The 144,179-nt window shown below is 40.6% G+C and overlaps 1 protein-coding gene and 1 pseudogene across 5 annotated transcripts; one reads left to right on the forward strand and one right to left on the reverse strand.

Moving 5' to 3' along the window:
• Positions 1 to 9,859: 9,859 nt before the first annotated feature.
• CYRIA (CYFIP related Rac1 interactor A) lies at positions 9,860 to 80,588 on the reverse strand. Of its 5 annotated transcripts, none has more exons than XM_050950908.1 (12): positions 39,563 to 39,582; positions 38,886 to 38,965; positions 25,796 to 25,917; positions 24,638 to 24,743; positions 23,550 to 23,686; positions 23,389 to 23,466; positions 22,971 to 23,087; positions 22,805 to 22,884; positions 19,177 to 19,303; positions 13,282 to 13,352; positions 12,410 to 12,520; positions 9,860 to 10,667 (listed from the first exon to the last, which is right to left on the reverse strand). In XM_050950908.1, exons 2-11 carry the CDS (start codon positions 38,953 to 38,955, stop codon positions 12,457 to 12,459), a joined length of 972 nt encoding a protein of 323 aa, XP_050806865.1. In that variant the 5' UTR covers positions 38,956 to 38,965; positions 39,563 to 39,582; the 3' UTR covers positions 9,860 to 10,667; positions 12,410 to 12,456. The 5 variants fall into 5 exon arrangements, with proteins under 5 accessions (XP_050806865.1, XP_050806866.1, XP_050806870.1 ...); XM_050950909.1 differs by lacking the exons at positions 9,860 to 10,667; positions 39,563 to 39,582 and adding exons at positions 62,690 to 62,840; positions 80,506 to 80,588 and having other exon boundaries at positions 11,291 to 12,520; XM_050950913.1 differs by lacking the exons at positions 9,860 to 10,667; positions 38,886 to 38,965; positions 39,563 to 39,582 and adding exons at positions 62,690 to 62,840; positions 80,506 to 80,588 and having other exon boundaries at positions 11,291 to 12,520; positions 25,753 to 25,917.
• A 9,063-nt stretch (positions 80,589 to 89,651) lies between these two features.
• LOC127049697 (beta/gamma crystallin domain-containing protein 1-like) lies at positions 89,652 to 91,404 on the forward strand (annotated as a pseudogene).
• The last annotated feature ends 52,775 nt before the right edge of the window (positions 91,405 to 144,179 follow it).

Consider the following 144,179-nt stretch of genomic DNA (forward strand, 5'->3'; position numbering starts at 1 on the left):
CTGGGATTTTTTTTTTCCCAACCTTCATCTGATCTGAAGCATCAGATATTGGCCACAGCTGAAATCAGGCCACAGGAAGAGATGAACCAATGCTCCAAGGAGGTACAAAGAACCCTCTCTCCCAGATGGTTAGCAGATGCTCCCATGCTTAGGCTCACACTGATTACCTACTATGGTATCAGGAAAGAATTTTCACCCAGGTCAGATTGGCAGAAACCTTGCAATTTTTTAGCCTTCCTCTGCAGCATAGAGCACTGATAATCTGCAAGGGTTATCTGATGTAAAAGTAGAATGAATTATATTGTGAAAATAGAAAGAATTAAAAAAATGCTGTCTGTACCTTTAAGAAAAACTGTTGGAATGCTGCAATCCAGGTGTCAGAAATACAGACATTCACATAGAACAATTGCACCATTTAAGGGCAATTGGTGAAGTATTAGCCTCAGATCCATAAAGAGTTAGTAAGGAAGTAGGATATGCATGCTGTGCCCCAGGTGAATTTTACAGTTTTGCTTTCTTTGTTCCTTTGTCTGATTCCCGCTCTTTTATCTGTATAAATAAGACTGTTTTGGCCTTGCATGGCCGCTCACATATTCTGAATGTTATTGGCAAAGCGCTGTGCTAATAAAACAGAGTGGTCTGACAAATTGTGAGTCCTGATTCTAACTTTGACAATTTGGAGGTTCCACCGAGATGGCAAACGTCTTCACTGGGGCTGTGTGATTCCTGACTGTTTTTGTGGGATGACCGTGGCAGCCGGCACCTGGGCATTTGGCCCAAGCGGTCCCCCACTAGAGCGGAAAGGCGCACAGCCACAGTGAGGTCTACGCCATCGAACCTGTTGGTTCCCACTCTGTTCTGGTAGGGATCCCGGGATCTGACATCAGGAATCTGGTCAGGTAATTATTTCTGTGTTTTGTCCGGACTGAGGACTGTCCTGTCTCTGTGTCTATCTGTCCTCTTGTGGAGTGTTTGAGTCTGGGTGCCGTCTCTGTCTGGGGATCGGCCGACCAAGGGGTTCCTGTCCCCGCGGTCTGAGTGAGTGAAATCTGCACAATTGCAGCCGCACCACACCTTGGGTAAAACCCTTAGTGTGAAAGCAAGGGCAATTGAGGCAGTAGCCTGTGGGCTCCTTTTATGTGTTGCAGCAGGCATCGCTCTGACGAACCTGAATTTCCTTCTTGTGTAATTGGTGTGTGAAAGTCCTCCTGTACTGGTAACCAGACGTCTAAGTCGGGACAGTTCCCTAAATGAACGCCGGCTCATTTTATGTATTTAGGATGGGTCCAGACTCCTGTAAAAAGGGTCAAGACTCCTGTAAATTTCTGGGAAAATGGTCTAGGCTAACTCAGGGGGATCCCAAAACTCAGTGGCCACTGTTAAAATCTTGGAACAAAGACTGAGTGGACGTCTTAAAGGACAAACTCGGCCAACCTAAAACTAAATTGGCTAAAGGAGAGGTTAATTGTTTCATGCAGTGGTGGAAAGAGGCAAATCATAGGTGGACAAAATCAAAACAGGCCTCTCTCACTTATTCAAATAATAAGTTAAAAGCTTTATTAAAAGCCTCCTCTCCCACCACTAGACCGAGCGCTCCCCTTTACCCCGTTCTCCAAACCCCGGATCGATCCAAACCCCTTCATACTCCCATCTCATTGTAAAAAGGACAAAAAGTCCCTTGTTCTGTTCCTCTTTGTTGTCTGCCTCAGAAACTGATTCTTTATAGTGTCCCACTACCAATTCAGCAAGACTCGGGGCGGGGGGAGCTCCTCAACTAGCCCCCACCCTTCCTGGTCCCTTTCCTTGAACATTTCTTTCAAAATTGTGAAATGACCACAATATCATTCACAAACGGTTCATTGAAAAAAAGCAGGATCGGGCCCAGACAAGCAGGCAAGCAACAAAAAAGAAACAGGTTGAAAGCCCTAAGGAAATAGTGTCAGAAGTAAAAAAAAGTAGTAAGTGCAGGCATGAACCCCTGGAACAATACTTAAAAGGGTGAAATCTAAGGTAATAAAGGTGTCATTTTGGAACATAAACAAGTGATTTAAAAAAAGAGAGTAAAAAGTTAACTATAGAGGCTGGAGAGAATTAAGCAGTTAAACTTTGTGAAAAATGTTAAAAAGGACCATGTTAAAGAGAGAGAATTCTTGGTTTCTTTGCAGACATTCTGAAGGGAAAATGGGCCCTTTTCCAGAAGAGTGCCTGTAAATAATCCTTATATATATACAGCTATGCAAAAACAAAGCAGTGTAAAAAAAAATGTTAAGAAAAAGAAAATGTGTATGTATCTATTTGTCTGTGTATGTAAAGTTCTAAAAATCTAAACCAACACATCTGGTTTGTAAAACTACTGTTTTGTAGGTGTAAAATAAATTGATTTTGTTTTTGTTTTTAATGCCACTAAAAATTCATTTGACTCTTTGATTCAAAGTTGCAAAACTGACAGACCTTTTTGCAAGACACAGGTAATTAGTGTTGTTTGGCTTTGGGATTTAGCATTTAACCCTTAAGGGGTAACTTAATTCTTTACAAAAATTAAAATGTTTTTAAATAAAGACCAAGTCATGGCTGCAATAGGGCAGTCAGAATCACGAGAATAGGTAGAGATTCTGGAGTCTTTTTGTTTGTTTGGTTTGTTTTTTTTGTAACAATAGCAGATAAGAGCTGTAATGACAGAATAAGAAGTTAACAGTGACCCTCTGAAGCAACAGCAGAGGTGAGGTGCACAAAACAAAAAGAAGCAATGTTAAAAACACTGAGCCTTAAAATGACTATGTGTAATCAGACTGTCACTTTAATAAAAGTACATAAAAACTCTGTAAAAACAAAACAAAGTTATACCTTATGTAAAAATTAATATGGCTAATGTTTTTGAAAAGTTATAGTATAGAAAGAATGTGCATTTTCCGTAGGACATGTGCAGCGTATATTGTAAAAAGGGATGTAAAAAAAAATGCAAATGAAACATGCTGCTGAATTAAAATCCTATTAGGGCTCCAAAAAGAGCCGCAATAGGCTGTTTTCTTTTTCAGATCCCTGTGTGTTAAAACAGAGTCTCTGAGCTCTGCTGATGGCTTTGAATCCAAAAGCCTAGCCTGTGTTGATGCAAATTACCTAACTGATAAAAAAAGGTGAAAACTGCCAGCACAAATGAAGCTGCAAATAAAGAACATACCTGGTCAGCAAACAAACTGCCTACATAAAAGGCATGGTATAACAAGATACCTTTAATTAATTTGATGCTAATGTTACTGTTAATATTAAACATTAAAATAACTTTAATGTTAGTGAGTACCCCTGTAACAACTTGTAGTGTGTATGATTTTTGAAAAAATCCTTTAAAGTAATATGGTAATGATGCTTCTCAGCTATTTTCTGTGAATAAACTTAAAGCTTAACACAGCAGGGAAAACATTACAAACTTGGTCTGCTATATAAGAGGCAAAACTTGAGGTACACCACCTCATGAATTTAATAACTAAACAGTGAAATAATTTTTGCATAACCCTTAAAATGTAAAAGCCATTAAAACCTGGCCTGCCTTAAAAAAAAAAAACAAAAAAAAAAAAAAACAAAAAAAAAAAAACCACAGGAAAATATGGGGGTAATTCCTCTGTTTTGCCTGCAGTCAGAAAGGGTATTTGTAAAAGAATGAAATCTTTAAGCAATAATCAATGCCACCCCAAAAGGGGTAGAAAACTGTTCTTTTTGTCTTTCAGATAATCCAAAGTATTGTATAATGGACTATGTGTATGTGTTAATTCTTGGGAAAAAAGTGTTTAAAAAGTGCTAGCAACCCACCAGAAGACAAATGTAAATGTAATGTAAGTACTGTGTTTACCAATAATCACATTTACTATTTGCCACAACAACAACAACAAAAAAGTCTCCGCTTACTGTAAGCACTGATTTAGCTGAGTTCTCTATCAACCTTGGCATTAAATGGCAAACAGTTACCAATCATCTGTTAAAAGGTAAAAAGGTAACATGGCTCCTAAAAAAAAAAAATAATAAAAACAAAAATGTGAAAAACTGAACTGTTCATATTATACACGCAAATGGGGACATGTTAAAAATTGCCACTGCATAAAAGCATAACAGCTTACCATTGGTATAACATTTTCTGGATGGTCTCCCACAACTACTGGCATACTAATATTACTACCCTAATTGTTTTTGGTTTTACATTGTATGTGTTTAATTAAAATGTTTAAAATGTGCTGGTGGATAAAACAAATGTATGTAAAGCTAAAGCCACAGGCCCAAATCACCTCCCAGTATTTTCTATTACGTGGACTAAATAAAAAGTAACACTGGCGATTAATAATCTTAATGTCAAAAGGGGGATATGTAGGAGCAGGATTTTATAATATCCCATAAGAATTAAAGTATAATTTGATTTCATCCTGCTAGTCACTATTTTTAAATAGCAGAAAAAAATGACCCCCTGGGACTATAGGATTCTGTTTTCCCATATGCATTACAAATTGGGCCCTCTCTAACTCTTTGTTTTAAGATTTAGGTAGTAAGAGACAGGATTCTCTATTGTGTCTGTGTTAAGTAAATTAGAAAAACATTGAAGGCCTGGGTCTCAATGTAAATTGTCTTAGTTATCAATTGTAAAACTTAGCAAGGCTTAATTTGCAATGCTTTTTTTGTTCTATATAAAATACTACTGTTTGTATTCTCAAATCTATTTGTGTGAATAAGGAATGTATGCATCAGGAAAAGATAAGGTGTGAAGGCCATTGTTACAGCCAGAGTCAAGGGACGGCTGTTAAACTGCCTGGCATCTCAGAGTGGATACATGCTTCGCAGTGTAAGAATGCACAGACCCCAGTGAACCAATCACCACCTCAGGACCACGCAGAGTCAATTTTTTTGACTCCAGAAGAAGACGTAGAGGAACAGCCTGCAATACCTTACAATCTACGCTCTCGTAAGGGTTGCCAGAAGCAGATGACTACATAAAGCAAGGCCCAAGAAGAAGCAGTAGTAAGCCAAGCGCCTGCTGCCTGGTGGACATAAAACTGTGAGTGCAGTTCCCTCAGTTGAGGTTGTCAGAACCAGAAGGGCCTTGCCTCCAACATGCAGCTCTGGTAGCGCCTGTTCCTCGGCTGCTGGTATCTTAAGGTCTGGGGTGCACACAATGACAATTCTTTTATCCAGCAGCAAGTGTGAATAGCTCAGATCCTTATTATTTCTAAATGCTGGGTCTGCAGCCACATCCCAGCCCACTCTCAAACTGGTGTTCCTGTCCTGGCTATCCCACTCAATTCCCCAGACCTCACTGGAGGACCTTGTCTGTTTAACACAATATGGAACAGTAATGACACCTGGGAAGAGGCTATTGGCAGTTCCTTTACCCCACTTGGGGGAGCAATACACCAGGCAAAAAGGCTCCTAAGTAGTTAAATAATGGCAAATAAAACCAGAGAAAGTTTAAGAGCCCTGGCCAAGGAAACAGGCGATCGGACAGGTGGCCCTCCAGAACCGTCAGGCATTGGACATAGTGCTCACGGCCAAAGAAGGGACCTGTGCTCTCACTAAAAAACAATGTTGTATGTTTATACAATACCAATAAGGTAATAAATCGCTACAGCCACTTAAAACAAATCGCATATCTTCCTCATGAAGAGCTGAGTTCTTTATGGAAGTGGCTAAGTAACCTGTTCAATTTCTCTGGCATAGGAAACTGGTTGTTTCAGGGAGCCCTAACTATCCTGTTTAAAATCTTAGTGATTTTTGTATGCTTTCAGTTAATCTGTTGTATCCAGAATTGTGTCACCCAGATGGCTGCCCCAAAACAGAGTGCTAATATGATGATTTTGAATATCACTGATGAACAAAAAGATAAGAAACGGTTAATTTGTGGAACCCAGTAATTGTTGGTCATGGCGTGCGCTTGACCAAAAGGAGGGATTGTAAAAGTAGAATGAATTATATTGTGAAAATAGAAAGAATTAAAAAAATGCTGTCTGTACCTTTAAGAAAAACTGTTGGAATGCTGCAATCCAGGTGTCAGAAATACAGACATTCACATAGAACAATTGCACCATTTAAGGGCAATTGGTAAAGTATTAGCCTCAGATCCATAAAGAGTTAGTAAAAAAGTAGGATATGCATGCTGTGCCCCAGGTGAATTTTACAGTTTTGCTTTCTTTGTTCCTTTGTCTAATTCCCGCTCTTTTATCTGTATAAATAAGACTGTTTTGGCCTTGCATGGCTGCTCACATATTCTGAATGTTATTGGCAAAGCGCTGTGCTAATAAAACAGAGTGGTCTGACAAATTGTGAGTCCTGATTCTAACTTTGACACTGAGCATGTCATCTAATCAATTCCCTGCTGTCATAGGGGCCTCAAGCATTGGTTGATCCATAATATTTCCTGGTACACAACTGACTCTGGCACACAACTGTTTAGTTTCCTGAACACTGAAATGTGATCTCTTTGGAAAGATTCAGCAGCAAGTTGTCTTTTAATCTCATTTATTTAAGTGGGGCAGAAACTGGGTGAGTGGACTACCCCTGTTTGTCAGTGGCAAGGCTGGGAAGAGAGCCCAGGAATCCTGATTTTGAGACTCACTGCACCTGAGAGTTGGAGCATTATCTACATGAGAAGAATGCCTGGAATCAACAGGAGGGGAGGCGGGGAGAGAGAGAGAGAGAGAGAGAAGTCCCAGCACGGCTGCCTATTGGATCAGGCCCACAGAAAACAGCTGAGGAGGAATGCAGGATACCTCTTTTTAGGTTAGCGGTTAGAACACTAGCCCATGATATGAGAGACCAAGGGACAAATTCAGAGCTGGGATATGAATCCAGGTCTCTCAGCTGAGTGCTTTAACTACTGCATTGTAGGATATTCTGGGATGGGTCTCTCCTGTGAAGCTGTTCTACTTTGTATGAAATACTTAAATAGTCATTGTGTGAGAGAAAAAGTGGAATAATGACTATAGCCCAGTGGTTACGAGCACTCACTTGGAAGATAGAGGTTCAGTTCCTGCTCTAATTAATATGTAAGTACTTGCACTTGTTCTATTATAAATGGTGGTGTGACACATGATTAGAAAGGGTTAAGCATCCTGCAGGATGAATGACTCAAATTCAGCCCTTAGACATATGTGGAGATAATGTTTTTGTTTTTGTGTATTTACATATACACCTCTACCTTGATAACACCACCTGATATCACACTAATTTGGATATAACACGGTAAAGCAGCGCTCTGAGGGGGGTGGGGCTGTGCACTCCAGCTGATCAAAGCAAGTTCGATATAACGCGGTTTCACCTATAATGCAGTAAGATTTTTTTGCTCCCGAGGAAAGCGTTATATCGAGGTAGAGGTGTATAGGTAGTGGTCAACAGTGTAATCAACAGTCCCTGTCTATGCTGTATTCTGTTAATTCAGAGATCAAAAGAACATCTTAACATTTAAATGAACTGTAAACATAGGATATCGCTGTATTCATTTCTCTTTGAAATGTATAGCAAATAATCTGTGAATGGTGGGAAAACAGGCAATTGCCTTATGTTAATCTATGCAAATAATTACCAGGTGATCCTTAGGAAGTAAACCTACTTCAATGTCTCTCTGGCTGCCTATTGTTTATCCAGGACTGTAAGGTCAAGTGGATGCTAGAACATTGTATAAAAGACACTTGGGGTCCTGATCCTGTCATCTCAGATCTGCTTAAGTTTCATCAGGGGAAGTTTGAGTTGCAAAATTGAGATCTCATTTAATCTGGAACACCCTGAATAGGATATTGGATTATAATCTATGGACTAAATTCTAAAATAACTCTTTGCAACTACAAAGCTCACGACCTCTGCTATGAATCTGAAACTCAACTGAACTCACATCTGTATGTATATTGATCTTTTAATCATACACTCTTTTCTTTTCTAATAAATTTTAGTTTGGTTAAAAAGCATTGCCTGCAAGCATGTATTTGGGTAAGATCTGGAATAGTCATTAACCTGGGAGGTAATGTGTCCCATCTTATGGGATTGGTAGAACCTTTTTGTATGATGAATAAGATTTTCATTAATTCTCATCATATCTGACTTGGGTAAGCAGGTGGAGGCCTGAAGCTGGGTCGCTTTAAGGGAACTGCGCTGTTGACTCCTGAGTAACCAGTGAGGTATAACAGAAACTGTTTTGTGCTGGCTTGGTAAATCTCAATATTGGAATAGCCACCAGCTTTGGCGATTGCCTGCCCCATTCTTCGCAATTCAGCCTAACTGAGTGACTTCAGCTGACTCCCCTGGGATTCCGGTCACAGGTGGACTTTAACATCCAGGTGTGTCTATGGACACACCATTGTCCTGCAGGCATACTTCCAAAACCACCTCAGATTTAAGATGCCCAGCTGCAAACAAAGTCAGTGGGAGTTGAGTCTCCAACTCACTGAAGTTCCTTTGAAAATGCCACCCCAAATCTTTTAAATATATCTTGGTCAATTTAATTGGCATATACAATATGTGGTTTTGAAAAAAAAAAAGTTTGAATAGTTTCATTTTGCCTTTCCAGCCTCTTTGTTCCAAGGACAGTAGTTTTAGGGCAAAAGGAGAGATGGAGATGGGAAAATGGACATATTACTGCTTCTATCATGCATTTTCCTCCTCAGAAGAAATTAGCAACCCACATAGATTCAACATGCAGCCTGAATGCAGTACACCCTGCCATAGGCAGTGGCAGAAAGTTATAGCCACATGTGTACATTGCCTAGCACAATGGACTTTGACTCTACTTTTGGGCACCATATTAAAAATGATGATTCAATTAAACATTTGAATTTTCTCCAAGAATGGCAAGCTATTTAAGACTCTGCATTGCCTCAGAACTTATGGTAGCCAGTTTTTATTTTGTTATAATATAGGATGATGTAGTAGTAATCAAATGTCAAGCAGTTTAAAAAATTAAAAATGTAAAGTAAAAGTTGGAGGCTTTTTCTTGTATAAAGCCCACCACACAGAAAGGTATATTATACTCTCCTGAGGCAATTCTGTGCCAAAAAGTTAAAAATTCTGTGCTAAAAAATTAAAAATTCTGCAGATTTTATTTGTCAGAACAACATTATATAATCATGGCAATTATTTTGGTAATTTATTTTGAAATAAATATCAGCAACTATGTTCAACAATACAGACAAAAGAATTCCCCAAGGAGTAGAGAGTTAAGGAAACCCCTATGACAACTCAATTCCTGTTTCTCTACCCTCTTCCCCCCAGAGCGCCAGACATTCACAGCCATTCTTAACAGAGGCCAGCTGCAGGACCTCCCCCAACCCAGACTCCTGGAACCATTGCCCCCAAAGCTCAGCTGTGCCTCAACCCTCACCCACCTAGACACTCGCATGCAACTCCTACCCCCCCAGAGCCCAGTGATCCACAGGGAGAAACATCCCGATGCTGGGTCCTGGGCTGGAATGGAGTTTCCTGCATGCCACCTCTTTCCTTCAAGGCATGCTGGGAACTGTAGCTACCAGGAATCCTACAGCTCCCTTCTCCTCTCCACAGCAGCATCTTCTATTTGTGAGCTGGGCTCTGCTGGGTCTAGTGCTCCTTAGTGGTCGCTGGGGGGAGAAGGAAATTCTGAGCATAATATTAATTTCTGTGCTAATTCTACTTTCCGCAATGGCGCAGAATTTCCCCAAGAGTAATTATATAGGATACATTCAACCAGCAGAGCTGTTCAAGTGTCTAAGAACTGTAGTATCTGTAATATTACTGGTATAAAAAAGTATAACATTTAAAAATTGGGTATATTTGGGGATATTGTATGGAACTTTCAAATGTCAATCCATACCCTCCTTTCTTATTACCCGCTGTATAAATACAGACAATCCAAATGGTATGAATGTACCAAACTTTTTATTATTTCAAACAAACTTCTGTACAAAATAGCCCCGTCACACCAGGCAAAGAAATGCACTGACATTTGCAAACAGCACATGACAACTTTAAGAATGCTTTCAGGTTTACATTTTTCTTCATTACACAGTTCTCCTCTTTTGGCAAGTATTAACTTTAGCAAATAAAGAATCTATCAGATCCACTACGAATCTGCAGTCCATTTAACTGACAATGGGGAAAGTACTTTTTTTACATTTGGTAAATATCCCTATATTAAACTGTTTCTAATGACATCTGGGTACTCAGCAGCAGCTGTATAGCAGAGTCAGAAGCATTATTACCTGTATTATATTAGCTTCTAGAGGCCCCAATCAGAATTAAGGCCTCAAAGTAATAAGTGCTGTGTAAATATACAACAGAAGGCAATCCTTACCCTGAAGAGCTTACAGACTAAATATTGCCTAGGAACTGACATTGATAAGTAGCTTTGTAGGAGTGCAGTACAGTTTCTAGTGTGCAGTATTATACCACCAAAATATCAAAGGGCCACATAATCTGAAGTACATTCATGAAAACTCCAGTGACTGCACACAAATTCCAATACGCATACAGATACATAAATCAGAGTTTATGCATATGCCTTAGAGTTTACATGCAAACGTGTAAGCCAAACATGCAAAATTAATGCAGGTTTTTGAAAATGTGATCCTCTCTGCTAGAAAATTCACAGCTGCTGAAGGTCACTCAGACACTCAAAAGAGCACTTTGCTGGTTTTGGCAAAAGATCTCTATTCCGTTGACTGGAGAAACTAAGAATAAATGCAACTCAGTGAGGAACACAACTTCTTGAAAGCTTAAGTCACATTTGAAAACAACGGTTAAGTAAGCAACTGAAACTTCTCAGTTTTCAGATGGTATTGGCTGATAAAAAGTACTATACAAGGAGTTTGATTTTAAGGGAGTTTACAAATAGCCCAACTCCAAAACACAGTCAAACCCTCTTTATATCACTCCTGCTCTAACGAGGCCAGGTATACTAGAAACTTACACTAGAAGTTACACTAGAAACTTTTGTGGGTATAATAATGTCAGGTAGGAGTGAGAGAGTCTTTACAATATTTTTATATCACCAGAAAGCTCTAGTAGACAGTTATACCAGCAAAAAGGCTTTTTGCCCATTTAAGGTATGTCTACACTACCATAAGAGACCTGCGACTGGCCCATGTGGTGGGGACTGGGGCTATAAAATTGCAGTGTAGACATTCAGGCTTGGATTAGAACCAGTAGCATAGCTAGAGGGGGATGTCAATTTCCTGGCACCTTCATACTCACCCGGGGGAGCAATAACAACAAACAACAACAACAAAGGCACCACTCACTGTGACGTTTTTATTTTACTCACTCCGGGTCTTCGACGGCGGGACCTTCACTCGCTTCACTGAAAGACCTGCCGCCGAAATGCCACCAAAGACCCTCAGAGCAAGTGAAAGGCCCGCCGAAGACGACCCGGAGCGCCGCTGGGTGAGAAAAAATGCTGCAGCGGGTGACGCTTTTTTTTTTTTTTTTTTAAATCGCTCCCCGTTCCCTCCACCTGGCTACGCCACTGATTAGAACTCAGAGTCTGGGACCCTGCAACAGGGAAGGGTCCTGGGCTCCAGCCCAAGACCCAACATCTATACTGCTGTTTTATAGTCTGCAGCCCATGCCCTTTGAGACGGTGTCAGCTGACCTGGGCCAGCTGCAGGTGTTTTATTTCAGTGTAGACAGACCCTTAGATTTCATTTGGGGAATTGGCATAAGCTTTCTAATGTACACAAGGCTTTAGTACTTCCTCATTATTCTCCAAGCTTCAGGCATTAGGCCTAAGAGTATTTTTCTTATTCAGTAATACAAGCTTGTCTGAATCTGAGGATAGTCTTGAACTGCATTTTATAAGTAAATACATTAAACCCGAAACAGGATATCAATTTCTCAACTGTGGAACGGCAAGGGTTACAGAATAAACCGAAGAGACACAATGTCTTCTTTGGCAACAGAATTTGTTGGCTGTTTTCAGCCAAGCAAGAATGCGCAGTAGGTGGCCACTTTTCCTTCTGCCTAATACAAAACATGTTGTGTCTCATGCAATGGTGCTGAACATTCAAATGACCTTCAGTCCATAAAAAGACTTTGGAGAACTTTATGTAAAACTAAATTTCCAACAGCACAATAAACAAAGAAATGAGACAATTTCACTTTTAATTTTAATTCACATTCAATTTCTCCTGCAAGATTTCACCCCTAGGGTTTAGTCTATTTGACTTCCATTTTGTCCTTACTACTGCTTACTTCTGTGAAAGAGGCAGCTTTTTTGGATTAAACAAACACAGACAACAACAGACTGTTATAGATGTAGTTGAAGTATAATGTAAAAAGATAAGGCCGACATGTAAATGGAGATTGTGCTATATAAAGTCAGTCATGTTATGACTAAAGACTCATAAATTTCAATGATGTGAAGAACATACACACAAGTATTAACACCAATCTGTATTAAATTATGTAAACATACACATCTTCTGTGATCAATACATATAGCTCCACTTGTCTCAGAAGGGACTACTGAAGCATCGCTCGAATGTGCTTGGAAGTAGATTCATCATTCAGGTGTTTTGTAGTGAACCTAGGAATTATAAATACAAAGTGAAAGTGTAATACACAAATAATGAACATGAATTAGGACATCATCAAAGCTTTGTTATCTGTTCTGCAAATTAATATGAAGTTTTACTAAATGTAGTAGGTTTACATATATTAAACATGGTTTCCTCACTTTCCCTACAGAAAACAAAGCTACAGCTGGGAACGTAACTATAAAATGGAAGATGTAATTGTATGGTTTGATATTAACACTTTCACAGAAGACAGTCAATGATTCCATTACCATTCATTCATTTCATCCCCATTACAAATCTCAAAACAATCTCATTAATTTTGTTAAGAAATAATCAAAATATATTCAGCTCTTTTGGAATCTTCGTTTAGTACACGTGTGCCAAAGGCAGCATGTGAGCTGATTTTCAGTGGCACTCACACTGCCTGGGTCCTGCCCGTGATCCGGGGCGGGGGGGGGCTCTGCATTTTAATTTAATTTTAAATGAAGCTTCTTAAACATTTTAAAAACCTTGTTTACTTTACATACAACAATAGTTTAGTTATATATTACAAAAACTTATAGAAAGAGACCTTCTAAAAACGTTAAAATGTATTACTGGCACATGAAACCTTAAATTAGAGTGAATAAATGAAGACTTGGCACACCACTTCTGAAAGGTTGCCGACCCCTGGTTTAGTACATCTACTTACCTTAGATATATGCATGCCTCCCTGCCCCCTTACCATATGGCCTGAGCACCTCACACTATACTCTACTTCCATACATACCTGAGAGCATTCAGAAGGACTTCCACAGTATCAGGAGGCTGCTCCTTTAAAACTTTTATGTACCCCTTCATCTAGAAACAGAAGCATATGACTATTGAACAATACAGAATTTGCAGTATATGAAAAAACAGATAAAAGCCTAACCAATACAGGTCAGCTTTATTTCCAAATATGTCTCATACAGCCAGTGAGCACAAGCAGTAAAATGTCAAATTAAAAAATGTCATATTAAAAAACGTGCAAGGGTGATGGACCCCCCAGTTCTGGCTCCAGCCCAAGCCAGAATGTCTACACAGCAATTTTTAGCCCTACAACCCATACCAAAGAAGAAGAGCAGCTCTGTGTGGCTCAAAAGCTAGTCTCTCTCTCTCCAATGGACATTGGTTGGTCCAATAAAATGTATTACCGCACCCACCATGTTTCTCTAATATCCTGGGACCGACAACTACAACTAAACTGAATAGCACATTATGGAGATGAGTCTATTTCTCAAAATCTAATTGGGAAAGGGGTTTTTTGGGGGTGAGGGGAAGGGGAAAAGGAAAAGAAACGAGACTACAGTTTAATGGTTTGGGCACTGGCTGGAATGTGGGAAACCCAGGTTAAATTCCTGCCCCACCTGATTCCGAACAGAATTTTTCATCCCAGGTCACTTCAAAATCAGGCAGAGCAGGGACTTGAATCTGGGTCTCCCAAATCCCCAGCCACTATCCTAACCACCAGCGATGGCCATACAAAACCCCGTACCTTTTTCCCTGACAATTTTGGTTTTTGCAAAAGCATGAAAAATGTATTGTTTTTGTTCCAAAGCAGAATGAAAACAAATTTCAAAACCTCAAAATCTGTTGGGAAACAGAACTGTCATCCTCAGGACAGCTCTACTGCCAAGTCCCATTGCAGAGTTTTAACCACAAGTCAGTCTTTCCTCTCAATTTGAGATAACAATGTGTGTCTAAATCTGTAGGTGGATAAATGGAAGTTCAGTTAAGCACTTCCCAGACTCTTTTAACTAGCGCCAAGTCTATGGATTAGCTGCACAAGATGATCTGGAAAATGTCTGTTCTAAGCCTTTACTCACTGAGTAATCAAATGGACATTAGCTAATTGCTCATTCTCCCTGTATGGAAAATCCAGTTGAGCTCTCAGCAATCCATGGATAGATGAGGGCAGCCTAAAGCAGAAGCTATGCCCAAAATAGTCACCATGTTACTCGGCAGGAAAGTGGCTTTTCTCCAAAAACAGAGACAATCAGAACCTAGGAGACTCAGAAGGTAAGAAAGCGTTCATTTGCTACACTGTCTGTAGGGTGCGCCAAAACTTTTTCCAAGAGATTGCTGGCTTGGAAGGGAGAATTGCCTTCTGCAGAAACATTTGAACAGACCCATCTGAAATACTGAAAGTATTCATACTAGGACATGCACTTTACTCTTGAAATTAAGATTTAGGTCCCCTTTGCACACACTAAAATCTGACTTGAGTATCTCCTGCCTGCCAATTTCTTTTTACTTTGTATCTAGCTACCTACACAGTTATAAACTTGGATTACAATACATAGTAAAATGCCAGACAAATGATCCCCATTCATTTGATAACAGCATTGTGAAACAATCATCATATATATTAGGAAAGCTATCATATACAACTGGGCTTTTGGCAACATTTCAAGTCTTATTTCTGTGGCAGCATGGTCCATTAGGTAAGACACTGGAACCAGGAAACATGGTCCCACTTCTACCACTGACCTTGGGAAAGTCAATTTGCCTATATGTGCCTCTATTTCCACACTGTAATATGGAGTCAGTGAAAGTCTTTGTAACGTGCTTTGAGATCTACAGATGAAACTATTATGAAAGCTAATATTACTATAAAAACAGATTGATCATTTTCAAAAAAAATTGTGCATTTTTCATATGTGGGAGGGAAAGCTGTTAGGTGAAAAAAAGACAGTTACCTTTTCCATAACTGGTGTTCTTCGAGATATGTTGCTCCTGTCTATTCCACAATAGATGTGCGTGCTCGCCACATGCACCGGTGTTGGAAGTTTTTCCCTATAGCAGTACCTGTAGGGGAGTGCCCCAGTGACCCCTTGAGTGGCGCCTCCATTGTGTGGTATAAAGGGCGCTGCGCTCTCAGCCCACACTCAGTTCCTTTTGCCAGACAACTCTGACAGAGGGGAAGGGGGGTGGGATGTGGAATAGACATGAGCAACACATCTCGAAGAACACCAGTTACGGAAAACGTAAGTGTCTTTTCTTCTTGAAGTGATTGCTCATATGTATTCCACAATAGGTAATTCCAAGCTATATCTGTTGGAGGTGGGAAGGAGTTCACAAACTCTCGGGGTGGAGAACGGCCCTGCTGAACCCGGCTTCCTTCCTGGTCTGAGAACAAGTGTATAATGTGAGGTGAACGTGTGAACTGAAGACCATGTGACAGCCCTATAAATGTCCTGAATGGGGACATGGGCCAAAAAGGCAGCTGATGAGGCCTGCGCCCTAGTCAAGTGCGCCTTCACAATTGGTGGTGGAGGAATTCCCACCAGATCATAACAGGAATAGATGCAAAAGGTGATCCAGTTGGAGAGCTGCTGAGTGGAGATCAGCTGATCTTTCACGCGCTCAGCCGAGGCAATGAACAGTTGCGAGGACTTTCTGAACATCTTAGTCCACTCTAGGTAAAAAGCCAGAGCCCGTCTCACATTCAACATGTGAAGGTGGCGCTCCTCACTGGAAGCATGGGGCTTGGAGCAGAGGACTCACAGAAAAGTGTCCTGACCCATGTGATAGGCAGAGACCACCTTCAGGAGGAAAGAAGGGTGTGGGCAGAGCTGGACCTTATCTTTAGGAAACACTGTGTATGGAAGCTTGGAGGTCAGGGCCCTGAGTTCCGAGACCCGCCTAGCCAACGTGATCACAACCAGGAAGGCCACTTTCTACGAGAGGTGTGACCAGGAGCACGTGGCTAGTGGCTCAAACGAGGGCCCCATGAGGTGGGTCAACACCAGGTTTAGGTCCCACTGCGGGCCTGGAGGCCTAACATATGGGAAGAGATGATCCAACCCCTTAAAGAATAGGCCAGCCATAGTATGGGAGAAAGATGGAAGGTCGATATGGCACCCAGGTGCACCTTGATTGACGAGGGCGCCAGGCCCTGGTCTCTAAGGTGAAGGAGGTAGTCCAGAATAAACTGGATTGGGGCGGCCACTGGAGAAACGCCCCGCTCGTCCACCCATACGGAAAACCGAGACCACTTTGCTAGGCAGGATCGGCGCGGGCCGCCTGCTTTCAAGGAACCCCTTCTGAACACGTCCTTTCCTCCTTTCCTAACCATCAAGCAGCCAAGCTGTGAGGTGGAGTGCCGCTAGGTTGGGGTGGAGGAGGTGGCCCTGGTCCTGGGAGAGCAGGTCCGGGCGGGATGGCAACGGCCACGGGGTGTGGTGGGAGGGGGCGACCTCCAGGCCTGTGAGGGTCCCGTACCCATGCTGCCTGGGCCACGTTGGGGCAATCAGAAGGACCTTGTCCTTGTTCATCTTTATCTTTTCCAGAACCTTGCCAATCAGTGGGAATGCGGGAAAGGCATAGAGAAACTGGCTTGACCAGGACAGGAGAAAGGCATTGGAGATAGTGCCTCGTCCCAGCCCTCCCCAAAGCAGAATGGGGGACAGTGACGGCACTGAGGAGTTGCGAACAGGTCCACCTGGGGAGTTCCTCACACTTGGAAAAAAAATAAGTCTGTGCACCACCTCTGGGTGGAGAGACCATTTGTGGTGAGAGGAGAAGTCCCTGTTCAAGTGAGTCGCCCACACGTTCCGCATGACCGGCAGATCGAAGGCCTGTAGGCAGATGTCGTGGGCTATACAAAAAAGTATCACAGCCTGAAGGCTTCACGGCAGAAGATTGGGCCCCGCCTTGCCTGTTGATGTAGAACATTGAGGCTGTGTTGTCCGTGAGGACCCTGACCACCCGGCCCTCCTGGTGCGAGTGGAAGGCCATGCATGCCAGCCGTACTGCCCTGAGCTCCTTGATGTTTATGTGGAAGGTCAGATCCTGGGCCAACCACAGACCTTGGGTTTGAATGTTCCCCACATCGGCCCCCCAGTCCAGGTCCGATGTGTCTGACGCCAGTTCCAGCAACAGGGACCTGCCCCTGAACCAGACCCATTGGAGCATATTTCTCAGGAAGGACCACCACTGTAGGGAGGTGATCACTGGCTTGGGCACTGTGAGGACTTCGTCCATCCTGCCTCTGGCCTGGGAGAACTCCAAGGCCAACCAGAGCTGGAGAGGCCTCATCCTGAGTCTGGTGTGACGGACCACATATGTGCACGCCAACATGTGACCCAAGAGCTGGAGGCACACTCTGGCTGTTGTCACCGGAAACTTTGTGACCGTGTCAATGAGCCCCTTCAGGGTCTCAAACCTGTCCGGTGGGAGGGAGGCTCTGACCAACGAGGTGTCCAGGACCACCCCGATAAACATTATGCGTTGTACTAGGACTAATGTGGACTTGGTGTTGTTCACCAATAAGCCCAAAGTGGTGCACATGGACAGAAGAAGCACCACGTGATCCTGCATCTGCGATCATGAGCTGCCCTTGACCAACTAGTCATCCAGATAAGGGAAGATCTGGACCCCTTGGTGCCTGAGGTAGGCCACCACAACCAATATACATTTTGTGAATACCCTGGAGGCAGCGAACAGGCCAAAGGGGAGGACCGTAAATTAGTAGTGTTCCCGCCCCATCATGAAATGGAGGAAGCACCTGTGCCCCTTGAACATATGAATGTGGAAGTACACGTCCTGCAGATCGAGGGTGGCGAACCAGTCGCCGGGATCCAGGGAGGGGATGATGGAGACTAGGGAGACCATGCAGAACTTGAGCTTCACCACGTACTAGGTTCAGGCCTCGCACATCCAAGATGGGCCTGCGCCCCCCTTTGGCTTTTGGGATAAGGAAATAGTGGGAGTAGTACTCCTTGCCTTTGAACTGCCCCAGTACTGCTTCCCAGGAGCCACCCCACCTCCTGTTCGAGCAGAGCCTCATGCGAGGGTTCCCCCAGGAGGGACGGGGGAAAGGGGTGGTTGGAGGGTAAACAGCGTAAACAGTCCGCATGCTCTGCTCTGCTCAGCTAAGCTAACTACAGGTACCACTATGGGTACCATACACTGAACGAACAAGCAGTTTTGGGGACGAGCGCCTCTTATACTGCGCCATGGAAGCGCCACTCCAGGGGTCACCAGGGTGCTTCCCTGGGGGTTCTGCTAGGGGAAAAAACTTCCAGCATTGGTGCATGTGGCGAGCACACACACCTATTGTGGAATATACATGAGCAATCACTCGAAGAACTTTTTCTCTTTTGTCACTTGCAGTTTAGTTTTGAAGGTTAGCTGTTTAACTGATTGTAGACTTAAGTTTGTCAAAAGCACCTTGGATATAGAGGTAGGTACTTTTTCCTGTATGTATGTAAAACATTAAAGGTTGATTTCAATTCATGACTATGTTCACCAAAACTTCAACTAAAATCTCTCAGTCAGCATTAAACAGACAAAACTTTAGGCTTAGTTTGGGTGTCAGCCAAAATAGTAACCACACACAATAGCTAGCTATTTAGATTAGAAAAACTTCCAAAAAAAGAGAGAATTTTAGAACCGACAAATTACAAGGCTAGTTTATCCCAAAATGTCAACACTGCAATTTTACTGTAATAGAACAGCTAGTAAAGGAACAGAACTGGCTTCATACAAGACAAATGAGCAAGAGTGTCTGATACAAGATTCAACAACAACAGAAAATGATTTATATAAAAGCCTAAACTTCTATGGAAGAAATCTATAGACAAATATTTTGCAAATGTAGAGAGCATTAACAAAATTCTTTGTTGTAAATTATGCTTACATCAATCTTTGATGTCTTAGAAAAAGCTCCCACAGGATGAACGTGATCATAGAGAATAATAACGCCCACCATTACTCTCATGCAGAACATAAGAGTCTTTTCACTGGTGAACCGACTTCTGTATTCTCTGGAAAATAAAAAAAATAATTCTTGACTGATTCTGCATAGCACACTTTTATTCTTTCATGTGTTTCACATGAGGACTTTATTCTCAAACTAGAGTATTAGTGCATGGCAATCCCAAATCTGATATAATAGCATTAAAAGTGTAAATCAATAAGCTTTTAAGGAAACCAAAACCAGTAATGATCCTTGAATCAATCAACTTGGCAGTTTAGAGAGAGAGAGAGAGAAAAGTCAGAAAACAACTGATGGTACAGTAAAATTGTCCACTACCTCTTCAAAGATCATATTAATCGCCTCTATGAAACCATGAATTTTAGACATTTACTGGAGGTCTCCACAGATATGGAAGGTTTTAAAAAGGTAGATAATGCTCATTATTCACTATTAGAACGCCAAAACAATAGGAACTCAAAGTAAAGCTACTTCTGTTTTTTAAATATGAGTAGTGAACAAATAACATTCCTATCAAGATTTTATTTGCTTTTTAAATGGTAGCCTCAGTATGTGGATTGCCAAGTTAAACAGTCACAACAGTTACTCCTTGAAATTATCATCAGGGAGGTGAAAAATGAATTGAGCAGAAAAGAGGCCTGAGACTAGTCTGTGTTGTATTTCTCAACTACCTTCCCACATCAGAGGTTCAAATTATCTCCTTTATTGTTTTAATTGATGACTTTTCTGCTGATTTCTTAAATGAAAGTCAGCAATAGGAGAATGGTGAACCTTGTTAATTTCCAAAACCTAGAAGCTGTACTTTACATTTCCTTTACTTTGAATTCCTGAACTATTTTCTCTTGTTTAAATAATGTAGTAACAATAATAGCATATAATCAGAAACAGGCTATGGGCACTTATATCTGGACATGTCCGATAACTATTCAGCTGTCTCCTTTATGATTTAAAAAAGCAATGTAAAATTATGCTTTTAAAAAAGTTTAGGTGGTATTTTCAAAAGCAATCAGCATTTGCCTAACTCTGCTTCATATAAGTTTTGCCACTGACTTCACTGGAAGCAGACAGGAGAAAGCTGTGCAATTCTGAAATTGTCTCATTCCTTATTTTATTATCTTCAAAAAAAGTTATACTAGGATGGTAATACAGTCTCTTGCAAACAATAACTGTAGCCAGTCTCGGGATAGGCATATTATCAGTGAAAACATATGCTCCTGACCCTGAGTGGCCAACACACACAAAGCACACACCCCTTTAAGCTTATCAACTGGAATTCCATTACACCTATTAGTCACTCTATCTGAATGACTTTAATTCCTTAAAATTTTCCTTAATTACGCAACCTTTCTGTAAAGCGCATGGGCCTAAATTTTGAAAAGTGACTGATTAAAGGTGTCAAGATGGGTATGAAAAATCTGATGCACTCAAAGAAGCGGACACCTAACACTTATGTAAATCAGCTTCCTCTCAGATGTCAAGATGAGCAACCAAAAATTTAATCACCCAAAATAAGTCATTTTTCATTGCTCTCTTCTGAATGAGGAAGTTTAACTGTAATTCCTAGAGCATCTTTTCTAGAAAAAAATGTCCAATCTTGGTTTAAAAATTGTCAGTGATGGAGAATCCACCACAACCCTTGGTAATAACCCTTAGCTAAGATTAAGGGTCACTAAGATATGAAATATGGAGCAGAGGGAGGATGAATTAAAAAAGGTCACCAGATTTTTTTTCACTATCAGTAAGAATAAAATATTGTATCTTACATTTTATCTTATTTAAGGCTTTGTTAATTCAATTCCTAGGATGATGATAATTTTTAGTATGTCATAGCTCCTGGAATGTTAAGGTAAATGAGAGTTCACTGGAGATGTACTACTATTACCTTCTTTGACCTTCAATATCTCCTCCCCTCCTCCCACCATCTGTCTAGAAGCATCATGTCAGGACATTTTAGAACTGGTAGATAAACTGCAGCAGAAGCCAAACAGTACGTAAAATTAAGGGATTCCTTTCATAATTTTACAAAATAACTACAACTAGACTACAATTTAAAAAAGCCAAAAAACAAACAGTGGCTTCCTCATTACACAATCTTTAGCTTATTTTACATTAATAAATCCGTTTGACCCAGTAAAATTACGTAATAGTCCCTTTCTAAAGGAGTAAGGACATTTGAGTTAAAGGAAAAAACAATATAGTCTACGTTCCTTTTGTCATTTTAGTATACTCTCCCTCTGTTCTTGTCAGCCGAGTGCAGAAACTGTGCAGAGGATTCTCAGCTCGGATAACAACTCCCTATATGGTTTTAGGCATTTTCTTTTGCAGCCACACTTTCCCAATGTGAAATTATTAATCTAGGAGTTCACAGCTGTACTATGAGGATTGAATTAATGTTTGCAGAACATTGGACACATGTACTCCTTGCTAACGTACAATGGAGTCCTGTTCTTGGGAAGAAATCAGTTATTCTGTTACTTACATCCCCCTCTTCTACAACGGGGGCACTGATAGTATTTGATGTTTATATTGTGGTAATGCCTAAAGGACCAAACCCATCGTACTAGGAAGTGTACAAGCATATAATGAGAAGATGGTCTCTACCTCCAAGAGAGTTTCCCTCATCTGAACAGGAAATGAATACAAACAAATTAGGAAGGGAGCACAGAGTAACAAATGACTATGATCAACTTGGTAAGCCATGGTCATAACACAGCAGTTTTTGCAGGCATCAAAGCACAGGAGAATTCTGACTTTTTTTTTTGTTGCAGTTCTATCTATCTGTTTAGATAAACTTTACATAAAACCTGTTGCAGTGAAGGTAGATTTGGCCAAACATCACAACTGAGTGAAAACCCTCTCCGTTGGCTGATTTACAGCCAAATAAAGATTAAATTTAAACAAGTTCTCTGATCGATATATACTTCCCCAGAACCTACAGTATTTTCAGAAACAAACCAAAAAACCCCCACCCCTAAATACCACCCAAAAAGCCTATCTTTGTTCTCACAAGTTTGTCTATAAAAATGGTATAGCTCAGATTGAAGTATCTGGTTTTGTGATATCAACTACAAGAAGATTACCCCACATACAATTGTTTGGGGATCTTCTAAGAAATTAGACCCCCAATCCAGCAAAGCACAGAGTATGTGCATAACTTTATATGCAAGTAGTCCCACTGAAGTGTACGTAGCAATTCTAACACTCTTCTGAATCAGAGCCTTATACTGTGAACCTCCCTGGGCAAAACTGTTAATTTACTAATGAAAAATATTCACACTAGTCAAGATAGGAGGCATGACTTCTTATGTTAGTTCTTTGCCTACTCACAAGTCTAGTATGTATGCCTTAAATTAACATATCTAAGATTTTTATAGAGCAACTACCAGGCTGGTTGCTCTATAAAAATCTATGATAATAGAAAGATATTTTAATTTAAAGGCATACATACTAGACTTTAGTTTGCAAAAACTGCTCACATGCTAGATGGCTATTTAAACAGACCAAAAAAAAAAAAAAAAAAAAAAAAAGATTGAACTGAGAAATAACTTACGGTGTTTCCAACATGACTTTACATACACTGGCCATAGTACTTAAACAGTCTGTTGTATTCTCAATCGGTAGGGTTTTGTTCTAGAAAAGTTAAACACAACCATGATCATTAAAACAACTTGTACAACTAAATATTAAGATTCTTTGCACTATTTTCTATCACTTACTTCTGATACAAAGTGTGTTGTGGCATTGCTGAGTGTTTTCAGCATTGGTGTGGCTTCTGCATAAAATAGAGACATTCTGTTGGCCATTTCATTATTTACTTCATTCTCAATGTCTATCTGATGAAAATATGAAGAAAAAGTAGTTAATAAATGACACTCCTTTCAAAATGTTACCAGCAGGGAGAAACAGATCAACTGCATACTCACATGCTGGTGAGCCATTATTTACATGAGTAGTCCCATTGCAGTCAATGATACAACTTGTCTGATTAACTGCTCACCAATGTAAGGAATTGACAATATGGTCTTTAACGTAGACAGCTTGTAAACCAATTCAAAAAACATTACCACCAGGGGTGGGAACGCACAGCCTTAAACTCCAGAGAGGAATCAAAATGTCCAAGTTCCATTTACTTACATGTAAATTGTTTATTCTGTTGCGATTTATTGTCCGTCTGTAGTAACTGAAGTCATTTTGAATGGCTGGATTTCTCATCTTAATGGATAAAAAGAATCAGCATTCAACACACTTCAAAATGCAAGGAAATGTTTCAGTGTATATTTAAAAATATTTCTAACCTTAAGCTCATCAAAGCGGAGAGTAAAATGTAAGATTTCTGCAAACTCCTTGGCTAGAGCCTGTTCTCGTTCCAGGTGCTGAGTTGGAGTATAGGGCGGACAAGTCAATGATTCCAATAAGCTCTGTAGTGCTTTCTCTGAGGAAGATAAAAATCACACAAAATATTGTGTACTAAGTCATGGCTTCTGCATTTTTGACACAATGTCAATTTGTATCTTGATGCTTTATGCCATATGTATAGCTATTTTTGTAACAAACTTGACTTCTAAATAAGAATTTGCCAAGAAGAGAGAGGCCCTCTGTAACTTGAGGAGCCTTAAAGACATAATTAGTAATTGTCCATAGGATTCTAAAAATGAGGGATGGGGGGGGGTGTCAAAAAACAAAAACAAAAAAACCTGGCGCCTCACTCTCTGCCATCACTCCCAGACCTTCCACATCCCTAATTCTTTAGCAGTCCTTCCCATACACAAATGCTAAAGAAAGATCTATTGCATCCAGTCCCTCAGACTCTTCATCCACTTTACTTCCCCTAATGGTCACCCTGCTCCACTTCATATTGAAGATGTTTCTGGGACCTCTGCCAAAAAGAATCCACCCTTCGTCACCAATGCCACTGTGATCCAACATGAGGATTATAAATGCAGAGTGAGGGACCTGGCAATACATGATGCAGGGATAATCTCCTACAAAGGCTTTGTGAGGGGAAAGTTCAGCCAGGTGGACCTGAAGGTTGTCTATACTTGTTCCCCATTCCACTCAGGAGCCCTAACCCAGACCGTCTTTCCCAGCTGCTTCTAGATGCTCTCCCTCAGTTTAGGAAATTGACCAGTACTGATAGTGAAAACCTATTCAAGGGCTGGCCAGAACCCTTTTAATAAATTTCCAAAATTACATCAGGTAAAATTTATGTTCAGATCTGTGCAAATAGAACCTACAGGCTTCCCAGAAGAGAGAAATCTAGGCACTGTAGTCAAATTAATAGTACAATGTTTTACTGTGCAACTCTAAGCTTTCAGAAGAAGAGAAGCTTTGCATATCTGTATATGAAAAAAAAAATTGGTTAAAACAAATACGAGGCACTCACCTAGTCTGAGTGAAAACTCATAAAACTGCTTCAGCCTCAGAACCAGAGGACAAACTGAATTCCAAGCTTTTTCTTGAAGCTGGATATCATTTGGGTTTTGTATTGCCTACAATGATAATATTACTGTAAATACATGACACTGGAGTAAAGAACTAGGCTTTTGTGGATGTATAGATATAGGAAGATTGCCAGTATAGTAGTTTTAAAAATATTTCTTGAAAAAATCTAGAACAATTGTAAGAAAAAAGCGCCAAAAATAAAAGGTCAAGGACTTTTTAAAAAAAACAGCAAAACAAAAATATTGAGGCATCTGTTCAGCTGTGATAGAAACAATATCATTTAATGCAGCCCCTGGGAACTATTTTAAAACTATTCATTCAAAGTGCAGCACCCACATACAGGAGCATGCTTCAGAATCATATTTTAGGTCAAAGTATCCATAGCAGAAACATTAATGAAGGCCATTTGCACTACATTCACACTGAAAAGGGTTTATAGGGTCAAAGCCTGGTCCCTTCACAGTGAATGGGAGTTCCGTCACTACTGTAGTAGTAGGTTTCAGCTGTTAAGTAACCAATTGCTCTTACTAATGATAACCATGAAGATCTTGTATCAGAGAGACCAAGACACCTATCTTGGCAAATGCCCTAGGTTAAGTGAGAGCTAAAGCAGACAGATACAATTCTGAATGCTAGCAGATAATTGTAGCAATTCAGAAGCCTTCCCTTAGACAATCACATGTAGAATTGTAATCACAGTGTATTTTTATGGTGTTATGTGACAGTCTTACATAGAACAAACTATTTTGCATTTTTCCTACGTTGACAGTGCCTTAATGATATTGAAATATTTTTCTAAATATGGATGTTGATTTTATTCCCCATAAAGGTACATAAAATGTGTTTTCCGAGAACCGAAGTACAGTATTCAATTGTATTAATATTAAGATGTTTAAATGAAACATCGCTAACAGTACTGTACCTATCATTAAAAGAGTGAATGTAATTTTAAATATCTACTGTATTTTATAAGTACAGTTTTACTGAGTACTTTTAATACAAGTTTTTGTGAACTGTCTGGCATGCAAAGTAGAAATAAATATTGCAGGCTATTACTTGATGTTTCTTCAAGAGAAATGTCATTGCTATATTATCATACATCTCTTATTTCTTGTCCAGCTCCTTTGTAAGCTTGAAGGTCTGCAAGCAAGTTTTCAGAATCCTGTAAAACTGCATTGATCTGATTCCATACCTCCCTTTCTCCATCTGTAGGCTGTGCATCTAAGAAATATAAAAAGTGAAAACACAATGTCACATTACAAATGAAATATGAATGTCAACATAATTCAGCTCCATTTATGGAGTTAACTCCAATTGGATCAGTCATAATTGATTCTGATTTTATTCTGGTACGACTCCACTAACTTCAAAGAAATTATTCCTTTATATCAAAGAAAGAAAGATCAGAATCAGGCTCTGATCCAAAGCTGATTCAAGTCAATTCCCATTGATTTTGGTGGGCTTTAGATCAGAACTAGTGTCTTTGTTCAACTCTCCCCCTACTTCTCAAGTCAGTACAATCAAATGTTCAAAATATTTAGAGAGACAAGGTGGGTGAGGTAATCTCTCTTATTGGACCAACTTCTGTTGGAGAGAGAGACAAGCTTTCAAGATTACACCTTAACAACAGCTCTTCATGTGTAAGCTCGAAAACTTGTCTCTCATCAACAGAAGCTGGTCCATTAAGTGATATACCTTATCCAACTTGTCTCTCCACCATACTAAGACTGACATAGCTACAACAATATTGCACAGAAAAAAGTTAGAGGTATTTTTCAGAAGTAAATAAATTAGAAACTAGGACAACCTAACTGTGCTTAACTGAAAGTTTCTTTTCTTTGAGTAATAAAGTCCACAAATCCATTACAATGGCTAGTTCAGCCTCCTTGCAGCTTGAGGGTAAAACGAGATCTGTCTGTTCCAGGCAATAGGAGATAGCCTCATCCATGAAATTCCCTTTAGTTAGGACAACCGTGACAGCTCAAATAATTCAATTCTACTTTCCTAACTTAGTATAAGACTTTAATTAAAACTGCATTAAATCAATGTTCAGTTATAAACTTTTGAAAGAAACATATTTTGTTCAAAGCTACAAGCATTTCAGTTATGAACAACCTCCATTCCCAAGGTGTTCGCAACTCTGAGGTTCTACTGTAAAAGTCTGAACACAGCCAAGAGAGCCAACAAGCACCCATGCTACATACAACTGCCATCAGTGACACATCACCATCACTTGAAACACCTGCATCTGAAGTCTGGTTGCTTATATGCTCACTGGTTATCACTGAAAATTCCCTGCATCTCTCTTGGAGGAAATAAAATACACAGGGAAGTGAGACTTCACCAGTTTCAAGTGATGCTTGCCTAATATGAATTGCCAGCACTACCAACTGGTAAATTCTGTATCAAAGCCTCAGAAGTGGCTGGCTTTGCCTTTTACAACCTCCACCAGCAAACTGTCATGGGGAACGTGGAAAACATAACTGGTGTAACCCCTTGAGAGAAAATACTTCGTTAGCCCCATTAGAGAGATAGAGAGGGAGCTGCAAGGATGTTGCTATTCAACCACCTAGTCATGAACAAGACAGTGGTAATCATTTACCCTATCTGTAAAAGCAGCCTCTTTGAGGTACTCCTCAAAATGCCTGCCATGGGGTCCTAATGGTCTCTGAAGCAGAAGGGACAATCCAGACCATTTTCCTACTAAGAGTGGAGTCAGATATTCCTGGGAAGAAATCTGTGTCTCCTCCTCCTTCACAGAGGGGAAAGAAACCCAACTTGCCCTCAGTTTCCTCAGGGTCTAACATCCCTGATTCAAATGATCTGTTTCAGACCATGCAGTTGCTGGAAATGTAGCAACTGCCATCAACATTAGCTATGCAAAAGCCACTGTCAGGTAGTGGCTTGCTTATCCATCAAATATACAAAGGATTGTCTCTGTGGTGAAGCTGGTGCAATTACTTGGGATATCACTAAAATTACAGGACATGAGGACGATATAAAGCCAATCAATATATCCCGCTGTCCCTAAGAATTTGTGATGCGGACCAAAGGCACTGAAGTTAATGAGGCTAGGGTAAAGTGAGGTCTTGGGTGGCCTCTTCAGGGAGTTGAAAATGAAGCCAGATGGAAGTTAAAATGTCTCCTCTTAAAGTAGGCCAATCTTGGCATGTCACTAAATGAGGCATCATATCTGCCAAAAGCATCACACCTGTCTGGCTTTGACTGGCCCGAACATTAAGGGAGGATGATGCCTTGAAGACATTGCTTTGAGTCTATCTTGTCAGCGCTGCCCGTTACTGCATACTCTAATACATGGCTCATCACTCAGCACTCATAACACAGAGAACAGTATAGAAAGAAAGATATTGTATGTATGCTGTAGTCATGTCTTAAAAGTTTTAACGTCACAGCAACATTGATTCTCCACCCTCATTTATCAAAAGCAATTAGACAAAAGGTATTTTATGAGCTTGAATACCCCTCTCCCCCAGCATTACTTGTTACAGCAAATACTATACTTAAGAGGACTCCAAACACCATTAAATGCAATGAATTTTTTTTTCCAAAAAATTTTAGGTAGAGATGCTAATCTCTCCATGCTTAAGATTTAAACCAATTTTCCTTATGAACTAGATTTTGAGTTTCCAACCTTCTAAATTAGTCAAAATGAAACCAAGCCACCTGAAATTTCATGAGTGTGATCATGTGCAAGGACAATTTTTTTTGGATGTTTTCAGTAAAGGCATTTCATGGATGTGTTTACAAAAAAGTAAGAGGCAGTGGTTTCACTCTTTCTGGCTCCAACTCCAAATGCAGCTTTCGCTTCTAAACTTGCTGGTCTTGGCAAAGACCAATGCACCTTTGGTGAGGATTTATTTTATTTTTTTGGAAGGGTGAAGAAACACTTAAGGGAGAAATTATAGCTACTTTAACATACATAAAGTGCTTTTAAGGAACTTGCATGCCTGTTTTTTCAGATTCTAGGAAGTTCACAACACCTGCATGCCAACTTCTTGAACTTAAAATAGCCCTGGTACTTCCATTGAGCAGAAGTACCCAATAGACCATTATGGGAGTGTCAACCTCATAACCCACATTACTTCCTGGATGTACTGCACTTGCAAAGCAACAGAACCTGGGATTCATGGGAGAACTGCATTCCTCAGTGTGAAGCTGCAAAAGCTGATGCGTAGGCAAAGGGCCTGGTCAAACCTGTTCATCATCCACATGCTCTCAGGCCTTCAGTGTGCAGATCTGAGGGGAATAGGAGGAGCATAAGTTCTAAGAACTCAGACAGTTGGAACATGACGTAATATAGATATCTACTACTTCTTCCAATGGTCGATGCCTCTATTCACGTATTAACAGGAAACTTGATTCTCCATCCAGAAGTTGCAAATGCTTTGAGCAATGGAGCTGACAATATCTGATTTCACAGTTAAGCTGCTAGCCAGTCTGAAGAGGGGATTGTTGGAAGCTTTATGACTATTTCTGCAAATTGTAGTTAGCTGACAGTCTATCTGAGACCCAATAACTTTTCTAATTGAACTGAATTGAAGCTCCACTGTTTTCTTGCTCTGAAATCACTGGGATATGAATAAAAAGTGTCTTGGATAACATTTTCAGACTCTATAGTGTCTCAAATTAGGCACAAACTCCCATTTAGGCAGCTAGTCAGCCAACTTGATTTTCAAAAATGCTAAACACCCACAACTATAACTGGCCTGGAAGGAAAAAAATAGGCTGATTACTTAGTTGCCTAAATACAGATGTAAGACAATCGAGTTTGAAAGCGTTGGACTTAGGTTTAGCATCTCTTGGGAATAAAATGCTTATTTGTACTAACAGCCCCAAATTCTCTGGTCTGTCATTCCAAAGTTCATCATAATTTTTGAAAGACACCTGAACAAAAACAAATATTGGCCAATAGTTCAAAAATGGAAGGTCAAGTTCTGTAGGGCACTATTTAACTTACATTCAGCTCCAAGTGGTTTGGAAGTGCCCCTGCTTTTAGAAAGGGGAAGGTATTTTGGGGGGGGGGGGTGAGGGTGGAGGAAGAGAAGAGAAGAGAAGTAGTACATGGAAGAGAAAAACTGCTCAAGAAAAAAAAAAAACAAGTTATTTTGGAAGGCTGCTATAAAACAGAACTCCTTCAAAAGTTCAAAAAGGACTGTTTTTGTTGCTTTAAGAAAATGCCAAAGTACTCCCAGCAAGATATTTTTTTTCTGCTTTCTTTGTACCCCTGAAGAAGGGCCTTCATAGGCAGCAATAAACTGTGGCAGTAAATCCTTTATGAGAAAGAGAAAATTTAGAGCCTGCTGAGAATAGCCTCAGGTACTCAAGATTCAGTCTACTAGCCATTAAATTAAACATGGTCAGACCCAAACAGTACAATGCCCCTTGAATTAACAAAATGCACATCATGGAATTCACCATAAGTACTAATGAAAGTTTTCATTAGTTGTGATACTTAAGAGTCACATGACCAATTGGGAGTTAAGATTCTGTCTCTGTATCCTTTACTCTATTAACGCAAAATTTGATGGGGGTAAGGGGAAGAAGTATAGGAGGTGTCTAATCAATCCAACTCCAGATCGGTTTGAATGAAAATGCCCGTATCACCAATGCCTCAGAAGAATGCTCATTTGTTTTATTGTTGGAAGTAAAGAAAGGTTATACAGGTAGTCTTATCAAAGTGATCACATTTATCTGGTCTGCATCCTACTCTTACAGAAGGGCTTTTGAAATTACTTCTTTCTTCCCCCTCTGCAGCAGCTAAGATTGCTCCCTGAAGTGGGATATCATTTGCTGGAAAGACTGTCTTGAGCACTGCTATTTGGTTTCAAGTCTGGAGTGAAAGAAGATGATGGAAGTTACTGACTCTACTCAGCTGTTATATTGAGATAAGTGCTGTGATTAACAGCTTTAATTTTTGCCTGTCTAGTGTTTTTTTGTTTGTTTTAATTTGTCTAGGTTCTTATGGCACTGATCACCACAGTACCTGCCCAACTCAGGAAAACTACTCCTGTGTACGCAGAACTCCCTTTTCTTGCAAGACAATATTACAGAAAAGTATAATGGCAATTTTAAATTTTATCTCCTTAGCTCTTACTTCCATCTCCAGCTCAGAAGTATACTTTGTCAAGATAATCCAGGAAAACACCAGAAGAAAAGCTACACTGGTAATAGCTGGTTACATGAAAAAAATTATTAGAGAAGCAAAGGATTTTTCTGTACCCGAAATCCCTAAGCACCACAGATGAAATGTAAGAAAATGGAGCTAGTCAACATTTTTGAAATGGATGAAATTTCAAAATTTGGATAAAGAAAAAGTTGAGAGGATTTTCATCCTTCTCACCTATTTTTCAGCCAACAGTAGAGCTAATCAAAATTTCACAAATTTTGAATTAAAAAGTGTGTGTCTGTGAATTTTCACACAAATATTCAAAGTATTTGAAACACTAAGGACAAAAAGATGAAAAGAACATGGTGGTGATAGATGTTTGAGACAAAAGTGAGAGCCTTCAGCTGATGAAAAGAGAGAGCAGTTGGAAGTAGACTAGAGTCTTATGTATTGTTAATTGAAAATTAAATAGTAGGATTTTTCAAATCCTAAAGTGAAGAGGATGTCCTGCTATTAATCTGTATCAAATTATAGAATTACTGGTCAACCCAGTAATAACAGCTATGGAGAATCAGCATTTAATAAACATGTAACATGCTACTTTGCTGGCAGCTCATCCCTACAGCCAGCTACCTCAACCTATGGCCAGTTCACATGAAGAGTGGAGAGTAAAGAACCATGCTGATCTTTGGCTTCTCTTCCCACTCAGATCCCTGTCTCCTCACCACTTGTGACCAATATTTGCACATGTAACCTTTGTTTAGAAGTGGAGAGGGTGGGGCAATCGTGTGGGTCATAGTTATATTTACTTTTAAAAAGATTAGTTTGCCAAAGAAATCATTAGGGATTGCAATCCAGTGAGACATTTTGTATCCATTGCAGGAAGTGATATGTCATCTCACATATCCATCCACTCTTCAGCTGACATATCCCAAGGGCTAGTGAAGAATTGCAAGATATATATTTCTGAGTTAATGCAGAGATTACATTTTGAAATTTCAGCATGTAGTTATGAAGAAAAAGTGTACAGTGTCCTGCTAAGTCACAAAATGCAGTAAACAGAATTTGCTGTCCCCATACACTATTTTTTAAAAAAAGTAACATTCTCCAGAGTGCTTTCCCAAATCAGAGTGCTGTATATTTGTCTGCACATTAACTTCACACCCAAGGAAGCTACTGAACAGAAGTTATTTCTCCATTATTCAAGGGTTGAAATAACATTTTTTGCCTCAGTTGGACTACATTTTGATCATTCTAAGGAAAACAGAACCCGAAGAAGGAATGCACTGAGCTAAAGCCCTGCCCCTTTTAACCAGAAGCATCACTTTGTAGAGATCTAGCTGCCCTGACACACAGGTGATGTGTGCCTGGAATAAACCCCTTTAAATACATACATGCAGATTATCCTTCCTCTAAATTTATCCAAGATTCATCAATGATTCTGGTAAGAATATAAAATGTTTAAGAAAGCTGATAGCTAATTTGACCTATTTTACACATTGTATTTGATACTAAATGAACTGAGATAATACTGACTTGATGTCGTAAGTGTTTTGCTGAACAAGAAAGGAATCTTTGTAGCCCTGAGAAAATTAACATAAGTAACCAACTTGTCCTTATTTACCTAGATATATGTGCATATTTTCTGAAACCTATGTGTACTTTTGGTGTCAACAAAAATCTTAACCCAACAGAGTTGATGTGCATTTGAACATTAACATAACAGCTTAAAAGTAATAAAGGAAATAATCAGTTAAGCAAATAGTCACATCTAACCATCCTTAATTCCCAGGTCTTACTACACACGCAATTCATTGCACAACAAACTCCACAGCTATACAACAAACTCTTTCAATTATAATAGCCACGCATAATGCACACATCCCATGATTTGAGAGCACTCATACAAAACATGAGCTCTGACCTGGATGAGATTAAGATATTGTTAGTAGAAATACCTGTGACAACAACATGTTACATCCATAAAGTATGCCTGCACTGAGGCACTGGCATATCAAGAGCTCTCCACGTGCTGCTTTCTAGACACTCTACGGAGCCCTTCATTCACTGATGCCTCAGCACAAGAGAATCTCTTGCCTCCATACATCACCCTCTTCCCTGTCCACATGCTTCGCTGCTCACCTACATCCTTACACAGTTTCACTCACCCATCTGTCCTCAGCCCATGTCTTGATTCACCCTCACCCCTGGACTTCAGCCCATTTTCTAATCGCATAATTGGGAGTGGCTGTGTGTTTAGTACAAGATCATGGTGGTCTTCACCCATACAACTAATGCCTCCCCACCTTTGCAGGGTGCAGCTAACATGCTCAGGTTTGTCACACTGGGAATCCACTTCAGCAAGCCACAGGAAGTCCAACAGAGGGAAGAGCATCCTCAGGAGCTGAACTATTAAGCTCTGCTCTTCAGGTGCATTAATTTGCAAGTCTCCCTCTCAACCTGATCTTTTACATCATCCAACAGTGAGCAGAGAGGGAAGACATTCTTACAAAAACAGTGTTCACTGCAGGTCACCACCTAAACTCTGAGACAATTTTTTTCTTGGGATCCACTTGTAGTTTGCCAGAGAGGGGCTACAGTCTTTTGGAACCAAGCAGATGTGTCACGTGCAGACATCCACTGGTGGAACCAATGACATCTGCCAGGGGCCTGGAATGAGTTGGCCAGGGAGCTAGAGAAAGGTTAAGGTAGTGGTTGGCTTGAGTCTGTTTACAGGCAGGATTACTCAGCCATGCCAAAAGATCGCACATCATCTTAAAGCAGAGATAGCGGACTAATTAAGCAGCACAGCTGGGGAGCAGCCCTATCAAGTAATACTACATACATGCCATTTTACTTTAATCATTCCACAGCTCAGTCTACAGCCGCATGATCAGGCTAGGGAATTCTGAGGAGTGGAGATAGGAAGCAGGGAGACAGGCCAAGCAGCTGGGCTAAGAAGATAATGTCTGAAAACAGAAGTAATCCTACAGTGGGATAGTTCCACCTGCTTCTTTTGGTGGAAATAAAGGTTATGATGATGAATAACTTTCTTTAACTTGTTTGTATTTTAAATTGTAGTGGTGGCCTGTGCCTAAGAAAAGGCTGGTGTAGAACGTATGTGAACTCTGCAGTTTGTACTGACTGTGATTGTGTAGCTACAGCTAACAAGAAATATCAGATGTATTTAGGGCTAAAATTTCATAGATGGCTGATTTTTTTTTTAAAATAAAGATCTCTAGAGAAGTTGGCAAGTATTTTATCCAGAAAATATTCCATAAGATGTAACACTATTGTTCAGGGGAGAAGTAAATTTTGAGACTGAATTCAATCATTACTATATAAAACACAAATTTAGTCCTGCTTTAAGTGAAAAGCTCAATGCTACCTGAAAGATGGACTCCTCCATAATATTTGAGAGCATTAATATATGAAGGTTCCAAATATATTAGAGACTGCCATTTGCACTCCATTATAGAATGTATGGAGTAGGATTTGGCTTTTAGCATGAATGTATCTTACCAATTTGAAAGTATCCTGATTTCTCATACATTTCTTGTACCCTTGTCTACATTACCCTCAGCCTCCTTTTCTTGGCAAGATAATTGAGACAGTGGTAACACCCAAGCTCTATTAGTATCTATTCTCTGCCAGCATCCCTGAAGTCATCATAATCAGCTGTCAGATATCAGATATGGCATCAAAATAGTTCTGCTAGTACTCATTGTTTACCCAAACCCACTGAGAAGTTTGGGGGGCAGGGGAAGGTCATATGGTAATAGTACTTCAATTTTTTGAAGACTTTGGTACTGCTTTTCACATTGTACTGATGATATGTATACAAAATCTTGCAGAAGCAAATGGGACAACATGCTACTGGTTTCATTCATTCCTATCAAAGAGGGCCCAGGGGATCATGATTGGCCTTTACTCCCGGTCACCAATGCACTAGCATAAGGAGTACTGCAAGGCTCAATATGCACTCAATTTCTCCAACCTCTGTTATGCAGATATTGAAGAGAAAAGAACACCAGAACCTCTGATGCTGGTGACACTCAGCTGTCTATTTCCTCTCTGAGGAGGCAGGCCCTGACATCACCTACCAGTCCCAGTGCCTAGAAAGATCAGGACATGGATGAAGAGCAACTGGCTCAAGCCAGGTAAGAAATAATGTCAGGAAGGGATAAATGCATTGAGGAATCTGCCTATATTATCAATTATTGAAGGTCATCAAACCATAGACTATCAAGACAATACAAAGCCTTGGAGTCAGGGAAAACACTGTCATGCTAGAAATTCCAATCTGGGGACAATACAATCACAAAATAAAATAACTTTACCAAAGGCAGCTGTCCCAAACAAAGCTAATATTGACTAAGAGTGCAGTAAATCAGACATGTCATTACAGTATACTAACTAGACTTCTCTGGACTTAGATGATTACCTAAGCTTGAGGAACACAGAGCTGGTTTGGGTTTATGATTTCAGTTGATATATTTAGAGTAACATTAGAGTAACAAAGATCTAATGTTTATTAGCCCTTCTCTACTGGTTCTCTTCATAATCTCTAAAGCAGTAGAACATGGTCAGATTCATTAAAAAGTCTCAGCACTTTTAAAGATACATACCAGATATGTAGGACAGCACTCGAGGTGCAAATTGTTTTTATTGTTTAATTGCTATATAACAATCTCACTTTAAGAACTATAAATCTAAAACCAAGAACATACTCTGTATGCATTCCCTATCTCCAAACCATTTGGACACATCGCTTGGCTATTGTGCACCTGTGATAAACAAGAAGGTCTGTGACACAAAGCCTGTGTGTGTCACACAATCGAGTGTGGAGAGTTCTGAGAGACAGTCCTAAAATAAACATGTCAACTTCATAAGAAGCTGAAAGATCATTGAACTCAACTGTTTTCAAATGTAAAAATATATTGTTGAAGAATAGCTATAATATATATTATATCCTAATAAAATGTAAAGATACAATTGAAAAGTTGTCCCTATATAAATAATGAGGAGTGATTGGGGCACAGAAGCTATAAAAGGTGCATGTGTTTTAGTTTGATAGTTCTATTTTTTCCTGTTTCGGCAAATTAGTTCTTTGAGTGAAAATTATCTTATTATTGAAACACAGTGAAGACAGTTTTAATCATGTAAGGGACCACCAACAATTGGTTGCAGAACAGAGGTGGTCTTTTAACTAACATGGAACAGAACTATGCTCAATATAGCCCCAGTCCTCCACCACTTATGCATATGTTTACCACTATGTGAGTAGTCCCATAGAACTGACTGGATTACTCAGACTTAAATATGAGCAAAGTGCTTGCAGGATCAGGGCATAAATTTGGGAATTCCTTAGGGTGGTCTCTAAAGTGAGGAGGTTCCCATTAAGGAGAGTATCTTGTTTCACTGTATATCAAAATAAACTGGCCACCTCCCAAGTCCAGAAGTATGGTGGATGAGTTCCCAGTAACTGTACAGTATGCCTAGCCCTCTCAAAGAAAATTCAATATGCAAAAAAAGTAAGTTGGGAGAGGGTATTGATAGTGTGTATTTTAGAAAAGCCTTCTCAAGTGTCAGCTTTGATGGCATTTTAATTGACTTAAACCTAAAACTAGAAACTTTAAGTATACAAGTTAGAAAACAAGTCCAGCAAGAATCCAAGTACATTCTTATGCAAGCACATTAGTTTAAGAGCCTCTTTTTTATGCTGTAATGGAGTAAATGTAAAGTTCATTCAAGCATGCAGCTAAGGGAATCTTCTGGTGTATTTATTTTATAGGTTTTAGACTTGGCTCAATTCAATCATGTAGTACCTTTAAAAGTAATAAAATCACAACATTTTTAACCTTTCACTCAGCAGTATCAACTAATTTAAATTTGTAGGCACTTCTGTTCCTCCACAGTTGGGAGTGCCAGACAAGTGTATGCATGTGCCTATAATAATCACTTGTCACTGTCCTTGGGGAGTGGGTGTTCTCTGCATTACCCCACTCCATTTCTTGTTGGCAACATACTTCAGGAAAATCCAGTTCCAGAGCCAAGATTTTAAAAATAGATATTTCTTCCTTCAAGGCCTCCTACAGCCAGACCACCTGTCTCCTGCCAAGTCTGCAGTTCTGGCAGAAGTACCTTTTTTTCAATCCATGATATGATGGTACTGATTAAACAGTGCATCCCCAAGGCAGCAAGAGGCCTTTGTAAAAGCACAGAGGCAGGTGTAGAGCTCAATTAGAATACTCTAAAGTTTGACAGACCAGATTACAATGTTTGGGACAAAGGTTTGACACCCCAGTTTTACAATAAAACACATTCATATTATATGGACAAAAGAGAAGGATGCAAGGCTTGCAATCTCAAAGTTTTACTTGTACTATTTATTGGAACTAAACAGATTAAACTCTACAAGTGGTATCAGCATGATTCTTCATAACCTAGTAAATTAAGATCTGTGAAGGGAAATTGTTATATAGCTACATAACACTATTTCCAAGCTGTAGCCTTAATTCAGGAAAGCATGCGCCAGTGGTTTCTTGAACAGGCATTGCTTTAAGAACATGCTGACCTGAGTGTGTAAATAATGCCATTGTTTTTCTGTTAAGAATTAAAAATAATGACTAGATTTTTTTTTAAAAGTGGATCCAATCTTTTAAAAATATGACTTTAGAAAACAGTTGGGTATCAAATTCTTCAAGTAAAATATTTTAAGACAAGTATAAATTTGGACTCAGACTGAAATTCTCCTTGTCATTCTTCCAAAAGAATTTGGCAGAGGTCTGTAATTAATTATTTCTGCCAGAACCATTGTTTAATAAAGGTATTTAAATACTCTAAGAAAAAAAGCCATGTCAACATGCATTGGTATCATTTAAAAAGGCATTTCATGTAAGTAGCAGAATTGAGATTCAATCTATTTTTAAAAATTTGATGGCCAGTTTTCAAGAGAACATCTAGAATACATGCAGAACTAAACAGTAAAAAATGAATTATCTTGCATCAAGGTACAGATGTGGTTAGAAAATTAGCATGCAACACATTACATTTTGTAAGCTGACAAACATGTGACAAAGATATGCAATAAAGCATATATACAGACCACATTTTCGTAAGTTTCAAAAATTGCCCAGTTTATTCAGTATTGAACATGCAAAGAAAAGTGCCATTTGAACAATTTATGTTGTAGTTATTGATATATTTGGTATTTATTTAAAAAAACCCTTTTATATGATGAAGTGACAAAATAAAATGTTGTTTATCTAAAAAAAAGATTCTTAAAAAAGTTTAAGGCAATCAAGGCCTTTCATCAAAAACATTAGTATTTGTGTGTCTATTTTCAGGATTGATACTATGTGTATTGAAACCAAGTCAAGACGAGACTTTACTCTTACATTTATCCTCTTTGTCCAACAAGATTTTAGCAATTTTACAGTAAAATGTTTTACAAATATTTATCAGAATTCAATATTTATAGAATCATAGAAGATTAGAGCTGGAAGGGACCTCAGAAGGTCATCTAGTCCAACCCCCTGCTCAAAGCAGGACCAATCCCCAGACAGATTTTTACCCCAGTTCCCTAAATGGGCCCCCTCAAGGATTGAACTCACAACTGTGGGTTTAGCAGGCCAATGCTCAAATCACTGAGCTATCCCTCCCCCCTATTAAACAGAAGCATATCTCAATTTGTTTACAAATCTTTTAAAATATTGTATGATGCATAAATCCATACAGTATTAGGAAAAAAATTATTAGGAATAAAGGCGGCAGGCCAGGCAAAAAGTTTTGCTCACTTTCGAAGTCAAGGAAAAAATTTGCCCCCGATCAAGTTCTGTGCAAGTGAGTACTTTTCAAAAGCTTTCACATTTGGTTACCTAAAAAACAGAAAAGAAAGGGAACAGGCATCCTGAGTGAATGAATCATCTTGGAGATATTGATTTGGATATTCTGATTCTGCTGGAAACTTGCCACTATATTTGATCATTAAAAAGTTCTCTTAACCAGCTTTTAAGTCATGAAAAAAGATTCTCATTGTCTTGTAATTTTTTGAACTTACTTTCAAAATCCAGGAAAAAATGTGGATAGTTTTCAATTTCCCTGGTAAGGACCTTAAGAAGATTACCCATCCCAGCAAACCTAGTGAATGCAACAAAATCATAAAATAATTATACTGTATATGCAAAATTAGAATGTTAAAACTAAGGGCTTGACACAGTCTGCAACATCTATTAAATTTCATGGTAAGTTCTGGACCTTACAGAAAATGTTTATTATTAATTGTGTGGTATTTATTTACATACCAATGCAGAGAGAGTGAGGCCTTGTCTATACTTGGAAATACCTCTGATGGAGAAACAGACGGTCAGCAGTCAGGGTAGATGCATTTGTACTGACCCTTAAATGTAGGCGAAGATATGTCGGAATTACTTCACTATGCAAAACTTACAAACCCTGAATGGTTGTGAATCCTCCCAATGCTGAATCAGGAATATTCCAAAGAAAAACAAGGTCTCAGTCCTGGATTTATATTTAAAAATAGAAACCCAAGTAGTTATTTATTAAAAAACAAAACAAAAAAAACACCACCATCCATTAATCTAAGGAACAGAATCAAAAAAAGTTACTGTTCTCTGCGTTTCTAAAGTTAACAAGATTTAAACAACATTATCATCATAAGCACTACAGCTCTACCTCGATAAAACACTGTCCTCGGGAGCCAAAAAAAAATCTTACCATGTTATATCGAACTTGCTTTGATCCACCGGAGTGCACAGCCTTGCCTCCCTGGAGCACTGCTTTACCGTGTTATATCAGAATTCGTGTTATATCGGGTCACTTTATATCAGAGTAGAGGTGTACTACAAAAACTGTTGAACTTTCCCCTTCATTGTAGTACAATTATTAAAAACTTAAACGTCAGATACTTGTTAGTGATTTAAGAAACACCCAGGCCCCATCTTAATGGAAAAACCTCACTGTCAGAGAAAAAAAATTCAGAAATTCCTGAAAAAGTGGAGTGTCTCATTGACAGACATGAAGGAGGACCTCTGTACGGCCTTGTCTTTGTTGGAAAGTTTTACCAGTTATACCAGTATAATTTTTCTACATGGAGACTCTTATTCTGGCCGAGTATAAAAATACTTTTTTCAGGTTAGCTTAACCCCACTTCCCAAGAGACGGAGAGACAAGCTAAACAGAAAAAGGCACACTTATAATAGGAGAGTGAGAAAGCATTAAACTAAGTTACATTGAAAAACCTCTTTCAGAAGTACTATATTATAAGATAAATGAGGCACTACATTAATGACAATTTAAGCATGGTAAATATGTTTGTCAAACCCTATCATCCATAGATCTTTGGACTGGCACCTGATAGTTATCTATTTTTTAGTTTAATCTCTCTCTCCCCCTCCTCCTCTCTTCATTTAAATGAGTATTAGACCACACACGAAACTCTGACTTATTAAGCACACATACAGTGTTAATATATGCAATTTGAGGAGTGAGGTTTTGTCCAATGGTCCTATAAACCTTGTGAATGAAAGGTGACACGGCACCTGCCTGTTACGCATTTAAAAGATGTGTTTCCATGACAAGAAAGAACAGGAATAGCCTTGTAGTGGAATGTTTCTATGATTTTAAAGCAGCCCTGTTTATTTCATAAAGTGTTATAAGTGAAATTAACAGTCAATGATATATGATCTCACTTCATCTAGGAAGCCATATTAGGCTTTAAATGGTTGTACATTTTTCATGGAATTCAACTATCCAGAAGTTTCCTTTCCAGAACACCTCTAATGAGCAGACTGTCAAGCCCTTTACAATTAGCAACATTTTGCATTCAAAATATTAAAACGTGAACATCAGTTCTTTCAGAAAGTTATACCAGCTCATATGCAGAAACAAAGATTACTATTTTTTTTTAAACTTTCAAAGCGAGGTCTGTATTATAACTACTGAGTTTAACTTTCCAATTAGGTTACAGAAGTGAACAAAATGCAAATAGAACCAAAATTAGTTTATACAGTACTAAATCACGTATTTCTTCAGTAATTTAACATTTTATCCCAACAACAGTAATACGTTGCTACCGGCATCATGCAGAACAAACAATATGCAGATCTCAGTTTCCTTTTCATAATTGTGGAACAAACAAAGCACTGACTGTTATTGAACCTCTGCTTTAAGAACACAGTTAACATGACCCAGTTAGTCCCACTTTGGATTCCTCACTTCCAACTCATTTTAAATTGTGTCTTACCTCACTGTTCAGACAGCATCTGATAAAGCAATTTCTTCTAGTTCCAAAGTCAGCACTACATCCAAAGACTGGCTTGGTCGACAGCATGCTAGAAACAGCAAGAAAGCAGTCCCCTTTGCCAAAAAACAAACATGCTAGACTGAGACTAAAATTTTTATTTCTGACCCTAGGTATTTTATGAATACACTGTAGTGCAGCACTCCAGGGCTAAGGAAAAAATCTAAGTACATTTCCTGGACTTCAGGTATATGTAACTTAACTTCCATTTTAATTTATTTTCTTCCCTCATTTGGAATAGTCATGTAATTAAATTATTTTCACATCAAGTTTCATTTGTTCTCCGTCATAAACAAGGATCATTTAACAAATAGTGATTTCATAGTGATCATTGCTGATCGTCATGCTGCCACTTCTGATGTTCTAGAAGTTGATACTTCAACATCCTCTACTACTGGTGTCTAAAGCTACATTAAAAAAAAAAACCCATGAAAACTTCTGTATCAAAAAGATTTGGTCAAGCTGATTACTAAATGTTGCTCCTTGTTTTGTAGTACTAAAATCAAAAGGACAATAAAAACAAAAAAGATATGGGGTTGAAACAAAATCTTGTCTCAAGTTACTGAACTTTCAGGCTAGAATACAATGTTCAACATCCTCTTAAGGGTTTCTGTTCATAGATTAAATGCAAAATCCAACTTCAAGTATTTAAAAAAATATTAAACATCTTAATTTCCCAGTCTTCACACTGGGCCCATTCTTTCCTCCTACATAGCTCTCCACTTCTTCCATTATGAGAACAGTAAACTAAACGGAGTTAGTAGATTTGCTTGGCAGCAGTCTTTAGACACAGACAAATACTTCATGTGCATACACGACACAGTAGCTCAACATCAATGGAAACTTTTAAAGAACTAAATGCCACCCACAATCAATCATTCTCACAAGTTCTCACGAAAAGCAAAAGATTAAAAACAAATTGGGAGTCTCTATATACAAGGTTAGTTTGGAGTTACGAGAAACCAAACACGCTTTAGGATAATATTGAAAAAGTGAGATTACCTTATCTTTGAACACTAATAATTCCCCAAAACTCTATATAAGATTTGCTTTAGATATGGCAGGAAAGAAACCTGTATGTTGATCTAAGATCAGATACATGAAATTTCAGGCAGACTGGTTTAATTCTGGAGATGCTGGGAGAGACCTCTAACATAAAGTCACCTTCAATCCTCTAGAGAAACTAGCATCTGTCCATTTATCCATCCTGGTATCCCAACCTAAAACATAAATATAGCTCCTCCTAATTAGAAAGCCCATAAATCTCAGGAATAAGAAACATTGTGTATCTGTTGGAAACACTCGCTAAGCCAGTCCAGCCAATAAGTTATTGAAATTCCATTTGGATTTTAGGCACAGTCTTCTCTAGCATATGTGCAGTGTGCCTCACATGGCATGTGACCAGGCAAACTGAGAGACTATCACACCAGAAGGGATGAAATCACACTAGGGCAGGAGAAGGCAAAACTACAGCCCAGGGGCCACGTCCAACCCTTAATATATTTTAATCTGGCCATCGAGCTCCCGCTGGGTAGCAGGGTCCGGGACTTGCCCTGCTCTGCACATGCCAAGGCGCTGAATAGCTCCCAGAAGCAGTGGCATGTTCCAACTCCGGCTCCTACACATAGGGGCAGCCAGGGAGCTCTGCATGCTGCCTCTGCCCCAAGTGCAGCCCCCACAGCTCCCATTGGTTGGGAACTGAGGCCAATGGGAGCTGTGGGGGAGGCGCCTGCAGATGGGGCAGCACGGAGAGCCACCTGGCTGTGCCTCCACATGAGCCGGAGTGGGGACATGCTGCTGCTTCCAGGAGCTGCTTGAGGTAATTGCTGCCAGAAGCCTGTGCCCCTGACCAGCCCCCCCGTGCCCCAACCCTGATCCCCCTCCCACCCTCCAAACCCCTCAGTCCCAGCCCAGAGCACTTTCCTGCACCCCCACCCCAGAGCCCACACCCCCAACTGGAGCCCTCACCCCCCCCGACCCCAACCCCCAATTTTCTGAGCATTCATGGCCTGCCATACAATTTCCATACCCAGATGTGGCCCTCAGGCCACAATGTTTGCCCACCCCTAGGGACAGCTAACTATAAGCAAGGTTCTACCTGTTTTCAGAGATATGAATAGAAAGGTTTTGAACAAGGAGGTAGGGGAGAAGAGTGTTTCAGAAAAGAAAAAAAATGCAGGATTCCCCCCACCTTGAACACCCGCTCCTCCTCAGGGTGCCAGCCTTCAGTTTTTGACTCAATGTCACTCAAATATTTATGTGCATATAATATTTGACTACAGTATGGGAAAAATGCCTGTAACTCTCTGAGCTACGTTAAACTACAATTTTCAACATTGTTTCCACCAGTCGAAACATTCTAATACTGTATAGGAAAGGCCTATACAGGATCCTTACGGCAGGGGGTGGGGTGGAGGGGTAGACCAAACTATGACTACATGAGCGTAGCTAGCATAGGTCAACAGCAGAGTTAACAGTTAATAAATGCAACATATTAATCTCATATTTCACAATTGTTCTAGCTCAAACCTCAAACAAATACATTTGTTTGGAGAGCTGACTGCTCTACCATATTTCAGGGTATAAAATGTAGTATTTCTACAAAATAACTTCCATCAGAGAATCTCAAATGCAGTATTTTAAGCTTTATCGTGAAGGAAGATGTAGAAGTGCAAACCAGTTTGCTTGTGAACTTTAACCTGATAAAGAATCTTTTGTGGTAATGGTGAACTCTACAAATTAGCAGCTAACTATTTCAGCTCAGGGGGTATGAATATAATTTGTCTCCTCAATCACACAGAGTGGATACTCAAGTGAAAAGCTGATCGACTAGCAAACCATGTATAATCATTAGTTTAGTTTTAGAAAAGCACAATGTTCTGTTTCACTAACCTGGAAAGTATTTGCTCTCTAGTACTGTGGACTCAGTTTAAAAGGTGAGCTTCAGCTCAAGATACACACGATTAAAATGTGTAGACTGTAATACTCCTAAATGGGGTGCCAAATTCTGTTTAGTGTCCAAACCACTCAAAATTGTAGAAATAGCTTACCTTTCAGTAGTATGTTTTAAATCAATGAAGTGCTGACATCAGAATCTCAGCTATATATTTATGCTTTCTTCTGCTCTCCAAACAGTTCAAATTTAGTTATGAATTTACATAAGCATAAGAAAAACATCTTTTCTATTTAAATTTACATAAATTTTCAAGACAGTTAGCATCAAATCCCAATTTATTCCTCAGGTGCTCTCAATTTGAAGCTCTAGACAAAAAGCCAAACCAAAATAAAACAAAACAACAAAACCAGACAGGTCATAATGAATGAAAAGCAGTGAGAGTTGAGGATGTTATGTTACTATATACACTTATAAATGGGCATCTAAGATCAGACTTGAAGAAGATCTCTGTGTAGCTTGAAAGCTTGTCTCTTTCATGAACAGAAGTTGATCCAATAAAAGATATTACCTCACTCATCTTGACTCTCTACATTCATTGAAATCAATGAGGGGAAAGACACATACTGCCTCAGGCTTTGCATGCATGGGGGAAAACTGACCAGAATAGCTAAATTATATAGGAATAGTTACTTCTAAATTATACAGGAATAGTTAAATCTCTGCAGGACTGGAGGACTTAGTGAGAGCGTCCAGTCTTCAGAATTTGCTCTCAAATATATGTCTGCCTTTAGGGCATGATGTAAAATTTACATTGTTTTCATTGTTTTAAAATAAAATTGTTTTTTAATTTTATAACTTAATATATCAGTAGCAAAATATACCAATGTGCTTCAAGTAATAATGAAGGGAAAAAGTGATCACTACATCACCCCCCCATAAAAATTAGGTAATGTGATCTGTACAGAGTAGGCCACAAGATGGAGAGTAAGACATACATCATTGATAAAAAGCAAGTTGCAAACAATCCCCAGTATAAGAGTAACAGTTCAAAGAGGAGAGAATTGCCATAATACAGAGCTAGACAGATCATGCTCCAAGTCTGGAATCCACACACAGACTGTCGGCACACAATTAGGAAAGAGAACTATAGGAAGCATTCTACAGATCTGATGGGATTAACATATCACTGCTTAACAAATGGCCCACTATGATAAATAATTCCCCTGATTCCATCACACCGGAGAGCTGGCCAGCATTGTCAGAGCCTGCAACCCCAATGACAGAAATACATACTCCAAAGATACCTCACCAAAATCATGAAATAAAAAGGGATGACCTCAGATTATACCACCTTAATTTCTCTGAACTGGAAGCCTTTTATCTAGCAATTACAACCTCAAAAATGTTTTTTGTTCCACATCCAACCCCCTCCACGTATGTTTTATCTTGAGTTCCTACATACTTTGTCCTGAGCTATGGAGGCTGCAGTTTCCCAGAGGGAGCTATCTTGACAGCATGGAGATGAGGTTGTGTCATATCTTGATCTTGATCCACTATGGATTTGCAGGTCAAGATCAGGACTTTACACAGTTAACAGAAGTGGAATGGAAGCCAGTGGAGGGACTGGAGCACCAGACTAATATGCTTGTGGCTGAGATGGTAGAATGGGACACATTTTGCACAGGTTCTTGATTGCTTCCACAATCAGCTTTGTGTACAGTGTATCCAGTTTCAATCTGATGGATATACAGATCAAGTTCCTAGATGCTCATCCTAGAGAAGAGGTAAAGTTTGCAAGCAGGCAGGAAGTGAAAGAGGTTCTTTCCCCTAATCCCATCATTAATGTTATTTGATCACCCAAACTAAGAGAAAAGCAAAGTTGAATGTCAAGGCTTTGGCTTGCTTTGAGGATTGTGGCAGATGCCTTTGACAGAAAAAGGAATACAATGTTTTGCCTAATTCAAAGTCCCCCCACTTCTAATCAGGGATGGTGTCCCTAGTCTCTGTTTACCAGAAGCTGGGAATGGGCAACAGGGGATGGATCACTTAAGGATTACCAGTTCTGTTCATTCCCTCTAAAGCACCTGGCATTGGCCACTGTCGGAAGACAGGATACTGGGCTAGATGGACCCAGTAGGGCCGTTCTTATGTAACCACATTGCGTAGACCTGGGTCAAGTTTGAGTCAGCTGTTCTTCAGCCAGAGAGAAGTCTTAAAGAAGATATCACAGGATGTTCCTCCACTTAACCCACAACAAGATCACAGTGAAAGAGGAGAGAAGCCAACACAAATACCTCCCAGAAATTTGCAAGTTTAACTGTCTGAAGTGATTTATTTGGAAAATATCCTATAGAACATGAACAGGTTGAAAAGGAAAGCATCACTGCTGATCAGATACTGAGTACAAATGCAGAAGAAAATTAGGAACAGAAGGACTTGCACAGTACTTTAATAATGAAGCTGCTCCTTTTTGTCCATCACTGTTTGTCTCCTTTTTTATTCAAGCTCTTGATGGTGCTTTGTGGAGTATACTGAACTGTACTCAGAGCAAATTCAATACAAATGCTTTAAAAACAAGATGAACCTTTTCATACCCTAGTTCTACAGAAATGAATAAATATTTTATCACCATTGTTGTGTGTGTGTCAAAATATCAAATCTAATATCAAACCTGCCATATCAGTCCTGAGGTAATTGGTGATGTGCACTTCAAATGTCAGCAACAAGCAGTTAATGCTTGTATTATCCCCAGTCTGAACATGTATATTATTTTATTTTTCTATTTATAGCACTTATGAATAAGGTAAACTACGGAGCACAAATCTGAACTAATCCTTACAAGTGTTCCACTGTGACAAATCTTATCTTGCTTATAATGCTAAGCAAGCAATTTATTTGGAGAAGAAATTCTGTGACATCACCAAAATTCTGAAATAGTGGTTATTGACACTGTATGCAGTAATATTGCGAGACATCGTGATTAAGGATGAAATATTAAGTCTTTATAAAAAGACTATAGATTGTTCGTTTAAGTATTTTAGTATGCATGGGGGTGACTATATTTGATAGTTCTGTTACACAAAGTAACAAATGGACATTGACTTCTGTGTAATATTACCCTTGCATTTTGTTCACTGGAAGTGTGAATGGAATATGAATTATTCTACAACACTGCAAATAGGTTAGTAGGGTACTTAAATCATACATATTTTGACTACTACTATTAAGATTCTAATTCACCTAACAGTTTAAAATTAGTTAGTTTAAGATTTGGTACCATTTCTGAGTGACAGCAGAAGAGAGACAAGAGAGACAGAACATACATTCCTATTATTTATTATGTACATTACAATAATGCAAGGAAGCCACAAAAGTGATTGGGGCTCCATTGTGCTGTACCAACAAAGTAAAAAGGACAGACCTACTCTGAAGAGTTTACAGCCTAATTTAAATCAAGTATAACTAGCACTAAGGAGGACTGGGAAGGGTGGGGGAAAGAGATGAAGGAAGCAGCAATAAGAAATGCATTATATGCATTAGGCTAGCTAGATTTTTAAAAAAATAAGATATGAACAACAAATATATGGAGCCTAGGTTGATGGCTGGCATTCACACTATTGATTGACAATTTATAAAAGAGGGCATGACAGTTTTGTTTTACCTTCTGCTTTTTACTTGAGAAAAATCAGAAACAGCATTCTACAGTTTTACAGGACAAGAGCAGTAATCCTTCAGCTCGACTCTGCACTGATTAGACCTCAACTGGAGGCCAGTTCTGGGCACCACATTTTAGGGAAGATGTGGACAAATTGGAGAAAGTCCAGAGAAAAGCAACAAAAATGATTAATGGTCTAGAAAACATGACCTATGAGGGACGACTGAAAAAACTGGGTTTGCTTAGTCTGGAGAAGAGACAACATGGTAACAGTTTTCAAGTAAATAAAAGGTTGTTACAAGTAGGAGAGAGAAAAAATTGTTCTCCTTAACCTCTGGGGATAGAACAAGAAGCAAATGAGTTTAAATTGCAGCAAGGGCGGTTTAGGTTGGACATTAGGAAAAAACTTCCTGTCAGGGTGGTTAAGCACCGGAATAAATTGCTTAGGGAGGTTGTGGAATATCCATCATTGGAGATTTTAAAGAACAGTTTACACAGACATCTGTCAGGGATGGAGTCCTGCCATGAGTGCAAGGAACTGGACTAGATGACCTCTCGAGGTGCCTTCCAATCCTATGTTCTACGAATACCTACTGGATGTCTCAAAAGGAGCATATTGTTAACTATCACACTTTAATCTAGGGACCAACATATTGAATCTTTAGGACTTCCTTCCTCCAAAATGTTAGCCAGGCATTCAAGTTAAACAGGTGTTAAGAACAGCCCCCTCTGTCCTACCTACAAGATATAAAGTTTTAGCCAGTTTAACTCTTCCCCACCACTTACCCTCAATTGTTCAAAATTAATTTTCTTGATGCTTTTGCTGTTACTTTAGTAACTCTCCGGCTTCTCCACTGGACGCTCAGGTTTTGTCTAATATCAGCCTAAGCGGACTTCCCCATGTATACACTTTGGGTTTGGCTACACTCAAAACTCCAAAGCGCTGCTGCGGAAGCGCTCCTGCGGCAGCACTTTGAAGTACGAGTGTGGTCGCGGTGCCAGTGCTGCAAGAGAGCTCTCCCAGCGCTGCAGGTACTCCACCTCCTCATGGGGATTAGCTTGCAGCGCTGGGGCATGTTTACACTGGCGCTTTGCAGCGCTGTAACTTGCTGCACTCAGGGGTGTGTTTTTTTCACACCCCTGAGCGAGAAAGTTGCAGCACTGTAAAGCGCCAGTGTAGCCAAGGCCTTTGAAGACAAGAGAAGTCAAAGAACAAAAACCACACTCCAGGTCATTTTCTCCTCCTCCTCCATCACCTTTTGCGAATTGCCACATTAGCTTCCTTAAAGGGTAAAATAAAAAAACAACTGCTATAATAGCAGAAATCCTAGAAACTCCTAGATAGGAAAAACAAGATATCAATCTTCTTTAACCAAGTAGAATGCAAAATATCAGCTTCCCAGGATAGCTTCCTCACCCCCAGCATGAGCTGTTACAGTCTCTAACTACCAATCTTTGATTTTCCAAAGTCATAATAAAAGAAAATCTGCAATGTGGAGAAGGCAGCTAAACAAGCCCACAGATGGTCTGGAAATAAAAAAATCCAGCAACTGATCAAACACAAAGCACCTTGTCACAGCACACAATGAGAATTAGCAATTCAAAGTTAAATTTGTTAAAATGGTAAAGGAAATTCTGTCAACATATTTTAAATTAACTGTGGCAAATTACTATCAGACACTACTGTTAATTTAGCTATGAAAAGTGCACAGTAATTTTTTATTAAGACAATAAAATTATTACACAGTAGAACTTATGTTCAAGTTCAGCTTTGTTATACACCACTATTTTAGATCAATTCACTACTATTAACTCAAATTTGCATAGTAACTAATCATATAAACCCATTTATGATTCTCAGTTTACTCCCTTCATATTACAAGATGCCCATGACCAGAAAACTCCATTATACAAAGAAAATAGAGTATTGTTCAGTGATGTGAGAAAAGTTAAACACATGCACAAAAGTGGACATTGTGCAGTTATTTTGACAACCCTGCAATGCTACTCAGTGGATTTCCTGTGAAGGAGACATTTAAAACTCACAGACCAGTCTATAGACATTTGCTCATTCAATATGGCTTCATGTGAAAAAGGGATAAACCAAGCTCCGGAGTACGACATTTGTTAATTAAATAGTGCCCTCTGCTGCTTGCAAAGGCAACTAACAGGGAAGAGACATATTTCAAGTATTTTTTATCCTAAAAATTCCATACTATTAAAGTATTGCCACTGTCAAACAGGAACGACATTCAAAAAGGCTTGAAGATGAAAACTCACACTCTTCAGAGACTAAAAATTATATGGAGTTATATATTTTTTGCCTAAGTAACTTCCACAGCAATCTTGATCAGTTGGGGGGAGGGGAGAAAATCTTTAATCAATAACTCATCCTGGGTTTTGAAAATCAAATTAAATTATTTCCTGTTGATGCATCAAAAATTCTGCAGTTGAAACCCATGGCCTGTTCCAAAGCCCTCTAATGCAATTAGGGGAAAAAAAAAAAAAAAAAAAAAAAAAAAAACCAGCCAGGCTCATGCGAAGTAGTGGAAATGTATTTAGGGAAAAGTGGTCCAGATAACACTACCAGCACACATGAATGTATTCAACACAGCTGAGAAAAGGAGAGTAACTTCCCCTTATTATTTTCCGCCCCCACGCCCCCACTAGGAAGCATTTTTTTTCCCACAGTATAAGAGATATGTTCCATTGAGACCACCCAAACTTCTGTTTGTTTTTTTAAATATTAGTTTACAATTTTTTTAAAGTGGGTGCCTAAAGCTAGGCAATGGGAGTTTTTGGGTGCTCAGCACTAGAAAAAGATCAAGCCACTTATTTCAGCACCTAAAAAAGGATTTCTGAGTCTAATCACGCATCCAGATTTCTTTTTTTAAAGACTTTAGCTTTAAAATTCAGAAGCCATGCTCTAATAGCACAAGTCATATCAGCGTGTGTATCAATAGGATGCACTTCGAGTGGCTTTGATGCACGAGGCCAAAAGCTTCTCCTTCATCCCAAAGCATCTCTGCAGACAAGGGGAGCTGTACAGAGTCACTATTCATTCCTGTTCTGGCTTGTTTCTCCAATAAGTCCACCCTGGTTGTGTTCCTGTGTACAATGTCCCTCCATCACACCAGTTGCATTTGCACTATTTTCTTTAGCGTCCTATCATGCTTGTCTTCTCCTCACCATCTTAGCGTCCTATCATGCTTGTCTTCTCCTCATCATCCTAAAAACTTTTTGATTGTTGCCAATGCAATATCCTGATTTCACATCCTACTCTCCTAACAATTTATCTTAAATCATTCCATTTTATACCAGCCATCTTTCAAAATAATCTCAACTTTACTACTTCTAGATTTATGATGTCTGTTTCATTTAAAGCAGCTGCTTCTAAACTATAGCATAATACTGTTAGCAACCAAAATGAATGTCTATAGCAGCCACTCTTTTGTCAATGTCTATGCAGCACTTGTAGCTGTGGCCCATCTCCTTATAACCTTTATGGAGCCATTGACACTAACCAAGCTTTCTAGGTACGTAAGATTTTACTTGTTTATGACTTCACCGTTTCTGCATTTCAACACTGTCTACTGCCCCTTTTCCAAGATGCAACCACTTAAATCTTCCTGGCATTTACTGTAAGTACAAATCAAGTACATATATTTTCCAGAGTAGTGAAAAGTATCATTAATTCAAACAAGCATGCCTACCAGCTGTACAATGCATAAACTAAAGAGCTCAACTCAAGTTTAGAGTTGTCACACCCTCCAGCTCCTCTAACATTTTTCCATTTTCATCCAGTTTAAAAACCACAATGAAAAACAATGATGATTCCCTGCCCCAATGTCTTACACTGAAATTTGATTTGAACCAGTTGCTTCATTTTCCACCAATTCTTGTAACACTGAAGGAGTCTTCATATACAGCTTTTTAAACTACAATTATCTTATCTGGAATGCTATATGATTTTGCTACTTTCGATAATGCTTCCCTCCAAACTGAATCAAATGCCTTCATAAAGTAGATGAGAACAACGAACAGCCTTAAGTCCCTTCTCTCTCCTCCAGTAACTGTCAGAGCATAAACATCTGATCCATATGGCCTGGTCTAAAGCCACACTGCTCCTCAAAAACTGGCCTTAATCTATTAATAATTAACTATCATCATGATTTTTGACACATCCAAAATCTTGTACCATAGCTTGCTCAGATACACTGGTACAGTTGGGCAGTGGAAAGTACTAGGGAACACACTTCTGGAAGCGATCATTGCTGCACTGAAGTGATCTAATAGGGCATCTGCATTTTAACACACAATTCTGTGTTTAGAAAAAAAATTAGACTCCTCTCTAGATTTTTTAACAAACTAAAGGAGGATTCCATTAGAATTTAAAAGAACTATTTCCATTCCCATCCTGCACTTTTAAAATTTTACTTTTTGCCAAACCTCTTCTCCGCTCATACCATCTTCTCCTTTTACCAGAATGCTGGACCTGTGTAACATCATTTGAAAAAGTGCCACTTTTAGCATATTCTATCTAGAAGTAAAAGAAAAATGACAGTATAAAGAGCAATATTTAATTCTTCATAAAAAGCTGTAGTGATAGCAGTTATCCACTAAGTGGCATTATTTACTCAACTATAGCAATACAGCAAAACAAAATCATCTGAACACAGTGCATATATTTACCTAAAAATGAATAGACTGAAAAATTGTATTCTGGATAATCAATTTCATTTATAAAATGTCAAAGATTTAAGCATTATTCCAATTTAATGAACAGGTTTCAAGCTTATTAGGAACTTGGCACTACCAGGTTATTCATTCAGTCAACACAATTGTAAATACATAAAAGAAGTGTCCAGTCACAAAGCAATCATGAGAAAGATGCAAAACAGAAATGTCACATCACATTGTAATTTGGGAATCTGTCTGTAGGATTTACAAATTATAAGCTATATATCTGAGGCTGCAAACTTAATTTTAATGTGCAGCTTTTCACATTCTCTACTGCCTGTTTGCCTCCACAGTGGACTGAAGCTCCAATACACAGAGATTCAGGGTTGACCAATAGAGGGTAGTTGACTAAGTACCTAATTTCTGGAAATCTATTCACTCTAGATAGACTGATTCCTGCTCAGAAGGACAAGCATAGCCAGGAAGACGTCATCTTGGTAACAAAGTCATGTGACAGTGTGTGTCATGTGGGAAAGTTGGTCAAGGATGTCAGCTGAATCAGGGAGGGAGAGGGGGGAAAAGGTTTAAAAAAAAAAAAAAAAGGAGCAGAAACTGGTTTGCACAGGGGCCTTTTTTCTCCAGTCCACAATGGAAAAGCAATCCAGCAAATGGCCGCCATGAACCAAGGCATCTGTAAGTGCTGAAAACTCACAGCTCTAGCTAATTCAAGTTGTGGGTGCTCAACACTTCTAAAAATCATGCCAGCTATTTAGATGCCTAATTTTAGGCAATATTTGAAGATTTTGGCCCTAGTTTCCAGAAGTTATTATACTACGCATAGAGTAAAGTATTTTCAGCTTGACTAAGATGCACTCACTGTTTACAGGCAAAGAGCTAGTTCATTAGAATTAGCGTAGCTTCTGAATGGGCCTGATTTGCCTCATGTAGTCATTTATACCTGCAAAATAGTAGTGTCTCAAGTAGGTATGAAACACTACTATTTGGTTTTGGTGGCACTTTATGTCCACTTTGCACAACTATAAATGACTACACTAGGCACAAACAGAAGGCAGTAGAGAATTTGCATCAGTACGTACAAGAGCACAGGGCAGTTTTGGATCTGACTTGTGGACTAGATAATGACTTCTTCATTTAGGCCCCAATTTTGCAAATACATAAGCATGTGCATAGCTGCATGTGCATAGCTAAATGTGCATGCTTAAACACTTGAAAGAGTGAGGCCATTCTGTTTGTAAAAATGGATTGTTCCTGATTTGTGTAGGCACAGCAGTGTTCACGCCCGGCCAACAGCCTATTTTACACATCCACCTACCACAAACATTTAGTGCACGAGTGAACCTATAACCAAATTCTTCACATCAATTAATTCAAGAGCTGTTTAAAAATTGTTGCTTTGCTCCAGTTGGAAAGTATTTGAGGAAGTCGTCAGCAAGTTTTGTTAATGGAGATAGACACCATACAAAAGGCGTGTGTTAAAAATAAATTGAGTGCTTAAAAAAAATTCACACTGTGCTTACTCCCTACAGCCTCTCAGTTTGCTTCTGGTGATAGTTCAAAGCCCTGGTCTTACGGCAAGAAAAGTCAATGGAACTTGTGCCACTACATCATGAAGGTACCTTTGAAAACCCTACCCATAATATTTTAGGTCATCAATGGGCTGGGCACAAGCTGCATCGGAGAACACTTCTCCATTCACGCCCACTGAGACAACTCCAGTCTTGAGAGTGTAGCCAGGATGATACTCTCAAAGGACTCAAAGGTATTCTCCAATCTGGGCATTTGACTGTGGAACAACCTAGCACAGAAGATAAAATTGAGCATAAAAGTCTAAGCCTCCCCATTTTCAAAAAAAAAAATATACCTTTTTGCAAAATCCTTCCTGCAAGTAACACATGACAAAGAATAATAATTACATTATTCTCCTTAAGACTCACTTATGTCACAATGTTGATAGAACAATCGACAATAACTAGACAGCAGGTGTGATCAGAAAACTGCTTATTTACTATGTATTTGTATTGAAATAGCACCCAAGAGTTCGAGTCATGTACCAGAGACTAACGTGCTAGGCACTGTACAGACAGAACAATAAAAATAGTCCCTGCCCCAGAAATCTTACAATGTAATGATCACACTAATTTTGATCTCGCTATTGTAAACAGTGCACAAGGTATCTAAATATTTTTTGTCCAATATTTTAACTGTAAGCTCTTTGAAAAAGGGACTAGTTTTTCACTTTATCTGGGCTCAGTGTCTAGCAGAATGAGGCTCCCATCCATGTATAAGAAGGTTTTGAATGAGCTCTCCCCTGACATCTAGTGCTGAGGTGGGGAGGGGGAAAGACTAGACTGTGGGCTAGACTATGTATACATGAACACACCTGCTCTGCCTAGGCATCCAGCAGACAGAGCTGTGTTGCCCAAGTGATCAATATTGCCTGGCATTGAGTTACAAATCTCTTTACTACTGAACACAGAGATAATGAAGTGCTGTTACTCTTATTGTATGAGTAAAGGGCAGTAGGACTGTACTTAGCCTGTCCTGATTAAGGGGGTCATCCTCAAATGAACTTGTGAAGCAGAGGTCATATGCCAGATCCCAGTGGAGGGGAGCGAGGGTAGAGACGGGTGTTTCTGTGTGGTGGTATGGACTCTGCTTAATAGCTGTAGGCAACATTTGACCTGCTCCTCTTCACTGTTTAAAGACAGCTGATTAGACTCAGTTGAGTCTTTAAGTGATCAATAGAGCTGAAATCACTGATAATCAGGTCCAAGGGCTAAGACTTTGACCTGCTGTGGAACAGCATTTCTGTGGAAGAGACTGCATAGCCTGCACTAGCAGTGAGGTTCCCTCACTTGCTGCTGAAATCACTGAGAGCTGGGTGACACCTCAAGAGACTGACTGGCATAGGTTGCAGTAGAGAGGCAGATGGCAGGAGGAAGCGATGGTGTAACTTCATAGGTGGTAGAGCAGATGGTAAGGAGGAGCAAACGCTGGCACAACAAATGACTGCAGTGGAGCGAATGATGGTGTGGAGGCAGCAAGCAGTGACACAGAGTGAATGACAGCAACTGTAAGCCAGTTACAACAGCAGCAGCAGCAACAGCAACATCCCTTCCCAGGGTGGGAGATAAACTCATGCGAGCACAAACTGAAACGGGTCTTTGCTGACCAAGGACAGGAGCTATGAGTAGGATGTGGCATGTTAAAGGAACATTTGTTTGTCAGACTTTCACATTGCAAAATGAGAAAATGAGGCAAAGGATGCTGCCCAATGTACTCTGGGGTGGGTGTTTTGCTCATGGTCAGATGTGTTCAAATCATGGCTGTGGCATTTTCCCAAATTAATGCTGGGTTCCTTTCTCTTTCTTTATTAAAAGTTCTGTGCTATACAGACTCTGTGCTTGCGATTGGGGAAACATTACCTCTTAGAGGCGCCCAAGGGTGATGTTTAGTTTTCCCAGATTACTGGATGGGGGCTTGAGCCGGTTCTGTGCTGTATTGTTAAGTGGGACATATTGAACCTGCTTGTTGCTCCACCTGGAAGAAGGGTTATACAAGATTGGGGCCTCTAGGTGCTATGACAATACAAATATTAAATACAACAGCATCAACAAAATCCACAGTAAGCAAGAACTGGCACAAGTGGAGGAAGATTTTGAAAAGATTGCTGAATCCTATATGACCATTTCTATACCAATCTTGTTTCTGTGCATGATAACAGAAACAACACAAATGCTTATGATAGATAAAACAAGAGTGCCCAAGTAAGCATGTGCAGTAGAATCATTTTGTCATTGAATCTGAATACCTAGATTGCTCTACAAGATGTTTCTGGGTTTATTTCGTAACCAACCTTTTTTAAAAAAAAAGAAAAATAGTTATAAGCAGTTACATATTTTGGTCCTTCCACTTGAAAAGGATGAATGAAAGCTTGGGGTCTATTTCAACCATTGGTCAAGAGCCATTCATGCATTATGAATGTGCCTAACACCATAATATTTGTGTGTAACGAGTGCCACAGTTCACTGGTTAACATATTGATCTCCACAGGGCTGGCCTTACCATGAGGTGAACTGAGGTGGCCGCTTCAGGTGCCATACTGTGGCGGGGGGGCGGAGGGGGGACACATGCCACTAGAACCCAGAGTGTAGAAAACTGTGTCTGCTTCTGCTGTTGCTGCATATGTATTCCCTCTGCTCTAGATGCAGAGAGATAGAGTGTTGTGCTGGAGGAAGGAGGGCACAAGAGACATAACAGGCAGGCAGGAGAAAAGGTGAGAGGGAATAACAGAAAGCAGCAGGAGCTGCTGGGGGAGAGGGGGGGGGAGCCTCTTATGTACCTCTCTAGCACCCCCAGGAGCCTGGATTGATTAACACCAGCTTCGCAGGGAGCTTCCTGTTTCCTGCTGCTTCCTGAACCCACTTGAGGAGAACAGGCAGTCAACTGAAGTAGCAGGAGCCAGTTAGGCCCTTAAGATGGGGATATCTTCCCTTGCACAGGCCTTGCTACCAGCCTGCTTATTTGTTCCCTTCAACTGAGTGTTGAGAGCCACTATAGCTGGCATAGAACAGCAGTCATGCGTGAAAGAAGAAAATGCCCCTCTGGGGCAGAATTCAGAAGAAAGCAAGCAAGCAAAGGAAGTTTTTCTATCTAAGCAGAAAGGAGCTCTCCTGAGATACATAAAACACAAATGTTCATGGTGATCCTTCCAGCCCCAGTGAAGATGTGAGTGGTGAAGAGATGCCTGATCTTCCAGTTAGTCAGAGTGCAGGTGACCTGGCAGCTACTGCAGCATCCATATCTCTATCTCAAAAGGGATGTAACCATGCACAGAAGAAAAGTGTAGATCTGAGAAGAGTGTGGTGGAGGCACAAGAAACAGCTGCTGCCAAGTCTAGATGATCTAGGACTGCGGACCCAGTTGAGCAGTGGCCTGAGGAACTTCCTTGTACTGAATGGACCTCAGCAAGTGAAAAACGTTATGTTCCCCAAAGACTATGAAAATAGGAGTTTCATCCAACATATTACTGGCATGAAATCCCCAATGGTGACAAAGTGGAGAGGCCATGGCTTATGTACTCAAAAACCCAGAATACTGCATACTGTTTTTGTTGCAAACTCTTCCAATCTAATGTTCCAGCCACATTGGGTTCTATGGGAACAAAGGACTGGAAAAATGTGGCTAAAAATCTGGCATGCCATGAGAAGGCAGCAAATCACTAGAGAGCATTCCATAGGTGGAAAGTGCTTGAGATGAGACTAAGGTTAAACGCCACCATAGTTGATCAGCATCAAGAGAAGATTGCATCAGAGTCTCTTTACTGGCAAAATGTTCTGAAAAGTCTCATTGCTACTGTGAGAATGCTTGCTACCCAAAACCTAGCACTGAGTGGCACTTCAGATCAGCTGTATGTGCCAAACAATGGAAACTTCCTTATAACTGTGGAGCTGATGGCTGAGTTTGATGCTGTACTCCAGGAGCCTCTAAGAAGAGTCACTACCCAAGAAATGTACACACACCACTACCTTGGAAAAACAATTCCAAATGAAATCATACAGTTACTGGCAACAAAAGTCAAACAGAAGATTGTGGCAGATCTGAAGTCAGCAAGATATTACTCTGTTATTCTGGACTGCACACCATACGAAATAAATGACTTTAATTTAATTTTTGTAACAACAACAGAACCTAGTGAAAATGTCCCAGCAATGGTGACTGTCAGAGAGCATTTTCTAGAGTTTATTGACATTGATGATACTACAGGAGCTGGTATGACAAATGTGCTTCTTAAAAAGCTGGAAGACACAGGAATTGCAATAGCTGACGTGGGAGGTCAGGACTACGATAATGGTGCCAACATGAGAGGAAAGAACAGATGAGTGCAGACATGGATCGAGAGTTAAATCCTTGAGCTTTTTTTGTCCCATATAGTTCTCGTTCATTGAGCTTGGTGGTCAGTGACGCAGCATCAGCTTCTAATGACGCTGCTGAATTTTTAAAATGTAATTCAAAGCATCTATGTATTTTTCTCTGCATCAACTCATCGATGGAGAATTTTGAAGCAACATCTGGGAACATCCTCTCTGACACTGAAACCACTGAGGGCCACATGATAGGACAGTCGAATGGAGGCAATAAAGCCTATCAAACACCAAATTGGGAAGATAGATGATGCTATAGTTGCCATTATGGAGGATAATGCTATGACAGGAACTGTTCATGGGAGAACAGTGGCAGAGGGAAATGGAATTACCAGAAACATACATAACTTCTAATTTCTGTGTGCCTTAGTGTTGTGGTATGACATACTGTTTGAAATAAATGTTATAAGCAAGCAACTCCAAGGTGTTGATCTTGATATATCTGGAGCAATGGAATAACTGAACAAAAGTCATACCTAAAGTCTTACCGGTCAGATGAGGGATTTCAAAATGTTCTGAAAAGTACACAGAAGTTGGCAGAGGAACTTCACATTGAAGCTATTTTCCCACCCATTCAAGAATACAAGAGTCACCGAAGAAGATGACATTTTGATTACGAGGCACGGGATAATCCCGTAAGAGACCCCAAACAACAATTCAAAGTTGAATTCTTTAACCAGGCGTTAGATTGTGCAATACAATCAGTTGAAGAACATTTCATGCAGCTCAAGGAACATAGCAGTATATTTGGGATGTTGTATGATATTCCAAAACTCCACACTATACCTGAAGAAGACCTACACCAGCAATGCAGGGCATCAGAGACAGCGTTGACACATGATGACATGCGTGATATTGACGTGAGTGATTTAGGTGATGAACTGAAAGCTCTTTCAAGATACATTTCAGCAGGATCAACTCCAAAGGCTATTCTGGAATATATGTGCACAATAAGATGACCACCCTCTTTCCAAATGCTTTTGTTGCTCTGTGCATACTTCTAACACTTCCTGTAACAGTTGCTGCATTCTCCACTGGCTTCTCCAAGCTGAAGTTAATAAAAACACATCTACACTTCAGCCTCTCCTGTGTCATTGTGGTTGGCCTTTTAGCCATCTCAGAACAGCATGAGCTGGCTCAGACTGTGGACCTTCAAGAAGCAGTTCAAATCTTTGCAACCAAGAAGGCATGGCAAGCACCACTTTGATTATTCAAACAGATAAAAATGCCAGTGTTTACTATGCAGACAAGAAAAGTTATACTTGCCATTCAGGCATTTGAAAGTTTAAGTGTTACTTAAAATTTTTGAACAAGGCATTTTAAGTTGTTAGCTCTCCTTTATTGGTGTAGGTAGCAGAGCAGTACCATGAGAGGAGTAGAACAGGAAGGCAGCAAAATTGAGGCCTTTCAAAGTTTTGGGCCAAGCGAGGGGACATGCGGGTGTCATTTGAGCTCCCCGCCTCAGGTGCCAAAATATTGTGGGCCAGCCCTTGATCTCCACATTATGAACTCATATTAAATCTTGCTAAAATACTGTCCAGGCTAGTCTTTTCCCCCCCGAGATACTGTTGTAATATTTGGATAACATGCTGAAGCTGGCTATCAGAAGGTTTGGATGGCTCAGATGGAAAAAAAAATGAGTTCAACGTTCTCTCAAATAAGTATTAAAAGGTAAGATTTACAGCTGGTTGAAACTTTCAAACGGAAGACTTCATTAAGAAAAATTGCAAAAAAACTATGTCAAAGTGTCGTCAGTTCCACACAGTGTTTGGTAACAATAGTTCTGGAAGTTTTCATTTGCCAATTTAAAAAAAAAAAAAAAAAAAAAGGGAGGGAAAAAATAGGTTCTTTTCAAACTCTGCCAAGTAAAAATAGCCTTTTAAATTACTTTTTGCAATTTTTTTTTCCATTTTTCAAATAGCTCTGCTGGAACCCACTTTTGGTAGCAAATTAAGTTTAATTCTCCTCTTTTCACTGATGACAAATGTCTCCAAAGTTTCATGAGCACAGCTCTGAGTAAGAAACGTACCCAGCATTTTAAGGATAATCATCAATACCCCACCCTGACATTTTGATTCAATTTTCAGTAACTGTTGTGACTAAGATAGACAAGTGTTGCCAAAGTCATTATTTTGACACAATCTTTTGCTGGAATAAGCTATGAAAGTTTAGCTAAACAATCAGCAACTCATTTAGAGCTTAAAACAAGTTCCTGCAAATGTAGATAACATATACACAAACTTATGTGTCATCTGGTAATAAGCTACTGAATGTTAGATATATAATGTATTGGAAACAAAAGAACAAATAATCAGGGCTTGCAGAATTTTCACACCACCAGTATTTCATGCAAAAAAAATAGTTGTACCACAAGAGCCTTTATAAGCCACAACCCTGACACTTAACAGAATAAAGATAGTAGTGTTTTGTATTTGATTGTAATGCTGTTTAACTTCTTATTTAATAAACTTTAAAAAACCTGTCATTAACTATATCTTATGCTTTTGTTATTCCTTCCTACCTTTACTTCACTTTTTATTATGGATCAGACTCTCTTCTGTGATAGGTCCTCTTCTCTTTTGTTCTTCTCTCACCCACCTATATCCTTTCCTCTTTCAAACAGTACTTTCACCTTTGTCCTCTTCCTTCTCCCCCTTGCCTCACTTCCCCCTCCACCCCCACACATTAACCCCTCTACACCAATCAGCCATTCATTCATTGGCTCACTCAACTTCCTCTCCCCTGTTCAGTGAAGAGCAATGGCTTTTGGCTGTGGGACCCCTCAGCTCCTCCCTGTGAAAGTGGCAGCAGCACATGGGCTGCACTGCTGCCCAGCCCCCATTCCCTCTCAAAGAAGCACGAGCCCTAGAATTTAATTGAGAGCAATATCCTTTCTATACTTGTATGTCTTTTTACACTTAAAAAAAATCCTGTAGAAATTTGTCAGTAATAATTTTCTGTTAAATCCTATAGGATTCTTTCACAAGAGACCCCCGTAATGCAGACCGAGAAAGAAAAATACGTGAGACCCAAACGCAAAGGATCTATGTTGATTACTAACTGCACTTCAGTGTGTGTTTATTTATGGACTTGATGGCATAATTTTACATGGTAGAGAAGAATACTTCCCTCTACAGCTGGACTTACTGAGTGAAATTCTATTGCCTATGTTATAAAGAAGGTCAGACTATAATCATTTTAGTCCCTTCTGGCCTTAAAGTAAATCCATAAATCTGCTAGTGGTTCTATTCTGTTCCTTTTACATCATCACATCTATAATATTAGTATGGAGTTCCCTGGGTTTATCGGAGTGTGGCTGAACCAAATCTGTTTTGTTCGCATCCCCAATGACACAGACTTCTGATGTGATGAACTGATTTCTTTCTGCTCATAACTCTGATTTTTCTTTGATGTTTCTTTTGGGGGTCACTTGCTCATAGCATACCATGCTGGATAATGCACAACAGCTGTCCTGTTGCCAGAGTAGGGAAAAGCTATCCTAAAGACTCATTTCCACATATCTGAGGGCTCTTTTTCTTTCTGCTAGGAACCACGAACCCAAACTGACTTCCTCTAATGAGCCTTGTCCCACAAACACACACACTATGGAAACAAAACAAAATTGTCCCTCCCGTAAGGATTTGACAAGGGACAGTCCGTTTCAAAACACCAACATCTGCCAAAAGTTTTCAAACAAGCTAAGAAGAAGAGCTGGTGAACAGCAGCTTGTCTGAGTCAGAGCTGATGAGAACAATTCTGTGGCATGCTGCCCTAGAGATCCCAAACATTTTTTAATCAAGAACTTGTCCATCGTTAACAGTGCTAAAAGGAACATTATATTTTCCTCTTCAATTTCTGTTCCCCTCAGGAGGTGGACAGCAGTAGCCAAAGAGCAAGGCTTTCCCCCACAGAGAAGTGTGATGGGAGACGTAATTGTCAAGGACAGAGTACCATTGTGTATGTAAGGTCTTTCAGACCAGGCTCCCTTCTAATTCATGATGTCTCAAAAGTCTTTTCTTGGAGGGAGACCAAGAGATCATCTATAAGGCAATTTAGTGCATCTCAAGCTGGGGTGTAAATGTACAGTGCTCTAGCCTGCCGGGCATTAAAAGTTCCATAGTACACTTTGATGGCCAGCTGTTTCAAAGTTGTTCCACGCAGAGTTGCTGCTGCTGTCTCTCTCACGGGAACACTGTACCAATCATTTCAGCAGTGCAGGCACCCCTAATAAAGCCAAGCATATTTAACAAAAATACACACTCTACAAGTCTACAATATGCTACATTTCAGAATATGAATTTACTTTCATTTAAACACTGCAAAGGGGAAGGCATATAAAAATCACACACACTTGACAATCTCTTACCTAGCAAGGTAGTAGTTCCAGTTCAGGTTCTACAATCTAGAATGATGGAGTTAGAAACTCAGCATCCGTCTGTCACATAACACACTCAGGATCACACCCGGAATCACTACGCTTTTCCTTTCCTTCAACTTTGCAGATGACGCTTCCCTAGCTTAAAAAGAAAATAAATTGGGTTATATCAAAGAAAGCCCATACTCATTTTTTAAAAAGTGAAATTTGGAACATTGTTAAAAGAGACTTAGAAAAACAATTTTAAAGGTGTGGCAGAGCTGAATTTTTAAAATATTTAATTTGAATTTTTATTCAGGCAAACATTCAATTATTGTTGAACTGCCTCAACAAATTATTTGCGATTAAGTTGATGAATTGCTGCCAAGATTGGTGCAAGTTGTTTTCACACAACTGAGGCATGTGCATTATGTTAAGAATTCAACTAAATTATGAGAATGCGTGAGACCCATGCCTTGTAAAATTTAGCTGCTTGTCATAATACCTATATTCATTTAAAACAAAATATTTACATAAACTGGAACTGCTTTTGCCAAAATCCTTTGCATACTGGAAGATTTGAGATCGGGCTCTCATACTTTCAAAAGATTACCAAAGTTTTAAAAATCAAATGTAAATATTAGGGAAAAAACAAAGTAACTAAACACAAGGGTTATTTCTAGTGTAACAATATCTTTTTTTATGGCTAAAAATCCACTGTTCATTCCATAGTCAAACTCAAGAACAGCTGCACAGTTATGATTCCTGATGTCAGATTTGTGTCCATTTATTCTTTTGCGTAGAGACTGTCCAGTTTGTGTCTGGACACAAATCTGACATCAGGAATCATAACATTCAAAAATCAGTGGGAGAACACTTCAACCTCTCTAACCACTCAGTGACAGACTTGAAGGTGGCAATTTTGCAACAAAAAAAAAAAAACACACTCCAAAGAGAAACTGCTGAACTTGAATTAATATGCAAATTAGATGCAATTAACTTAGGTTTAAACAGACTGGGAATGGTTGGGTCAATACACTAATTTAATCTATTTCCCTATGTTAAGTTCTCCTCACACATTCTATGGGTCATCTCAATTATCACTTCAAAAGGTTTTTTTTCCTCCTGCTGATGATAGCTCATCTCAATTGATTGGACTCTTCCAGTTGGTATGCATACTTCCACATTTTCATGCTCTCTGTAAGAAGATATTTATACAATCGGTGTGTTCCATTCTATGCATCCGAAGAAGTGAGCTGTAGCCCATGAAAGCTTATGCTGAAATAAATTTGTTAGTCTCTAAGGTGCCACAAGTACTCCTGTTCTTTTTGCGGATACAAACTAACATGGCTGCTACTCTGAAACTTGTAAGTGAGGACTGGCCTGTCTCCCAAGATCTCTAAGAGTGAAGGACTGTCCTTCAGGACAGGTTGTAGATCCCTGATGATGCGCTGGATGCTAGTGGCGTTCTGTTACTTTCTTTGTTGGGCCTGTCCTGTAGTAGGTGACTTCTGGGTATTCTTCTGGCTCTGACAATCTGTTTCTTCACTTCAGCAGGTGGGCATTGTACTTTAAGAATGCTTGATAGAGATCTTGTAGGTTTTTGTCTCTGTCTGAGGGAATGGAGCAAATGCGGTTGAATCTTAGAGCTTGGCTGTAGACAATGGATCATGTGATGTGGTCTGGATGAAAGCTGGAGGCATGTATGTAAGTACAGCGGTCAGTAGGTTTCCAGTATAGGGTGGTGGTGTATGTGACCATTGCTTAATAGCAGTGTAGTGTCCAGGAAGTGGACCTGTTGTGTGGACTGGTACAGGCTGAGGTTGATGGTAGGATGGAAATTGTTGATGTCATGGTGGAATTCCTCAAGGGCTTCTTTTCCATGGGTCCAGATGATGAAGATGTCATCAGTGTAGCACGAGTAGGGGCATTAGGGGATGAGAGCTGAGGAAGCACTGTTCTAAGTCAGCCATAAAAATGTTGACATACTGTGAGGCCATGCGGGTACCCACAGCAGTGCTGCTGACTTGAAGGTATACATTGTCCCCAAATGGGAAACAGAATACCTGTGAGAGAAGGGCATCATCCGATTTACATGGATGGCCTTGGCTGTCATTCAGGATGCAGTTTGTAGTGACTACCTCTTGACCGCTGAGGTTGCAAATGGTGTGAAATGTTGGCTTCAAGTGAAATTTGACATCATCCGCCACTTGGTTATAATATGCCTCACAATTGCGGAGTGTCAGGGTGTTCAATTTTCACTTCAGCTGATTGTGAGCATGCTTATCACCATGCTGGTGGGCTGAGGCCTTCAATTTAAATTATCTGGAAGGCCTTGTCTGATAGCCATGGTCGTTGCGCTGGATGCCTATAGCCAATCACCTGAAAAGTCTAAAGATAAACCGGTCATAGGTTACCCCACTGCATCAATGGAAAGTCTGTGTATCACAAATCTCCTGAAAAGTGATACTTCTCATAATACCCTTGAGTGAGGGCTGCTGCAATTCCATTTCTGGAGACATTGCTTTTCAGAAGCAACAATTCTGAAAACTAACCAGGGACACAGCAGACAGAATCTTTGAGTTTCCAGGTATACCACAGAGGTACTCAGCAGCTCCTTTTTACATTTAGTTAAAAATGTGATTAGAGGTTTCCTATATTTTGTTAGATGACAAATGTTAAAGGTCCTGATCCTCAGCTAGTATATATCAATCCACATATTGCAGCAATCAAAGGCAACAGTCTCTTTACACTTTTGGTACTGTGGGGAATAAATAGAATTTTAAGTGAATCTTCTATCTAGAAGCCTGAAAATTCTCAATCTCTGCTTAATAATAAATAAAAATAACTAGTGTGCCCATCTCTACTGTATCTGAGCATCTGACTCCTTATTCTAATCACCCTGGATTGTTTCCAATACCAGAAGAGACTCTGGGCCAAATTGTCAGTTGCTGTAAATTGGCATAGGTCCACTAGCTTCAATGAAGGTATGCCAATATAGAGCAGCTGACAGTACAGCCTTCCATTGCCACTCATTAAGTTGGCTGATTGTTACGTGGGGATCTGGAGAGGACACTTAATCTCTTTGAGAAGCTAATGAGAATGTAAAATAAAAATCACCAATTTTTTGGAGGCTGTATGCTTGCTACTGTTTATGAATAATTGGGGGGGAGGGGATGACATCTCATGTTTTCACTTGTTTCCAAAGCAGATTAGCAGATGTAGACTATAGTAGTTACTTCAGACCAGATAATCCCCTTTGTTTGTTAACACCAATTTTTTAAAGAACTTTTTAATCCTAAAGAAAAGGCACCAAGCTCTAAACTTTTAAGATTTTAATTTCATAGCTAAAACAATAGTTTCCCCTCGATTCTGATTAAAAGAAACAAAGCAATGGCTCTTTAATTGCCAGTGGTGAGATTTTCCAGTGGTTTACATAAATAGCTACACAAGGTACAAAGTGGGTATGAAATACTGCCCAGTTCAGTCACACTCAGACTAAATAAGTGGCTCTTTAATGCATCTCGTGCAGCTATTTGCAGCACATGATATTAAAACACCATGTGATTTAATTAACAACCAATCAGGATGCTTTTATTATGTTATTAACCAATTGTAGGTGATAAAATAATACTTGGTCACTTATTTTGCTGAGAGAATTTTTATATATTATACACATACACACTAAACATTTCCCCATCATATTGTTTAAACATGAATATATACTAAAGTAAATGAAACAAAGAATTCACACTACTGTGGCTCTTTTGGGTAATGCTGATCATTAATTTGGCTCCTGAACCACTGAGGTCTGAGTATCATTGGCATACTCAAAAAAAAAAATAAAAACAAAAAAGCTGTAACCCACTTTGCTAAAGTGTAAGTGATTACACAGGGTTGCAAGGCAGTAAAGAATCTGGTCCCCAATATGCAATACATGTGTCATTTTTTTGACATTATACAAATGTTCACATAATGGAATGATTTTCTACAGCTGCCAATCTACAATCACAGCTTTTCGCTACATATTTTAAAATTTCAGATTTCAGCTTAAAGTAGCCAAAACAACAATGCTATTGACAAAACTGCATCATACTCTGTAAAATCCAACTGATTCTTAAGTGATTGGATGTGTAGATAGTCACTGACACAGGATGGAAGAATGCGCTGGAAAGCTGTTTCTCTCAGCCCCAGGAGAAATGTTTCTGCAAGGTTTAGAAATGGCTTGGTCAAAGAGGTAATACAGTATTTACTTTCCACCCTCTTTACACCCAGCCCCCTCCCCCCCTCCATCAGAATCCTCTCTTTAATTCAAAATTGTTCAACCAAAAAAAAAAATCATCAGAACAAAATATATTTCAATTCTGCAGATCTTCATTGAAGGTGTAACTATCAAGTATTCCCAGGAAGAATTAAATCTATTCTTCACCAGTAATATGGTCTCTCTTTTAAAAAACTGTTATGAACTGAGATGCACAAAACTGAGGGGGGAGGGAGGAGACCAAAAAAAAGATCTGAGTGACTTTAGACATTTTTACATGAAATAGAATATAGCAAACAATGTAACAGAATAAGCTTCCTAAAGCAATTTTTAAAACATGCATTTTTTGCCTTGAGATTCTCTTCAGTGAAAGTCATATGGTAGCGTTTTTCTCCTTTTATGGGCAAAAGAATAGAAGGAAGTCAGCACCACTACAAGAACTGCTCCCTTCAGCACCAGCATATGAATTAGGATGTTGTGAGCTGTTCTACTACTTACTATCCCTATCTCAGTGAAAAAAAAGCACGTACACTGAAAGCACAAATATAGAACATGAAATCAATCAATATTTTTTCTAATACATACGTAGTTACTTGTCACAAACTATTTCATGATTTCCTGGCTACACTTTAAAGACTATATTAAGAACTAAAAGATGCAGCACAGGTAAGCAAATACAAATTAAATACATAACATTGCCTTCTTGTATTAACGCCATATCAGTAGTATATGAATTTATCTTTTGGAATCAGATACACTGACTCAGAACTGTAAGTAAAATGCAAAACTGCGTAATACAGTATTTACTATTCTACGTTCTTATGTGTTCTATAACATTTTGGTGTTTGCCTCCACATCCTTTTGTAGAACAAATGCAGCTCAACAAAACAGGACCATAAAAAAAAGAGACTAATGTAATTTACAAAACTTTGGCCTTCCAGAAGACATTGTCAACCTTTTAAGGCTCCAAACTGTAGAAAGGTAAATGCCATTCCACATGCCTTCAATGAGTTTTGTTGTTCTGCATTATTAACAAGACAAACTTCAGTTTGGGGCCTCATTAACTCAGACAACAATTAGGAAGCTTGGCCCAACTCATATGATGATGCTCCTGACATGCACACATTTGCCTAACTACAGCTGCTTATACAGATTACTTATAGGTCCAACTTAGTCACCAGCCCCATAGGATGTGGGCTGCAGACTCAGATCCAAAAAGCCACTTGTTGTTACTCAGCTATTTGCACTTAATATTGTAACCAACCTGTCCCTGCTTTCTTGGACACTGATGCAGCAAACAAAGTTAACCAAGTGTAAGTGTTTTCAGGATCATAGGCCAAGTCTTAAAGTTAAGAACATGTGTAAGCATTTGAAATAGCGACCCTTAGTCCTTAAAACTAACTGAAAGAGATGCAAAAACTTTTAACAAGAGACACTGTCAGGTCAAATAGGATTCAAAATGTAGGGTTGGTGACCAGTTTTAAATAATAATATTAAAAAAGAAAAAATAAAACCACCATCACACAAAAAAAAAAAAACCTTGGTTTTTTTTGCAAGCCTATCACTGCTAGTACATGACAACCTGAAAGTGAAATGTTAGAAACTTACTAGTCAAATTTTTATAGCCATAGGATCTGCTCTTTGCATTTAGCAGCATAAATAGTGAAAAATGTTTTTAATTTTGTTTTAATAATCAAATACTATTTCAAACATAAGCAAGGAATATACTTCTTAAATGTGATTTTTAACCTGACAGTAACCATTTATAAATAAAACAGATCAGACAGAATGTAACTGTGTTCACAAAACTATTAACATTTACTACAATTGTGGTTACTCAGACTGCAAGGACTTAGCAGCCCAGCGTTCTTCAGTAGCAGAACAGAAGGGGATTTTTTTTTTTTTTGGTAGATTTACTTTTAGTTCAGTAAAAGACAGTCAGACAATGTGCAACTATCTATGACAGAATGAACAAATAGTCAAATCCCAACCATGCTTGTCAAAATGTAACTAACTAGTTTTACACCAATTATATTAATAGATAAGCAACTAGCCACACACTTAAAACCTTTATGATCTGTCCATAAAACCTATACAATTACAAGGGAAACATTCAAACCATGAGCCTCTCTACTCGTAAAAAAATTAATCAGTTAATCAAACAATATAGCCCAAACTCACTTCAAGATCTGAAATCAATCAACATAAATGATTAAAAGCACACAGAATTTTTTTTTTTAAAAAAAAAAGATAATATTTGATGCAAAAACAAAGAAAAACTATAAAGAACCTCAGGACATACACCATATAGACGCTAATTTGTTCAATACTGATAACATTAACAGGGGTTCTCAAATGTTCCCAGCATGGACTACCTTTGAGACAGTCTCATGGATCCCATTTTCCAGCATCCCAGTCCTAATCTCATTTGTAATCACTAACTGTCCTTGTAGTAATTACAATTGTTTATATGGAAATGTAACATTAGGAAAGTATTTAGATATTGTTTACTGTGTTTGTTATATTTGCTATTTTGTCCTTCTATTGCAGGGAAGTCATGCTTCCCCCCTTGCTACCTGCAACTATTTCTTTAATAACTCATTGATTCTTTCCCCACTCCCTTGAAATTCTGGCCTGTCACATCGAGACCTATGTGCAGGAAGAAGGGGACTACCATAAGAGAGCTATGTAGTGGCAGAGGTTGCTCTTGTCTCGCTGACAGCTCCCGAGACAATTGGCAGCTCCATTCTCACTGGTAGATGACAGTTCCTGTCTCCGAGGCCTTGTCTACACTATAGAATTTCATACCCACTATCTAGCACCGATACAGTTGCATTAGTGATGGCAGCAATGCCAGCACTAGAGTAGATAGGGTCTGACATTTTCATTACCATATTGTGAAACCCTACTCTGAGACAGTGCTGAAAATGCCTAAGCATGGTCTATGCTAGAGCTTACATCACTGATATTAAAGATGTAATGTAGATGAATATAGAACAGCTCCCATTTCTTCTTCTATGCAGGAGCCGCTTCTACTGGAGGCAATTATGGTGGCTCTGCCTTGTTGGTGCTTCTACAGATGTCCAAGTCCTTCAGATCTGAAAACAAGGCGCAAGCAGCATAGAACCTCCTCTATGGAAACCACCAGCAGGCTATACCACAGTTTGAGAACTGCAGAACAACAAAATTACATAATCATGCGCTAACAGAAGAAAACAGATTATACTAAGGGAGGGTATTATCAGGCTGAAGCAGCATTAGACACTAATAGTTTCTAGAAATAAGGACAACTCAGAAGAGAAAGAATCCTAGCAATTTCAACGTCCAGATCCAATCTAGAAACAAGCCATTTAAACAAATAATACTATGAGAAAATCCTTCCTCCCTGTTTGAGTTACTGATAACTCAAAAGAAAATGATCTTGAATGCTTATGAATCAATGTTTTAACAGATAAAGTACAAGATACAGTAGTCATTAGTGTCTGCTACAGACCACCAAATCACAACAGGGAAAAGGATAACTGCCTCCTTATGCATCTATCCATAAGGCATAGGAGAAAAGGTATGTGATCATGGGGGGCTTTGATTTAAAATGATATATGTTGGAGGTCTCATGCTGCCAGTACTAAAATTTCTTTGGAATTTCTAAACATTACAGATTACAATTTCCCAACTACAAAATTATATGGTCAACATGGGAAAAAAGAATTATTAGTGCAGAACTTGTCCTAACAAGGAGCTGATCACAGAACTAAAAATTAATGTTAGTTTAAGTACAAGTGATCATGACTTGGTCATACTTATAACGTGCAAGCAGAATGAGTCTGACCCAGTAATATATATATATTTTTTGCCTTAACAGGGCCAATTTCACAAAGCTGAAAACAATCATAAGCCAATTAGCTAGAAGGAAGAACTGACTCAGAAAAATGTGAATGATAATCGGGAATCATTTAAGAACACCTTACCAGATTCCCAAAAAGCCACAATCCAACAATTAAGGAAGACTGTGCTGGTTTAAAAAAAAAAAAAACCACACACTAAAACACACACAATCTGGCTTAGAGGGGAAGTGAAGACATCTACAAAAAAATTAAAAATATATAACAAATGAAAGAAAGGTAAAGCTCATTGTAAGGAACATAAACCAGAAGAAAGAAATTATAGTTAAGTGATTAGAGAAGCCAAGGGACACAAGAAGAAACCTATGGCCAGCAAAGTTAAGGACAATAAGGAGGATTTTTAAAAATATATTAGGAACAAGAGAAACCTAACAATAATATGGGTCCATAACACTACACTATTAATAATACTGCAAAAAAGGCAGAAGTGCTCAATAAATATTTCTGTTATGTATTTGAAGGAAAAGATGATGTACTTTCATCATGAAATAAAAATACTCTCCATCCTACCGGTACTTCTGGAGAATATTAAACAAAAGCTATAAAGACAGACGTTTTTAAAATCAGCAAGTCCAGAAAACTTGCATCCAAGAATTTTAAGAGAGCTAGCTGAGGAAGTCATTGAAAATCACCATTAATCTTCCAATCAGACTTGGAGCACTGGGGAAGTCCCAGAAGACTGGAAGAAAGCTAATATTGTGTCAATCTTTATAAAGGGTAAATGGGATGACCTCGGTAATTATAGGCCCGTGAGCCTGACATCAATCCCAGCAAGATAATAGAACTCAATTAATAAGAATTTAAGGAGAGCAGTGGAATTAATGTAAATCATCATGAATTTATGGAAAAATAGATCTTGTCAAACTAACTTGATAATTTTTTGATGAGATTATAAATTTGGTTGATAAAGGTAAGTGTGCTGACATAATATACTCAAACTTATGTAAGGTATTTGACTTGGTACTGCACCGTATTTTGATTTAAAAACCAGAATGATATATAATTAACATAGCACATGTTAAATGGATTAAAAACTGCATAACTGATAGGTCTCAAGAAGTAATTCTAAACAGGAAATCATCACTGAGTGGGTGTGTTTTCAGTGGCATCCCACAGAGGTCAGTTTTTGGCCCTACAATATTTAAGATTTTATTTTACCTGGAAGAAAAAAAAAACAAAAACAAAACAAAAACAATCATCACTGATCAAGTTTGAAGATGACACAAATGTTGGAGTGGTAAATAATGAGGAGGACAGGTCACTGATTCAGAGTGATATAGATCGCTTAGTAAACGGGGCACAAGCAAACAATAAGCATTTTAAATACAACTAAATGTAAGTGTATGCATATAGGATCAAAGAATGTAGGCCATATTTACAGAATAAGGGAATCTATCCTGGGAAGTAGTGACTCTGAGAAAGATTCAGGGGTCATGACGGATAATATGCTGAACATGAGCTCTCAATATGATGCTGTAGCCAAAAGAACTAACGTCATCCTAGGAAGCAGGGGAATCTGGAGTAGGAGCACAAAGGTTACATTACCTCTGTGGGCACTAGTACAACCACAGATGGAATACTGTGTCCAGTTCTCATGCCCACAATTCAAGAAGGATGTTGATGAATTGGAGAGGGTTCAGAGACGAGCTATGAGAATGATTAAAGGATTAAAAACTCTGCCTTATAGTGATTGAGCTCCTTGAGCCTATCTAGTTAGCTTAACAAAGAGAAGGACAGCAGGTAACTTGATGCAGACTATAATTATCTACATGAGGAATAAATATATAATAATAGGCTCTTCAGCCTAGCAGAGAAAGATATAATACAATCCAATGGCTGGTAGTTGCAAGCTATAGAAATTCAGACTGGAAATAAGATGTAAGTTTAACAGTGAGGATAATTAATCACTGGAACAAAATTACCTAGGTTCATGTTTAATTCTCCATCACAGTCAATTTTTCAATCAAGATTGGATGTTTTTCTAACCTATATGTTCTATGAATTATTTGAGAAATGATCTGTGGCCTAGGTTATATAGAAGGTCAAATTAGATCATCATAATGGTCTCTTCTGGCCTTGGAGCCTATGAAACCTGTCCTCAGACATTTCTATTGCAATCTATTAATTCAAATAAAATCCACAGAAAATTAGATCCAACAAGTATCAAATAATATATCAAAGGAGAAATTCAAACTTCTAGGTGTACACAGTAATAAGACTTATAGGAGCTGTTTCAACATAGTTCTGGAGTCCATTTACCAGAGACAGGATCATATGGGCTAACCACCATGCTAGGACTGCTTCAGCCCTCAAAAAACAGATTCTTCTGTATTAGAAGGAACATCAGTAAGATATTCCAGTTACTTGATCATCATCAAAAGACTAGCCAATATCATCAGACTACCCAAAACCAATGTTCCCCATCTTTGCACTACAAAATGGTAATCAACATATTAAAAAAAAAAGAAATTAGGACGTGCATTTGAAGCTTCTCTTTCCCCCCAAAAAAAACTTTGATTCAATCTATACAGAGTTGTTGTAGCTGTGTTGGTCCAAGGATATCAGAGATACAAGGTGGGTGAGGTAATATATTTTATTGGACCAGTGCCAGTTGGTGAGAGAGAGAAGCTTTTGAGTTTACACAGAGCTCTTCTTCAATGTGACATTCTGGATGGAACTCTGGGTTTCTGCAAAATGGAAATGATGGTGGATTAATTAGCATATGTACCAATCCATTCTCTGTGAAACAAAAAAAATAGTAGATGGCATCTGTTTTAACATGAAGTGACAAGATAGCAGAAAGGACCATGGCATCAATCCAGACATGTTCAACCTACACATCAATGATCAAATTACACTGCTCAAACTGTGCTCTTACCCAGAGCTCTTACTAAAAAACTTCAAGAAAAAAAAAAAGTAGTCAGTTGGTATACAAATGATCTTGTCATAGCCCTCGTCCAGACTAACCCGCGGCATCGGCGGGTTAAAATCGATTGCTCGGGGATCGATATATCGCGTCTAGTCTGGACGCGGTGTATCGATCCCCGAGCGCGCTTACATCGCTTCCGGAACTCCATCAACCCGAACGGAGTTCCGGAATCGACACGGAGAGCCGCGGACATCGATGCCGCGCCATCCAGACTGGTGAGTACCTCGATTTTAGAAATTCGACTTCAGCTACGTTATTCACGTAGCTGAAGTTGCGTATCTAAAATCGATTTTAATTCCTAGTCTGGACGTGGCCATAATCTCGTCAAGCCTTGCCTTAGACTTACTGAAGCACAAGGTAATCTAGAGAGAGGAAAAAAAAGCCATGTTTTCCACGAAAAACTCCAACTAAAAAAGATCCTTCAAATCATGCATTACTCATAAACCTGCTTCAGAATGAAAGCATCAAGGAACTACATATACCATGGACTTTCTACTTCCTAAAACGCCAGTGTATGCCTACAGTCCCCCTGTAAGAACACTGAAACACCACAACAGGATAATGGATACTCCTGGGGAAATTTTGCGTCACTGCGCATTTGCAGAATTCATGTGTCCAGCAGAATTTTTATTTTTCCTGCAGAAAATACATTCTGCCCAAAACGTGCTGCAGTTCCTTTCCACATTTTGCCCACCAGAAGTTGCTGTGGCATCGGAACAGCCAGCAACATGAACCCAGCCAGCTGTTCTGGTACCACAGTGGGCCTCTAGTTGACAAACGGAAGAACGGCAATATAGAATGTATTTTCTGTGGGGGAAAAAAAACTTCTGTGCATGCACAGTGGCACAGAATTCTCCCAAAAATAGAAGTTCATCACAGCACCCTCCCCACGGAGCCACATTAGGCCAGACAGAGTGGGGTACACAAGGCTGCTAGGGGAGGTCACAGACTGGGGTTCAGAATGGCTAGTGAGGGGACACATTGGGGTGTGGGCTCAGGAACCTTTGGAGTGACAGCATTGAGCCAGGGGCTGAGTGGGAGTGCAAGGTCACATGGGGAGGGAAGTTGCAGGGACACATGGTAAAAGGAAAGGAGTTTACAGAGACCCATGATGATGTGGGGAAGAGGCTTGGGATTAGCTAGGGTCTGCATGAGGGAGGCTTCCCAACTCCCTCACAATCCCACCTCTCCCTCCCCCCAAAAAACTTGTTCCATACTTCTCCCACCCACACCCAACAACCCTCCAAGTTCACTCCAGGCTCCTTCCCTCTCTCTCAGCTCCTCTATTACCCCTGACTCCCCAAGCCTTTGCACTGCTTCTGACAGGTGAAGGAAATACAGTCATGTATTGTAATTTAAAATAATTACTCAGAGTTCCGTATTAATGTGCCTAGTAAGGAATCTATTTCTCAAAAAAAATTACCAGAATCTTTTTATTTGGTCTGTATTGCTACAGACATACTTACTGAGAGATATTTTGCAATAAATTACCAAAAAAGTGTTATTTTGACAAATAAAATATGCAGAATTTTAAAATATAGTGCGCAGAATTTTAATTTGACGCAGAATTCCCCCTAGGAGTAAATGGAGTAGGAAGGTTTATGAATGCAAAATCTAAGGCCCAATTGTGACTCGTTAATTGACAAGTCACCACAGAGCACTAGAGAACTAAACCCAGGAATCCGATAAACACACTCCACAACCTATACAATCATTCTCATACCAAATCAGTATTGTCCTCCAGATCAAAGTAGGAATACATTTACAAACTGGGCCAATATTTATTGCCAGAACAAACAGGATTGCCAATAGACCATTCTACCCAGAACTACTATACTAGCAGAACTGTATCTTAGAAGAGTTGTTCTCTAACTTTTTCCACCCCCCCCCCCGCAGACCACTTAAAAATTGCTGAGGGTCTCAGCAGATGACTTAATGATCTTTCCAAATGTTGTTTGTACCATTAGTTAACTATTGTAAAGCGCTTTGTATAAATGCTCTATTAAAAAAGCTCTTAAAAAACAAACTGGTTTTGGTCTACAAATAAAAACGTACAATTCATATTTTAATATCAGTATTCTTACCTTTCTAATGCGATGGATGTGCCCTCTCTCCCCCACCGAGGCAGCCCCCTCAAGCTGGGCCTGGGAAGGAAGGGGTCTCTCCCTCTCCCGCCCCAGCCGTGGCAGCCTCCAAGCTGGGGCTGGAAAGGAGGGGGTCTCTCACCACCACAGCAGCCACAGAACTGAGGCTGGGAAAAAGGGCCGTCTGTCCCCCAGCAGCTGCAGCCCTGGAGCTGGGGAAAGTCACCTTTTTCTCTCATCGCCACAGCTCTGCGCATCCCAAATTCCCCTCACGCCCTCGACTCATCCCATCCCACTACCTTCTCCCACCTATCCCTTATTCCCCTCAAGGCCACACCTCACCTTACATGTGAATCTTCTCCCGTGTCCAGGCCCCTAATTAGCAAAGCCACACTTGCACAGCTCCACTAATTAGGTGGGTGGCTCTTCACTCTCATGTGTGGGCTGCCTGAATGGAGCTCACAGACCACAATTTGAGAAGTTCTGCCACAGAAAATTGCGCACACACACAAAACGGAATCTCTCAAACATCTAGGGCTCAATCCTGCAAAGATTTATTGTGCGCTTCACTTCAAGCACAGTGACTATTCCTTTTGACTAAGTACTCCAATTCTGAAAGCTGATTTGCATGGAGATTCAAACCACAATTTGCGGACTTCAATAACTCAGACATAGGTTAGGGGTTTGTTATATAAGTGGATGGCTGAGATTGTGTGGCCTGCATTGTGCAGGAGGTCACAGTAGATGATCATAATGGTCCCTTCTGATCTCAAAGTCTATGAGACACACACCACTATAAACTAGAAGAGAGAACAGTGAAATCCCAGAGAAGTGACTAATCATAACTCAGGGGCTAAATTAGATAATCATACCCCAGCAGTTTCTAAAGTGCTTTACTGATTTGTATATTATTAAAGTAGTTTGTGAAATAAAACTGATTATTAGTACGCAGGGCCAGCTCTAGCCATTTCGCCGCCCCAACCACAGCGGCATGCCGCGGGGGGGAGGTGCTCTGCCGCTTGCCGGTCCCGCGGCTCCAGTGGACCTCCCGCAGGCGTCCCTGCGGGGGGTCCGCGGTCCCGTGGCTCCGGTGGACCTCCCGCAGGCATGGCTGCGGGAGGTCCACCGGAGCCGTCTGCCGCCCTCCTGGCAACCAGCAGAGCACCCCCTGCGGCATGCCGCCCCAAGCACGCGCTTGGCCCGCTGGGGCCTGGAGCCGGCCCTGTTCATCTGAATCTCACTGGAATTGACTGATATTTATTTAAGATAAAATAAAAATTATCCCAGTTTTGGCCATTTCTAGAACTCAAAATTAACAAAAACTTTACAAACATTTAAAAATATTTGAATGGAGAACGAATGCCCCCATAATCATGATCAGATATGGCCCCAAAAACACTGTCCTATGTCAATAAATCATTTGTATTGTGGTACCATCAAAAAAAAACTCCAGTTAGGATTAGGCACTGTACAAACATATAGAAAAATAAAAGCATGCTCTCCATTTCAGTGAAAATGGAGGACACTCAGTGGCTCGCAGTATTATGTACTACACCCTTTGTTATGGAAACTATTATCTATCATAGTCTGAATTTTAAAACTATAAATAAAAACCCAATAGCCTACACCATATGTATAATTTCAGAGAAATTTCATTTTACCCCATTTTTCCTTGAGCTTTTGGGCTAGTTCAGTATAGAATATTTTAACTCACTCATTTCAAATTATTTTCTCTATTCACCATATCTAGGAACAATGTAGTAAAACTGAATGAGATGCATGAAATGTACTACTAGTAGAGTGTTAATAATGAGCCAAAAAAATGAAACGCAGTGTAGTCAGTAGAACTCCATACATGGATAGCACTAGCAGGTTCTGCCCCCTGCTCCCCCAAATCCCCATATATTTACTACATATGTTTTATTGTCCACTTGGGACATAAAAGTTAAGGGTTAACAATAGCATAATCAATTTATTTTCAGAATTTTAATAGCAAATCATCAGAATTACAGCTAAATAATTATTAAGTTGTGAAAAGTGAAAGTGTTGTGATTTTGAATATTATTACAAGAATTAGCAAATGAATGATCAAACTTTATGTATGCAGCAGAAAGGGAGTTTCTGAATGTAGTCGTTAAAATGGTTTTAAATAAGGCTACTGGCATTTTGCATCATGCCCAACAAAAACAAATTACATTAAACATTATTATTACAGGATATTCAGATATGCATATAAATGTGACTGATAGGGAGAGGACTAACCAGTTTGAGGTTATTTGTACATCAGCAAAAAAGGACTTCTATTTTAAGGTGGAAATTTTCATTCTAGTCTAAATGATTAGCACTGTGTAGCTCAGATACTTTGGAGATGTGTTTTTAAACACTAATTTTAAATAACATGTTTTTTTGGCCTGAGAAAAGCAGAGCATATAAAGCAGTGTTATGAAGATATTCTAAACCTCAGCACACTGACAATAAAGAATCTCCCCAGCACTATGACAATTACAGCTACTCTGATGACCATTAGAGTGTCAATGTTTGCCAATGGTTACTATGCAATTGTATCCAACATAACTACAGTTTCCCCCGTGTTATCTTTATTTTTTCTTTTGACTAACAAGTACTGACTTTTTAATGTTGTCTAACATATGGAATTTTTTTTTAAATTGAGGGTGGAAGGAAATAGGAATTCAAGAGTCACTACATAAAGGATATAAGAGGGTAGCATAAAAAGGAAATTAAAAAGGGAGTGCACTAAAATATGAAGTACTCGGAACACAAAGGAATTAATAAGCAATCCTGAAACTCTAAGACATAGTTAGCTGCATTTAGGTACAATCTTATAAACCAGATGTGCTGCAGTAGTTAGGCAAAAATGTAACGTTTGGAAGAATTTTAGCCTTAACTGTTAGTTTCCACTTTTGTGGGTTTAAGACAAGCTCTTAATGTTACTCTCATGTAATCTGTAATTTTCTTTTATGTCCACGAACAAATTACAGTATAGCCTTGGGAGGGTTAAGAAATTTCTGATCTTTATAGGGCTTCACAGTTTTATTTATTTAAACTAAATATATGGGCAGTTAGGAAAGAAACTTTGTATTCACACAGAAATCATGTCTAAGAGAAAAACGACAAAATTGCTGGTGTACAAATATTCTCTACACTTTACTAAAAAGGAAAATTTAATAACATCACATCTTACAAAACAGGCAAGGAATTAGCTTTATTTTTCTCCACCTGGCATGAGATTTCTCTGTTTTTTTGTAGACAAGTGCTGGGTACTCAAAAGGCAATCTTATGTCACAAATGCATTTCATTTCTCCAAGTAGGAGCTCAAAGTGAAAATGAGGTTTAGATTTATTATACATTTCTAACTAAGCAGATGCAGAGATGCCGGGAGAAGGGAAGGGAAAAATCAAAATTTAAAAAAAAAAAAAAGAGAGAAAGAAAGAGACAGCAGAACATGAAAGTTAAAAAGGGAGAAAAGTGAACATCTTTCTAGCGCTTTATGGAACATATGATGTCAGCACATAAAACAGGAATGCTGAGAGATTAGCATACTGAAAGCCAGATCAATAAAATAAAAGGAAGACTGCCTTGAAGCTAAATTTAAAAGATGAGTAAAATCAAGTGTGGTATCAGTTCAATGTCAGAGACATCACAATACAGAAAGGGGTTTAGGGATTCAACCAGGAGGGTGAAGTCAATGTTACAGAAGTCTTTTCCACTCATCCTCATAACAGAGGTAGTTTTTGGTTTAGTTTATGTTACTTTGAAAGAGGTTTAAGCTAAAAAAGAAAACCAACCTAATACCAGAATAGGAATGTCCTCACAGGAATTATACAGATATAACTATACCAGTATAACAGGTAAAACTTTTCTGCGTTGGTGAGGCCTGAGCAGTCTCACTGATTCACAGGGGGTCAAGAAAGTAAATGTTGTTTTTAAAAGAAAAGAAGGCAAATGAGTCTCAGGTTGGTATTGCCTCACTGTATTTATAGGCAAATGGTCAGTTCAAAGCCTAAAACACATTTTGCAGCGTGCTGGATGCACAAAACTATAATAAAGGGGGGAAAATTACATAACCATCGAGCCCAGTGGACATGAAGGACCCTCTCCTTCAACCACCTAAATACGTGTGCATTATTCCCCCACACCCTACTTCTGTTTGCCTCATCCACCTGCTAGGGTTTGAAATAAACGTGTCAGCTCTTTGAGGACATGACTGCCCACCTATTTGCTGAAGTGTCTGTGCGGTGCCAGCCCCTCACTGGGGGGCCGCAGGTGCTCCAGGAGAGCAGACCAGGCCCTGCGGCCCCCGGGGACGGGGAGCAGACTGGGCCCTCCGCCCCACCTTGAATAACGGGGAAGGGACACGAGTTAGCCCCACATTCCCCACCCAAACCCAGGGAAGCGGCGGGGGGAGCAGCAGCCCCGTACGCTGGTTGCCACCCGCCTTCACAGCAAATGAGGTGGGGGGAAGCCCGGAGCCAGCAGGACCCCCCGCGGGGAAGGTTGGACTCCGAGGCGGGGCAGCTCGCAGGGAAGAGCGCGGCCGCGCCCACATGCCCCAGCGCCCACTCGCACGGTCTCCCGGGGCAACGCAAGCGGCGACGCGGGCCCAACGCCACCGCCACCCGCTCACTCCTTACCTGAGCCGCTGTGCTCCGCCGGCAACAGCCACCCGCACCAACACCGCCTGCCCGCGCGACAGCAGCCCAGTGCCCGCCCAGCCAAGGGGGCGCGGCGCACAGTGCTCCACCCCCTCCGCCTGGTGACCTATCACAGCCGCCTAGCCCGCTGTGGGCGGGCACTTCGCCCCCAGGCCCGCGTCCTCTCCCTGACAGACAGGGCAGCGGATTGCCACCTTCCCCCTCACCGAGCTAACGGGCACACCCCGGGCATTGGGAGCAACCAAACCCAGTGTAAGGGGGGGGAGAATAGGCCCTGGGACCTTCCCCAAAGCCAGGGTAAGGGGGCTGAACAAGCTCTGGGACCCCCCCCCCCAACTGCAGTGTAAGGGGGGAAACTGGCACTGGGACTCGCCAATCCCAATGTAAAGTGGGAAAACAGGCACTGGGACCCCTCACCCCCAGTGTAAGTGGAGGCGTAAACCACGCACTGACCCAGCCTTCTCAGTCAGCATTTCCTCAGCTTTTCCAGTAGGGTGACCAGACAGCAAGTGTGAAAAATAAGGATGGGGGTGATGGGGGGTAATAGGAGCCTGTATAAGAAAAAGACTCTAGCATTGGGACATCTGGTCACCCTATTTTCCAGCATCATGGCAGGTACCATTTCATTGCATAGCTTATTAGCTCTCATCTCTACCCAGTATCCGCAAAGCATTCCCATTTTGGTAGCACGAAGCAGTTGTTCTCTTCTCTGCCTCATTGGCCATCATTCTGACCCTTACGTCATGGCTGACCTAATGGTGTTTTTTCAGTTTTCTTTGCATATTCTTGTCACAGAGAATTCCCATCACCTCCCTCTATTTGCATCAACTGCTCTTCCTGTGACTTCTAACATCCGAAATCAGATTGCCATCCTGGCTCAAGACTGAACCAAGATGTTTAAATTGTTGCACAGACTTTACAAACAGTCGAGTTGTATTCTAACCTGATAAAATCTGTAGTGAAGACAATACCTATGACTGGAACTGGAGTAGTTCTAATGGATAAGAGAAGTCAAGATTTGAGATGCCTATTTTGGGGCTGTGTATGATGCTGGGAAGGTCAGAGCTGCTGCTAAATTGATTCTCTATCCCAGCATTTCTCAAATGGGGGGTCCTAGCCACAAAGCAGGGAGACTGACAGCTGCCAACAGCAGCAGTGCAGAAGTAAAGGTAGCAATAGCATATCAAGCCACCCAAACTTTTGCGCTGTTGCTGGCAGTGGCTCTGCCTTCAGAGCTGGGTGTTCCATAACAACAAGGCTGTTGTGATTGTGTCACTTCCCTAAGCAACATCCTTGTTGTCATGGAATGTGACCCTTTTGTAGCATATTTTGAATGAATTCTCCCCTGACAGCTAGCTGGGTGGGGGAGAGACTTCAGGAGTAGGCTGTATTTACATAAACACCCTACTCTGCTTAGATAACCATCAGATAGAGCAGTGTTGTTCAAAGTAATCAGCTTTGGCTGGTTTGGGGTTACAAATCACTTGCAGGGGTAGTGAAATGCTGTTATCAAGGGGAACAGAACTGTGCGTAACCTGTCCCAAATGAGGGGGTCACCCTCAGCTGAAAGAACCTTGTTAAGTCAGGCGCTCGAATGCCAGAGCTCTATGAAAGTAAGAGGGGTGGGGACAAGTGTCCTAGCTAGGAAATGTGGACATTCTCTAAGGGTCCCCAGCCTGGTTTAATCTATTCCTTCCTGCTGTTCAAAGATAGAGCTAAATAGGCTTTAGGAGGAGCCTTTTTATAAAGTGCTCAAATGACAGGTGAAATTGCTTCTGATATGGCAGTGTTTCTACCTAGCCTGCAAAGAGCTGAAAATCACTAAGGCCTTGTCTATGCTTGGGGGTGGGTAGGAATGATCTAAGATATGCATCTTCAGCTATGAGAATAGTGTAGCTGAAGTCAACATATCTTAGATCAACTTAGAATCACTTCCCATCCTTGTGGCACAAGATCGACAGCTGCCACTCCCCCATCGACTTTGCTTCTGCCTCTTGCTGAGCTGGAGTTCAATGGGAGAGGGATCAGGGATCGATTTATCGTGTCTACACCACACATGATAAATCGATCCCCGTTAGATCGATCGCTATCCATCAATCCAGTGGGTAGTGTAGATATACTCTAAGAGACTGACCTGCAGAGGTCACAGCAGAGAAGCAGGTGGCAGTGGCAGCAGAAGGTGACTGACAGTGGGCTGGCGAGGCAGCCAGGCAGCGAGCCAGAGCAGGCGCTCAGATGGCAGAGCGAGCAATATGTCCTCTTCCTTGGGTGAGAGCTGAACTGACACACATATGCACCTCTGAACCCCGAGGCCCCTCATTGACCAAGGAAACAGACAGGCACAGAAAAGGACCTTTTGGCTGTAGAATTCAAGATGATAGGAAGGCTCTGAGATGGAAGGCACTGCCCCACACAGTCTGGGTTGGTTGGTGTCCTGGTCACAGTTTTATGATTATGAATCCTACTTGTGGCATTTTCCCTCATTAATGTTGGGTGACTTCTCTTCTTTTATTTAAAGTTTCTTTTCTGCACTCAGACTCAGTGCTTGCAAGTGGGGAAATACTGCCTCTCAGAGGCACCCAGGGTAGGTGTGTAGTTTTCCCAGGTTACTAGATGGAGGCTCGGGCTGGTTCTGTGTTGCATTGTTGAAAAGGAACCCCTAGATATTGAATCCTGCCCTGGTTGCTGCTTGCTCCACTTGGCAGAAGAATTACATATTGTTGAAGACAGCCAGCCCCCACTCTAAAAGCAGGAAAAAATAGGTAGCAAAAATAAAAAAAAATACGGTACTGTAATTTCTTAAATAAGTTAATTTTGTTAAAATGGATCATTTTGTTGTACATGGCCTGAAGAGGAGAGCTGAAGTCAACATAGACAGTGGACAACAAGAGTTAGGAATCGTAAATGTGGTATAAAAAAAAAACCCAAACCAGAAAATACTGGGTTTTATTTGCCATTTGGATTTACTTACTCTGGCTCAGAAGACATTCCAAGTCCCAGTGTGTTTTGTGCAGAGAAGTTTTGGTCAATAACAGCCTAAAACCAAATAAAATTTAGTGACTTATATACGTGGAGAAGTCTGTGAAATTTTTGAAAAGAAATCTTCATGAACTTGAGCAACAAAAAGCTGTTATATGTAAATCAGCAACTGTGACATCCAAAACTCTGAAGGCGTCTTACGCTGTTTCAATTTTAATCACCAGGGCAAAAAAGCCTTTCTTATTCTTCCTGCAGCTAAACAAATATGTGAGATTCTGACTGGCAAAGATTCTGCCACTCAGCTGAGCTATCAAATGATACAATGAGCTGTCATATTGACAATATGTCCAATGACATACAAGAGCAAGTGATGGAAAGGATTAAAAAGAGCAAGTTTTTTCCTTACAGATTGATGAATCCACTGATGTTTCAGGAGCAGCACAGTTACTGGTCTATGTTCAGTACATTTGAGAAAACACAGGTAAAGAAGACTCTCACTTCTGCAAGGCACTGCCGATATATATTATGTAAGAGGAAATATTTAAGCTCCTTGATGCCTTTATAATAGGGGAACACATTAACTCGAACAGCTGTGTAGGAATCTGCACTGATGCTGCAAAAGCTATGTCTGGTATGAAGAGTGGACTTGACAGACTTACAGAAGTAGCCCTAGAAGCCTAGTAGACACTGAATGACTCACAGAGAGGCTCTTGCTGCAGGAACATGGATCCCTATCTTAAATCAATTTTGAATCAAGCTGTAGCAATTGTTATTTTTATTAAAGCAAGGCCACTGAATTCATGACTTTTTAAAAGTCTCTTCAGAGAAATGGGATTGGAGCATCAGCACTTATTACTGCACACAGAGTTTCGCTGACTGACACAGGAAAGGGTTCTAACTCATCTGTTTGAATTGAGAGATGCAGTGCGTTTGTTTCTGACTGAAGTGGATTCCTCCCTGACGAAGCATTTAAGTGACATCAAATGGTTGGCAGCACTCACATATCTCGCAGACATTTTTGATTGTCACTACAAGGAAAAGAAACTAACTCTCAAACTCAATGACAAAATTAATGCCTTTGCTAAAAAACTGGATCTGTGGAAGTCACAAGTCAACAACAAACATTTTCAAATAATTTGCTATCATTTTTTTGGTGGGGGGAGGTCATCACAGCCTGAAATATTTTCAAAGGGAAGCCCAACAAAAAAAAGTTTGAGAATCCCTGCTCTAGCCTTTCATTCACATAAAAGCAGTTTGCTGAAGCTACTGTAGTTCTACTTGCTTTGCCACATCATGGCCATGGGTGAACTTTTCTTTTAAAACCTCAGATTTCTTCGGTATCTAACTAGAATACATGAGATGAATGGAGGGGATAGTCTTAGATACTAAGAGGCTATCCATGTAAGGCATACTTAGTGGTCCCCATCACTGTAGTGTCTAAGATCCTTATAATCTTTAATGTGCTTGTCCTCACAACACCCTTCTGAGGCAAGAAAGTACTATTACTCATATTTTACAGACAGGGAAGGGGCACAGGGAGGCCAAGGTCAGACAAAAAGCCGGAAATTGAACTCTGGTATCTCAAGACCCAGGCAACCATTCTTCTTCTGTATTAAGTTTAAGACCTTGACATTAAGACCACTACACTACACTCTAACCACCTAGCCAAGCAACAGATACAAAATGATGTCAGTATTAGAGAAGAATAAACCTGTGTCTCACCTAATGCTGGCTATTTTAAATTCGATGGAGTGCTGGAAAACTTTTTTTCCATCTGAGTCTTTATGCTTCAGAAATGGTTCCAGACTTGGTGAAACCAATTTCGATTTACAACATAATATTTTAGAGCCATTATAAGAATAAAGAAAATATTTTAAAATGGAATGCACTTTTATTGAGATGGATGAATAAAATATACATGTATGCTCAGTAATATGGGTCTGTTACAATAGAAGACAAGTATATATTGTTTTAAATTGGAAACTGAATTAAAATAGAGATAACAGTAAAGAAGAAAACTGAAGAACCACAAGTAAATGTTGTTAGTATTGACAGTAAAGTTTAGATTTTGTTTATTGCACAGTTCTTGTTATAAACCTGTTAAAAGAGGAGAAATGTTTCCCTCTTGTTATTTTAATGATTGACAATTATTTACCAATATGTTATACATGCAAATATGTTTGAATGGAAACACACAAAGTAGAATTTGTGTAATATCTACTGGGCCATATTCTCAGATAATGTAATTTGCTGTAATTCCATTAATTTATACCCGTTGAATATCAGGCTCTTGGGCTTGGTCCTCAGCTTGTGTGAAGTTGTACAGTTCCCTTGAAGGAAATTGAGTTATGCTAATTTGCATCAGTTGAGGATCTAGTCTAGAGGCTTGATTAGTGATATTTAACCAAATTTTCCCTTTTATTTCTCATTTCATCCAAAGACAGCTCAACCCTGTTCACAGTGGAATAACCAAGTTTGGACCCCAACTATTTCAGTAGCTGCTCATACAGCTCAGTCCACTGACCTTCAGAGCATAGTACAAAGGTTACCTTTTTAGGTAGGCCTTGGCTGGTACTGCTGGCTTAATGTTGTCCCGTGAATTAGAAACATCTAACCAATTTGAACTTGCACTTAAAACTTTATGGAAATCATAGGCATCTGTGATGGGGTGTCCACCCCCACAGAAGGCAGAATAGGTTAAATTAGGTCAATTAAGCTTATATTCTGCACCTGGAGGAGAGGCAGGGAAAAGTAAACCTAACGGAAGACAAAGTTCAGCTGGGAAAGAGCAGATTGGGCCTGTATAAAGGGATTAAGCTGCGAATAGAAGGGCGCTGGACTACAGGGGCAGACTTAAGGTTTATTTGGTGGGGTATTTGCTTAGGAGTTTGATGGATGATCTATTAAAGCCAGGGCTTTCTATAAATTGTGATTGGTTTCTGTGTACGTGTATTTAACGTAAATGTGGGCTTCTTCATTTTTCATGTCTGGGTGGTGGATGTACTTGAGCAACCTTTACTGTTACAGAATATTTTGTTTGAGTGTTCAAATCAAGTAAGTTTAAGAGCAAGGTTTTCATCTTTGCATATAGAGGGTCATGCCATGCCCTAATGACTTGGGCCCCAATCCTGAAATTGTTAATTCCAAAGCACAGTCTCCAGACTCCTTCTAAGAAGAGAACAAAAATAAACCGGTTTTGGGAAAGCTTGGAAATGTGCTTAGTGCAGGCAGGAGAAAAAATGCCAAAAATTCACTAGAATCCTCTTCAAGTCCAAATACTAAATTTTCCTAAGCATACAACCTCACTGAAATCAATAGATAATGAAGACCTAGAGAAAAAAAATGTAAAACTCCCTATATGCAGAAGGCAAGACGTTAGATGCTGTTGCAGAGACACAATAATTTCACTAAGGAAATAATAGCTTTGAGTCATGATATTTCAGAATGGAGCAGCAAGGGAGTCACTTCTGACAGTGAGTGCCCAACTGATTGGAACGTCAGCATTGAAATACGTTAGGTCACCTTCAGAGAACATGTTTTTTAGAGCAGAGACTAGATAAAGGAACTAGAAGAAAAGCCTGTTCTATATACTCTAATCCCACAATGCTAGATTTCATCAGAAGTTTGAATAATGAATCCAATGAAGACTTAGAAAAGAATATATTAACAAGCAACTAGTGAACGTATAAGCGTCCATACATCCCAAATATGAAAATCAAAGGAATTGCCACAGTGTGAAATCCAAATCAACTGAATGCATGTATCCTGCTAGAGTTCTAACATTAGATACCTATCAGGAGAAGTTGGTGATGATACAGGCACATTGAATAAAAAACTATTACTATGCGATCTGGAAAGAGGAGGAACTCTCGGTCATTTGATGACACTCTAAATGGAGAGAGAAATCAGACTGAGAATACTGCAAAAAGGATTCTGTTTTGGATGACATTGTTTCTTCGGATGTGTTTTCAGAAAAGATAACCAAGTCAGAAAGAAAAATTAAATCTCAGACTCCTGAATGGAATTCTTCCACCTTGAGAAACCAGGACATAAAGGTTGGATCAAATCACAAGGGACACCTAAAATTGAATCTGACAAAAGTAACAACTACAAATTTCATCCCCATTCAGAAGAAGATCATTTAAAAAGAGTCAATCTTATGCAGTCCCTGTTTCTCCCACTAGTTTGAAGAGTCAGGTAAAAGATTCTTTACCAAAAAGAGACAGTTTATCCAACCTGTGGTAGTAATAAATAATAAAACCAAACCCCAAAAATATTTCACCACACCTTCTGGTGAAAGCTATGTGGAAACTTCCACAGTTTCCTCTACTGATAACACAGAGAAGCATCACTTGCTCACTTTCTGAAAGTAAAACTGAATCCAAGACAGCAAAATGAATAAAAGTGGAGCTCTGATGGAGGAGCTCTCTTCTGTACTGAAAGGACTAAAAATAGAAAAGTAGACAAATCAACTGAAAAACAAACAGGTTCTGATTTAGACAGCTCAGAGCTGAGAAACTTATGTTTAGATGTTTCCAGATCTACAGTGAGAACTAAAGTTATGGGATCTCTTTTTAACCACACCAGCAAAGTAGATGCTAGTGCTTGCTCTTTAAGACAAGCAGATGTAGAACCCACCACTATTAATAAGGACAGTTTGTTACCTAAAATAACATCTTTACAACCCCCCAACAAAATGAAATCTTCCAAGATAATGCTAATAGAGCAATTAATACAACCTCAAAATCCCACCAACGTGAAGAACAAATATTGTTATCAAACACAGAGATCACGTCACCTTGTAAAGATTATAAATATCCCTTAAAATCTGGTGTAGTTTCCAAAGAATCAGAATTAGAGCAGAATATGCTTTCTCAAATACATAATGAAGGCAAAAAGACAAAAAACAGGAGAGTTAATGTCTACAAACATGCAGTGTAACAAAAACAATTTAGAAAATATACAGACATTAGAGCAAAATATTGTTAATGTTCAGAAAAGCCCAAGTAACACTTGTAATGTTTTTGATGGTGATAATGAGAGCATTTTCGAGTCCCCATCTGACACGAAAACGTTTACCAAAACAATCAAAAATCTAGACAGATCAATTTGTATAGCCCATAAGAAGAAAAGGCCAAAGCTTCCAAAGTCCCCCACAATCACTTTACCATGTCTAGTATCAGAGGGGTAGCCGTGTTAGTCTGGATCTGAAAAAGCAGCAAAGAGTCCTGTGGCACCTTATAGACTAAGAGACGTATTGGAGCATGAGCTTTCGTGGGTGAATACCCACTTTGTCTACATGCGTCTGACAAAGTGGGTATTCACCCACGAAAGCTCATGCTCCAATATGTCTGCCAGTCTATAAGGTGCCACAGGACTCTTTGCTGCTTTTACAATGTCTCCAATTCATGAAGACAATTTAGAGAAAGTATTTAATCTCACTATATTTAAATTTATTTTGTGAATAAAAGGAGAGAAAAAGCACAGGATAGCACCAGCCTTGTAATTTAAAATACAAAGCCTAGAAACTGAAGCCAGAGTCAGACCCAAGCATGCATCTACAGAACAAAGTATACTTTTCAAATTACTCATATCATCCAAAAGAGATTAACCTGCACTGATTCAGGAAGTAAATGGAAAAGAGAACAAGGATGGTAAAGATGGTGAAATTAAGCGGTTCCGTCTGGAAAAAGTACTGTCTTCTCAAGCTTGCTAATATTTACAACTAAAGAAAAGATATTTACTCCCTTTATAACCTCAGTAAACACCATCAGAACAACTTTCACAGCTTACTCCTAAGGGATGCCTGCTTTACAACTTGATGCAGCCAGATCATTCAACATACCTCAAAAGTCTGGGTCACTTTCAGGTTCAAAAAGTTCCAAGTAACATGGAAAAATATTTGCAAACAGATAAGATGAAAAAAGAACTAAATTTACAAATGCCAAACTATGAAAGCAGTGACAAAAGTTTCTCAAGCTCATTAAAGTCTAGCTGATATGAACCAAATGTCCCTGCTGGTTTATTAGATGGGGAGGCATTTTCAGGAAACAGCTAAAATAAAATCCATCCTAGACCTGACCAGATGCTGATATATAGTGAAACAAACTTTCATAAGAATGGTACATAGATAAAGCTGAATTCTGTATGAGAAACCAAATTTTGAAGGACCTCTATTCCTCTGGAGGAAGGAGAACAGGAACTCACTAATATTTGGGGTGAAAATACTTAAGAAAAAGATTCATGTATATTTGCAAAGCTTGCAGTGACTAGTTACATTAAACGTGTAGTAAAAGATCTGCCAAATTAACTTGTATATGGAACCCAGAAGGGGGTAGGAATTGTAACTTCATTTTTTGATAACAAAGAGGAAACACATATTTGGCACAAGACAGCAGACTTGTTCTCTAAAAGTAAATTGGAGCATAGGGCTAATTTCTGAAGAACCTGGTTTCCAGGGAGTCCCTTTAATGTTAGATCCTGGTGAATATCCTAATTTAGTGTTTTGGGAGAAGATGAAAGTATAGATTTAGGTCCATGAGATAGATCTCTTGAAAATGGGTGGCCACAAAGTTTAATCCATTGGAGAACCAAAGGTAGTAATTTATGAGAACTCTCTCTTTGAAGGTAAATATATGAAACTGGAATCAGAAATATTCAAACTTACTGAGGAAGGAAAGCAAAAAGAAGTACCGGTAGAAAAGAAGACACTGCCATTTACATCAGTTGGATCCATAAAAGTGTTTGGAGGTATTTGGATTGCTTACAAGAAATTAGTTTGCAGGTCATCATTTGCAGGAGGAAGGTGTGTACCAGGAATGGAAAGATAGGAGTGGTTACAGTGAAGTACTCAGAGATTTCACAAACCCCCAGATGATAACATTCAGTGAAAAATACTTTGGGAGTAAAAGTTCCAATATTAATGTTTTAGGAATTATTTCCAATTTGAGACACTTGGAATGGCTGAGGACACAATCGATAAACGTGTTAAGTGAAGAGTGGGTTGTCTATGAGAATCCTGATTTTATAAGAGAGCAATACTTGATAAAGGACTGTATCTCAGAACTGAGGCTTAGGCAAGCCACAAATTGTAAGATCTCTTCAGTTCAGTCCATAGTTGTGGATACCATCAATAGCCAAATGGGGAAATTCAATGTCCAGTTATTTTCATAACCAGAATTCAAAGGTTACAGCCAAATATTTGAGCAAAAAATCAATTATATTGATGTTTCATTTGCTATAACATCTTCCAAGATTTTGGGTGGTAGATGGATTGCCTACGATAAAGAAGATTTCTCTGGTAGTCAGTATGTTTTAGAAGAAGGAACCTATCCTAATTTTTCTGCAATGGGATGTCCATCCCAAACAAATCTTAAATCTCTATATGTTATAAACATTAAGCTTTCTGAGCCAATCATAGTCCTCTTTGAAAAGGAAGGTTTCAAGGGGAAGAAAATTGAATTTACTACAGAAATCTTAAATCTTCAGTTCCAAGGATACAATCCTCAAATAGTTTCAATTCAAAATCTTGGTGGAATGTGGGTAATCTATGAGTATAATAATTATAGAAGGCATCAGATGCTGTTGTCATCAAATGAAATCCCAGACTGGTATAAGTTAAGTTGCTATCACCAAACAGGTTCCCTACATACTTTATTACAGAAACATATATACTTTAGAATTTGAAATAAGGAAAGTTTATGTCAACTGATTGGAATAATCTATATTTCTATCTTCTCAGAGCACAGGTTACAGAATATGCTAGGTTAGATGACCAGGTCTGGGGTTATCAAGAGGGATTCAAATGCAGGATGGCTGACTATTTCTGCTTGACAGTTGTAGGAAATCTTATAATTCCTAGGCCTTTCACTCAAGCAGAGTGAAGACAAACAATATTAACATGTTAATCTTGATGCCAGGATCCATAGCAAAGGGAGTTTAAGAATTGAATTGAAATGATATAATAACATGAGGAAAGGGAATAATGGAAGCAAGGTGTGGTTATACCAATAGGAGAACCTGGCATATTACATACAAGATCTGCTGCATATAGATCTATTGTTTTCACATCATATGTGGGCAAAATTATGGAAAGAATGATAAATGAGAGCTTAGTAGCCTGTCTGGAAAAAAATGAAATTATAAACTGTGTCCTGGTTTCGGGAATGGAATATGCACAGTTGATAATATTGTAAGATTAGAAACAAATACAAAAAAACAGGAGGAACAGAGAGTTCACTACAAAAGCAATTTTCCCTCTCTTGGTATTGACACCTCTTCATCAATTATTGGGAGTGGACTACATTCACCCTGACTGAATTGGCCTTGTCAACACGAGTTCTCCACTTGTAAGGTAACTCCCTTCTCTTCATGTGCCAGTATATTTATGCCTGTATCTGTAATTTTCACTTCATGCACCTGAAAAAGTGGGGGTTTTACCCATGAAAGCTTATGCCCAAATGAATCTGTTAGTCTTTAAGACACCACCAGACTCCTTGTTGTTTTTGTGGATATAGACTAACATGGCCACCCCTCTAATAGAGAGTCAATGATAATTGTCTTTCTGGACATTGAAAAAGCATTTGACATGCTAAGGAGGAAAGGCTTGCTGTACAAACTAGCAGGAAGTAGAATAAAAGGAAGACTGTTCTGGTGGGTAAGAGACTTTTGAAGTAATAGAGCTATGCAAGGCTTTGTCGAATATTTATAAACATATTAATGGAACTCTGCAGGAGAGTGTTATCAGTCCACCCTGTTTAATATTATGATTAATAATTTCCCGGGGAATATACAGGCAGGAATAGGTATTTGTAGATGACCGTGCTATATGGCCCAAATATAGAAGACTTAGAATAGCTATGGAGAGAACCAGTGATGTGCTATGGCGGATTTCAGAATGAGGATATACTTGGGGATTTAAGTTCTCACTTGGTAAAACAAATGGAAAGATCTTCACAAAAAGGAAGGTTGGGGAAGAATGGAACCTATATCTCTATAGAGAAAAAATACATGTAGTTCAAAATTTTGCATTCTTAGGAGTTATGTTCGATAACAAACCAACTTAGAAGGATCATATAAAGACTAAATGAAAAGACAGCATAAATCTACTTAAAACTATTGCTGGGAAAAATTGAGATGCAGATAAGAATACATTGCTGATGCTGTGTAGGGTATTAATAAGACCAGTTTTACATCATAGATGGCAATCCTTTAATTCAACTTCTAAATCATCAGTTAAAAAATTAAAGTCAGTCAAAACCCAAGCTCTGCAAATCACATGTAGTGCTAGTATTATAACTCCATTGTGTGTGCTGCAGGTAGCAACCAGAGAAATACCTATACATTTAGGAATGAAATTGTTAGATTTAAAATTTTGGGACAAGATTAATGGAAATAGTGAAGATAAGAGTACTAAATAGATATACAAGGATTGTTGGGAATCAGGGGCCATGGATTCTTCCTAGAAGTTGGGGGCCCATGAGGCCCCACCCCCCTCTGTAACCCCGTCTCTGGCCCTCCTCTTCCCCTGAGGCCCTGCCCTCCTGGACAAGCTGGAATCTGGAACTGGGCCAGGGATCCTGAGCCCCTCCACTTGCCCGGGGTGGGGAGGCCTGAGAGCAGCCCCCGTCCCGTCCCCCAGGGCAGGTGGAGGGTACATGGCTCACCACAGCTGCCCACGTGGCTCTTATTCCTGACCCAGCTTCAGATTCTGGCCTGGCTGGGAGGCGGGGCTTCAAAGGGAAGAGGAGTGGCAGGGGGCTGGGCTTGGGGCAAAAAGTGTATGATCCAGGCCTGTTCACTTTCAAAAGTGGGAAAGCAATGGCCCCTTGACTCTTCCTGTTCTGGAACCCTTGTTGGGAATTAAGTAGACAAGAAATAACTGGGCACCACAAACGCCCACATGTTAACAGGGTCAAAGGTTGTGTAAAATATTTGGATGAAAAGAAATAAATTAAAAACTCTACTTAGAGGAAATCAAACTATAGCTGGACGGTTGGCTCTCCAGTTTTGGATTTGGAATTATACAATAAAACAAATATGAGCAGGACTGTCAAATATGATGATTAAAGTTTGAGATTATACATAGCAAATGAAGTCAGCATTGCCAAATCCATATTGTCAGCTCTAGCAATGACAACACTGGTAGAGTGGGAATAGACTTTTGTGTCCCTGAATTTGGAATTAAAGATCTATGGGACCATCTAATCTTGTGGCCATTATGATGGGTATACTGTTGGCACTGATCTGGATAAGGGACATATACCCAGCGGTGAAGGTCTACGCCCCTAGGGTCAGGGCAGCATGGCCTAGCGGCCAGAGTCTATAGGGCAGCTGTTAGGTGCAGGGCAGCATGGCCTAGCGGCCAGAGTCTATAAAGTAGCCCTGGGGTGCTGGCCAGTGTGGCCTAGCAGCCAGAGTCTATTAGGGTGGGCACCGATCAAAAGATATGGAAGCCCCAGTAGGAGAGTCCGTGCCCACCTGACTCCACTAGGCCCCAACCCAGGGCCCTAACAAGGCATAGCAACTTGCCACTGACTCAGCAGGGGGGTCCTACCGAAACACGCTGAAATTTCCCAGCTGGGAGGTACCACTCCATCACCCCCCCGGGTCACTTCCTACCAGTGTCTGAGTTGGGGTCTTCCAGGAGACGTCGAGTCCTCTGTGGTCAGTTGGGCCAGTCGCCTCCAGTGGCTCCTCCAGTCACCAGAGTACAGGCGATACCAGGGAGACTCTGATTCCCAGCACAGTCAGGGGCTGTGGCTGGCCCTCCACAGAAGCTTCCCAGACAGGTCCTTCCCCTGCGGCCTCCAGCCCAGAATGAGCTGGGCTTCCTCCTTTTATACTGCTAGCACATTTGGAGCATGCCCTGTCCCACCAGGGAGCTGGGACTTCTGGTGTCAGTAATATGGGCTTAACCCTGTCTGGGCTAGTGCGGTGTAAGCAGACCTTGTCACACCTTCTATGACTGATATCCTATCTGACACTTTATTGGGTATAATGGCAATTAGAAAGGGAGCCCTGGAAAACAGAAATTACATAATACTGTTCTTAAATACAGAGATAGTACAACTAGGTATACATATAGTAATAGTGTGGATTCCAGTGTATATCAGGATACTGGTCAATGAAAAGGCAGATAAAGTGCCTAAGGCAGCTAAGAGTGCCTTAAAAATGAGGACGTTGATATAAAGGATTCCTCTGAGTACACAGAACTTCAAAAGTTTGGTTAAGAGTGAAATTAAGGAACAATGGCTAGAACAATGGACCAAAGAGAAAAAAGGATGAAGGTGCTGTGAAATATGTCCTAAACTTGAGGATAATGGTATACTTAATAGCTATGATAGAAGAAGTGAAATAACTATATTTAAATTGCCAACAGGTCACTGTGACCCAAATAGTAATTTATATTTACTAAACAAGTACAAAGACTGGTTGTGCGACACATGCAAAGCTGAAGAAACAGTTAAGCATCTGCTGTGGCAATGCAGGGAGAATAACACAGAAAGAAAGATTCTTTATGAAGAACTGAGATGCCTCAAGGTGAAAGAATATAGTCTGAAAGGATTAGTGAGAGTACCGGGGAAGTGTAATAGTATAATAAAGCATTACTTTTGCTTTTTTATGGATACAAGACTGGGTGAGAGGAAATAGAGTTTTTGCTTATGTGAAAATTGCAGTGGGTGGTGGTTCCAACCCCCCACATGTTAAGGGCTGGAAAAAGAAAAGAAAAGAAGAGGACTGCAGGGGAAGTAATCTGCAGTCACTTCCTGGGAGAAGGGAGGTTTGTTTGGGGCTACAGAGTTTGGCAAGAAGTCAGGGTAGGGGGAGGCAGTAGTCTACAGTTGTTCCCTGAGAGAAAGGAATTTAGGTCAGCAAACCCAGAGGGGGATAGGGCCATAAAATAGAGAAGGAAAGGAGGAAGGAATCCAGGGAAATAGCAATGTGGACTGGGAGCAAGTAGACCATAGTTGCTGTATATAGGGGTCCCTGGGCTGGAACCTAGCATAGAAGGGGGTAGGGGGAGCTGCATTTCCCTACCTGGTTTGGCAAGGCTAGAGGGCTAAGTTGTGAAGAGGGAGCACTGTGAATTACGTTACAAAAGACTACTTCAACAATGGATTGACCATTGGCAGGGGGAACCATATGGAATGAAAGCTGCTACTCTATGCCTGGCCAGGAGGTGGCCATCACAGCACCATCCTCCCCTACCAATATCAATATGAGTTTTGACATACATTGATTTTGATGAGAGTAGGAAAGGGACCAACAATAGATACTAAGGATACATTTATAAAACAATCTAAAACACAATATTTTTTAAATCTAATGATTTGCTGGAATATAGACCCTTGATGATTCTTGAGTATGAATCAATTGTAACATCATCTTGAAAACATGGCAAATGCATACTCATCTGCCATACAGCCTTTTCTGTCTGGAGGGTAGGATGCCTTGCATATTTCGTTATGCAAAACCACACCAACAGCCATCTGGGTGCAAACAAAGACTCCAGAACAGATGGAAGACTGAGTTATTTGCTTTTGATGTTGCACAACTAATAGATTATTTAGTAGTTTTCTTGAGCATTACATCCAAGACCTAATATGTGGAATAAAACGATAACCTAGTTAATGCTCATTTTGCCTCTCTGTGAAGGCCAAAAAGAGGTAATATCACTTTAACAAAAAGATTTAGATCCTGATCCAAAGACTATTAAAGTCAATATAAACACTCTTACCAATGTCATGACCTCTGAATCAGGTCCTTAATCACTCCCTCAGTGTGTGAGAACCATAATTTTGTGATTAAAATGGAAAAAAAATTGAAGCTAATAAATTATACTAATATCTAGCACATTATAATAATATCTTGCACATGTGACTTTGGCTGGAATTGTGGGAGCTTAGTCTTTCTGAAAAAAAAACATGCTCAGAGCTGTTTTCTGGAGTTGAGGGGCTTGATTCTTTTCTGAGCTCCAGTGATGTAAATCAGGAGTAACTCCACTGAAGCCATGGATGGAATTATATCCTTGCAAAACCAATTAACTGTATGTGAGGGATGAATCCATTTTCTGATGTCTCTGAAATACGCGGAGCAATTGGCTTTTGCCGTCTAGTATCCTTTTTGAACACTAATGCATTTTTCTGTTTCAAGGATAGGTTTTCCTGTGTTTTTGTCAAATCTTCTCTCTCCAGACAAGGAAGAAACCTATTCTTTGAGAACAAGGGTGAATCCTGAGCTCTCTTCTGGCTCCCCAAAAGGGAGTAGAGAGCTCCTGGATCTCCATTGCTGGGGATTCCTTCAGCATGAGGTTGTTCCCCGTGGGCACAAAGTTAGCATAATAAACCCTTAGGCCACTTTGTTTTGAGGCATCTAATGTAAAAGGTGAGGAGGGGGCATGGCCATAGTGTGTTCTAACAGTCCAAAGTTGTCAGTGGCCTCTTCGGTAGGGGAGCTCAGTCAGCCAGTATAGGATAGAACAGCTTCATGTTTGCTGGGGCCAAGGCCCAAGATAGGCATAGAACTGGATGCAGCTGAGTATCTAAGCTTAAGTCTGCCTGTTTGGAAGTTATGACAATATAATTTTTAACCATCTTTATTTTGATCTAAAATTCTCTTTATTCCTTATTTAACATTGTAATTGTGGTACAATTTTTGGCTGTATAAATTCATGTTCAGTTTAATCCTTCCTGAGATATTAAAAACATCAGTTTTTAAAATGATAAAATCTAATTCATTCAGCAAGATTTATTCAATATCCACATGCTGGCAATTTAGATAGCACCCACCACCAATGTGTATGTTTTTTTACATTAATTTCCAATTGCCCTCATCAGTGATTTGGCATTAGCTCATTCCGCTCGCTCAATCTTACACAAATTAAACAATTTCCCTTAGGGAAGTGATGGTTAATTAACTTGTATAGGGTTTTAAAATAAGCCCCTGTGTATATGTTCAATTTGTAATCATTTAATATTTCTAAAGTATATTATTTGCAATAAAAATAATTCTATTTCTTCTGATTTTCTTTGATGAACAGGAATAAGTAGGTATAACACATTAAAAATTGATTATAGACTCTAGTAGGTGCAGGATCAAAACCTAGGAAAGCACTTTTGTTTACTAATTCTCAGCTGTCATTCTACAAAATATGTATACATTGATAATATAGTAGTAGTGTTACTATATAGGGCTAGTTAAATATTTGTTGCTGCTGCTTCTTTGGGAGGGGACATTGCCTTGCAACCAACATTAATGAATGACTAATTTATTGTACAAGGAAGTGCATCTAAAAGCTGAAATAGAATATTGACCCTTGCAATATAGTGGCACCTGCACTGGAAAATGATTATTAATGGAATTATAATTACCTTGTAAAATAGTTCCATTTTTCTTGAAATAATATCACTAATGCAAAAGTTATTTTTCATATAATTCAGAATGAATAGCCAGAATTTTAGTAGCTCAGTGAATATATATCATTTCACTTACCACTAATGTTAATATGATTTTTTTTAAGTACCAAACTATTTTTAGCTGGTCTGCACAAACAGTTACATTTGCATCTAGCAAGATGTATCCTGGCAACAGTATATTTTTAGATTCCTAACAATTTAGTCTTTTCATTTTATGCAAATGATCTGCTACAGCAAGAATAATGAGAATTCAAGATGACTGACTTTTATATCTAAGAGCTATAGATGGAATCTAGGAGAATGGTATATTATACATTTTCCTCAATATGCCTGCTGAATAAAAACTGAAGGCTTGATTCTTGATTGAGAATTTACACTCAGCCCTGTGTGTTGCATAGGTGGGCAACCCTGGGTGGTACCCTGAGAAGGAACTATTAGCCAAAGTCTGAGTTCCTCCTGTGCACTCCCTTGATCTGATCTGTGGGGAGGGAAATAATTTATTGTAGCTCTTACTATTGTGCAGCATATTTCCCCACATGCACAGTTATAGCTCTGCTGGCCAGCACTTCGGAGGTGAGGGACAGAATTAAAGTTCTACCCATTTCCCATCCTTCTGCATTGCTATTCTGCCCACTTGCTAGCAAGGAAAAAGAGTTTGTCCCACAGAGCCTGCTCTTTCCAGTTATAAACACTAACTCAGTCAGTCTCAGCTACATCACAGACCTTAAGTAATGCATAGGCCTTTTCTAACCTATAGCACAGATATGAATGTCACCCATGGTTATATTATCAACAAATATTCTGCCAATCTGTGAACTGTTTGTGTGTGTGTATTTTATATATGTATTATAGAGGGAGCTGGCAGAAACCCCTATATTTTGGTTGATTTAACACTTTACATTATAAAAGATTCTAGAATTTTTTTTAAAAGATGCTTGAACACCTCCATTGTTTGCAGCAGTCTTTTGAAATTCAGCAAGGACAAAGCCCTATGGGTAGAGATGTACCTGTCACTCATCCCATAATCTCTGTTCAGATTTGGACGAATTATAAATTTATTTCCTTTTCTTGCTTGTATTCTGCCTGAAAGTTGCAGCTGTGTGACAGAATAGTAACTAAATGTGAACATTCTAAAGAGCCAGCCCCAGGCATGCTGATGCCAAAGCAGCAACAATGTTTGGAGCTTCTGTAGCAGCAATGGGGGAAGAAGGGAAGAGAGCTCGGCCAGGCTCCCTCTAATGGTCCCTCCAGATGTCCCCACTCTGGATAACAGCTTTATTCTGCCAGTTAGTCTTGTAGCTCAAGTGGTAGTCTGTGCTGCAGTTCAAACCCTGCTGGTGATGTGTGGGTTGTTATATTTATACATAATAATTTGTTTTTACCTTAAAAAAAATAAAAGTCCTAGGGAATTACATACAAATATTACATTAGACTAATGTTTTTGGTGTTGAAAATTGTGTTAAAAATTTCAGAGGAGTTTCCTGGCCCTTCTTGCAGGCTAGAGGGCTCTGTAGGGGAGTGTGCAGTTTGGGCCTAGCAGGAGTTAGTCTGTAGATAGCCAAGCTAGATGATATAAATTGTGCCTCTCTGTTTTAGGGAGCCACCTGTTTTGTCTCTGATTTTGCGTTTTTACGTGTTACTCTGAATTCTAAGAAATAAAGAACAGTTTTGTTACAATATTCCAGCAAGAATATTTCATAATTTTATCTGTTTGCGTGCAGTGAAAACTAACATTTAGATTGCAAACTCAAGCACTTGACAATTATGAAATACTAGAGTCGAGACAATCCTTATGCATCTGCATCATGAAAAAGGGCTTAAATCAAGTGGCATATTCTTTTTTTCCCACAGAACCCCATTCAGCGTACAGGATGGATGCCCAACTAGACAAAATTAAGGTTGCATTGGCATCCTACATTCTGGCATTTTCTAACTGGAGCGCTTGACTTTGCAATCTAAATAAAGTTTTTCATGTAGTTTTTATTTATAGAATACAAACACCCACATAGTGCATTCTAAAGAATAGAATGACAAAAAGATGGCTAGACAAATGGTGGGTCTGCTAAAGTACAAGAGATTAAATATTAATTGAATTAAATATTTTAAGTCCTAGTCCTGCAAAGAAATAAGGCATTTGCAGCGGCGTTGGGAGCGGTGCATTATGGGCAGCTATGCCAACGTTCAAGTGGCTGCAACGTGCTTTTCAAATGAGGGGGGTGAAGTGGAGTGTGGTGTTTGTATGTGGGGGGAAAGAGAGTGGATTTTTGGCGTGCTGAAAGTGTGTCAGCATGCTGTCTTGTAAGTTCAGATCCCCCTGCCTCTTACTCAGTAAATGTTTGCTTTGCCCCATTGCAGATAGGCAACAAAGAGAAGAGAAGCCACTTGACTTAAGGGGATTATGGGACGTTTCCAGAGGTCAGTCAGAACTCTAACTTAACTCCCCATTTACACTAGCCCTGCAGCGTTTCAGCCAATATAGAAGAGACGTTGCTCCACCTCCACGAGAGGGATGCCAGGAGTGCTCTAGCCAGGGAGTCAGAGCGCTCTACGTGCCTTGCCAGTGTGGACGGGGATCAAGGTAGAGCGCTCTGGGAGGCTTTATTGCGGTATAAAGTGCCAGTATAGCCAAGCCTTAAGTATCATGATAAGTGAGAACACACTTTCTATGAATGACTTTTTTATCTGGAGATGTCTGGAAAGCCAGAAATTTTACACTTTCAAAATAAAGTCTCTCTCTTTTTTAGTCAAATATGAATAGAAAATTAAAGTATGACATAAAAGCATGGTTAGAGACTTCATCTGAGATTGTGCCAAAACTAGAGCTATTTTAATCATCTACCTCCTAATAATTTTAAGTGTAATCACTGTGTGTGCATGTGTGTGTTTTATAGGACCCCTTTTGTACCAATTCACAGCAACTCTAAACGCTTGACTCTTTAGCTCAAGCTGTAGTCACTTATGCTTTTAGCTGTGGAGATCTCCTGTTCATTCCCTATTATGGACTTGTCTACCCTTAAAATGCTACAGGTGAGCTGCCAGAGGGATTCTCCCATCAGCATAGGTAATCCACCTCCCCAAGAGCCTGTAGCCAGGTCGATGGAAGAATTCTTCCATTGATCTACCACTGTCTACACTGGGATTTAAATCACTATAACTACATTTCTCCAGGTTGTGCATTTTCACACCCCTCAGAGATGCAGCAATACTGATGTAAATTTCTAGTGTTGACCAAACTTGTGTTGGCTAATATGGTGGCAGTCACATCAGCACATGCTGACATCTCTCTAGTGTATAACACCAATGAGGGTGTTAAGAACACTTCCATATACACAGATAAAATTACTCTACACTTCTATTCCTCTGTTACATTGTAAACTGTCATCAACTGAATAATTAGGGTCCATGCTGCAAAAGGGGGGTGAGGAGAGGAGTTTAGTCTAAGGCCAGCAGTACCACCTAGTGGTTATACTCTGGACTGTGTCACTCAGTGGTGGGATTCAGTGACTGTGTTGCCCAGTGGCAAGAGTCAGTGACCAGGGATAGGGGAACCTAGGCCCTCTGTGCTCCACCAGATTCTAGCCCAGGGCCCAAAGAAACAATTCAAATTGCATGGCCTAGGAGACACGTGCCCCTACACCTGTTCTGTAGGCCAACAAATTTTGAAAGAGAAAGTAGTTAAGAACATAGAGGTTAACCATAATTGGAATAAAATAAACATGATTTTAAAAAAGGTATATCATGCCAGACCAACCTCATCTCCTTCCTTGAGAAGATAACTGAGTTTTTTTAGACAAAGGAAATCCAGTAGAGCTAATGTACCTTGATTTCAGTAAGGCATTTGATACAGTTCCACATGGAAAACTGTTAGTTAAATTGGAGAAGATGGGGATTAATATGAGAATTGCAAGGTGGATAAGAAACTGGGGAGACTACAATGAAAGGGGACTGTCAGGCTGGAGGGAGGTTAGCAGCGGAGTTCTCAGGGATCGGTCTTGGGACCAATCTTAGTTAACATTTTTATTACAGACCTTTGCTCAAAAAGTGGGAGTGTGCTAATAATTGCAAATGACACAAAGTTGGGAGGTATTGCCAATATGGAGGAGGATCAGAATAACATACAAGATTATCGGAATGACATTGTAAACTGGAGTAATAGAAATGGGATAAAATTTAATAGTGCAAAGTGCAAGGTCATGCATTTAGGGACTAACAAGAAGAATTTTTGCTATAAGCTGGGGATCTCAGTTGGAAGTGACAGAGGAGGAGAAAGACCTGGGTGCATTGGTTGATCACGGGATGACTATGAGCCACCAATGTGATGTGGCTACGAAAAAGGCTAATGCAGTCCTAGGATGCATCACGTGAGGTATTTCCAGTAGAGATAGAGAAGTGTAGGCACCATTATACAAGGCATCAGTGAAATCTTATCTGGAACTGTGAGCAATTCTGGTTTACCTTGTTGAAGAAAGATAAATTCAAAGTGGAACGGGTGCAGAGAAGGGCTACTAGGATGATATGAGGAATGGAAAGCCTAATTTATGAGAGGAGACTCAAAGAGCATGGCTTGTTTAGCCTAACCAAAAGAAGGTTGAGGGGAGCCATGATTGCTCTCTATAAATACATCAAAGGGATAATAATAATAATTAAATAAAAATAATAATAAATCAAAGGAGGAATTATTTAAGTTAAGCATCAATGTGGACACAAGAACTGGCCATCAACAAGTTTAGGCTTGAAATTAGACGAAGGTTTCTAACCATCAGAGGAGCAAAGTTCTGGAACAGTCTTTCATGGGGCGCACTGGGGTAAGAAACCTAACTGGCTTGAAGTCTGAGCCTGATAAGTTTATGGAGGGGATGGTATGAGGGAACTGCCTACAATGGCATGTAGCCAATCTGTGACCACTACTAGTAAATATCTCTAGTGGCTGGTGATGGGACACTAGATGGGGAGGGCTCTGAATTACTACAGAGAATTCTTTCCCATATGTCTGGCCTACATGCTCAGAATCTAACGGATCACCATATTTAGGGCAGGATGGAATTTTTTTCCTGGGTCAGTTTGGCAGAGACCCTGGGGAGTTTTCATCTTATTCTGCTACATGGGGCATGGGTCTCTTCCAAGTTTAAACTAGAATAAATGGTGGATTTTCTGTAATTTGAAGTCTTTAAACCATGATTTGAGAATTTCCGTAACTTAGCCAGAGGTTAGGGGTCTGTTACAGGAGTGGGTGGGCGAGATTCTGTGGCCTGTGATATGCAGGAAGTCAGATTAGATTATCATGATCGTCCCTTCTGACCTTAAAATCTGAATCTATGAAGAGTCATAATATCTTGAATACCACCAAAATCTACGTTTTCTGCACCTGAAGCTGTACTAAAGCCTTTCCTCAGACTGCCCTACCTTCTCAGAAGTAAAACCCAAGCTCTGCTTTAGTTCTTTTATTTAATAGAGTTGCTCACACTACATCTGTTCCTGATGACTGCTTACAGCTCCACCTGTGACTTTTGAAATTAGCCACTGCTGCCTAATGGCAGCCTTTAGCAGGGAGTGGCTGATTGCTTCAAAAATTCTATCTGGATCAAGACAGGAGAAGAACCACAGTTTTTATTCATTGAATGAGGCAATTTTTCTATTTGTAAAGTGAGAATGGGGAAAACATATGAGCTGGGAGACCCTCATTTCTATGGTGACCAGACAGCAAGTGTGAAAAATCGGGACAGGGGGCGGGGGTAATAGGAGCCTATATAAGAAAAAGACCCAAAAATTGGAACTGTCCCTATAAAATCAGGACATCTGGTCACCCTACTCATTTCCTTTCTCATCTGCAGATCAGCTGGAGAAAAACAGTATCATTCAGCTATTCTTAGAGAGTGGAATTCATCTTGTTCAGGGAGCCTATGCACCACTTAGGACAGGGCTACACACTTTAAAATGCGGCAGCGGGGCAGCTGCAGCTGCGTGGCTATTGCGCTTCAGTGACAATGCTACTATGCTGATGGGAGTGGCTCTCCTGTCAGCTTAGTTAATCCACCTCCCTGAGAGGCAGTAGCTATGTCAACGGGAGAAATCCCCCCACTGGCATAGCATTGGGCCAGTATAACTACAATGCTCAGGGATGTGGATTTTTCACACTCCAGAGCGAGGTAGTTATACAGATGTAAGTTTATAGTAGACCTAGCCTGTTTCAAGGTGCTTAAGTGTGAGTTAAGTGGTGCAGAGGTCTTATATGGCACACATTACAGAAAAGATTTTCATATCAGGAACAACTAAAGTTAAATAAGAACATCCTCTGCATCTGGGTGAGGATGACAGGGAAGGAATGAAGTTCTACTCTGTGTATTTAATTTTTCTGCTTAGCTATTAGAAGTAACAAACCCTGAAAGTTTCCTGAGAGCCCTTTCTTCTGAGATCTTAGAAGACTAAAGTGTCAGAATTGTGGAGAAACCCATAGTAAATATAAAAAGAGTGAATTATGCTGTGACAAATGTCATTTCAAATCTCTAATCCGTTGTGTCCCTACGTCTCTCGTCACCACTGGCCAGGTTTCTTCCTCCCATTGACAATCTGCACTTTTCCCAACATGCATCACATTCCAGATTGAACAACATTTTATTTTTTGCCCACTAAGAAACCATTCAATTGAAAGATGATGCCTAATCCGAAAGTATCCATGAAGTGATGAGTGTTTTATTCAAATAAGCAAATTCAGGTCACAATATTAGATAAACATTTCCAGTTCTGCTACACTGGCAGTCTATATTATTAAAGAAGCATCACCAATGGGCACATTGCTGTATGGTGCATAGATGATGACATGATCTTTGCTGTATGGCTTTTGCAATCTGTTGCTTAACCTGAGGCTAATGAAAAAACAGAGGGATGGGATTACAAATTGCATATTTACCTCTTGTGGCCTATGAACTTTATGACTTCAGGGTTTTATTCTTCAGAGTTTGAGTCACCGACAGTCAGCTCATAGCAGCTTTTTAGAGGGTTCCTCTCTCTTCAAGGGTAATTGCTGTGTACAGCTCTGTGAAAAGAAGCACAGATAGGCATATTCAGTTTTGTATACAATAGCTCCATTCTCACTGTCCGGTCAACAGTCAAGTTCAGTATAACTCCTCCCTCCATTTCTAAATCAAGACTATGGAAAGGAAGGTTTTTTGATAGATAGAGCAACTCTGCTGTGAAACAACTCTATCCTTACTGACAGCTTTCTACCCGGCAGCATTACATAGCTCATTAATTCAACATTTCATAGTTCAGAGAGAATATCAGATCTTACGGAGAGCTTCCCCATCTCATCTGCTCTTTGCAGGAATATAATTTTTTATTACTCATAGATTTGTAAGATGAGCAACATCTATATGCTGCAGCTGTGGCAAAAATCAATTCATATTCATGCATTTTTTATTGCAACACCTGCCATCTTTTAAACTGATTTCCAACATTTGTGCACCTACATTCAATTGTCTTTTATAATTTATAAATATAACCTTTTACTGCTTGCTAACCTGATTCTCTGACTCAGTCTGAAATGTCTTTGTTTCACTTTAAGAAATTTTGTTTTCAGGAGCTTGAATCATCAGCAAGTCTTGTTATCACTCTGGAAAAGTCAGTTTCAGATTCAGTCAGTGATATCATCAGACAGAATTCAATTCATGCATCACAGACTAGAGGCAGGAGATATTATTTCCTGACTCAGACTCATAGGGCAAGTCTACACTGCAGTGCTTCATCGGCGCAGCTACACCAATGCAGCTTACCTCCTGTATCGTGTTTGGTGAGGATGCGCTATGCTGATGGAAGAGCACTCTCCCCTTCCACATAATTACTCCACCTTAGCAAGAAGTGGAAGCATGTTGGCAGGAGAGTATCTCCAGCCAACATAGCGCTGGTATGGATAGCGTGAAACTTGTTTCACACAAGAGTGGGGCTTCACATCCTGAGCAACACAAGTTATATCGACTCAGGCTGTAGTGCTGACCTGCCCATAGACGTTAAGGCCAGAAGAGACCACCATGATCATCTAGTTTGACCTCCTGCATATCACAGGCCACAGAACCTTACTCCCTCACTCCATAACCTCTGACTGAGTTACTGAAATCCTCAAATCCTGATTTAAAGACTTCAAGTTATGGAGAATCCATCATTTACACTAGTTTATACATGTAAGTGACCTATACCCCATGCTGCAGAGGAAGGCAGAAAACAAAAACAAACCCTATAGCCTGTGCCAATCTGACCCAGGGGAAAATTCTTTCCCGACCTCAGATATCATGGTTAAACCATGAGCATGCGGGCAATGCCTACCAGCCAGACACCTGGAAAAGAATTCTCTATAGTAACTCAGAGCACTCCCATTGGGCCATTGGGGAATCAGTTCACTCGTTGACATCAACAGACTTAGGGCTGGATCCTGCAAATGCTTACTGACATAACAGCATGTGAGTAAGTAGAGAATTGTAGCGAACTTTAAACAGTCAGTGCACTACAGTTGCAACAGCACTAAACAGGACCCATGGCAGTTCACCATAGCACTAATTAAAATCAGCATCCAACCTCATCCTTTGGTGATTTTGAATTTAAAACAAAAGTATAAACTATGCATACCTATGGCACTGTAAAAATATAAATAAATGAATATTAACAACATATAACCCTGAGCAAATCCTTATTAATCTTTTTACCACTTTGTGGGTATTCTTCCAAGATGCAAAATTTGCAGACTTGCTTAACAATTTTTCATACAGTTTTCAGTAACTTCTGTTACAATCACAGCCCAATTTTCAAATATAGGGTTCTTAATAAAATATTATATGCTTAATAAGTAAATGGCCTCTCTCTGAAAAACTCCTTTGCGTGGATATCTAACTGCCAATCCACAGGCAGGGTATAGGTTTGCTCTACAACTCCAAAATGAATTCTAATCCAGCACCTGAATTCTGCATCCCTATGCTGGAGGCTTGTGGATCCACATAGTTGTAGAGTCATTGGCTGCACTTTTGCCCCTCCATTACATTCCTTCTCCTGAATGAGCCCGTATATAGTTGATGGGGAGCTCAGCTGTGAAGAGGATGCATAGCCTCTCGTCTTTATCTCTGCTCCAGCTATGCAGTGGAAACTAAGTTGTTCTGCTGCACTGAAGACTTTCTGGAGTCTTTACTAGAATAAGTGAGTTTACCCCAAAGTGAAACATTTCATAAAAGCAGCAGAGACCAAGACTCTAAAATTAATATATGTTTAAGGAACAGTGCTGTTAACTGCAGGGAGGGATAGCTTGTGGTTTGAGCATTAACTGCTAAACCCAGGGTTGTGAGTTCAATCCTTGAGGGGGCCACTCAGAGTTCTGGGGCAAAAATCAGTACTTGGTCCTGCTAATGAAGGCAGGGGGCTGTAGTCAATAACCTTTCAGGGTCCCTTGTAGCTCTATAAGAGAGGTATAGCTCCATGTATAACTGACATTTTGGGCAACCATTTTTTGTTCAAATGTACTCTTCCATATCAGCTCTTGAGGATTATTACATACATGTCCATTTGCACAAAAAATATTTGCTGCCAAATATTTATGGCTAAATTCTGCCCTTTGACACATGCCCACAGCTCCTAATGAAGTCAATGGGAGCTGAATGCTTTGCTTTTAAGAGAAGGATTTGGCCTATAGCCTTTTTCTGGATTAAACCCAGCCATGATTTTTTTCCTATCAGAGTTTCCGATTTCTATACATGAAGTTTATGCCCAGACTTATTTTGTTGTTTCCCTGAAATGGTGTGCAGCACATTGCATCAGGTGACAGTAAAATACAATAGGATGCCTGTTAACCAGAGTGCACTTCCTTCTACACAATCATTACATTTATCATGCTAACTTTCCATATCCTGTAGATGTGAATCTCACCTCAGGCAGGAAACACGTGTGCACGTTTTTGTCATTAAAGCAAAAAAATGACAAGCAAATTCAACCAGTGCTAACATTCAAATGTGTATTATCATGTAGTCACAAATGTACTGAAGAAAAGGTTAATATCACAACTAGCAGGTGAGGAGTTTAAAAGGAATTTTCTGGGCGGCTATGCACAACTTTATAATTCTGAAAAGTTACCGTGAAATTTACTTCAAGCTGTCTTTCATAGGGTTGTTTACATTGATTTGTTTTGTCTGCTTTCTATAATGCCTTCCCTGCCAAAGACTACATTCTGCTCTCATTTACATCAGAACCTAAAACAACCCCACTGAAGATAATTTGGCTCCGAATTCACAATTTGAGTATACAATAATTATGTGTAACATATCAAGGGCCAGATCATTAGCTGGTGTAAATTAGGGTAGCTCCACTTGAGGATCTGGCCCTCAATGGCTTGTATGAAGAAAGAAAGAAAGAAAATATAATTAAGGGATTAATAAAGGGTCACTGTTCTCAAAAGAATTGTTCTCTATATTATAGGCATTATGCACCCTGGCAGGCTGAGTTTTGGAAAAGTTAAGGGGTAGGAAGGAGGAAAGCAAAAAAAAAAAAACAAACAGGTTTCTAATGGAAAAAAGTTATGATTAGGTTCACTCTGAACAGGCTACCTCTGCATAAACCACATAGATGAACATAATTTGTTGGGGAAGAGTCAACACGGTTTTGGAAAGTGAAATCATGCTTGACTAATCTACTAGAATTCTTTGAGAGGGGTCAACAAGCATGTGGACAAAGATGATCCAGTGGATGTAAGGTACTTAGATTTCGAGAAAGCCTTTGACAAGGTCTTTCACCAAATGCTCTTACGCAAAATGAGCTATAATGGGGAGATGCTTTTATAGATCAGTAACTGGTTAAAAGATAGGAAACAAAGGGTAGAAATCAGTGGTCAGTTTTCAGAATGTAGAAAGGTAAATAGTGGTGTCCCCCAGGTGTCTGCACTGGGACCATTCCCATTCAAGATATTCAGAAATGATCTGGAAAAAGGGGTAAACAGTGAGGTGGCAAAATTTGCAGATGCTACAAAACTATTAAAGATAGTTAAGTCCAAAGCAGACTGTGAAGAGCTACTGAGGATCTCACAAAACTGGGTGACTGGGCAACAAAATGACAGATGAAATTCAATGCTGATAAATGCAAAGTAATGCACACTGGGAAACATAATCCAAACTATACATATAAAATGATGGGGTCTAAAGTAGCTGTTACCACTCAAAAAAGAGATCTTGGTGTCATTGTGGATAGTTCTCTGAAAACATCCACTCAATGTGCAGTCGCAGTCAAAAAGTGAATAGAATGTTGGGAATCTTTAGGAAATGAATCGATAAGACAGAAAATATATTGCTGCTATATAAATCCATGATACACCCACATCTTGAATACGGTGTGCAGATGTGATCTCCCCATCTCAAAAAAGATATATTGAAATTGGAAAAGGTTCAAAAAAGGGCAACAAAAATTAGGGTGTGGACAAGGGGGTGCCGGGGCTCAACCCTCCCTGGGGAGGAGGGGAGCCACACCAGCCTCGTCTCATCGTCCAAGGGCCTCTGCCCTCGGGACCGCAGTCTGCTCCGGCGGTGCAGGCCCTGTGTGTGGGAACGAACAGCAACACAGTTAAATAATAGGGGCCCAGCCCTTGGGTCCGGTGGGGCACCAACAAACACCGCAGTTTATCGGCTCTGGCCCTTTGGAGCAGGGCAGAGCAGTGGCAAAGTCAAAAGGGGCCCAGCCCTTGGTTCGGGCAGGGCACCAAACACAGTTACAGTTAGCTCTGGCCCTTTGGAGCAGGGCAGAGCAGAGGCACTAGGCTGGGAAGAGGGGGAGTCTGCCACCCAGTTACAGGGGGAACGCAGGCCCACCTACTCCTCTGCATTCCAGCCCAGGGCCCTAGTAGCAGCTGACGCCGCTAGTGGCGGTCCTGACCGAAACACACTGACATAGGCACAGGGCCTTCTGCAGCCTGACTGTAGTCAGCTGCCCCTGGGCTACTTCCAGCCTCCCCCTTGGTTCCTACCTGGTCCGCTGGGGCATCCAGCGCCATGGGTTCCTCCCAGTCAGGGCAGGGCGGTAGGTCCGGGAACACCTCCAGGATGGTGGGCCAGGTCTGGTCTGGCGGCTCCTCGGAGCCATAGTAGGGACAGGGTAGTTCTGACAGCTCCTCGTCGTAGCAGCTCTGGCAGCTCCTCATCGTAGCGACTGTGGGGCAGCTCCGGCAGCTCCTCATCGTGGCAGCTTCCCAGTGGTGAGGGTCAGGGGGCACATCTGCTCCTGCCAGCAGCTGAGCCCTGACGCCCAGTTTTTATCCTTCCGGGTCGCCGCCTGACCCTTTGAGGGGCAGGACTTCCTCCCAGCGGTTCCGTCCTGGGGGGTGATTGACGGGGCTCAACCCTCCCTGGGGAGGGGACCTCAGAAGATCATCTGCTCAAAGCAGGACTAATCTCCAGACAGATTTTTGCCCCACATCCCTAAATGTCCCCCTTAAGGGGGGAAACTTACAACTTTGGGTTTAGCAGGCCAATACTCAAACCACAGAGCTATCCCTCCACCCTCCCTGAAAGTAGTTTTTCACCCCAGATGGGACTTGAACTCACAAACTTTGGTTTAGGAAGCTAATTCCTTATCCATTGGGCCACTGGGGCCCTGAAATTCAACTTAAAAGTGCTACCCAGGCCCCAGTAAGAGTTGAACTCACAACACCTGGTTTATAAGGCCAGGGAACCTAACCACTGAGCTATGGAGCCACAGTCAGGCTGTGGAACTCTTTGCTGGAAGATGTTGTGAAGGCCAAGATTATAACAGAGTTTAAAAAAGAATTAGATAAGTTCATGAAGGATAGGTCCATCTGTGGCTATTAGCCACCATGGGCAGGGATAGTGTCCTTAGCCTCTGTTTGCCAGAAGCTGGGAATGAGTGACCAGGAATGGATCACTTGGTGAATGCCTGTTCTGTTCATTCCCTCTGAAGCACCTGGCGTTGGCCACTGTTGGAAGACAAGATACTGGGCTAGATAGACCTTTGGTCTGATCCAGTATGGCTATTCTTATAATAAGGAACACTTGGGCATTCTTGGTCCCTTTTTTCCATTCACAGTTTGATGTGTGATGACTATGTTACTTTATTTATGTCTCATTATATTATTAATGCCAGTGACCAGGAGTAGTTGAGAATAGCATTGCATGGTCCAGGAATATCAAAAAAAGCTGCACTCATGATATCTAGAATGAACAAAATGATTGTTCTTTGGAGGGGGAGAAAAAAGGTAAAGTAAACATGGGTTTGGCAAAAAGTTGTAGAACATAGTATTAGCTTCCCTTTATATAGCAACATACATCTCAAAGCACTTAGCCACTACAAACACACAGCATCTTTGCAGGGAATCACCACTTACAGAGGGCAGTGGTTAACTAAGGCCAAGTCTCCACTACAAGCGAGGGGGTGATTCCCTTGCTCGTATACACATACTCGTGCTAGCTCTCATTGAGGTAGTGTGGGTATATATAGCAGCGTAGCCACAGCTGAGTCGTGCTGCGAGCATACACATTGGTTTCAGGCAGGTTTGTACTCAGCCTACCTCAGTGGTGCTTCTGTTGCTGCTACTATAGCTACACTGCTATTTATACTTGTACTAGCTCTCTTTGAGTTAGCATGAGTTTGTTTACACGAGTAGGGGAATCACACCCCGCGCTTACCAGGCAGATGTAGCCTAACGTACAGCATGCTGTAAGACGTGAGGGACCAGAGATATATTTGGCTAAGAACACCAGGTAAACCTCTAGCCCAGTGAAAAGGGCCCTGCGATCTTTACTGGACAAACAAAATAGACAAAACAGAAAGGATTTCTTCCATTTATGGTCACATCAGAGGATTCTTCCACTGCCCACAATAAACTGTGTGGTACTCAGGAAATTCTAAAAGATTTGTGGTGGTGAAGAAAGCTGGCTACATATTGAACGATTTGGGATTTGAATTCAGGTGTAGTGCTAAAGTCAACTCCATTTAAGGTTTAATACATATTGAGGGCTATCATAAATAAATAATGAAATAAATCCTGGAGAGAACAAGTTTCCAGATAAGAGTTTTTAAGGCCCATATTGTGACAGTGATGGGCCTCTTACCCTTGCAAAGGCCTGTCATAGCTGCAGTCCCTGCAATTGGAAAAACATCGGGACAGCTCTCTTGCAGTCTGATGCAACACCTGTTGGAATCGATGGGAGGACTCCCATTGGCTTAACTGAGTTTTGGATTAGTTCTTGTTGCCCAAAAGGTTCAAGAGGAAAGGTGGGGGCATGACTTAGACGTTTCCTGTGCCCACCAGGCCACTTGATAACAGATTGCGTCTTGGAGAATACTCCCTCCCCCATGCTTCCGATTGGACTATGAAATGTGCATTGCCCCTTAGTCAGGCTAGCTGCCAAATGCCACAGCATGGCCCTAATCAGGTATTAGGGGTTTGATCCTGCATCACTGAAGTCAATAGAAGTTTTGGCATTGATTTCAATAAAAATAGGGATGAAGTCCTCTATCTGTAAGTCTCCCTGAACCTTAAAATCAAAAGCACAAGGGAGACACACTGACAGTGAAGTGGAACTTTGGGGCTTTCTTTATCCCTTTCTATAGAAACCCATTTATAAATGGTCGAGTTCCTTTTGTGTGTTTGAAAATATGCTATATAACGTATCTTCCAATATGCAAAATTGGCTTCTTGGGACACAGGAGTGGTCATATCCCAATTTAGAATCTGAGGTTTGTCAGCCAGTTTCCATTTCCTTCCTTCCTCATTGCATTCCTAAATCCCTCCTGTCAGATTGAGAGGAATGCTCTGATATGGTCTCCTCCCTCCCTCTGAGCCAGGATGCTTCACTGCTTTTTAAAGAAGTACTTTTTCTTAGGTTATGCCTTTTTTCATGACTTGAACTTGTGAACTCTGGTTCTTTTTTTCACAAGTAACAATTAGGAAGCTGCTGTAAATATATACTGAAATATAAAAATAATTGAATAGTATAATTATATTACTGCTACATGACAATGATATGAATACATAAAGATTGTACTGTAACTACATTGGAAGATAGTGTTAAATAGCAGCCCAATTATAACTATTTTAAGCCTCCTTCCTGTAATACATTTGAATTCTGGCTAAAATTTTACGAGACCCGTGGTAACTGTTACGTAGGCAATGCAAAAACTCATGGATTTTAGTTCTCAACCAGTTATATGAGAAAGCACAAATCGGTTGATTTTTATCCTTTATAGTCATTAAAAGAGTTCATGGCCCTTTTTATACTAAGTTCTCTGTTTCACATCTCCTACAAAAGATGACACTTCAAGCAGCATAGTCACATCATGTTGGGGCACTGGTCCATTCCTGACTCAGAGTAAAGTGTGTCATATACAGCACTACAGACAATCAGAAACCACAGAGAGAACAGATAACTGATGTGGAAAGGAGAGCTCCCCAACCTCAGGCCCTGTTGTGAGTCATTTGTGAAGCCTTGTAGTCTTATTGGAAAACCTGGGAGGTGGGCGGGCACAAGCCCGCCCACTTCTAAAGGCCCCTCCCCCAGCCTAGTGGGAATGACCACTGAACTCAGGGGCCAAATGACTGCGGGGAACAACTAATGAGAAAAACAGGGACTGAGGTGAAGGTGGGGATAGAGGGTTGGGGGTTCCCCTGGGAGGGGAGACCCAGATTGTGGGTTACTGCTTGGGGCACTGGGGTCTGGGAGGGACATGGGGGCCAGTGGCAGGTGAGACACTGGCCTGCAGAGGGTGCTTTGGGTTGGAAGAGCTAATTCCCAGGATGACCAGCAGGACGCGCCACGCTGGTGAGTCATTGCACTGCTACAGCCTAACAAACAAGTCAGTTTTTGGTAGCGTTTTACTTATCCAAAGTTAGGCAGAGCCATAATGGGCTTTCGTTCATAAACACAGTAAAAGGAAAGTAGCAAAGTATAGGGTTGGTGCCACAACTGCAACGAGAGGGGTCACTCAAGAGAAGGCTTAGCTGTTCAAAGAATTGGCAAATTTAGACCTTGGCAGCTGCTATGTAATGAGGGCTCAAAAGCCTTTACAAAGGCTCTAGTGAAACAGAAGCTACTTAAAAATAAATATATAAATAACTGTACGTACTGAAGTGCTGGTTGTAGGCAGTGAAACTGGGAACATTGGATGTTTGTCTCATAGCCAATGAGCACAGCCCTTAAAAGTCATTGCACGTCTTATAACTGTCACTACACTTTCTTTTTTTGGAGGCTCAGTAATGAAGTTACCCCTGTTACGGCAGCAGTCAGTCTGCTGGAGCTATTCGTTTCAAACATTGACTATATTTGTACCTGAACATTCCTCTGCGGCCTCCTGTCTTATTTGAAGATGATTATTTGATGTCAGCCATCCTTCCTTTGATTTTTTTTTAAAAGATGTTCCTTATATCACATGACCTTCCAAATGCTTGATTCATCAGGTGATATCAGGATGCAAAATATGGGACAATCAAGGTACACACACTACAACATGTAAAAAAGTAGAACAATGAATGTATATGGCAATAAATAATTAGCCTTCTTTAAAACAATTAAAGAAAAGCAGACATTACACCTTAAATATCCCTGCAGAATCACAATTTATTGTAGGACCACATAATGCCCAGGTGTCTGAGGCGGGCTAGGCGGAAGTCCAGAGGAGTAGTCAAGTGAGTGTGATGGTTGGGTAGCTAGTAGGTCAATTCATATCAGAGACTGTACAGAGACATGGTCAAGGTTCTGACAGGGGTCAGTAGATGAAAGAACCAATCCAAGGGGCTGAGTCAGTGGGTTGGGAAAGTGAGACTGGACAAGGACACAAGGCAAGGTCAGGCAAGGCACCAGGGCAGCAAGACAGGGTCAGGCAAGGCAAGGCAGTCTGAGGACCAACCAGCAGGCAATGGTTTGTTGCTCAGACAGCTTCCTCTTCCTGTTGGAGTCTTTAGATAGTCCAGGTACCCAATGAGAGTGCTGCTTGTCCATCCAATGAGGAGCCTGGTGTGTGGCTGCTGTGAGCCTGTAGGCCTTTACCACTAAGGCTGTTCATCAGGTGTACCAGGTCAGGGCATTGCTCTGGCATAGTGGCTAAGGTGGCAGCCTTAGGACCTAGCAGGCCTGGGCTCAATTACCAGAGTCCTGATGGACCATTCCTCTCAGGCTTCTGGGTCTTTAGCTGGTGTTCTCTCTATATCCCTTACTCTGGTTTTATTCTCATTTCACTTATTTCTATTCTGCATCTCAGTATCTTCATCTTCTTAGATTTCATTTCATATAAACTCAGAGTGTTAACTGATTATCATTAACCAACAGTCCATCAAATTGAAGTGCTAATACTTTAATTAAAGTTATGTATTTAGCATAAGGCTACACTATGCCTTTAAGGAATAGTTCTACATTGTGGGTAGAAGAGGCAGAATCTCTTTACCCACCTAGGAGCTGCTGGAGATTGCTTCACTCCATTATGTGACCTTATGTGAACTGTTTCTTTACACTTGTAGCAGGATTTCAGGCAGAAAGAAGCTGAAGAAGGTTCAGGGCAGAAGCTCTGTAATGAAGAAGACAGACAGGGCGGCTTTATCAGAATAAGGAAAAACAATGTTATCCCTAAAGTCCCCTTTTCAGTATTTGAAGGAAGTGACTCTTTCAGTCACTCTTTCAGACTCTTTCAGCAAGTTGATTCAGTTTGGAACAGTTGTCAATAACCTAGTCCCAGATTTGGACCTTAGCGTCCAAAATATGGGGGTAGGTTATTGACATGGTGGCAGAAGTGGGATAGATAGAATCCAGAAGCCAGTAGGAATATTATAGTTTTCTTTTCTCTGCTAGGGGCTTTTAAGCAGAGAGGAATGGTTTGGTTTTAAAAGGAACCAGAGAGAATTTTTTTTTCTCTGCTCTCTCTTGCAGTTTCTGGCTTGCATATTAAGCAAGGAACCATTAAGCTGTGACAAACAGGTCTTTTGTCAGACAATAGCACTCCCAGTAGGAGGCAAATACCACCACTATACACATGCAAATAAAGTGGTTTTTCTGGTTTACTTTACATTGAAAAGATTAGCTAGAGGAAGAAAGGGGAAAAGGCACTGTTGCTAGGCAGACCCCAGGAGGCAACAGAGCCTGCAGTTCAGACAATAAACACCAGAGGGCACCCCAACACAAGAAAACAGGAACCATGCCTACCAAGACAAAAATGGAGGCCGAAGAACAAATCAAAGACGCTGAGCACAGGCGAGAGATGGAAAAAAACAAACAGAAACTAGAAATAAAACAAAAAAAGATGGAAATGAAAGAAAGAAAAGAACAGATCAAACAGGCAGCCCATAAAAGAGAACAAGAAGCCAAAAATGCAGCCCACCACAGAAAACTAGAAGAAGAAGAGGTGGCCCACCGCTAAGACATGGAAAAACAACAAAAAGAAAGTGAACAGAAGAAAAAACAAAGAAAACATGAACTGGACTTAGCGCAGGCTGGGCAGCATGCGCCAGCCAATCCTAACAACCCTTCGCCAATTATGGTTCCGCATCACAGGAAATTTCCCACCTACAAGGCAGGTGATGACACTGAGGCCTTCTTGGAAAATTTTTAAAGAGCCTGTCTTGGGTACAGCATCCCTGAAAACCAGTACATGGTAGAATTGAGGCCACAGCTCAGTGGACCTTTAGCAGAGGTGGCAGCTGAAATGCCTAAGGAGAACATGAACAACTATAAACTTTTTCAAACCAAGGCCAGATACAGAATGGGGATAACCCCGGATCATGCCCGTCGGCGTTTCAGAACCCAAAAGTGGAAACCAGATATGTCATTTCCCAAACACGCCTACTACGTTGGGAAAAATTATGAGGCCTGGATAGCAGGACACAATGTTAAATCCTTGGAAGAACTGCACCTCCTCATACAAATGGAGCAGTTCTTGGATGGTGTTCCTGAGGACATAACACGGTACATACAAGATGGAAAACCCAAAAATCTCACCGAGGCGGGGGAGATTGGAGCCAGATGGATGGAAGTGGCAGAAAGCAAGAAAGCTACTGTCAAGGGGAACGAATACCCCAGAGGGCACACCGACCATAAACCCTACAACTGAGGGCAGCCAAAAATCCCACCACTGCCACCATGTCATATGCTAACCCCCATATTTTGGACGCTAAGGTCCAAATCTGGGACTAGCTTATGACAACAGTATACACTAAAATAAAACAAAATGCCTACCCACAAGCAAAATACTGCAACAGCCTAATCTAAATGACTAATATATGGTCTCTAATCATTATTAAGTTGCAGAAACATCATCTAAATTCTGCCAATCCAGCAAAAATAACCTATAAATCATAGCATTCAAAAGACAGATAATAATCTAAGGTAAACCCTAGATTTTAAATTAGGGAGCAGGAATATTCAGTTCAGTTCAGAATGAACAGATAACATAAATTATGAAAGAGACTTCAGCAAATAAAGTGAATATACCAGACCTTTTCTAGTTTTATCTATGTCAGGTTTAATTCACAGTTGCTCTGCACCTGGTGTAGTCACTTGTACCAATGACAATTTGGTTTTAAATGCTACCAGGTCAGAAACAGTAGTCTTTTACATGTACTTTGGGCTCACTTAGGTGTAAATGCCTGTACAAAAGTATAGGGCAGTGGTTAATTGGGCCTGTCAAGTTTAAACAAGAAAAATGCATCTCCCATGATTAACCATTTCCGCAACAGCTTCAACACAGAGGGCCAATCCATGTATTTATGATGTGGCCCTTGATCCATTATTATTTGTTTTCTTATTTTTATTTTTCATGGAGAGCTGTTCCTGTTCTTTAAATTTTGACCATTCTATGCTAATATTGTTGAATTATTTTGGAATGTTATTCTCCAACTTCAGAAGAGAAGTGCTAGAAGTGCAGAGAAATAATTCTCAAGTGCTTTAGATTCCCTCACATTTATTTAGAGTAACTAATGCTTTTCTCCCTCATTTTGAAAACATTATCTCATGTTGTGTATCAGTATTATAATAAATTCCATGGTTTACTAGAAATATTTTAATCTATATTGTACAATACTTTATACTAATGAAAATATTTGTGTAACATATTGGTGAGCAATACAAAAGACTACTTCTAATTAAACTAAAACATAAATCTTTGTATGAGTTCAAATCATTTCTACTTACAGTCTAAGCTAATAAATATATATTTCATGTCATTTTTTATTTACATCCTTTATATATGTTTATACATACAAGAAATATCTGACAATACCATGTTCTACTTAAAACAAAAACACGGAGCACAACTGAATACCTCATAATCCAGTGATTTTAACTGACTTCCTTCTGGGATCTTTGAAAAATGATCATAAATTCTTATTATGTGCAAAGCCCATACTCCCCATAGTAGTGATTCCAAATAACAGTCAGAGTCTGGAGTACAACTAAACACCCAGGTGCTGTTCTCACAGTTTATTGGGCTGTAGCTAGTCTGTTGTTGTGTTTGTAAATCAAGAACAAGATGTATTCATCTGCTGATTGTGATATTGCAGCAATCACTAGCCTCAGATCTATGTCAGGCTTCCAGTTTATTAATCTCTGAGACAGTTCACTCTGTACCAGTGAGCATGCATGTTAGAGCACTTATGGTTTAAAGGGTTATGATAAGACCATCTCGTAACATCTGCAGAATGGGAGACTTGCTGCACACTGTATTCCAGGATACTGAGCTTGTCCCCAGAATTTCATGTCTGGAGGTCACACTACCAAGAGCTGAGTTGAGAAAATATTTACCAAGCCTTGGATTGTACCATCTACTTCCTGATCCAAACAGGATAGAAGCCTAGGTCTCATTTCGTTTTTCTGCTGCCATTAAGAGGGTGGCTACTGGCCAGCGGCTTTCTTGGAGAATGGACTTCTCAGCTCAGTCCTTGATTCCCAAAAGTGGAACCTCAAGCCACTACCACAGTGTAAATAACAAATAAGTAGTAAGGAAGAGGAGAAGAAAAAAAAATCTTAAATTAGTGAAAAGATTTTTTTAGATGTTTCTTTGAGATGTACTTATTTCTCAAGCTCTTTATCTCATTATTGAGAAATGTTGTGTATATAAGCTCTCATAACACTTTGGCTTTCTATCACACTTTCTAAATTTAGACCATTTTTAACAGTTTTATATAACACACACTACGTCCCCTCCGCCCTGCCTTCAACATATAGGAGATGAAAGTAACCATTTAGTATTACAGAGGTCCTAACCTAGCAGTCTAAGTTCTGCAGCAGAAACAACAGAAAGATAGATCGGCCTTGAACTTGTGTAGGTTTTGTGACAAGATGTAAGTAGCAGACAAGGAGACTTCCAGTTATGTAGACTGCAAGTATCAAAATGCTTTTCTTAACCGTGCATTTAGCAATTGCTGGGCTCTTCTGGAAGCATGGTTGTCTGCTCCAATTTGGGATTCTTCAAAGTGCATTGCACACTTGAGAGAACAGTTGAAAGAAGTGTTAAAATTAGGGTGACCAGATGTCCCGATTTTACAGGGACAGTCTTGATTTGGGGGTCTTTTTCTTATATAGGCTCCTATTACCCCTCACCCCCTGTCCCAATTTTTCACACTCACTGTCTGGTCACTCTAGTTAAAATGGACTCAAGATGTTTGATCCTCTCTTGTGAAGAGTTTTCAGAGTTTCTGTTCTGGCCTCATTTAATCTGTGTATTTCAATAACAAAATGCATCACAACTAATTTGGACAAAGTGGCATTTACATTCTTATGGCATATAATCAGAAAAAAGCCCCAACACATGAAATGACGGATTGTGTGACTAACCCTCCTGCCTGTGCTGTGGATGGAGGAAAGTCACACTGCCCCAAATTACCATATCTTAGAATGCTGCCCTTCTCTATGCCCAACCAGTTCCTCAGGCATGACCCAGCCTCTTTGCATTGTTATACGCCCAGATGAGAATGTATACGCTACTGCATGCACTCAGATAGGGACATAACCAGTCTAGCCCCAAGTGCACAGCACCTTAAAAAAAGTTAACCACAAAAACATTATTAAAAGAAATAATGTTTTGGCAAAGACCAAAAAGGAGAAAAGTGCCAGACAACCCTTGAAATCATCAGGGGACTTCTCTTTTGCTATCAATTTTACATGAGAATGGTCAGATACTGTGTGATGAGTGGGAGTATAAAATCCAAGATAGGTCGATAGACAGACCAAAGACATTCTTCAGTGAAACACCTGAGAAAACCTTGTACTTAGATATTCTCTCAACCAAGAAGAAAGTTACTCCCACCTCTAATATTCCAGGCAATCAATTGCAAAAGTTACATCATGTTTCCCAAACAAAATACTATAAATTTAGGCCAAGATTTTCAAAATTGGGAGCCTGAAGTTATTCCTCTATATCCATTTAAACACCTAAACAGGGATTTTCCAGAGGTGCTGAGCTCCTGCATTCCTACTGAAGTCAATGGGAATGCATGATACATGGCTTCCTCCCCACCATTTTTGGAAGAAGGTGGCTTCCTGGGGGATTCACAGAAGTACTGTACAGTCTTTAAGTGAGGATTATTAAGTTATAATTGTCCCAGCTCCTTTTTCAGGAGCACAGAGGTGAAGATTTCCTGCACTCCCTAATCCTTCCCACTTCTGGAAAGGCCAGGAATATTTTAGCTCGGAGTAAGCAGCAGCTGTCTAAGTGTCAGTGTCAGAAAGGACGGGAAGTTTCCACAGCAGAAACTACCTTAGCATTTTTGAGTATGCCTCCGAAAACTCTTCCAATACTCCCCATCCCCAATATAATGTCCTGTTCCCCAGGATCACACCATTATTTGTAGCATCACATGGAGGTTCTGAGGAGTTTTAGTGAGATGATTCTTTGGAATACACCCACATTTAATCGACTCATTTTACATAAAGGATGTAAAATGTGTGTGTGTGTGTGTGTGTGTGTGTGTGTGTGTGTGTGTGTGTGTGTGTGTGTGTGTGTGTGTGTGTGTGTGTGTGTGTGTGTGTGTGTGTGTGTGTGTAGGACTCCCCTTTCTGCTTCAGAAAGATCCGTTCAGTCCTAGCAATCAGTTTACATCAAACCCATCTTCACATGGAAAAGGGCTAGAATGACAAAGATTTTGGATCAGGACTGGGAAATTAACATTTTTGAAGCTGTAAAACAACAACCTCAATTTAAATTTTCAGTGCTAATTTGAATTAGTTCTTCTTCAATCTGAATCAGTTCATCAGTCCTTACTTCCAACCTCTGACTTTCTGTTTGGTAGCACAGGGCCAGAAGTTGCACTGCTGAACTGCTTCAGTTCCCTTGTCTCCCTTGGTCTACTTCATTCTCCAGTTTAGCTAGTTTTATATATTAAGTCCTGTCCTCAACCCCATTGAACCATCTCTATTCATTTTCTTTTTATAGACCTGCATGTTTCATATCCATGTAAGACTGTTTTTACAAGGATTGTGTTGATTGTTATTGACTTAGGTATACTACTTGGTGTAACTCAGGTGGTGTAAAGTAGTGCCATCTTGTGGTGATGATTAGTTTTATAAACATTTCCTCACTTTTCTGTTGGCCAAAAGGCCAACATTTTAAAGATCATCCACTAATTTTTTAAAAAGAACAGGAGTACTTGTGGCACCTTAGAGACTAACAAATTTATATGTATCTGATGAAGTGGGCTGTAGCCCACGAAAGCTTATGCTCAAATAAATTTGTTAGTTTCTAAGGTGCCACAAGGACTCCTATTCTTTTTGCTGATACAGACTAACACAACTGCTACTCTGAAACCTGTCACTAATTTTTTTTTTGGTATTTGAGTGTAGGCATCCAAAAATTGAGGTCCAAAACTGAAAGCAGCAAAGAATCCTGTGGCACCTTATAGATTAACAGACGTTTTGGAGCATGAGCTTTCATGGGTGAATACCCACTTCTTCAGATGCATGTGGTGGAAATTTCCAGAGGCAGGTATATATATGCTAGCAAGCAAGCTAGAGATAATGAGGTCAGTTCAATCAGGGAGGATGAGGCCCTGTTCTAGCAGCTGAGGTGTGAAAACCAAGAGAGGAGAAACTGGTTCTGTAGTTGGCAAGCCATTCACAGTCTTTGTTCAATCCTGAGCTGATGGTGTCAAATTTGCAGATGAACTGAAGCTCAGCAGTTTCTCTTTGAAGTCTGGTCCTGAAGTTTTTTTGCTGCAGGATGGCCACCTTAAGGTCTGCTATAGTGTGGCCAGGGAGGTTGAAGTGCTCTCCTACAGGTTTTTGTATATTGCCATTCCTAATGTCTGATTTGTGTCCATTTATCCTTTTCCATAGAGACTGTTCAGTTTGGCCGATGTACATAGCAGAGGGGCATTGCTGGCATATGATGGCGTATATTACATTCGTGGATGTGCAGGTGAATGAACCAGTGATGGTGTGGATGATCTGGTTAGGTCCTGTGATGGTGTCGCTGGTGTAGATATGTGGGCAGAGTTGGCATCGAGGTTTGTTGCATGGATTGGTTCCTGAGCTAGAGTTATTATGGTGCGGTGTGCAGTTACTGGTGAGAATATGTTTCAGGTTGGCAGGTTGTCTGTGGGCAAGGACTGGCCTGCCACCCAAGGTCTGAAAGGTCACTCCTGAAAATTTTAGCCCAAGAAAACAATAAATTGCAGCTTCCCTGCTTACCATAGAGTATGTTAAGAGATTTCCTTTTCTTTCATTTACCACAGTTCAATAAAATAAAGATATAAATTATCAAAGAGCTTTTGGAACTATTATTTTTTTAAAAGTTATTTGTAAGAATGCCATGGAAATGTGTTATGTTACCCATTGAATCTAACAATCTACCATGATAAAAATATGATGCAAGGAAAATAAATTCTCCATATAGATCAAACTTAAGGAATATATATTAAAAAGGAAGGACAGGTTGTCAAAATACTTCACATATGATAACATACAAATTGTTGAAATACTCTTTTGCGTATCATTTATTTCAGAGATGCGGAACTATATGGCCTTTCTATTTCTTTATTGTTCTGTAACTATCCCAATGAGAATGAGGGCAGGTAACTTATCTTACTGTTTGTAAATGTAATGGACAATCATAATAATGATAGCAAAGTTTAAAACAAGTGACTGGTAATCTGGACTCTTGGGATCAGTTCTCGGCTCCTCATGAGCTTGGGAAAAACACATAAACTGGGGGTTTCAAACACATTCAGCTTTGGCCTAATTCTACCCTAATACAATCACTGTTGAAACTCCCATTCATTTCAATGAGAGCACAGTTAGCCCAATGCTGAGTGCCTTGAAAATCCCACCACTGCCTATTTGTGCCTCCATTCTCCTGATCTGCAAAATGGGTGTAACACTTACCTGCTTCATGGGTTTCCATAAACATTCATTAATTCTTGTAAAGTATTTGGATAAAAGCAGGGCCGACCAGAGGTGTGGGGGGGGGGCAAGTGGGGCAATTTGCTCCAGGACCCAGGCTCAGCAGGGGCCCCCATGAGAATGGCTGAGGCTCCCACCCCGGCTCCAGCCCGCCCCACCTCCGTCCCTCTTCCGGTGCCTCAGCCCATCCCGGAGCTTCGCTTCACAGCTGCGGTGTGGCTCCGGTGGGGCCCCTGAGCTCCGCTCCGCTCAGAGCCGCATGATAAGGGGGAGAACTGCGAGCTCCAGCGGGACCTGAGTTCCCTCTGCTCAGCCTGGAGCTCGCAGCCCTGCCCCCTTACCATGAGGTTCTGAGCGGGGCGGAGCTCAGGCCCAGCCGGAGTCACGCCGCTGCTTTGGAGCAAAGCTCCTGGATGCGGTGAGGCTCTGGGTGAGGGGGGAGCCGGGAGTAAGGGGCTGGTGGGGAGGTGGGCCAAGGGGCAGGGAGTCCTGGGGATAGGGAGGGAATAGAGAGGGGGCAGAGGTTGGGGAGGGGGCGGTCAGGGGACAGGGACTGGAGGGGCTTGGATCGTGGGCGTTCCGGGGGTTTGTCAGGACTCAGCAGGGGAGTGGATAGGGGTCGGGGCAGTCAGGGAGTAGGGGTTGGGGGTGGTTGGGAGTGGTGGCTGGGGGACGGTGAGGGGACGAGGAGCAGGATGGGTCAGGGATTCTGAGAGGGGGCAGGCAGTCGGGGGGCAGGAAGTGGGTGGGATCAGATGGGGGCAGGGCCAGGCTGTTTGGGAGGCACAGCCTTCCCTACCCTAAAGCTCATTCAGCAGGTTGAGGCTTGCAGAAGAGCCAAGCTGTTAGCTTTTCCATTAGGGCTACCGTCCCTTTCACTTCTCAAATGCCAAATTATAGTCTATGTTTAATTTCAGTGCCATAGGGAGATTCGTGTCAGGGGAGGGTAGCTTCATTTAAAATTAGCCACTGGGGAAGGGATCACATGAGAAGAGCAATATCCTTCCCAACCCTACCAAGGGAGACCCCCTCCCCTGCAATCCCTGAGGCTTCAGAGGGGTTAATTCAGTGGTTCTCAAACTTTTATACTGGTGATCCCTTTCACATAGCAAACATCTGAGTGCGACCCCCCTCCTTAGAAATTAAAAACACTTTTTTATATATTTAACACTATTATAAATGCTGGAGGCAAAGTGGTGTTTGAGGTGGAAGCTGACAGCTTGTGACCCCCCAGTAATAACCTTGTGACTCCCTGAGGGGTCCCGACCCCCAGTTTGAGAACCCCTGGGTTAATTTACTTTTAGCACCCTATGTCCATTCACATGCATGTGCTATTTTGAGCATTTCAGTTTTCACAACATAGGCTCATCCCAGATTCTGGAACAAGCTCAAATGCTCAGTTCGTGGAGTATGTACATAAGCTTTACTAAAGACAAACCCACAGTAACCATCTCCAGTTTGTGAGGGACCTTATGGAGCCAGTCTCTAGGAAACAGATAAATGCATGGAGGTTAAGTCCATTAATGGCTATTAGCCAGGATGAGTAAGGAATGGTGCCCCTAGCCTCTGTTTGTCAGAGGATGGAGATGCATGGCAGGAGAGAGATGATTTGATCATTACCTTTAGGTTTACTCCCTCTGGGGCATTTGGCATTGGCCATTATCGGTAGACAGGATTCTGGGCTGAATGGACCTTTGGTTTGACCCAGTATGGCTGTTCTTATGTTCTAACCTGAATGAACCCAAAGTTATGGAGACAGATATGAGTCAAGGAAGCCAGCAGAGTATCAGAAACCTGGAAAAATCTCTGACTGGATGGGCTCAGGCATTTGGTCACAAGCTGAGGTGGTTCAAAAGTTTTGGATTTTTTTTTAAGCAGAATTGTTTTATTGTTTCTTTAAACAATCAAACGCAGCAAGCAGCAAATATTTGGCCACACACTTCTGAAACCCCAAACCATATGCAAGTTTTGGGAGACTAGTTTCAGCTTTTCAATTAAAAAAACCACAATAAATTTTGAAGGAAAGCAGACATTGTCCGTGACTTTTTTCTGCTTTTTAAAAAACTCTAGTTTTCGATCCAGAAAAAGTTTTGATGGAAAATATTTGTCCAACCCTTTTAATGAGCTTTAGTGCCTTTTAGCACTAGCTAATGCTGAGAACCAGTGATACCTTATAAAGAAGTTTTCTCAAAACTGAGTTTGTGCTGAGATGCAGAAGGTTATTTTTCCCAGGGCCGCCTGTGGGTGCGGAGCAAGTGGGGCAATTTGCGCCGGGCCCCACAGGGACCCCCACGAGAATATAGTATTGTATAGCATTGCACTTTTTTTATGGAAGGGGCCCCCAAAATTGCTTTGCCCCAGGCCCCCTGAATCCTCTGGGAGGCCCTGGATAAAAGATATTAGAGAGATGAAAATATTATGCTGCCAATGTCTTATTTTAATTGCTGAATGTCTGGTCAGTTACTGTTCAGCTGGAGAGGTTTTGGGGTAGGAGTTCTGAGGTAGAAAACAGAGATATCTCTATCATGTGTAGTCCGTTGAAGCTGTTATAATATTAATAAATAATACTAGCTTAAAATAAACTCTACACAGTAGTAAGTAGTAACTAAATAGTTACTATTTTTGCATCTCATCTCTGGAGGTATAATTGCTTCAACCACAATATTACATGGATAACATAGATGATAATAAAAGCAGAGTGTACCTTTCATTATCACGCCCATGATTGTAGCAGCACAGACAACACCATGGTGTGGTTTATATTTCCTCTCAATATGTAGGTGTAGTGCAGGGGTCGGCAACCTATGGCACACATGCCGAAGGCAGCACACGAACTGATTTTTAGTGGCACTCACACTGCCCGGGTCCTGGCCACCAGCCCGAGGGGCTCTGCATTTTAATTTAATTTTAAATGAAGCTTCTTAAACATTTTGAAAATATTATTTACTTTACATACAATAATAGTTTAGTTATATATTATAGGTTTATAGAGAGAGACCTTCTAAAAAACATTAAAATGTATTACCAGCTCGCGAAACCTTAAATTAGAGTGAATAAATGAAGATTCGGCACACCACTTCTGAAAGGTTGCCAACCCCTGGTGTAGTGTATTGTTCCATGTCTATTGCCTCATTACCATCAATGGAATTACAGAAGCAAGTTGCTCACACTGGAAAAAGATCAGCTTCTTGCATCTCTTTCTGTGTCTTAACATTTTCAAAGCCATTTCTCCTGGAGCACAGTAGCAATTACATGCGGCTATCTGGTGTATAGTAAAAGTAAATGACTCCAGTGCTACCAATTTAATGCTTCAGGTACTGGTGATACAAGAGATGCTTGTACTGTATACTCTAGCCATCCATACATTATTGCTTACTAGGCCAATTGGTCTTCAAGCATAAGCTACATTTCTGTGCTTGAAAATGACTGAATATTTTTACTCAAGCGTTCAGAAAAATATCACTCCCAATCTGAGAAAAAAGCGTTCCATTTTTTAGCCCAATAGGTAAAAGTTATAAGAAACTGAAAAGGACCCTTTAGAATGAAAACATTTATGCACCTGTAGCTATAGGTATTGCTACACACTCCACATAAAATACGAAGGCTGAAGTGTTTAATGCCTGTTTTTCAACAATTTGTATGTCCTGCACTTTGACAACCTTTTTTCTTTTTAGCATGTATACCTATTATTTAATACCTTCAGTTTTCACTAAAAAGGTAAATTGTAACCAGATACTTAACACAATTGATATAAACAACAAAGGGAAAGGAATGCAAGCCAAAATAAGGAAAAAGGTTAAAGAATATTTAGATAAGTTAGATGTATTCAAGTCATCAGGGCCTGATGAAATTCATGCTTAGGTAATTAAGGAATTAGCTAAAGCAATTTCAGAACCATTCTTTGAGAACTCATGGAGGATGGGTGAGGTCCCAGAGGACTGGAGAAGGGCAAACAGTACGCATCTGGAAAAAAGGAGGACCAAGGGAACTATATACCAATCAGCCTAACTTTGATACCTTGAAAAAATACTGACACAAGTTATTAAACTACCATTTGTAAGCACCTAAAGGATAACAGGATTATAAATAATAGCCAACATGGATTTGTCATGAATAAATCATGCCAAACCAACATCATTTCCTTTTTTCCACAGAATTACTGGCCTAGTGTGTGGGAGAAGTTGTAGATGTGATATATCTTGATTTTAGTGAGGCTTTTGATACAGATCCACATAACATTCTCATAAGCAACGTAGGGAAATGTGGTTCATATGAAATTACTATAACATTTCTTATAGTCCAAAACCAGTTGAGGACAGTGATCAATTGTTTTCCATGTCCAGTGAAGGCAGGACAAGAAGAAAACAGCTTAATCTGTAGCAAGGGAGATGTAGGTTAGACATTAGGAAAAAAAGCTTTTTAACTATAAGGATAGTTAAGATCTAGCATCAGCTTCTAACGGAAGTTGTGGAATCCACCTTATTGGAGGATTTTAAGAACCAGTTGGATGAACACCTGTCAGAGACTGTCTAAGTTTACATGGTCCTGCTTCTGCACAGGGGGCTGGACAAGATGATGTCCTGAGGTCCTTCCTAGCCCGAGATTTCTATCCATTTAAGTGTAAAGAGGGTTGGGGTTTTTTGCGCCTTTATTTTGTCATTTTAAGATAATGCTATTATCACTTCTGAATTACATGCAAAAACAGATAAATTAAGAGAAATAATTGATCAAATTACCTCTCCTGGAGACAGTGCAACACTTTTCAAATCTTTGGTTGTCAATCACCTATCTTTTATCCTTTATAACTTCGCAGACTTAGCTACACAGACGAGGTAACTTGATAAACCATCTATTCTATACCCCTAAGTAAAACATTCTCATGCATAAATCACAATAACTAATCAAAACGAATACATTTTTGCTTATCATGGTAAAACTTACTTTTATCTGATTCAGGTCATTCCTGTCATTTATTCTCTGCTGGCAAGCCAGTTGGTTTCATCCAGTTGTTTTAAATCTTACTAGTCTATTTTTGTGGCCTTGGGGTTTTGCTTATTAGCTTGTCTTGCTGAGGGACAGTACATACCTAATAATTCCTTGCTAGCACTCTGTTGCTGCCTGCAATATACACAGACCAAATATTTTACAAATAAGATACACAACCCAGGTTTCAGGTTCACAAAACCCTGAAGCTTTTTCAGCTGAGTTCCAAAATGCTGCATCAGCAGACACACATACAAATGCAAGAATTCCTTTCTATTTTCTTAAAATACTATATACAATATTCATTTCTCCAACAATACTATTTAGTATATATTTGACTAACACAATTCATTACACAGTTTTCTAACAATTCTATGTTACATTCAGATATGCACTTTTTTTGGTGTGCTCACAATAAAACTTCAAACAGAAATAATTTATTCATAAATTCATTCATAAATAAAATGTGTGTGCTAGTGATCCCCTCCAATGTAAATCCCATGTAAGAGGGAAGGTTACTAGGGAAATTTTTGGTTAATATTTGCTGTAATCCAGAGGGATCAGCCTGAGGTATGTTTTGTGAGTATATAGATGGGGCAGGTGTGTTAGTTTTCAGCATTTCAAAGACATTCCAAAGTCCATAGGGAAATCCTACAGATCTCGGACTATCCACATGAAGCTACTCCCTAGGATTTTCTCTTCCTTAGACATCCCTTATGGCTATTGGCTCCCGAGCTATGCCTGCTTCCCCAAATCAAGTTGATCTCTGCCTACTTTGGTAAATGAATCTATATTTAATAAAAATGAATAATTACTGGACATTAGAATAAAATTACATAGAAAAAACACACCGAAACAAGCTTTCTTTTAAAATTAAATAGCTGCAGAGATTCCTCAGGTACCCCAAATAACTTGGAGAGAAACAGAACAAAATGGAGTTTATGAAAACTGCAATCTGACAGGTCTGGAGCATCTGAAAATATTTTGTAAAATATTTAGAATAGTCTGGTGCAGTTGTTATTAGCTGAAGCTCCTTCTACAGATAAGGGCCTGTTCTGCCATGAGATCCCACTGATGGCAGCGGGAGTTGCATTTGTCTCTATGGGAAGATATCTTCCCTTGCTGGCTGAGAACACAACTAGAAAAATTCCAGTCAGATCGCGAATCTCTTGCTCACACTGGTGAGCAGTTACTCCCACAAGTAGTTCCATTAGAGTCACTACTCATGTGACTAATGCCTCACCAGAATGAGTAAAGGATTCACAACTTAGCCATAAATGAAGCTGTTCCGAGTGGGAGTAAAAAATAGACTTATGAATCTTGGAGAATGTTCTAATGTCAAAATTGCTCTTTCAAGACTCATTATTATTTTTTTTTCACTTTATAAAAGGTCAAAGAAAATTAAAGGTGCAAGAGAAGCATCTGGCTAAGTGAATAATGAAGGTCAAAACAGCAGTAGCTTCTGAAAGGGACAAGAGAAATACTTGGGATAATAAAGCTTTTGCTGCTATTTGTGATGAATCATACAAAAAGCAATTTGTCTTCTGTATTTGGGGGAACAGAATTTAAATGAAAGTTCCCAACACGCTGGAAGAAGAAAAAAAATTCAATGCACTTAAACCTTGTAGCCTTTCCACAACCTCCATTAAACATAAATTCCTGAACTATGTGAACCTTTTAAAAAATCTGATTTTACATCTTCTGCATCCTTTCAGGGTCTTCCATAGTGCTAAAGGCTATTTGCATACTTTAATTTTATTGCGGTTTAAGTGCAAGTACAGATTCTGCTTTGTAAATCATTATGCAACATTGAATGTGATGTTGCCAGTGCAGCCTTTATTAGGAGTGTGCTAGTGTTTCTTATTTAACTTCACCTAGGTACTCAAACTAAAAAGTGCTGATAGACAGATAGATAATCTAATTGTCCCTGACAGTTACACCCCACAGAGAAGCAGATTGACACTGTTTGGTGTGATTAGTGGGAGATTATTCCTCGACTTCAGCAAAGCTTTTGTCATGTACCCAACAGTATTCTTCCCAGCAGGTAAAAAAAGTATGGATTGAATGAATGGACTATAAAGTGGATAGAAAACTGGCTAGATTGTCGGGCTCAACGGATAGTGATCAACGGCTTGAAGTCTAGTTGGCAGCCGGTATAAAGCGGGGTGCCCCAGGGGTCAGTCCTGAGGCTCGTTTTGTTCAACATCTTTATCAATGATCTGGATGATGGGATGGATTGCACTCTCAGCAAGTTCGCAGATGAGACTAAAATGGAGGAGAGGTAGATATGCTGGAGGATAGGGATAGGGTCCAGGGTGGCCTAGACAAATTGGAAGATTGGGCCAAAAGAAAGCTGATGATGTTTAACAAGGACAAGTGAAGAGTTCTGCACTTAGGATGGAAGAATCCCATGAACCACTACAGGCTGGGGACCGACTGGCTAAGCAGCAGTTCTGCAGAAAAGGACTTGGGGATTACAGTGGATGAGAAACTGGATTTGAGTCAGCAGTGTGCTCTTGTTGCCAAGAAGGCTAATGGCATATTGGGCTGCATTAGTAGGACCATTGCCAGCAGATCAAGAGAAGTGATTATTCCCCTCTATTCGGCACTGGTGAGGCCACATCTGGAGTACTGCATCTACTTTTGGGCCCCTACTACAGAAAGGATGTGGACAAATTGAAGAGAGTCTACCAGAGGGCAACAAAAATGATCAGGGGCTGGGACACGTGACTTACGAGGAGAGGCTGAGGGAACTGGGCTTGTTTAGTCTGCAGAAGAGAAGAGTAAGGGGGGATTTGATAGCAGCCTTCAACTACCTGAAGGGGGGTTCCAAAGAGGATGGAGCTTGGCTGTTCTCAGTGGTGGCAGATGACGGAACAAGGAGTAATGATCTCAAGTTGCAGTGGGGGAGGTCTAGGCTGGATATTAGGAAACACTATTTCACTAGGAGGGTGGTAAAGCACTGGAATGGCTTACCTTGGGAGGTGGTGGAATCTCCATCCTTAGAGATTTTTAAAGCCCAGCTTGACAAAGCCCTGGCTGGTATGATTTAGTTGGGGATTGGTCCTGCTTTGAGCAGGGGGTTGGACTAGATGACTTCCTGAGGTCTCTTCCAACTCTAATCTTCTATGATTCTATTAAATAATTGTTAGAAGAACACAGCAAGCATAGAAAGAACAAAGGTGTTTTTTTTCCCTGAAGTACAATGTGGTAGGGTTATCGTCAGAGTGGCTAAGAGTTGTGCCCTGTATATGGTTGTTCAGGATCTGCTTAACATTAAATAGGAAGTGCTGGCAAGTTGCATATATGACCATAGGAGGGATGCAACTTCATGCTGCAAGACAGTGCCATTTGAATTCCACATGGCTGCATATGGTTCACAATAAGAGTGGAAGGACGGTATAGAGGTTAGGGTGCTATGCAAAGACCTGGATCAAATTCCCCGTTCTTACACGGATTTCCAGTGTGACCTTATAGAAGTCACTTGGGTCAATATACTTGGACTCATGGGACTTGCGCCACTGTGCTTAAAAATAGCTGTGGAGACAGTGTTTTTAAGTTGCACCATGGGCTCTGAAGTGCTTCCCCCACCATGCTTCAAAGCCCAAATTCCAGTCCAACACCTACACAGCTATTTTTAATGCTATTAATGCGATCTCCCACAAGCCCAACCCAGACTTGGAGCCTTGCTGCTGCAGGTTGTGTAGCTGTTCCCTTAGGTGCCTAACCCTCAGATTTAGGTGCTACTGCAATCCATAAAACTCCTGCCTAAGTTTTTGCAGTAAAAGTCCCCTACATACTTAAGTTTCTGCCTTGAGGCAGGCACCTGGATGGCTATCTTGCACCTAAACCCTGGTATGATCCTCAACCCACATGGAGATAGGTCTTGCCTCACCTAGCTGACCTATGGAGCCCAAGCTGGTAGATATTCTCCCAGCACCCCTAACGCCACACAAAATGAAGACAGAAGATTACATTTCTCCTAGTTATTAGAGCACTTATTGGGATGTGGGGGACCCCAGTACTACTCTTGCCTCTGCCTGATAAGGAGTAGGGGTTTCCCACTTCTCAAGTGGCTGCTCTAATACTTGTACTACAAAGTCGCTCTTGCTTTCGCAAAATGCATAGATAATAATTTAGTACACATTAACGGAACAACATTAATAAAAGAGAGATTGAGAGAACCTTCTATCAGTGTATCAGGAATGGTAAACCCCAGTTCACATCCCTTCTCCTCAACAGGCAATTGAACTCAGGTGTTTCTCATCCTAGGCTAGTACCCCAACCATTGGACTAAAAGGATGACATTGCTTCCTTCTCCTGGTCCTTGTGTGTGAAATTAGACACACTCTGAGCACACCAACCAGTTCAGGCCCTGCAAAAATGATAGTTAAGGCATTGCTTATCTTCACCTTGTTTGAGGATTACACTGGTTCTTACACAGGAGATAAGAGTCATAGAATGAGGGAGCAGTGCAAATGCCCAGAGGCAGAAACTTAGGCATCTAGTAGACTTTTACAGTGAAAATTTAGGCAGGGCCACCCAGAGGATTCAGGGGGGCTGGGGCAAAGCAATTTCGGGGGCCCCTTCCATAAAAAAAAAGTGAAATACTATACAATACTATATTCTCATGGGGGCCCGGTGCAAATTGCCCCAGTGGCTCTGCACCCACGGGCAGCCCTGGGTAAAATAAACCTTCTGCATCACAGCACAAACCTAGTTTTGAGAAAACTTCTTTACAAGGTATCACTGGTTCTCAGCATCAGCTAGCGCTAAAAGGCACTAAAACTCATTCAAAGGGTTGGACAAATATTTTCCATCAAAACTTTATCTGGAACAAAAACTAGGGTTTTTTAAAAAGCAGAAAAAAATCACGGACAATGTCTGCTTTCCTTCAAAATTTGTTGTGATTTTTTTTAATTGAAAAGCTGAAATTAGTCTCCCAAAACCTGCATATGGTTTGGGGTTTCAGAAGTGTGTGGCCAAATATTTACTGCTTGCTGTGTTTGATTGTTTAAAGACACAATAAAACAATTCTGCTTAAAAAAAAATCTAAAACTTTTGAACCACCTCAGCTTGTGACCAAATGCCTGAGCCCATCCAGTCAGAGATTTTTCCAGGTTTCTGATACTCTGCTGGCTTCCTTGACTCATATCTGTCTCCATAACTTTATATATTAATATATTATAATTTGGCATTTGAGAAGTGAAAGGGATGGTAGCCCTAATGGAAAAGCTAACAGCTTGGCTCTTCTGCAAGCCTCAACCTGCTGAATGAGCTTTAGGGTAGGGAAGGCTGTGCCTCCCAAACAGCCTGGCCCTGCCCCCATCTGATCCCACCCACTTCCTGCCCCCCGACTGCCTGCCCCCTCTCAGAATCCCTGACCCATCCTGCTCGCCCCCTCACCGTCCCCCAGAGGCTCCCACCCCCAACCACCACCCCGGGACTCCATCCCTGCTCCCTGTGCCCTGACTGCCCCAACCCCTATCCACCCCCCTCTGAGTCCTGACAGACCCTCGGAACGCCCACGATCGAACCCCGCCTTCCCTGTCCCCTGACCGCCACCCAACCTCTGCTCCCTCTCTATTCCCTCCCTATCCCCAAGACTCCCTACTCCTTGGCCCACCCCCCCACCGGCCCCTTACTCCCGGCTCCCCCTTCACCTGGAGCCTCATTGCATCCAGGAGCTTTGCTCCACAGCAGTGGCGTGACTCTGGTGGGGCCTGAGCTCTGCCCTGCTCAGAGCCACGTGGTCAGGGGACAGGGCTGCGACCTCCAGGCTGAGCGGAGGGAACTCAGGCCCCACGGGAGCTCGCAGCCCTGCCCCCTTATCATGTGGCTCTGAGCAGGGCGGAGCTCAGGGACCCCGCCGGAGCCACGCCGCAGCTGTGGAGCGAAGCTCCGGGATGCGCTGAGGCTCCAGGTGAGGGGCGGAGGCCGGGGCGGAAGTCTCAGCCATTGTGGTGGGGGCCCCTGCGGAGCCCGGGGCTGGGGAAAATTTCCCCTCTTGTCCCCCCTCCCCCGGGCGGCCCTGAATTTAGGTGCTGCATGAGTTTAAGCAGCTCATAGAGTTAAGTGGCAGTCGAGCAAGAATTTTGTGAATTTCAGGAGCATCTAAATCTGGGCTTTAGGAACATAAGGCCCTTTGTGGATCTGGGCTTTAGTAATCAGAAATCACTCTTCTAGTGGTAGTCATTTCCAAATTTGGAGGAAGGTGATTTTTTGTTGCTGAATGGTTATTTAAAATAAATGCAGTTTGCCATTTGTTAGTGTTGATATCTGGAATACTCCAGCAGTACCACTGACACAAAAAAGAAAATTAGAGAGAGGAGGGCTGAGTCATAGCAATTCTTATTGAACCCATCACAGGTTATTATCTTTTATTTTTGAGGAGAAATGAGTCCAAGATCAATTTAGGATGTATAGATTCTGAATATTTTACTTATAATAGCCACAAGATCAATAGAGTACTTGGTTGCCATACCATGACCTCTTAGGAAGTAAAACTGAATAAATGGAGATTGAGAGCTTTCTAAGAGCTGGAACCTTGACTTTTTCAGAGTAAGTCTGAATTTATTCCTGTCCCATATGATGTCTTTCAGTTCTTCCATATGATAAAATGAGATTAGTTATACCAAGACAGGATAATCAATCAGAAAGACAATACTTGATTAAGAACAAATATAAATAATTTACAGAGAGAAAGGAAATTCTCCTCTGGAATATCCATTACATTTAAAAGGAGGATTGAACTAATTCTGTAGGACCCGAAGTGAAAGCTGAAGGCTTTCCACTGTTAGAAGACAAGGGCAGAAGACACAGTCAGATGAAGTCTGGAAGTGGATAGTCATGACTGATTATTTTTCCCCTCAGGGAAATTTCTAGTTTAATGTTCCTATGACCTTTATTAATTTGAAATAAGCAGCCATTTCCAGTAGCCTCCTTATCTCCGAGTTGAGGCTGCAGGCTTCTTATAACAGTCCCTCTTGCTGTTGGGGTGCGCTGTCCTTTTAGCTCATTGTTGCTGGTGTTGTGAGACTACTGTCCTACAATTTCCCTTTTTGGCCTTCTTCCCTGTGATGCCTCTGTTTTTGCTGGACATGGGATAGGAGGTGTCAGTCTAAAGCATTAACTGGGTCTGCAATACAGTATAGTGGCACTATCTCCCTATTCCCTATGTCCTATTTGCATATCTTTTCTCAAACGTAGCACTGTTTTTACTGTGTGTATTGAAAACAGCCCCTGTTCGGTGAACAGATGGGCTAGGGTGGGACTGTCATTGTGACAGACTGATACTATCCTGGACAAATCACGTGAAATTAAGATAAACTTCACTGAATTGACCTAAACCTTATTGAATTAGGTTTAGTACATTTGGTGCCCATTGTATTAAAATGGTTTCAGAGTAGCAACCGTGTTAGTCTGTATCTGCAAAAAGAACAGGAGTACTTGTGGCACCTTAGAGACTAACACATTCATTTGAGCATAAGCTTTCGTGGGCTACAGCCGACTTCATCGGATGCATAGAATGGAACATATAGTGAGGAGATTATATATATCTGTTGTCAGCAGGAGAAAAAAAAAACTTTTGTAGTGATACCTACACATTTTGAGACAGGAGTTTTTGGTTTGTGTATTGGTAGTTACTAGAGCTGGTGGTAATTTTCTAATAGACCGTCTTTCCATCACATTTCACAGACACGTAGATTTCATCCTAATTGTATTTTGGACAAAACCCTAAAAAATCAAAGAACAGAGCATTGTGTTTCACAAAATTTCAATTTTTCCATTTCAAAATGTTTTTTTGTTTCATTTATTTATTCTACATTAGAAATACGAAATTTAAAAATCTGTCAAAAGCAGAAAAGTGTTTCAATCTACCTGAACCCAACTCTTTTGTTTCACAGGAAATTTTGAAATCTTTGCTGGTTTCACAATTGGGTCAGCCAGATTTCCTCTTGGGAACACCTGGAGGTCTTCCACATCAGACAGTCCAGCATGTTGTGCCAAGCCAACTCCATTGGCAAGTACACATGAAAGGTAATGACCCCATTTTCAACCCATTCCCCTTTCAGTAGCTAGCACTCATGGGATGCTAACTAGGAGCAGGGGCTATGCCTTCCCACTTTAGATTCTGGCCACCTCCCGCAGAAGGTTAGAAGAGATTGGGGAAAAGTCTTTTACCTTCCCCCATCCTCTCTGCATGCTACACAGGGGCTGCTAAGAAACTGACACACAAAGAGTATGATACCTTCATTTGATTACTTTTCATTCTAACACATCAGCTACAATATGTAATGTGGTGACATGCAAGTGCTGAATAGTATATACTGTGTTTGGAAGCAGGTGGCAAAATGTATTTCAGCTGCATATTTGGGAATAAAATGAGAATTTATGTGGATATTTATACAAAACATTGTGTGCGTACTTGTGGGTACAGCCTGCTTTTCAGTCTTTGAGATCAATTTCTCTTTGTTACTGTTAGTAAATGCAAACATTGTCCAGCAGATGGTGCTCATTGCTAGCGGCAAAATGGAGAGGAAAAGAAAAAAAACCCCACTTTTTCTGTTTGCTGCAAAATCCTGTTTATATTCTCCTTTTAATTAACAATTTGGATGTCATTTTTATGATTCACCATCACTCCATAGCTAGTGTTACGTCTTACACAACCAGTCATAAGAACATGTGGGTCTGTTGTTGCTGATTAGCTGCTGAAAGCTCTTTGACAGGCTTATCAAGGGCATCATGTGGACTTTAGACTGCTGCAGGGACTCTCAAAGAAAAATCTGTCATTATGCAAGCTGAAAGCATAAGAAAACACATGCTTAAGACCAGATTTTTAAAGCTACAATCATGGGAACGCAGATTTTCACATTTAAAAAATCTGGCCCTTAATTTAAATGTGATAGAAGGCCTTTAAAAACCTCTTGCTGTGTTTTAGAATATTAGTTATGCTACACTAAACAATACTTATGACTTACTATATGTAGAATTGCACATCTTCATACCATTTTGGAAATATTGACATATTAACCCTCAGAACATGCCTGTGAAATGTTAAATACTGAGCCCACTATGGTTCATATTTGTGATTAGCTTATTTCCCATTAGATTAGATGTTATATAGAATCATAGACCTGGAAGGGACTTTGAGAGTCATCTAGTCCAGTCCCCGGCACTCATGTCAGGAGTATTATTTAGACCAGGGGTTGGCAACCTTTCAGAAGTGGTGTGCCGAGTCTTCATTTATTCACTCTAATTTAAGGTTTTGCGTGCCAGTAATACATTTCAATGTTTTTAGAAGGTCTCTTTCTATAAGTCCATAATATATAACTAAACTACTGTTGTATGTAAAGTAAATAAGGTTTTTAAAATGTTCAAGAAACTTCATTTAAAATTAAATTAAATTAAAATGCAGAGCCCCCCCGTACCGGTGGCCAGGTATGTGAGTGCCACTGAAAATCAGCTTGCGTGCCGCCTTCGGCACGCATACTATAGGTTGCCTACCCCTGATCTAGACCATCCCTGAGAGGTGTTTGTCTAACCTGCTTTTAAAAATTTCCAGTCATGGAGATTCCACAACCTCCTTAGGTAGAGTGACTAGAGGCCCCGGTTTTATAGGGACAGTCCTGATTTTTGGGGTATTTTCTTATATAGACACCTATTACCCCTAACCCCCATCCTGATTTTTCACACTTGCTTTCTGGTTACCCTAACCCTAGGCAATTTTTTCCATTGCCTAACTACCTTGACAGGAATTATTTCCTAATGTCCAACCTAAACCTTCCTTGCTGCAATTTATGCCCTTTGCTTCTTGTCTTATCCTTAGAGGTGAAGGAGAACAATTTTTCTCTCTTCCTTGTAACAACCTTTGATGTACTTGAAATATTTATATATATATATATATATATATATATATATATATATATATGGGATTTGAGAGCAAATGGGGAAGTGACCAGTAGATTCTGAGAAGGTTGTATGCTGACCCTGTCTCACAGTGTAGTGAAGAGAAGGTCATCATGCCAGCTGTGCACAGGACATACTTTTCTGTGAGCATGGAGAAGTGAACAATGGCTGGCTTTTCAGAAGTTCTTTAAAAGGAGACCACAATCAGAAGTTACACTACAGTGAGCAAGTTGCATGGTATTATCTAGGTCAGGGGTCCCCAACATGGTGACCACGGGTGTCATGGCGCCCGCGTCCTGGCCGGTAGTCGAGCATCCGCTGCAATGCTGCCTCTCGCTGACTCCGTTTGCCACTGACAAGCGGCGTCACTGAGAGGCGTCACTTCCAAAATTTGGCGGCATTTCAGAGGTGACACCTCTCGATGATGCCGCTTGCCGCTGACAAGTGATGTCATCGAGCGTCGTCATCGCTGAAATGCCACCGAAATTCAGCAGCATTTCGGCGGATGCTCAACCGCCGCCACGGTCCTTCGCCTGGCGCCCGCCAGACAATAAAGTTGGGGACCACTGGTCTAGGCATTCGAATACCTGTCAAACTTGAAAGAGCATTTTGGTTCCCTGTTCACCACACTGGCCCCCTCTCCAGTATAGGATCCTACTGGAGACCCTACTCTTGATCTGTTGAGACATCAATGTGCTGATGTTTATCTCAGGAACTCTTCTAGCTCCCCACCACCCCATGATAGCTGCACTAATAAGGCTATGGAATGCCCTGAATCAAGCTCATAGGAGATAGTTGCCTGGAGCTGTTGAGTGCAAAACAGTTGCTGTAGAAAGCCCTTCCTCCAAAAAGGTGGGAGAAAGGTGAAACACATGGGCATTTTGAGTTTGACAAATGGTTATTTTTTAATGGAAAAAGCTGGATGTGGGGTGGGGTAAGAGGATGGTTTAACCATCTGTATAGTTGGTCATGTTTTTGGAAAAAAAATAATCAGAATTTCAATTTTTTTTAAATGCCAATATAAAATTATGAAAATCCCAGTGAAATATTTTACTGTTTTTCCACGCAGATCTAGGAGGCAGGTTGTCACAGATCTCATTGAGCTGCCCCTCCTGGACACTCGGCACACTCTTGGGGTGCCGATCCTGTCTAGCCTTCCTCTCCTGACAGTCAAAACCTCATAGTTTAACTACCTAGCCCCTAAGACTAATGTTGACCCCTCAGATTCCCTGGTGGCTTATACTCTCCCTCTCCCTGAACTCTAGCTGGGTGGGTGCTCTGGATTCACAGGGGTACCTGATAGTTGTAGCATGTAACAGACACATAGAAACAGACTTTGCACATGATCCTAAAACACCACTCTGCTCTTTACTTGCAGGATAAAGCACAAGAGAGTACTGATCATCTAGGAAACAGACACCCTGACCACAATGCCCCTCACTCTAACTTGCCCTTTCCTTGTGAATCCTTGATTGTCCATTAGATAAGCAGGGGTCCCACCACTTCATCAGGCTCTTGCAGCAGCTCCCTTTAGCTTGAGCAGGTGAAAATGGGTGAAGACCCTGAGTAGAGCAGCTCCTGTCCTTTTATAATCTTTCAGTCCCTTCTGACTTAATGAGCAGCTTCCTCAGGTGATCGCAGACTTCCCAGCTGACTATGTTGCAAGGTGACTTTTCCCGAGTAGGAGCCAGCCTTTTGTCTTGGATTTCTGTATTTGAAGAGGGGACTATCCAAATGTAACAAGCCTCTCTTGTCAGCCTTGTACAACTACCTCCAGGAATTTCAGTGCAACACGGAGGCAGAAGGACAAGAGAGAAGGCTAAGGACGTCACATTCAAAATGGAGTTTGCAGCTTGATAAAGATACACACAGAAAAGTTTACAATCTCACATCAAATTAATAAATACAGAGTCCCTAAATTGTCATCTCATTAGTTAATTTTAAAAATGTATATAGTTGTCCATTGGATTGAGGCTCTGAAGTGCCTAAATAACTTCTGAAAATGACATTCAGGCACCTACATCAGCTAGACATTGCAATGCTGAGCACTGCAACACCTAAATACCTTTAAAAATCTAGGACTTAGGCACTTTTCAAAAAAATTATCTTTAGTGACTAGAACTAGTTGGAATTTTTCCAAAAAACTAAATTTTCTTCAATGCCGGTGGTGGGGGTGGGGAATACTGGCATGTTTTGTTTTGTCTCCCTCAGCTGTGTGACTGCGGAAAAGTGCCAGATTGGTTAACATGCAGTGATGAACCTGTAACTGCTAACTGAACAAACATCCAACACTAGCTAATCATTCAACATTAGCTGCCCCCTGCCCTCTTTGACTTCAGTGTCTAGCCAACACAGACTAAATAAATACATGTTTACAAAGCATGCATTAATGAATCTGTCAAATCTGGGATGAAGTGACATTTTAAAATCATGACTCTACCATAACATTTATAATGGACCAAGGAAATAGTTAAGCAATAGCTATCAGGACAAAGAGCATTTTCTGGGGCTTAATGAATGGCTAGGAGAACTGATGGCCTGAAAAAAAGCCGTGGGCCATTAACCCCAGTCAAGTGATTAATTCCCTAGGAAATGCCTTGTGCTTTGTTCATTATTGCTATTGTAGCTCCCAGAATGCAAGTAAATCTGTACTTAATCTTTACCTTTTTTTTTTTGCTCTGAAGCAATGTCAATGCTTTGAGAAAGATGGATTTGCAATGTTATTGCTGTTGCTATTTACATGTTATTTTTATAATAAATCACCCCCAACAGCAGCTGATCAACTTATCACATGACCCGTCTATAGTCTGGCTAGATTGTAATACTTGCTATTTTAAAGATCACAGAAACAGGAGTAAAAATGCTTATACATAATTTCCTAAAAATGTCCAAATTCTACAAAGCCACATTGACTGACATTACATACTGATGTCCCATGAAGAAAAGTTTTGTAGTCCAATGACAAACAAGGGGTTACTTACTGTGTGCTGAGCTTGTGTTTGTCAGTCTGTTTGGTTGTTGTGGTGGTTTGTTTCTTTGTTTGAAGGACTGTGTGCTGTAGCTGGTAGTTGGAGGCTGAGCTACCAAGGAAGGTTTGAAAGCTAGAAGCCTCTGGTAATTGGCTGAGCCTTAACCAGTGGGCGGGGCATTCACTCAGGCCAGGGCTTTATAAAGCTGCGCACAAGTGACCAGGGAGCTTAGCTAACAGGAGCTGCTAACAGGGAGTTTCGCAAGGGAGTGGGGGTCCCTTGTCGGTCTCATCTGTGACCCATTGGTCCCCTGAACCTATAAACCAAGCCACTTCCAAAACCTTTCTGTTTAAATCAGAGTAGAGCGGACAGGGAGCTGCAGATGGGAATTTGAGAGAGTTTGACAGAGGGAAGCTTATGATGATTAGGAGGACCCGCAACACCTGTGGTAGCACTGCTTCTGTCTCTTCCACCTGCGCCTGTAGCCAGACAGAGCACCAAAGCATGGATGCTTTTACCCAGATTCTGATGTGGGTTTGCAAAGACTGTAACTTGTAATTTCCACTTACTGATATCCAGGCTGGGGGTGGCATCCAATGTGAAAGGTGCCTACTGGTGGAATCTCTCAGGCAGCAGGTGGGAGAGCTACAGGAGGAGGTGGCTAGGCTGAGGAACATCTGTATCCATGAGCAATTCCTGGACAGTATCCATGTGGAGACAGCGGACGTAGCTGTCCCAGTTCACCGGACTACTGACACACCAGTGGAGGAGGAGATGGCTCAGGGTGGACACTGGCAGCTGGTTACTTGTGGCAGCAGGCAGTGCTCCACCCCTGCTGCGGTAATAGATAACGGTTATGCTCTTCTTGATACAGGAGAGAAGGAATCACCCCCAACAGTTAAGGAGGGGAAGCCTCGTACCCCTAAGGCTGGGAGGTCTGCTGCCACCACTGATAATAAGAAACGTAGGGTAGTGGTGGTTGGAGACTCTCTGCTGAGGGGGACGGAGACACCCATCTGTCGCCCTGACCGTTCATCCCGGGAGGTATGCTGCCTGCCAGGGGCCCGTATCCGAGATGTTACAGAGGCATTGTTGAGGATCATCCGGCCTTCTGACTACTACCCCATGCTACTCATCGATGTGGGCAAATGATACTGTGAGGTGTGACACTGAGCAGATCAAGAGTGACTACTGGGCTCTGGGAGTACGGGTTAAGGAGTTTGGAGCGCAGCTGGTATTCTCTTCAATTCTTCCAGTCGAAGGTAGGGGCCCGGGCAGAGACAGATGCATTGTGGAGGTGAATGCCTGGCTGCGAAGATGGTGTCGCCAGGAGGGCTTTGGCTTCCTCGACCACGGGATGCTATTCGAGGAAGGACTGCTAGGCAGAGATGGCGTTCACCTTTCGAGGAGGGGAAAGGCCTTATTTGCGCACAGACTGGCTAACCTAGTAAGGAGGGCTTTAAACTAGGTTTGACAGGGACAGGTGAGCAAACTCCACAGGTAAGTGGGGAACAAGACCTGGGAGATGGGTCTGAAACAGGAGGGAGTACGGGCTATAATGGCAGAGAGAAAGGAGGGTCAGGGCAAAGCTGGGAGGCAAGATCAAACCAGTATCTTAGATGCCTTTATACAAATGCAAGAAGTATGGGTAATAAGCAAGAAGAACTGGAAGTGCTAATAAATAAATACAACTATGACATTGTTGGCATTACTGAAACTTGGTGGGATAATACACACGACTGGAATGTTGGTGTGGATGAGTATAGTTTGCTCAGGAAGGATAGACAGGAGAAAAAGGGAGGAGGTGTTGCCTTATATATTAAAAATGTACACACTTGGACTGAGGTGGAGATGGACATAGGAGACGGAAGTGTTGAGAGTCTCTGGGTTAGGCTAAAAGGGGTAAAAAAACACGGGTGATGTCGTGCTGGGAGTCTACTACAGGCCACCTAATCAGGTGGAAGAGGTGGATGAGGCTTTTTTCAAACAACAAAATCATCCAAAGCCCAAGATTTGGTGGTGATGGGGGACTTCAACTATCCAGATACATGTTGGGAAAACAACACTGCGGGGCACAGACTATCCAATAAGTTCCTGGACTACATTGCAGACAACTTTTTATTTCAGAAAGTTGAAAAAGCTACTGGGGGGAAGCTGTTCTAGACTTGATTTTAACAAATAGGGAGGAACTCATTGAGAATTTGAAAGTAGAAGGAAGCTTGGGTGAAAGTGATCATGAAATCATAGTTTGCAATTCTAAGGAAGGGTAGAAGGGAGTACAGCAAAATAGAAACAATGGATTTCAGGAAGGCGGATTTTGGTAAGCTCAGAGAGCTGATAGGTAAGGTCCCATGGGAATCAAGACTGAGGGGAAAAACAACTGAGGAGAGTTGGCAGTTTTTCAAAGGGACACTATTAAGGGCCCAAAAGCAAGCTATTCCGATGGTTAGGAAAGATAGAAAATGTGGCAAAAGACCACCTTGGCTTAACCACGAGATCTTGCGTGACCTACAAAATAAAAAGGCGTCATATAAAAAATGGAAACTAGGTCAGATTACAAAGGACTAACATAGGCAAATAACACAGGAATGCAGAGGCAAGATTAGAAAGGCAAAGGCACAAAATGAGCTCAAACTAGCTATGGGAATAAAGGGAAACAAGAAGATTTTTTATCAATACATTAGAAGCAAGAGGAAGACCAAGGACAGGGTAGGCCTACTGCTCAGTGAGGAGTGGGAAACAGTAACGGGAGACTTGGAAATGGCAGAGATGCTTAATGACTTCTTTGTTTCGGTCTTCACTGAGAAGTCTGAAGGAATGTCTAATATAGTGAATGCTTATGGGAAGAGGGTAGGTTTAGAAGATAAAATAAAAAAAGAGCAAGTAAAAAATCACTTAGAAAAGTTAGATGCCTGCAAGTCACCAGGGCCTGGTGAAGTGCATCCTAGAATACTCAAGGAGTTAATAGAGGAGGTATCTGAGCCTCTAGCTATTATCTTTGGGAAATCATGGGAGACGAGGGAGACTCCAGAAGACTGGAAAAGGGCAAA

Source organism: Gopherus flavomarginatus, chromosome 4, assembly GCF_025201925.1.
Source record: "Gopherus flavomarginatus isolate rGopFla2 chromosome 4, rGopFla2.mat.asm, whole genome shotgun sequence".
NCBI lineage: Eukaryota > Metazoa > Chordata > Testudines > Testudinidae > Gopherus > Gopherus flavomarginatus.

Excerpts from the sequence above, each read along its gene's own strand:
- CYRIA (XM_050950908.1), bottom strand. The coding sequence starts at position 38,955 with ATGGGTAATCTTCTTAAGGTCCTTACCAGGGAAATTGAAAACTATCCA. Across the intron at positions 23,467-23,549 it reads TCCGCTTTGATGAGCTTAAG|ATGAGAAATCCAGCCATTCA; the intron begins GTTAGAAATATT and ends TTATCCATTAAG. Across the intron at positions 12,521-13,281 it reads GTCCTTCTGAATGCTCTCAG|GTTCACTACAAAACACCTGA; the intron begins GTATGTATGGAA and ends TATAATTCCTAG.